At 41.9% G+C, this 144,179-nt stretch overlaps 1 long non-coding RNA gene across 2 annotated transcripts; it reads right to left on the bottom strand.

Moving 5' to 3' along the window:
• Window positions 1-36,411: 36,411 nt before the first annotated feature.
• Window positions 36,412-82,438, bottom strand: LOC117356673. 2 transcript variants are annotated; one of them, XR_004538690.1, is made up of 3 exons: window positions 82,284-82,438; window positions 78,703-78,858; window positions 36,412-36,921 (listed from the first exon to the last, which is right to left on the bottom strand). It is a non-coding gene; the product is annotated as an uncharacterized LOC117356673 (long non-coding RNA). The 2 variants fall into 2 exon arrangements; XR_004538691.1 differs by having other exon boundaries at window positions 78,703-78,861.
• Between the last annotated feature and the right edge of the window lie 61,741 nt (window positions 82,439-144,179).

The following is a 144,179-nucleotide window of genomic DNA, read 5'->3' on the forward strand; positions in this document are numbered from 1 at the left end:
GCAAACCTGTCGGTTTTTCAGTGCCTCCTCGGTGTGGTTCCACCTTTAGTAAAGATCCTTTGAATTGTAAACAGATCTAGTCCTGTTTGCTCTCAACTTTATGGGCGTCTTTCATCACTTCCGGTGCTTTTTTGCCAGAAATGGCGCAAGGATTACATATTTATTTTTGTTTTAGTTTTCAATTTTTATCACCAGCCGTGGGCACTTGAGATCCAAAGTCTCTAGTTTAATTTTTTTTAATTAATGTTCCTGGTTCAACAATAACCTATTTTTAGGAAGTTATTAGTGAGTATCACTTGTATAAAGCAGGTATTATTAAAGAAACAGTACATACCATCCTATATGACAACTTCAGATTTTACGGCCAGTCCTGTTACAGCAGCAAGCAGGTTCTGGAGTAGCCTAGTGGTCAGTGCAGTTGGCTATAGAGATGGAGCCCCAGGCCCATATCCCACTCTAACTAATATTCTGGTGGTGGAAAGTGTGAGCCCTCCAAAACCCACCCCAAAAATTACTGTACCTACATGAATTTAACCAGGGAACTGGCTCAACCAACAAGAAATTCTGCCCTTGTAAGAGTGGAGTCTTAGCAGGAAAGAAAATGTAGGCCTACTGTCATGGGTGGGGCCTTTGACAATCTGAGTCAAGAGTGGCCTAGTGGTTAGAGCTGCTGCCTCATCAACCTGAGGTTGTGAGTTCCATCCCAGCCTGTTCCCCTGTGACTCTGGGCAAGTCACTTAACTCTCCATTGCCCCAGGTACCACAGTTAGATTGTAAGCCTGCCAGGACAGATAGGGGAAAATACTTGAGTACCTGATTACTATTCAATATATTGAAAACAACTTTAGGTGAATCTCTTCATGAAAAAGGTGGTTAATAAACAATGAATAAATATAAATGACATCTGCAGGCATAAGGACTATTCTGGTGTACAGTTGGGTACAATAGGCCTTTTCAATCATGCCTTTAACTAAGTTCCTTCAACCCCCCCTTTTAGATTCTATGGATCTCTCATATGTCCATTCTAGACTTGGAGACACCTCCATGAAACTGGCCTGTGAAAGGAGTCCTTTCCCCCTCCTTTCCTATCACCTCTCTTTCCTTTCGATTGTGTTTCCTTCCTCCTTCTCTTCTCTCTTCCCTTCTCTGCTGCCTCTTATTTCCTTTTCTCCTCTGATTTGATTTGACCTATTGTAAACCGCGAAGACATTCTTGATAGGTGGTATATCATGCACCGAATAAACTTGAAACTTGGGTGGGTTTTGTAGGGCTCACCATACAATGTAAGGGGGTTATGGTGAGAAGTGGGACTTTTTATGTGAAATTCACCGCAGTGCCCACTAGAGACATCTATGCGGCCAATTTATAAAAAATGCTAGCCCCTCCTATATCCTAATGGCTTGTTTTTGTGCATTTTTCTTTTGAATATTTTGTTTTCAAAAAGATAGATGCACTATGCACAAACACATCTAAGAAATGGCCATTTTGGGGGGAAAAAAAAAGATAAGATGTTTTCTTGTTTTGAAAATGGTCACATTCTCTATTGGATTATGGATGTTTTGTATTTGTACATAGAGCATCTATCTTTTTGAAACACTGAATCTGCATTTAGCATGTAGGAAATTCCCATGTGATGATGGCCCAAGCCCAGATTCTAACATCCTTTAGCAAAAGGTTCCATTAATTTGTAATGAGTGTAGCTACACTGTTAAAAATGTCACAGAGAATGGTGGCACCTTTATAAACTAACCAATTTATTGAAACATAGTAATAAAGTGGCTGGTGGTACAATTAATTTATGTGTGCATAAAAATAAGTGAAAAACATTATGAATTCTTTCACCATGCCGACAAATGTTCCTATTATGAAGATTCTTCTAGTGTAAATGTTTATCGTAACAGTAATATTGAAATATGGGCACTTATTTCTTAAACACTACGCCTGTAATACCCATTTTAATGCTGGCAAGGAAAACTTGTCATATCAAACAGGCAATTAGCGAATGGTATGAACAAACAGAAATCACTCCCAGTTAAGCAGAATACTGTAAATAATAGATTTTATACAAACAAGCATGGCTCAGAATGTCTGTAAAGAAGACATCAATTATTCATTTCTTTAATATTTTATTGCATCTCTCATAAATATTTGCATTGAAGCAAATGAAACATGGGAGAGAGATGAAAAAGTAAACTTTTGGAGGAGACAGAAAAAAACAGTTGTATTGAGTGAAATGGCTTGTCTGTCCTGATGTCGGGTGTACAGTGCTTGCCAAGACTCTCTCAAGAAGGTAATGCAGAAGAGAACGTAAGCTGTAATTCCAGAAAGGGTTCTAGCAAACTGCTTGCATCTAAGTGGCTTCATTTGATTTTGCTGAGCAGTATTTCCAGTGGCATAGACTCCTACACAACTCCTGCAGCAGATTCAGGAAGGATGCATGACCACATTAAGAACAGTGTGTGGTTTGTCAGCTGAGAGCAGAGGTAAGCAGCAAAAATCTTGAAATCTACAAGTTTTGAGTTACATACAAATCCAACTTAAGAACAGCTTTAAAAACGTAACTCATTCTTAACCCGGGGACTGCCTGTATCTAAAATTTCTAGAGCTTCCCTCCTGAGGGATTCTAGTGTACAAGGATACAGCATCCAATGTAGCCAACCAAATTGGCCTATTTATATTGCTTATGTCATTCAAAATTCTCAAAAGATGGGAAGAGTCTTTTAGGAACAATTTAATTTTAACTGTTGCAGGTTGCGAGAAATAATCTAAAAATTTGGACAGTGGTTCCAGAAGTTATCTCCTGGTAGACTCTATAGGTCGCCCAGGTGGGTCAACTATACTTTTATGGATCTTTGGTAAAAAGTAAATCTTAGTATTTTCAGGTGTTCTTCAACCGGAAATCTCCCTTCTTTTGATGTCAACATTCTTGATCTCTGTGCAGGAATGAAAAGCTGTTTAATCTCATCTTTCAACCTTCGGTTGGGTCTCCATCTAGTTTACAATAGGATGAAACATCTGCCAATTGCTTAAGAGCTTCTTGTTCATACTGCATTCCAGATTGGATCACTATCGTGCCTCCCTTATCAACTCTTAAGATCATCAGATGATCAGCATCCTATATTGCCATTAAAGTTGGACTTTGCCAGTATTTCAAAACATAGATGTGTAAATGTTGACAAATAAATGTGTATATTTGCCATTTTAGATACAGTACCCACAATATTAAAAGCTTTCAGTTAAGCTCAGTCTGTAATCAATGAAGTTGGGTGTGTAAGGGAAGATTAGAGGGGCAACTTTCCCTAATCCCTCATAGAGACCACAGCCCAAAACAAATACTTTTTTTCTGAATCACAAGTCTATTGAAGAACACCAAATATAATTATCAAAATGCCACTAAACATATGCCAGAACCTTATTCACTTAAACAAAGTAATTCACCAGCACTTTATATGCCCTATTTTACATACATATACAAAAGAGTATACCAAATTTTAAAATGCCTGCTCCTTCCTCCAGGCCTCCATCCCATCCCCACAACTCTTCCTTCCTCTCTTCCCCTTCTGTGCCACCAATTGTCTACTCAATAATAGCCCAATAACTCATCCTATAACCTCCCCTCCATATATCTTTCAGGTGAGCTCCTCCTTATACTGTAGTTGCCTTTACTTGGTAGCCCAGGAGCAGGTATGAATAAATTTGTATACCAGTGCCCACTTTTAGGGGTTTAATAGAATCTTCTAATTCTTAATGTATTGTTGTTCATGAGTTATTTCTCATTCAGTTCTTCTTATTAAGGTCCTATACAGATTTTTAAATTCCCTGTCTTTTCAATAATACTATGTCCAAAGAGGTATCTTTTCTACAAAGGTTCCTTTATAATAAGTATCTCGGCTAGAAGTATGCAAAGAAAGACAATGATCTTCTACAATTTTCCTTCAAAGCATTCTGATTCAACCCTTCCCTCTATCAAAAATAACCAAAGTTGTTGCACACACCTCCCTGCTCAAGTGTTTGCCTAATCACATTCCATTTGATCTCTAGGAATAACAGCCCCTCCTTCCCCCTTTCTTGACATTTTCTACCCCCATCAACACAGAGTCAGCATGACCAACCTCTGCAGATCTTATCCATTAAGATGTGTGTGTGAAGGTGTGTAATTTAGCCTATATAAATCCCCTAGTTGTGAGAACAGAACTACCACCAAGTATTCAATATTTTAACCACCTAATTAAACTGGGAAACCCCCCACCATATACTGTAGCCTTATCAAACCCTACTTTCATGGCCGTAGTTTTCCCAGTATTTAGTTGTACCCTAAAAATTCCATGAATTCCTGCATAAGATTGGCAATGATTCTTCTGGATCCTATATCACCATAAGGGTGTTATCTCCATAAAGTGTGATCTTATGGTTGTCTCTCCCTATTCTAACTGGATTTATATCATCATTCACTGAACATTTACTGCCAACAGCTCAATGTCCAAGATGAACATCACTGGGGATAGGGGACACTCCTGTTGAGTTTTTCAGTGGACTGCAAACTCTTCTGACCAATCCCATTAACTATGCTCCACAAACACGGCCTCAAATCTTCCCAGAAGAGCATTATTCATAATCCTTACCAGTATATCTCCCACCTGATCCATCATCATTTTGTACCATTCTTTTGGGAAGCTATCGTCATATACCACCTTCCTTCAAGCCAGCTTTTTAATTGCCTTCACAACCTCTAGGAGCCTGATCATGGACTGCTGGAATTCTTCCACAAACTGTGGGAATTCTACTGTAATAAGATAGGAAGGAATGAGAGGAAGGTTTAGATAAATTCCTGCAGGATAAGGGGATTGAGGGGTACAGATAGAAAGTAGAGATAGGTTATAGGAAAGTCAGGGACCACTTAACAGGTCATGGACCTGATGGGCCGCCGTGGGTGCAGACTGCTGGGCGCGATGGACCTCTGGTCTGACCCAGTGGAGGCAACTTCTTATGTTCTTATGTACTTCCTCCCTCCTCCATCCAACTCATACAGTGCCAAATAAAACCTTCAAAATTCTTCAACTATCTCTAAATTGTTTTTAGCAGTTTTCCTACCCCCATCCCATCCTTAATTTCCTGGATTATTTCTTTTGCTTTAACTGCAGAGCCAACAACCACCGTATCTTGTTGTCAGTTTCAAGAAATTCTGCTTTGACACTCACAAGGAACTGTACCCTATCCACCTTCAGGGTCCCACTATATGCTTTATCTCTAACATTTTCTGATATAGCATCCCTCATCCATTCTAAATCTATGTTGGCTCAGCATATAGCTTCTGCTATTTGGTCTACCTTTTTCTCTTCTGAGAAGCAGCTGTTCGAATCAGTATCCCCACACATGCAAGTCTTCCCTGCATCCAGGCCCGAGGAGAGGAGGGTGCAGCCTATGAAGCTCAAAGGGGCCCAAACCCAAGAAACATTATAATTTCGGGTTTTGATACCACAACCCCTCAGCTGCCTTGCACTAGCCAAAGGCAGAGCCAACATTTAGATTTTTTGTTATATTTCAACCATCTACTTTTTCTACCAGTCACCAACTTATTTATTGACCAATCCCAAAGCTGGAAAATTTAAAGAGAGTACTGTTTGTTGTTTTGGGGTGTTTTTTTTTTTTTTTTTTTTTGGGGGGGAAATCTGCGTTCCACATGGCTAGTTTCTCCCCATGTGGCTGGAACATTTGAATATCGTTAGTTTTGAAGCTATCAGGGGCCTTGAAGAGTACAGACGTGTGGGTGTGATAGTATAGGGTGTTGGTTAGTGACCCGTGCGTCTGGTGCCAGATTAAGTGGGCGCTCCCAGCAAGACCAATTCAACAGGGGAAGATGGAGTTGTCGTCCTTCCCGAGACTTGTCCCCAGCTCCTGGTAGAGAAAATAAGTTAAACCGCAAGCACGCCTTCCAAGTCGGTGGACCATCCGCAGGCACATTTTTCGGTGCCCACACACCTTCTTTGTACTAGGGCCCAGATTTTTTCTTGGTAGCCCTGCCTGCATCTCTTAATACCTTGGCTTCCCTTATTACTTTTCCTTGTGTCCTTTGTTTTTGTAGCAAGATAACATTTAACCACCAGATCTTAGCAGCATCTTCTCCTCTCACTCCTAGGCCCAATTTCAAGGCCTGATCTGAAATATTGATTTGGGATGTGTCCATATTCAAAACCTGCACCCCTATAGCATTCCTGACTTATAGGTAGTCAGTCCTGGAATATGATTTATGCAGCTGTGAGAGGCGAGATAACTCCCAAACCGTGGGTTCCTTTAGTGGCATACATCAAATTACATACTATCTCTTCTCGTGGTAAAACCATCAGAGAACTTTAAATTTCACCCACCATAAAACTGGGAGTCAATGATGCTCCTTTAGTAATGGGCAAGACAAACCAAAGAAACACTGTGGAGCGAAGATGTTCCTGATATGGACTTTATTAGAAAGTCGACATATAAACCATAAGGACCTAGTCCACTGAGAGCGTTGGAACCAACACGTTCCGTGTTTCGACAATGAGTCTTTTAGGGGTTCCTGTGTCTCACGCAGAGCTTCAACGCGGCTACACAATTGGATTGTTTAGCGTTTCCACATATCTTTTATCCTAGGATTTTCTAATAAAGTCCATATCAGAAACATGGTCTCTCCACAGTGTTTCTTTGGTTTGTCTTGGACTTCTTTCTCTGTGAATTCTCCAGGGTCAATTCTTTTGCTCCTTTGGTAATGGGGAAATGTGTGACCATTTTGGCAACCCAAACAACATGCAAGCCACAGCATTTTGTACAATTTTGAGGGCTCATAGTTCTGAAGTACAAAATTTATACTCCCTCCCCCCCCCCCCCCCGCCTTTTTACAAAGCCATGTTAGGTTTTTTTAGCACTGGGTGCAGTGGTATTAGCTCTGATGATCATAACAATTCTTTAAGCGTCTGAGCTAATACCAACACGGCCAGAAATAAAGAACCCTAACATAATAATCAAATAGAGGCATAACTATTATAGAATTCAGGGGATCCGTGCCTAATTTATATGTGAGGATTTATACCAGTCTTCAGTTGGTATAAATCCTCATGGAATTCTGCCACTACATGCTGTTTCATACCTGGTACCCAACTCAGTGTGCTGATTATCTGTGGAAATAATATGGATATGTACAAGCAGAACAATTTTGGTTAGTTTTCAGAAATTTTCTCCATTGTCAGTTTTCTTTTAGCACATTAGAAACTTATAATGCACACAAATTGGCATCAAGTTGTAGGTTAATTTGCATTAAATTAAATTTTAACCAAATGTGCACTAAAAATTGCCCATCTCTGAGAAACAGCTTTGAAAATTACCCCCCTTGTAATGTCTTAGTTTAAACAAAGGACCAAAGTCTAGACATGGTGCTGACACATCGGTGCAGAAAACAAACAGCACTAATCTACAAACGGCACTCAGGGCTCCTTTTACAAAGGTGCGCTAGTGTTTTTAGTGCACGCACCAGATTAGTGCGCATTATAGCGCACGCTACCCAAAAAACTACCGCCTGCTCAAGAGGAGACGGTAGCGGCTTGCATGCATGGCATTTTAGCACGTGCTAAGTGTGCGCATAAACCGCTGGCACGCCTTTGTAAAAGGAACCCTCAGAGTTGGACATCTTTTATAGAATAGCGTCTAGCACTAGGATCCATGCCTAACTTTTAGGCATGAAGAGTTACACCAAATGAATCGAATAAATCCCCCCACCTAAATAGGTGCAGATCTGCTGTATGCTATAGCACTGTACTCAAATTCTTGGAACACCCGTCATCTGTCCATTACCCTCACATGACCACATCCCCTGTTCAGATCCATGCACAAGAATTTACACAAAATAACAAAATCCAAATCGCACCAAAAGGTTCCACAAAGGAAATGAATCAGCAAAACAAAAAAAAAAAGATTGTGGAACAGAAGATTGGACGTACCAGTTTGTAGTTTAATAAGTGTCCAAATAACTTAAACACAGTAATCAAAAAAGCAATCCACAAAGGGTGTCCATAGTCCCAAGTGACACACAGGGTAGAAACCAAATAATGTATTAAATAAAAATGACCCAACATGGGCCGCGTTTCGGCAAAATAAAAATACCTTCCTCAGGGGTTTTATAGGCTCCTTGGCTGTCTTAAATATAAAAACATAAAAGTCACAAAAAAATCCAAGTAGTTATGAGGCTACAAATAAGCAGCACAGTTCACAGGACTCCAGTGTAGGCATGAAGATTTATACCAGCTGAATCCCTCTGCTTAAAATAGGCGCAGATCTGCTGTAATCCATAACACTGCACCCAAATTCTTGGAACACCCAACACCTGCCCATTACCCTCCTGTAGTCTCATCCCCTTTTCTTTATAGCAAGAAGTGTGTTTAAGTTTTAATTCTTGCCAATTAGCACTGTTCATTGATTATTAGCACCCAATTACTGCTGCTAATTGGTTTGTTATGCAATTAAATTGTGTGCACAAACTGAGCACACGCTCAAATGTCCACACGCAATTTTGTGCACCATAAATAGAATCTAGGGGGGTAAATTTTACCAACATGCATGCTACAATAAAGTTTGAGTTGTAATGCATAGGCCTGTGATTGCTTAAACGTATCAGACTGCTCCTTATTCAATACCTAAAGTATTTGAGTGACTAAGATTCAGGTAACCATATAGCTAAATTCAAACATGCTTTCTTTAAGCATCACAAAAAAAAGCACTGTTCTTTTCCCTTGGAAAGAAGGTTTACAGCTATTTTCACTGATATCCACCGATAATACCCCACTTGAATCTACTTTAACAACAAAAATCCTAGGTGTCATCATCGACAATAAACTTACATATTGACCCCAAATTAATGCCTTGGTCAAAAACTGCTTCTATGAGCTCAGGATGATAAGATCCTTAGTTCCTCTCCTAGACTCTTACTTCTCTCAATATCCTAATTCATTCTCTCATTACATTATATCAAAAATCAATTATTGCAATTTTTTATATAAAGGGCTGTGTTAAAAAGATATTATGCGTCTCCAACTCATTCAAAATACGGCAATATAAATCATCACAAACTCGAAAAGATTTGATCATGCCACTCCTTTGCTAAAGAACACTCACTGGTTACCCATTCTGCACTGGATTACATATAAAATTGCCTTACTAACTTTCAAAACTCTAAAGACTAATGCCCCTGCCTTCATAGATAGACTTCTAATACCCTACGATCTCCCCAGAATCTTAAGGTCCGCCTCGCAACATACTCTCAATGTTCCCTCATTAAAAATAATTGACACCAATCATACTTCCATCTTTTCGGTCACTGCTCCTTCAATCTGGAACTCTTTCCCATTATACACTTCTCCCTCCATATTTGCGGTTTCAGCATTTGCGGTTTCGATGATTTATGGTTTTTAGCTTGCTGGCTCCTCCCCCCAGATTACATCAGCTTGCATAGAGAAATTGCTGATTCCAAGCGTTTACAGAGAAAATCGTTGATTCCCAGCACTTTGTTCACTGTGTTTTGCCTCTCCTTCAGGAACAGGCCAGATCTCCCACCATGTTATTCGCGGTTTCACCATATTCACAATGGTTTTTAATAGAAAACAACAAATAACAGATAAAGTTATTCACGGTTTTTCAGTATTTGTGGTTCTGTTAATCCCCTATCACAGTGAATATGGAGGGAGAAGTATATATTAGAGCAGAACAAAACTTGGATAAATTCAAGAGTAGTTTAAAATGCTTTCTTTTTAAAGATGCCTACGATTGATTCACCTTTAATTTTTTTTTTTTTTTTTACTCCTGTAACCAATCCCTACCTTTTCTTATCCCATTGTTTTTATCCTCCTACGTTTTCTTTCTTCATAAATTGTAGTTCTCCCTCTTTTCCTCTTGTTTTCACTTCCCTTTCTCAATCAAGTTTGTATGTCGTATAAGGATTTTGTCTATTATCTATTTGTTTCCCTATGTATATTTAAACCATTTTATTGTACAACGCTTCAAATGTTATGATAAACATTCAATCAAATTTTAATAAACTATGAAACTATGATACTGGTCCTACATTCACACCATTGGATGCACAAAGCTATAGGCATGTATTCTCTGCAAAAATTATCCGTGTATGAAATTGGTGAAGCCAGAACTGGTTCAACCTGTCCTTTTGACATGATGCTATGTGGTCACTAACTAAGATGAATGCTTGTGGTTCGTAATATTTAAATCCTTAGCAAATGTTCCCTTTTTTTAAATGTGAAATCTTCTTCAAGTCTTTTATTACGCATTAAATTATAAAATGGAGCCGTGAAAGGCAAATTAACAGAAAAAAATAAATTTAAAATGAACTCAGTTCCAATTACCCCATTTCTGCACATATATCAATGTTAATTTCCTGCTAAATGAACTGCTTGCTACATCTGCCTTGAGTGGGAATGGAGACAATTATTTTGACAAAGAGATTTCTTGTAAAAAAAAAAAAAACATCTCTGCTCTTGTTGCCGTTCTTCCCATAGAATGTCATTGTGATCACAAAAACAATTTGTTCAAAAAGGAAATAGTCGATATATTTATCCAGAGTATTATGAAGTAAAGCAATTAGACATACGGGAATGCTGCTATGAGACTAAATACATATCCAAAACAAAACCATGGCCCTCGGTTTTCCACTGCTGGGGATGTGGGCAATTTCATTATCTTCCCATCCCATTCAAAGGGGGGATTTAAAATGCTAAATTAACCAAAGTGTATTCCATTCAAAGAGACATTTCCTGTGTTGTTTAGAAAGCAATGATTCTATGACTAGTGTATATCTATCTCAGATGAAACAATTGTCTCTGGATGTCACAGGAAACGTTAAGCAAAGAAGGTTTTATTTAGATTAAATATCCAAATGTGAAAGCAAAAACACTAAATATATCTGAAGTACAAAAAGTACCAATTACTCATGAAGATAGAATCATATATCATAAAAAATAGAAACGTATATTGGACAATCATTTGTTCACTTTCACATTCTAGGCGCCTGGGCCAATCAGGCCTTAGAGTTAGTGGAGATGGGCGGACCCGCTATGCCTAAGGCCTGATTGGTCCAGGCTTCTAGAGCCTGGGCCAATCAGGCCTTAGGCTTAGTGGGGATGGACCTGGAAGGGGCGGGCCCGCCTCATTTCGACGAGGCGGGCCTGCCAGATGGACGGCAGCAAGACCCATCCAGCCGGCCAACAATTTACAGGTTAGTTGGGAGGGAGGTTAGTTGGGGAGGAGGTAGGGGGGATCATCCGGGGGGGGGTTAGCATGGGGGGGGTCTGGAGGGGGTGCGGCTTTCCAGCACCCTCCTGCCGGCGATCAGGAGTTTCAGGAGGGGCGAAGATGTAATCTTCCAGCTGAAGTAGCATGCCTTTCCCTGGGTTGAGGCTTTATGTGTTGTTTGTCACTAGAGTTGTGGTCTCCAACATGTGACCCCAGTTCTCCAGCAAAGAGATAATGCAAGGCACCGTGAATCAGGAAAGCAAGTCAGGGTCTGTAGGATAAACCTGATGGAATGTTGAATCAAAATTCTCTGACAGGATTTAGGATCTTCTGCAAAGCAGGGAGTCTCGAACTTAGATTATTTAAATGTTTGTACTGATATTGCTGTGAGTAAGGGAGCTGGCAAGAAAAAATCCTGGAGGTCAAATCCTGTAGGTCCCCCTGCTAGAAGATCCAGAATGAGAGTTAATCTTTTGCTGCTCTTGTTTACCCACTTAGCTACACGGGTGGCGGCAGTGAATATTGCCAGCACTCATATTCTTGCCATCTCCTCCCCCACACCCTCAGCACCACACCTGACCTGCCCACTTTCTTTTGGGCCTTTCAGAAACAATATTCAGCAGCAGGGCAACCCTGAACAATTTAAGCAGGCAGGAGCTTCTCCAGCCCATTTAAATCGTTTTCAATATCAGGCCCATTAATGCGCTTTAACAAACAGGCTTTTACATCTGGTAGGATTAACTGCTGCTTTAACAATAAGAAGATGTATAAGAACAAAAATAGTCATATTACGCCATGTTATTTTTCCATATTATTTATGAAAACACTTGTGCAAAACTTAAGGGTATTTTCTCCATCTCACGGGACCTTCAGCTATTAAAATGATCCATAAGTTTCTGTCAGTGTATTGATTGTTTTTAGAACACACCTGATAGGGGCTGTACATTGTTGTGTAACAGATGGAGAAGAATTTGGGCAATGAATCAGCAGCATCTGTGGGAGCAATAGAGGCAGTGAATAATAATAAAATTAAAGGAGAATAAGTCATCAAGTGGAGACAATTGTAGTATTTTGCAAATAACACCTACCGTTTAGCAACAAATGACCAGACAAGACTCATAAAGGATATATGGCTGAGGCTGCTGGTGAACTGGCAAGAGAAATGAAGGTTTATTTGGTTTTGTTTTCGCAGAACTGTGTCCTCTAATGGAAACAAATATATTTATGAATAATATAAATCCTGGTTATTGAGTCATTACAAGCTGTTTCTGTTTAGTTATGGTAAAACTAATATCATTTAAGTAGACCCAGAGGGGTTGAAAACTTCCACAACACATTTATAAGGACTACTGTGTTTCATATTTGTGAGCTGTCTTTAATCAAGCCTGGGTTTTCTCAGCTAGTTATTCCTCCATAAAGTGTAGAGAGAAAAAAAAGCTTGTTTTTAATATTGACCACAGATAGATGCAGACATACATGTACATACCTAAGGCTCCTTTTACTAAGCTGTGATAGTGGTTTTAGCGCGTGCTACTTTGCTGCACACGCTAGATGCTAACACCACCATTGAGCTGGTGTTAGTTCTAGCCGCGCAGCGCAGGGTTAGCATGTGCTAATATTCTGCGCGTGCTAAAAACGCTATCGCAGCTTAGTAAAAGGAGCCCTTACTTTCCGTCACATGTTCACATATACACATCGAAACATACACATACACACATTCAAAAACACAATTGCTAGAAGCAGTGAGCAGGGAAGGGTCTAATTTAGAATAAATTTATTGGGAAACATAATAGTAATTTATGTTCTTCTGTTGTCTGCCTACTTTTCACTGTCAATAAAAATAAATTTCAAAAAAAAAAAGAATTGTACATAGAGTGGAATAGATATGATTTAAACAAGTGAATATCTAATAACTTACAAGCAGTTCAGCCAATCAACATAGAACTACAGCAGATGTCCCATTATCACATGACACGGTTTCATTAAAACTTGTTATACCGCTGGTTCTTACGGTGTACAATAATAATACAAGAAAAGAACGCCATAATCAAAATAGGAAGATGTATAACATTCAATACTCACACACTCAAGCCAACTTTTTACTTATAATTTTGTTTCTCTTGTACTTCTATTAATTGTGAACGACTGCTATTGTATAGAGGTAATGCTATTGGTTTTTTAGGGATATTTTTGTCAGAAAGGGGGAAATAATAAAGTCAAATAGGTTAGCTCTTTTTTTTCCAATTGAATATTATAGATACGGTAAACTTGCAGTAAAATATTTTAACACCTCCCCCCCCCCACACACACACACATGGTCACATTCTATAAACAGCACCTAACTCCTAGGCGCCATTGAGAGCAATTGTCAATCATCCGCAAGGTAGCGTTTAAAGAATCAAACCTAGTGGTGCCTAAGCAGTCTAGCAGTAAGCAGTAGGTGTTGACACCTTAGGCACAGTCCCATTTATGCTAGGGTTTTCCTGGCCTAAATGAGTGCACCTAACAGGTGTCTGTTGGTGCCTAACCCCCTCTTTTACTAAGATGTGCTAATCGATTAGTCCACGCTAATTCAATTAGCGCACGCTAAATTCTAATGTGTCCATAGACTAACCTGCATGTGCTAGCATTTAGCGCACACTAATCGGTTAGCGCACCTTAGTAAAAGAGGGCCTAAGTCAAACTATGCCCAGAATCAGCCTTTAACCATGCCTATTTGCTGGTAGGCACCTCGGAGTAGGCACTTACCTCAAAATAGTAGGCACCTACTGAGTTAGGCACCTACCAGCTAATTAATTTTTTTAAATTGTTTATAAATTGTTTTGTTTTATTGGTGCTTTCAATTAAGGGCACCGATTGAGCCAATTAAGAAAATTAAGTTAGGCACCTAGATCGGCTAAGTGCGCCGATCTAGGCACCTAACTTCAGACATCACTTATAGAATCTGTGCTAAATCTGGGCTTAGTGGATGGAAAATTCTCGTATTACCATGTTTTAGTGACTCAGTTTAAAAATAATAATAATAATACAGCTTCTTATATGCCGCAATTTACGACAGGAAATCATTGCGGCATACAGCAAGAAAGAATACATTTGTGATTCCAGATTAAAGTGGGCAGATTTAATAATAATAATAATAATAACTTTATTCTTATATACCGCCAACAATCTTGCGACTTCTAGGCGGTTTACAATGAAGAGAAACTGTACAGACAGCGAATTACAGAGTATAGCATTGAACATCTAGTGATAGTAACAGGAGAGTTACAGGGTCTGTGTATTACATGGTTTCACAATGAGTAGCATTATACATTTAGCATTTAGCGTAGATAGTTCAGAGTATGGGGGAATGATAGATGGGAGCGCTAGACCGCAGATAGCATTCGTAACTACAAGGAAGAAGAGGTATGTTTTTAGTCTTTTCCTGAAGAGAGTGTGTTGGAATTAGCCGTAGGTGAGCTGGTAGATTGTTCCTGATATATGGTCCAAGGAATTCAAAAGTGGAGTTAAACGTTTTTTTTCCGGCATATTCGTTGAGAAGATAGGAAAGGTATTTTAAATCGTTGTGTAAGTTTTGAATTGAGGAAAGTGTGAGAGACTGGAAACAAGGTCACTAGTCCACTGGAGCTTTCTCCGTAGATGGCCTTGTAGATAACACAAGCTAATTTGAAGTGAATACGTTTTTTGATAGGTAACCAGTGCAGTTTTAGCAGTAAGGGACTAATCCTCTCAAAGTGATTGGACCAAAAAAAAATCAGTCCCACCGCTGCGTTTTGGAGCAGTTGCAGGTGCCTCTGTTCTTTCTCTGTAATGCCATAGTCAAAGGACCCCATAGTTTAGTTGACTGTTCTACTACTTCAGACATCCTTTCACACTACTGATGCCTTCTTAAAGAGTCTCCTATAACAGTAGGGAAATATTCACAAGATTAATTCACTAGCTTTTTTTTTTTTCTTTTGATGTTAGTTTCGTTTGAAAAACAAATGATCACAAATGCTCTTTAAGGCAAATGGCCTTTACTTATTTTTCTTTTCTTTTTCCACCAGCTTCAAAGGGGATTGGAGTGATTAAAGTCATCTTTGCCCACCATGCGATTACCAGTATGCTCTCTTCTTGGAAGTGTCATCTCCCTCTGTGAGAGATTTTGAGCTTTGTAGTTTCTAATGTTTCTCTTTGTGCAAACTTTGTACGAGTGGCTGAAAATTTTTTTGAAAAGGAGTGCAAATTGCAAGCAAAATATGTTGAATTGAGTCAACCCTGAACACAGTAAGCTATAGTCAACTTGTCGAACATTTATAGAAGCAGTTTCAGACTAGTCAGAAACAAAAGAGTGGTGTGTCAGTGACTGCTTGAATTCAATACATATATTACACATTCCAGTTAACCAATGAGAGGCAGGGGAATAATCACTACAAAGTTAATGCACCTGAGAGAAATATAGGAAATGACATTTATGATTTCAGATTCTGAATGAAGACACGTGGAATTCAAAGTTGATCAATACAATTTGCTAATTCGTTCCTATTGACCAGTAAACACAGCAGTGGCATTAGCTGAAAAAAACAAAATGGCACGTTGATTGCATTCCTTAATTAGAGTATCAGATGCTGAGATTTAATAAACTCGGTAAATAAACTAGCTTATGACAACTCTCCCTTTGTTACATATACTACAAAACCTGACATTGTGGGCACAGAAGTTCAGTGTAAGATGAGCTTCTTAGCTGTAATATCTGCTCTATGGGAGAGGAAATACAGATGAGAGATAAGCCATGAGTTGGTTAAAAAAAAAATTTCCTTTGGAGAAGGAGTTTAACTTGGAAAGAGTTTTCTTTAGATAGAGTGGTGTTTTTATTATTAGTTTTAGAAAGATGATTTGTCTTATGTGAAAATAATACAATATTCATCATATAGTTAATAAACAATTCAAGTAGTCAAGTGATGTAAGCTCTTTATATATTTTTTTCTTTTATGCTCAGCTTAACAAAAAAATAGCAAAAGGTAGTGTGTATTGTCACAGGGAAGAAGACCCTGTTAACTCCAGTGCCAGATGATGGCTGTACTAAACCTCTTGCCAAACCTAGGCACTTGCCAGGAAAGAAGCAAGACCCAATTAACTCCTATTTATCTTTTTCTAGGAAGACACAAGATGTGGTGACTTCAAAACAGCAAGGTTTAGGCCAGTGTTTCTCAACTCGGTCCTGGAGTACCCCCTTTCCAGTCAGGTTTTCAGGATACCCACAATGAATATGCATAAACTTGACTTGCATACACTGCCTCCATTATTTACAAATTTCTTTCATACTTTTAGGATGGGAGGACATAAGAGAAGTGGAGAAACAGTGGTCTAAGCTGAAAGGAACTATAAAAATGGCTAAGGGACTTTATGTGAAGAAAATACATAAAAACAAGAGAAAAAGGAAACCGACATGGTTCTCCAAACTAGTGGCGGAGAAAATAAAGGCAAAAGAGTTGGCGTTCCTGAAATATTAAAAAACCCAAGAAGAAGAGTACAGAAAGGACTACCAAGTGAAACTAAAAGAAGCCAAGAGGGAGATACGTCTGGCGAAAGTGCAGGCAGAAGAACAAATGGCTAAAATTGTAAAAAGTGGGACAAAATTTTTTTCAGATATATCAGTGAAAGGAGAAAGATGAAAAATGGAATTACTAAACTAAAAGATGCTGGGAACCGATATGTAGAGAGTGATGTGGAAAAAACAAACATGCTAAACAAATACTTCTGCTCTGGGTTCACGGAAGAAAATCCTGGAGAAGGACCGAGATTGTCTGGCAAAGTTACACAGGAAAATGGAGTAGATTCTGCACCGTTCACTGAGGAAAGTGTTTATGAACAACTTGAAAAACTGAATGTGGACAAAGCGATGGGACCGGATGGAATCCATCCCAGGATACTGAGGGAGCTCAGAGAAGTTCTGATGGGTCCTATTAAAGATTTGTTCAACAAATCTCTGGAGATGGGAGTGGTTCCTGGGTCTGGAGAAGAGCGGATGTGGTCCCTATTCATAAAAGTGGTCACAGGGATGAAGCGGGAAACTACAGGCCGGTAAGTCTCACTTCGATTGTTGGAAAAATAATGGAAATTTTGCTGAAAGAAAGGATAGTGAACTTCCTAGAACCTAATGGGTTACAGGATCCGAGGCAACATGGCTTTACTAAAGGTAAATCTTGTCAATCAAACATGATTGAATTTTTGATAGGGTGACCAGAGAGCTGGATCGAGGACATATGCTAGATGTAATTTACATAGATTTCAGCAAAGCCTTTGACACGGTTCCTCATAGGAGGCTGTTGAACAAACTTGAAGGGCTGAAGTTAGGACCCAAAGTGGAGAACTGGATTATAAACTGGTTGATGGACAGACGTCAGAGGGTTGTTGTTAATGGAAGTCGCTCGGAGGAAGGAAAGGTGAGTAGTGGAATCCCTCAGGGTTCGGTGCTGAGGCTGATCTTATTCAATATATTTGTGAGTGACATTGCTTAAGGGTTAGAAGGAAAGGTTTGCCTTTTTGCTGATGATACCAAGATTTGTAACAGAGTAGACAACAAGGAGGGAGTGGACAACATGAAAAAGGATCTACAAAAGTTAATGGAATGGTCTAATATCTGGCAACTAAAATTCAATCCAAAGAAATACAGAGTAATGCATTTGGGGATTAATAATCGGAAGGAGCTGTATATGCTGGGAGGTGAGAGGCTGATATGCACAGATAGGGAGAGGGACCTTGGAGTGATAATGTCTGAAGATCTAAAGGTGAAAAAACAGTGCAACAAGGCGGTGGCTGCTGCTAGAAGAATGCTGGGCTGTATTAAGAGAGGCGTAAAAAGTAGAAGAACGAAGGTGTTGATGCCCCTGTACAGTCATTGGTGAGACCCCTCTTGGAGTATTGTGATCAGTTTTGGAGACCGTATCTGGTGAAGGACACAAAAAGGCTCGAAGCGGTCCAGAGGAGGGCAACAGAAATGGTAGGAGGTTTGCGCCAAAATACGTATGAGGAGAGACTGGAAGCCCTGAATATGTATACCTTAGAGGAAAGGAGGGACAGGGGAGATATAATTCAGACATTCAAATACTTGAAAGATATTAACATAGAACAAAATCTTTTCCAGAGAAAGGAAAATGGTAAAACCAGAGGACATAATTTGAGGTTGAGGAGTGGTAGACTCAAGAGTAATGTATGGAAATTCTTCTTTACAGAAAGGGTGGTGGATGCCTGGAATGCGCTCCCGAGAGAGGTGGTGGAGATGAAAATGGTGACGGAGTTCAAAAAAGTGTGGGATGAACACAGAGGATCTAGAATCAGAAAATAATAGTAAATATTGATGAACTAAGGCCAGTACTGGGAAGACTTGCACGATCTGTGTCTGTATTTGGCCGTTTGGTGGAGGATGGGCTGAGGAGGGCTTTAATGGCTGGGAGGGTGTAGATGGACTGGATTGAGCTTTGACGGAGACTTCAGTAGTTGGAACCTAAGAACAGTACTGGGCAGAGCTTTGGAGTCTTGCCCAGTAGTAGCTAAGAAGAATAAGAAAAAAAAAAACAACAAATTTTTAGATTGAATCAGATTGGGCAGACTAGATGGACCATTTGAGACTTTATCTGCCGTCATCTACTATGTTACTATGTTACTATGCATATTCATTGTGGATATCCTGAAAACCTGACTGGCAAGGGAGTAATCCAGGACTGAGTTGAGAAACATTGGTTTAGGCAACCCTAAGAAAGGGAAACAGGAAATCTGACTCTAAAGCCAGTATGCATACCATTCAGAAAGCTAGAGTTAGCCAAGCTGATACTTCTTTGAGATTACCACCAATTAAAGTACAGCACCCACCTGCAGTTAGCCTTAATTATCCGAGCAGTTCAAACCAGAGAGAGGCAGACCAAAGCAGGAGTTGGAAAGGGATGCAGCCTCAAGCCAAACCTCGTTAGACTTAAGCTAAAGCCAGAGATAAAAAGGGCCAGCAATTCTGGTACTTATCAAAGCTTGAAGATTTTTACCCTGATTTAGAATGTCAGGAAGATCAAATGTCACAATGTTGGAATGGATATAATTGAGTCTGAATTAGAGAATGACATGGGGAAAAAATCTGTCCCCGTCACTGCCCCGTCCTCGGCTCACCGTCCCCTTCACTGCCCCGTCACCGCCATCCCCTTCACCGCTCCGTCACCGTCACTGCCATCCCATTCACCGCCCCGTAAACGTCCCCGCAGCATCCATATAAGCCTCAGTACTGCAATATTTAGTTTATGCCTTCTTTATAAATCAAAGTTCTGGCTGCTGAACTAGAGAAATATGTTTAGCTGGCAGGGCTTTGTTTATAAATTTTTATCAATACAACTAATATACTACTTTATCCTAAAGCAAAAAAAATAAATAAATAAATATAATTTTTTTTCTACCTTTGTTGTCTGGTTTCTGCTTTCCTCATCTTCTCATTTAATTCCTTCCATCCACTGTGTTTCTTCTCTCTGCATCTTCTATTTGCTCTGTTACTGTGCCTCTCCCTTCATCCCCCCCCCCCCCCCCAACTGGTCTGGCACCCATCTTCTGCCCTCCGCTCCCCCATAATCTGGCATCTATCTTCTTCCCTTCCAGCGTCTTCTCCCCACTCTGTCTTCCACATTTCCCTTGAGGGTCTGTTCCTCTCCACCCCCTTCAATGTTTGTTCTATTCCTTTCAACCACCACCCTTCCCTCCCTCCTTCACCATCTGTTCCTTTCTACCACCCTTCAGCTCCTCTCGCGCGGCCTATCTATCTACCTCCCTTTTACTTTCATGGCATGTTACAATCAATGTAATTTGTGCAAGCCGCTGGAGCCTGCGAGCTTGGTCCTCAAACAATCTCGCTTCTGTGTTCCTATTTTCCCCATTTCTAATATCTCTCCTATGTATCAGCCATTGCCCCCCCCCTGTGTTCATATACCATCCCCATGGCATGTATGTCCCCTTTATGTCTCTGTCCCTATGCCCCCATGCACATAATTTCCCCTCTGTTTCTGTTACCTTCCTGTGTCCAGATTTCCCCTCTTCCTCTTCCACACCAATGTGTCTCTTCTCTTCAACCCTATCTAGTTCCTTTCCTCTTTCTTTCCCCCCCCTGCTTCCAGCATCTGATTCACCTGCCTGTCCTCCCCTTTCTTTCCTGCTGTGGGTTTCTTTCTCTCCCTCTTCATCCCCTTAGCCCAGAATCTCTTTCCCTTTCACTCTCTTCTTCCTAGTGTGAGCCGTGAGTGGTCCAGCAGACACAGATGTCTGCAAATTATCAATACTACTGCTTCCGTACTAGGATATCCCAGCTGTCTTTCCAACGCAGCTCCTGAAGCTCTGCTGCTGAGAGGGTAGGTTGGCCATATGACAGAGGGCTGAAGGTGCGAAACACCATGAAGACAGAAGAGAGTCCTGCCACTACTACTATTGCACTGAGAATCTTTTTCAGTGCCTCTGCCCTGTAGTAAAAACAGAACATAAAATAAATAAATTGACTTGTCCTCCCTTGCAAGGACGTGTCCCCCATGTTCACCTATAGCTCGAATCAGGTCAATTGTGCACACTAAAAATGCCCACCTGAGCACATAGTCATGCAGATGCTGCAGTACAATGGGCAAAAGGAGGATCTGGAACATGAGCGCAGGCAGGCAGTGATACAAAAACAGCAGACACCAGACCGAATGCAGCGTTCCGCCATCTCCCTCCCTTCACCTCACCTTAGTTGTAGAGTTTGCCGGCTTTCTTTTTTGCCCAGCCGCATGCGTTCAAAAAGACACGCACGCGCGGCTGCTCTTTTGTTCAATATTCTCCTCTGACGCAACCGGAAACAGGAAGTTGCAGGAGAGAAGAAGATTGATCAACTTGAGCAGCCGCGTGTGCGTGGCTTTTTGAACGCATATGGCTGGGCGAAGAAGGCCGGCAAGCCCTACATCTAAGGTGAGGTGGAGGGAGGGAGATGGCGGAACGCTGTGATCGGGCAGGTGGGGGCTGCTGGACCGTGCGATCCTTGATTGCCTCACTGCAGAGACAAGTCTATTCACCGCTCCACAGGGTGGTGAATGGCCTTGTCCCCGTCCCCGCAGAGACGACTATTTTTTCTTTCCTCATTTCGGCGGGTTACCCGCGGCTAGCCACAGGTAACAACCACCGTGTCATTCTCTAGTCTGAACCTATGAAGTGTAATGATGATTACTCTGAACCTATTCTTATGGAGAGCTAAGTTAAATGAGAGGAGGTAAAAGTATGAAGCTAAGGTTACCATGCTATAAGAAGTGTTCAAAGCGCTGAAACACAGTTTCCAAGATACATTGTGGATCGTTTAAACTCTGTTATAGAGAGAAGGAGGTTAATAACACAGCTGTGGGTACTAGCTTCAAGACCTAAAAGGATTTTAAAAGTGAGAAGCCCAGATATTTGACTGGCTATTTGTTTTTGAAAGCAAAAGGATTTTTTCTCTTTCCTTTTTGAAAGCAGCTAACTGGGACTATACATGAACCCTGTTATAGAAGCAGAGGATAAGGAAGAGGATATTTCTCTATGTGAAGCTGCTTAACCATGATGTAGTAAAATGAAATGTTTGTACATTATAACTTGAAGAGGCCTGGGTGGGTTCACTACATTAGAACAATTCTGAGAGGAAGAACCCTGCTCCTTTGAGCTTAATGCCAGAAGGCTCAAAGGGGGCATTTCAGTTACTTAACCAAGCAGTTGGAACTGATAGAATAGTGGATGATTAGGTGAAAGTTGTATCTACCACTTATGGAATGTATACTGGCCTATTAAAAGGGGCTAATGCCCCAGGCCAAAGCCTGGTTAAAGGACTGAGAAGAAATATTGTGTTCCAGGAAAACATTGATGGCTTAGGAGTAAAGGATTGTGTAAATTTCCATTCTTTGTTGGAAACCATGAACTGATTGGTGTTCTGGACATTGGTTCTTAAAGCTACTTTAGTTGGGTATGAGAGAGTGAACAATTTAAAAGAAGGTTCTTTTTTCCCCCTTTTTGGATAATAAGAACAAGAAGCCCAGTAGCATTAAAAGAATAGACTGTAGCTAAAGGACTATGGGAAATGTGGTTGCTTGCAGAGAGATAAATGTGAGTACTGATTGAAAGTATATTTTGTTTTGCCTCTAATAAATTGGGCCTGCCAAAAGAAGCAGAAGGAAATTGGACCCTTTCACTGTGCTTTACGCAACCCTCTACCAGCCTCAAATCATTTGCTCGGTCCATTACATGAACTTGGGCACCCTAGGCTTGGCGTCTACCCTGCCTACACTCAGTCACAGTATACACTTTCCCCTGAATTCTATATAAGGTGCTTTGAGTTGCAAATGCAAATTTGGATGTGTGTCCAATTTGTGCGAGATGCTTAATTGAATAATGAGCCAATTAGCACTGATTGACTTAAGCAATTATCAGTGCTAATTAGATTTGATTTAAATTTATGCATGTAAATTAAGGTACATGGTCTGCACCTAAATTTTACATGAGGCACCAAAACTAGTTGCAGAAATGGGAGGGTCATGGTTGGATAAGGGACGTTCTTCACATATATGCACAAGGATTTGCAGCACATTCCCATTGGTGCAAATAACTATGCCTAAAGTTAGGTGCAGCTCCAGGGCATAGGTGCTATTTATAAAATAGTCTAAGCATTTTTTGGTGGTGATTTTTTAGGCACTAAACTGCGCCTAACTTTAGGCATGCTTTAGATGTCCGATTTAAGTGGATAATGAGCAATTTAAGGGTCTTAAGCATTAATTGGGACTTAGACGGAGTTAGACGTCTGTTAGGCGTCTTTACAACATAGACACGAGATAGATGCAGGTTTAGGGAAAAGTCACATCTAACTTTGTAGACGTGAGCATAACAGAGGCGTAACATGGGCGTGGTTAAATATAGGCACTACATCATGCAAAATGTAGGCAAAGGAAAAGCTGGTCTAAGTGTAATTTTTGCTTCATTTCAATGCAGTTTCAGCTTTCATGACGGGAGACTTCCTATAGACGCACGTTAGGCGTGCTTTCCGCTTCGGCAGTGATATTTCTTATAGTGAATTTGAATATATATTTTTTCTTCTTCTTTCTCCCTCCTAATAGATTTAATAAACCACCATATCAATAGAGCACATCAATATAAACATATTGCATGGAAAACATAGTATTTTTCTGCCCAAACAGTAATATGATTTACTCATTATACCACCTTTGGCTTTCCTGCTTAAAAAAAAAACAAAACTCTTTTTTCTCAACAAACAGTGCTGCAATCAGCTCTTTCTTGAGAGCAAAGAAAAAACATGAAAAACATATCATTATTGCACACATTACTTCATTTCTCAGCGCTTAAAAAGAGAAAACCAGATACAGACCTTAACATGCATTTTCCCTCATTCCAAAATGGAGCTCTTAGCTTCACAAAGCTGACCTCACTGTGACATCATCAAGCTGCACCTTCAAGGTAGTATGCCACAATTAAAAGATGCGCTGGGTGTTGGTTTTTATACTGTTGAAGTATAAATTCTGAAATCATGAAGAAAAAAGATAACAGGATAGTGTTCTGTCTCCTAGCAGAATTAACTGCCATTCACTACCTATAAGGAGTAGTATAATCAAATCAGACTTGCTATTATTGTATGGTTCATTGTCTAGCACAGCGAATTAGAGTTAAGGTTAGAATGTCACATTTTTTCAATATGCACACTGATCGTCCCAGATCAACTCCCACTGAAACTAATATATTATAAACATCCTTTTAAACACGGTATACTGTGTTTTTATTGTCCTTTTAATGATGGTATAGTTTGGGTTAATTATGTTAAAGCTTACAGTCCTGAAATAATGATAATAAATCAGTAAAGAAACACCTTTTTATATAACATTGTAGGGACATTTATCCGGCGTCTAGAGGGCACGTCTATATGACATTTTAGGAAGCCGCATCTATCACGCGCTGGGAGAAGTAGAGACGTCTATATGATATCTAAGTAGCGCCTAAGTGATGCTGATTGCTACTTGCGCTACAAGGACGTCTAAACCACGCCTAAAGTTAGGCACACCTTACAGAATCTACGCCTATGTATAGAATTCAGTTCTATTTTTTTTTCAGTCTGCATTTTTAGGATTAAGTGGAAAAACTGACATGATTAGCAGGGCTAGCATTAAATGGGGCGGGCAAACAGAGCAACTGCATGGGCTCCACAGCTTTAGGGGGTTCCAGGGGGCTCCAGGGTCTGGGATGTACATTCCTTCTCCCCACCCTGTTCCAAAGCTCCCTCACCTTTTAAAATGTGAAGGTGGTCACCGGTGCAGCAGCGATTTCTAGCACTGCTTGTGGATTCCTTGGTGCTATTCCCCTGCTGTGGTTCACTCCCTCTGATGCAACTTCCTGTTTTCAGTGTCTAGCTAATTTCTGTGCAGAACTTAAAATGTTTAAATTGGCATGATTATTGAAAATGGCATTAAAAGTCAATTATAAAATGATTAAAATTCTGTGTGGAAATCAGCACTGCACCTACATGAAAATTAGGCTTGGTTGGGGTGGAATTTGGGTGTGGAAAGTGTTGGGTACCGGTAGTCACCTACATTAGGCATTGGTATTTTAGACCAGGAAAAGCTTGGCTTAATATACCAGCCCCTAAGTTGTAAATGCCTACTGCTGTCTAGCTCAATTCATGCACCAGTAGGCATGATTCTATAAACGATGCCTAAATTTGATTGTTTCCCTAGGTACCTACCAATTTAGGCATCATTTATAGAATTAGAACCTAAGGGGCTCATAATCAAAACTTATACACATCTAAAAACCCGCCCAAGTTGACACTTAGATGACCTAAAAGACAGGTCGTCCAAGTGCCGATAATCAAACCAAATTTCTGGACATATCCAGGGACTTGGCAAGCCTCTGAATGCCGCTGTGTGCCCAGAGCTGAAAGTGGTTTATCTGGAGGAATGGTTAGGGCAGTATTTGGACAGGATGTGGACCGACCTAGTCTTAGTCATCCTGCAGGGATAATCAAATGTTTCACAAGACTTCCTGAATGAAACTTAAACGTCAAGACAGACGATGTAAAAGCAGGTATAAGTGGCAAAAAAGTATCCAAAGTGACCAGATAACCACTGCAGAGACAATGTAAAGACCACCACACACTCCTCCAGTGATCACTGACCCCCTCACACTGCCATAAATATCAGAATAAAAAAAGTATATACCTGTCTCCAGAACATCAGCACCTGCTATTGGAAAGCCTAGTAGAGCTGCATACAGGAGTCTTAAGTAGTCTAGGAGTGGGCTAGTGAATCATAGAGAGGAGGACCCAGACCCATAAGCCACTCTAATCATTACATTCATAGTGGAAAATATGATACCACCAAGCCTCCCCCCCAAGAAAAGAAAACCCCTACTCTGCTACCATATAGGTGCCGCCTGCAGCCACAGGGGCTATTGGGGTTGTAGACAGGTGGGTAATGTGTTTTGGGGGGCTCACCATAACCTATAAGGGAGTTCTGGTGAGATATTTATGTAGCACCCTTTTTGTGACATTCACAGCAGTGCCCTGTAAAGTGCCTCACTGCTCTGTTGCCATGTCTGGGTGGACAGTCCATCACAATGCTGGTCCCTCCCACATCCAAATGATCTTGTCCTGGGCATTTGGAACTTGGACAAATTTTTGGTTGACATGAAAAGATAGACATACTGGCAGTCTGGACGATCAAAGGCCTGGATGTCCAGATAGATGATAAAAAAATAATAATAATAATATTCTAGATGTATTTTTTTGAAAATGGACATTTTTCCCCTGCCAGCTTTGGGCATCTAGCACCATATGTCCAAATCAGACTTAGACGTATCTTCTGATTATTGCCCGCTAAGTGTCCAAGATTATTGGTTGCTCAGTCTTCATCTGAATACCTCAAGGGCTTCATCTTGTGCTCTGGTCACATTAAAATGCATCTGCCATGTAAATGCCTAGTATTCTAGAACCCCCACAGTAACCCAGCAATTTCTCACAATTTCCATGCTATTAGAGAACTTTGAAGAATTTTGTATCATCTGCAAATTTTATCATTTCACTAATTTTCCACTTTCCAGAAAATTAATAAATACAGAAGGCTCAGTACAGATATTTGTAGTGCTCCACCATTCACCTAACTCCATTGAGAAAAATGGCTATTTAAAGGCGTGGTTATCAACACTGGCTAACAGTAAGATGTATTATTTTTTCTACTAGTTAATGCTATTTTAGTAAAGGTCTCATTTTATACTGACCTAGTTAATAATAACCTGGGTTAACAGTAAAATAACACATCTTAATGGTAGCTCTTGTTGAAAATTTCCCTTCTTAATACTATACTCTGATTTCTATCTTTTATCCAGTTCCCAAATGTAAGGGGCATAATTCCTGCCAGGGTATAATATGTTTATCATAAACCTTAATCTGACCAAGCCTGGATCACAGTCTGAAGTCATCAACATGAACTCTTTCTCTGAAAGACACCCACTGCTGTTCATTAGTCAAGAATGAAGTCTGTGACCTAGAACATGTAACAGAATGTGTTTCAAGTTCCATTTTTATTTAATCTTTGATCTACCGTTTATCAAAAACATACCTAAATGGTTTACAATTATTAGAATATTGTTAAAATAAAATAAAAACTTTTTAAAGTAAAAAAGTGCCCCCCATGACAAAACAAATAGACTTACTGGAATATAAAGGAAAAGTAGGAAATGGTAAGAGCTTAAATACAGAAAAATAAAAGGGAGAGAAGAAACGGGAGGGCATTAGCACACTAGGTTAGAGGTCGCTTCGAAAGAAGCATTTTAATTCGGTACTGCCGATTACAAGGATGCTGTTAGGGCTCAGGGAGAATAGCGTCTTTGAAAAGGAATGTTTTTAAATTACATTTGAATTTTTCAAGAGATGTTTCTTGTCTGAGATCTGACGGAAGGTTGTTCCATAACGTGGGAGCAATGACTGAGAAAATGGTTTTGCGAGTATGCAGTGACTCAGGAACATGTCACCCAGGTAAGGAAAAGAGGAATTCTACTCTATATCAAGATATCTGAGGCTCAAATAATCCAGTGTTCAGGTTATTCAAGAAATATGTCAAGACAAACTCCTGACACAACCAATAACCTCACTCCATCAGCAGACTATAAATGTTCCAACCAATAACTTCCCTGTAATCTTCTGGATATGACCAGAATTTCATCCTTTTGTATTCCGCCTAGAACCGCAAGGTATTGGTGGAATAAAATAAACTAATATAATGTAATGTGCCTGGCCAATATCTATCCAGGGAGTTATAGGGTTTTGAATAACATAACTGAGAAGAAATTAAATATAAGACCATAGAAGAACTCAACTCGGCTCTATCTCCCTGATCCATTTCTGAGTTCTATTGCCAACTACTGGAGCTTTTCCAGGTACCTTTTGGTGAGTGGAGGATTCTAATGATTTTTGCAGGTCATATATTTTAAGAGCTGTGATCACACTAAGTAGTTATTAAATTTTATCTGGAACTGAAATATGTGTTTAAATAAAGAACATAAGCAGTGCCTCCGCCGGGTCAGACCATAGGTCCATCCTGCCCAGCAGTCCGCTCCCGCGGCGGCCCAAACAGGTCACGACCTGTCTGAATCACCAGAAGGGGCCCCCTTGCCACCTTGGTTTCTAATTGAAGTCCTATCTTCCCATCAAAGTCCTAACCCTCCAGTCTTGCACATGCACGACCTGGTTGGCTTTCTATTCTTATTACCTGGTTAGCTTTCTATACTTGTGTTACATCCCAGCACCTCTCTCAGTATCCCACGATCCCTTTATCCCCCAGGAATCCGTCCAATCCCTGTTTGAATCCCTGTACCGTACTCTGCCTGATCACTTCCTCCGGTAGCGCATTCCAAGTGTCCACGACCCTTTGGGTGAAGAAAAACTTCCTTGCATTTGTTTTGAACCTATCTCCCTTCAGTTTCTCCGAATGCCCCCTTGTACCTGTTGTCCCCCTCAGTCTGAAGAATCTGTCCCTATCCACCTTCTCTATGCCCCTCATGATCTTGAAGGTCTCTATCATATCTCCCCTGAGCCTCCTTTTTTCCAGAGAGAAGAGCCCCAGCCTATCCAACCTCTCGGCATATGGGCAGTGTTCCAGCCCTCTTACCAGTTTCGTTGCTCTCCTTTGGACTCTCTCAAGTACCGCCATGTCCTTCTTGAGGTGCGGCGACCAATACTGAACGCAGTATTCCAGATGTGGACGCACCATCGCTCGATACAATGGCATGATGACTTCCCGCGTCCTGGTTGTTATGCCCCTCTTTATGATGCCCAGCATCCTGTTGGCTTTTTTCGAGGCTGCTGCGCACTGTGCAGATGGCTTCAGTGATGCATCCACCAGCACACCCAAGTCTCTCTCAAGTCTGCTGTCTCCCAACAATGCCCCCCCCAATTTGTAGTTGAACAACGGGTTCTTTTTCCCTATATGCATGACCTTGCATTTTTCCTCGTTAAAGCGCATTTGCCATTTGTTTGCCCAGTCTTCCAGCTTGTCCAGGTCCCTTTGCAGGTCCTCACACTCCTCCCTGGACCTAACTCTGCCGCACAGTTTGGTATCGTCTGCAAATTTTATAACCTCGCACTTTGCCTCCTTTTCCAGGTCATTGATAAATATGTTGAAGAGCAACGTCCCCATCACCGATCCCTGTGGCACACCGCTCGTGACTCCCCGCCAGTCAGAATATTGGCCCTTTACTCTGACCCTCTGCAGTCTACCCGACAACCAGTGCTTGATCCATCTGTGCACATCCCCTCCCACCCCGTGGTTCCACAGCTTCCTAAGCAGCCTTTCATGTGGCACCTTGTCGAAAGCCTTTTGAAAATCGAGGTAAATGATGTCTATGGGTTCTCCATTGTCCACCCAACTGCTTATTCCCTCAAAGAAGTACAGAAGGTTCGTTAGGCACGACCTTCCCTTAAGGAATCCATGCTGGCTTGTTCTCAGTAGGCCATTCCTCTCGATGTGCTCGCAAATGCCGTCTTTGATCATAGCTTCCACCATCTTCCCTATAATTGAAGTCAGGCTCACCGGCCTGTAGTTCCCGGGGTCACCCCTCGATCCCTTCTTGAAGATAGGTGTGACATTCGCCAATTTCCAGTCCTCTGGTACTTCTCCAGTTTTCAAGGATAGGTTGCAAACATGCTGAATTGTGCCCGCTATTTCTTGTCTTAGTTCCTTCAGAACCCTTGGGTGGATCCCGTCCGGGCCCGGTGATTTGCCGCATTTTAACCTGTCTATCTGTTTGAGGACATCCTCCTTACTTACTTCTATGTGCTCCAATTTTTCGGCCTGTTCCCCACTCATGAGCTCCTCTGAGTCTGGTATATTAGATGCGTCTTCGCTCGTGAAAACCGACGAGAAGAACGTGTTCAACCTTTCAGCTACCTCTTTATCCTCCTTAATCACTCCCTTCCTATCCCCATCGTCCAAAGGCCCCACCTCCTCTCTCGTTGGTTGCTTCCCCTTTACGTAACTGAAGAATGCCTTGAAGTTTTTCGCCTCCCTGGCCAGCCCCTCTTCGTATTCCCCTTTTGCTTTTCTAACCTCTCGGTGGCATTCTTTTTGGCATTTCCTGTGCGCCTGGTGATTTTCCTCCGTTGGGTCCTTTTTCCATCTCCGGAAGGATACTTTTTTGTCATTTATTGCCCTTTTTACTTCAGTTGACATCCAAATCGGGTCCTTTGACCGCTTGTTCTTGCAGCCTTTCCTGAAACTGGGGACGTACATTCTTTGTGCTTCCTGCAGGGTGTCCCTGAATAGGGTCCAGGGCATCCTGTTTGCTTATGTTGGTATTAACATTGGAAATTTTAAGCTATTGGAACACTTCTGCTGTACACTATTCTGTATCGTTTTATAAATTGTATAAAAATGTTTATTTATCTCCTAGTCTTGAGAGTTTCATTATCAGCAGATAAGGGATTATACTCTGGAACCTAAGTTTTGGATTTACGACATCTACATGTAATTATTTTCACATCATATTGTGATGATATACTACTCTCATAGTTCACATAGTTCATGTCCTTTAGCTTTTTAATAGAGAATGACACAGGGACAAATTTGTCCCTGTCCCGCAGGAACTCAATTTCCCTGTCCCGTCCCAGTGAGTTTTGTCGCTGTCCCTGCCCCATTCTTGTAAGCTCTGCCTTAATTGCCCAAGCCTCGAACACTTATGATTTTAAAATGTTTGAGGTTTGTGTAGATGAGGACGGAGTTTGCAGGAATGGAGCAGGGACAGGAGAAGAACTCACTAGGATGGGAGGGGAAAATGAGTTCCCAAGGGGATGGGGAAAATTTGTCCCCATGTTATTCTCTACTTTTTTATTTCCTTGAGTCTCTCATGGGGGACTTTGTCAAATACTCTCTAAAAATCTAGATACACTACATCAACTGTCTCGTCTTTATCCCTATGTTTATTCATGCCTTCAAACATATGTAGCAGATTGGTGAAGCAAAGTTTCCCTTGGCTAAATCCATATTGACTGTATCCCATTAAACCATGTTGTCTGACACTAAAATCAGACTCACTAGTCTGTAATTTCCAAACCCCTGGTTTGGATAAGTTCAATAGTCTGCTATTGAGACAGACATATGGGGGGGAGGGGGATGCTGAAAACCTCTCAGCCCAACCAACCAACTTTCTAAATTCTGAGTGTTATTTTGTCACTGTAGCTAAAAAGAGTGTTATTTTGTTAAGTGCCAGGAAAGAGACTTGGGAGTGCTGATCAACAGGTCGATGAAGCCATATGCGCAATGCGCGGTGGTGAAAAGAGCGAATAGGATGCTAGGAATGATTAAGAAGGGGATCACGAACAGATCGGAGAAGGTTATCATGCCACTGTACCAGGCCATGGTACACCCTCACCTGGAATACTGCATCCAGGACTGGTCGCAGTACATGAAGAAGGACACAGTACTACTCAAATGGGTCCAGAGAAGAGCGACTAAAATGGTTAAGGGGCTGGAGAAGTTGCCGTACAGTGAGAGATTAGAGAAATTGGGCCTCTTTTCCCTTGAAAAGAGGAGACTGAGAGGGGACATGATCGAAACATTCAAAATACTGAAGGGAATAGACTTAGCAGATAAAGACAGATGAGAGGGCACTCTCTAAAGTTGAAAAAGGATAGATTCTGTACAAACATAAGGAAGTTCTTCTTCACCCAGATAGTGGTTGAAAACTGGAACAATCTTCCGGAGTCTGTTATAGGGGAAAACACCCTCCAGGGATTCAAGACAAAGTTGGACAAGTTCCTTCTAAACTGGAACGTACACAGGTGAGGCTGGACTCATTTAGAGCACTGGTCTTTGACCTGGGGGCCGCCGCGTGAGCGGATTGCTGGGCACGATGGATCACTGCTCTGACCCAGCAGTGGCAATTCTTATGTTCTTATGTTTTCAGATATCCACATTTTTTTTTCTGGGTTGGGCTGAGAACTTTTCAGCACCCCTTGGTACCACAAGTTATTTTCAAATTCTCATTTTGTCTTCTTTTCCCATGCTTTACATCTAACTTACCAGTGCTTATGCTGTTTCCTGTTTTCCTCATTCAGATCTTTTTTTTTCCATATTTTTTGAAAGAAGTTCTTTTGGCTACAATAGCCCTCTTCACGTTGTCTTTTAACTATGACAGATGTTATTTGGCCTTCCTCCCACCTCTATAAATAAATGAAATACATCTGGCCTGGCCTTCCAAAATGGTTATTTTAAAATAATGTCCACTGGCCCTTTTAGGTTTTTTTCTTTGTTTCTTTTAATGCCCTCTTCCCTGAAAGGGAGGGATGTTTGAGACATTAAAAGAGTGGAAGAGATGTCTGGTTTAAGTGATTTTTGAAAAGCAGATTTATTCCCTCTGGACCAAATAAGTTGCTTGAGAGAGAAAGCTTTATAACTGACATGTTTTTTTTTTGTTTTTTTTAATGCTTTATTGGTTTTAATCAAAAACAGTGTCATACAAATGAAAGAACAAAAGATATTCCACATATTACACTATTATCTATACAGGTAACATAAATATTCAATAATTTCATTTTCCTGCATATAATAATATCATAATATATCCTAATATACAATACAAATAAAGAATAAAGTTACCCAAATATCACTATCAATATTTATTCCCCTCCCTCCAACCCCCCACCCCTCTGGATGTGTAAAGATAAATAAACCAAAGAAAAAAGAGATATGAATAAAATACATTATTATGTTTTTACAAATTTAGTCAATGGGCTCCAAATTTTATTAAATACCACACTAAAACCCCTACATTCTGCGTTAATTCGTTCGTATCTGTATGTAGTACACACATTCACCCACCAAAATGTATAATTAATTCTATCATGATTATTAAAGAAATAGATCATTTTATATTTTTATATATATATATAAAATGAGGGGGGTACAATATTTTAGGATGATACAATCAAATGTAAGAATTCAAGTGTTTTTAAATGTTCAATTGTTAAACATAATTTACTGTACTTGATTTTAAGATATGAAATGAATAAAGATTAAAAAAAAAATTCTATCATGGTTTTTCCAATTACTTGTAATCAATTGAATGCCTATACCTGTTAGGATCATAAATAGATGACTCTCTTATATTTATCTAGAGTGGGTTTCACATGTAAAATTGTTCCACTGACATGTTTTTTAAAAAAATTACAATATTACTCAGCTAAGAGAGGTGAACAGCAAGATGGGTTGACTATGGAAATTGCTCACTGGTAGAAAAGGCAGACTAAGGGCTCCTTTTACTAAGGTGCGCTAGCGTTTTTAGCGCACGCTGAAGATTAGCACGCGCAAACCCCGCACTAAACGAAAAATGCTAACGCAAGTTCTATGGAGGCGTTAGCATTGTAGCACGTGCTAAAACTGCTAGTGCACCTTAGTAAAATGAGCCCTAAATTATCAACATTTACATACTTTGGGGATGATTATCTATTCAAGTTAGTTGATAAAGTTGTGGTAAATAATGCACACACACTAGCCCCATCTTTTACTAAGATGCGCTAGCCATTTAAGCATGCGCTAAATGCTAACACACCCATTATATTCACCCCTAAGTAAATCTTGTTATGGGGTCAGGAAAAACTTTTTACCAGAAAATAATTGGGGTAGTCTAGCCATGACCACCTCCCTGGGTTTCATAACTATCAGTCATCCAACGATATGGAAATTCTGTTCAGGATCTCTGGTCTCTTGGCCTTTTGACTTAGAGGGTAGGTTTCCCTCTATCGAGAAAAAAAAGCCTGGAACTTCAAATCACAGGCTCTAAATAGTTGAAATCAGAATGAGGTAGACTCACAAAAGAGCTAAGTTGAGAACCTGGCAGGGAATGGACTCCTGAAGGCTATTCCTGAAGATAGCAGAGTGGGCCCAGCAGCACAGCAGCCCTTAGGAGCAAGGAGGCTCTTGGGAGTAAGCTCATGATGAAAAAAAAAGACTGTTGAGGGGTTACATATGACATCTTTTGGAGAAATAGCAATGATTTCCTATCCACAGTCCACAGTTTCTCCAAAAGATGACATATATACATTACATTACATTAGAGATTTTTATTCCGCCTGTGCCTTTCGGTTCTAAGCGGATTACAAAATTGGAAGAGAACTGGACATTTCCAGGAAGTTTACATATCAGGAATATAACAAGTTTACATATCAGGAATATAATATGTTTACATATCAGGTTTAAATCTCATGGAAGCTTTTGAACCATCCACACATAATATCCTTATTCATTCCCTCATAATTTCAAAACCAGATTATTGTAATTCATTACTGAAAGGTATTACTCGGAACCAATTAAGGAGACTACAATTAATCCAAAATACTGCAATAAAATTATAACAAACTACAAAAAATATGATCACGTAATACCGCTTCTGAAAAATGCTCACTGGTTGCCTATCCCTCACTGATTTCCTATAAAATTGCCATATTATCATTCATAATTCAACAAACACACTGCTCTACTTTCTTAGACAGACTATTAATATCCCACTGCCCTCCAAGAGCCTCACGTTCAAGCAAGCAAAATCTACTTTCAGTGCCTTCATTAAAAATCATTAACATTAGATGTAACAAAATCTTCTCAATCACTGCTCTCCAATTATGGAACTCGCTTCCAGCCCACCTTAGAGAAGAAACCTCTTAACATAAGAACATAAGAATTGCCACTGCTGGGTCAGACCAGTGGTCCATCGCGGCCAACAGTCCGCTCACGCGACGGCCCTTAGGTCAAAGACCAGTGCTCTGAGTCTAGCCTTACCTGTGTACGTTCTGGTTTAGCAGGAACTTGTCTAACTTTGTCTTGAATCCCTGGAGGATGTTTCCCCTATATCAGCCTATGGAAGAGCGTTCCAGTTTTCCACCACTCTCTGGGTGAAGAAGAACTTCCTTACGTTTGTATGGAATCTATCCCCTTTTAACTTTAGAGAGTGCCCTCTCGTTCTCTCTACCTTGGAGAGGGTGAACAACCTGTCTTTATCTACTAAGTCTATTCCTTCATTATCTTGAATGTTTCGATCATGTCCCCTCTCAGTCTCCTCTTTTCTAGGGAGAAGAAGCCCAGTTTCTCTAATCTCTCACAGTACGGCAACTCCTCCAGCCCCTTAGACAGATTCAAGTGTTCCTTGAAAACTTTTTTATTTCAGGATGCGTTTGAAATTTAAGAACATTAATCCAATCCTGTCCAAACAGAACAATGCTTATTCCTTTGCCCTGCACAACCTCCTGTAAAAGATTTTGATCTTGTGTCCCCAAACCCTTTACTTTTTCCATTATTGTTATCTCTCCTATAAACATTATAGTTCTACCCTTCTTTTCCCATCATGTTTCTGTTTGTAAATCGTCCATTATTCGTTGGGACTGTTTTAACTTTAATTGTTTGGTATTCCCCATTTCTATGTACTTAGCTTAGAAATGTTTTTTACAGGCATTTTTATCAAATTTTAAATAAACTTGAAACTTGATTTGTAAATTGCAAGAGACATTTTAAATACTTATATTCTGATCTGCAAAGACTTTTTCAACTTTTACATTAAAACTATTATACTGAAGTTGCATTTATCCCTGATTGATGTGTATAGTTCCCCTCCCCCTCCCTTTCTCTGTTTATGATTGTTTCTCACAGGAATTTGTTTCCTTGTTCTTTTTATTTGCTTCAATAATTTAAGCCATGAGTTAAAAAGGGGAATAGTAAGAACCTTCTTATACCAACTTCCTAACTGGGACATTATGTGTCTCTGATGAAGGTCTTGGAATTGTTAGCTATGAGCACTTTACGCATTCTTTGCTATCCCATACACGACAAAAGAGTGGAATAAATGTCACACCGAGGGCTGGCTTCCTACCCAAGGATCCAGCTAGCCTTGCTGAGATGCAAAAGTGAGATTGAATATCTGGCAAGATTCAATCAGTGCTGCGCCAGAGCTGATAAGATATGATGAAATGTTTAATGGCCTTGCATTGTCCAGTCAGATAGATAGAAAAGAAGGTTACTATGATAATAAAATCTTAAATCTGTGAAAGTAATTGCTTCTGACATCTCCAGCTAGGCAGCAGACTGCCCAAACAGTGCTGTTCACCAGCAAATTCTAAGGCTAATGAAGTGAGAACAACAAAGTGTTGACACAAATTAAAACATACTTACCGGGGGCAGTCTGTGTAGGTTTAAAAAATTGAAACTGCTCCCGTCTGTGCAGAATGAGAGGAAATAATCCATTGATAATAATCTCCCTCTTTTCATTTCAAAGAATCTGAACATTGCCGTGTTAAAAATACACAGCAAGAAATGGTCATGGGTTAATTTGTGGATGTTGAATACAAAACAAAAAACAAACCTTTAGTGTAGAACTTCCAACCAGATTCTTCGCTTCATATCTACAGAGCTCTTCTCTTGATTCTACAGAGCATGTGTGCTTTTATTGACCCAATTAAATAAGGAATATAATTAATACAATCCCAAACTTTCAGGAAGTTAATCAAAACTTGACTCCACCTCTGCCTGGATGTTCTTTTATTCTTCTTCCAGACAAATTTGATTAATCTTACCATGCTAGTATAATTTCGAAAGTTTTTATGTAATATCGCTGTCTGTATACAGTATCTTCTTCTGTAAACTGCTCTGAACTCTTTGTGGTATTGTGGTATATAAAAATAAAGTTATTATTATTATTATTATTACGGGATATACCATTCAAAATATATTCTAAAAAAGTTTTTTGTTGTGTAAAATGCTCAGTACCCTCACTTCCTACATAAGATCCACAAGAGAATTAATCTTGGACCATCATTGAACTCATACTGGCCCCATCCAGTCACTGCCCATATGTTCAGCTTCATGGCACACCTTGAAATTTCAGAAAAATAAATTAAAAAAACAGCAATTATCTCTTGGTATAAATGCCGATGGGTTCCCCACTATTAAAAAGCAACGATGAATTAATTGTCCACTTCACCAACAAAGCAGTTCAGCAGGACGGGTGAACCCCCACGTGAAAACTTGTGAAGTGCCAAACTGTGCTCCATGTCTTCAGCACTCTTCTACCCAGACCTAGGTTTCACCGCTAGGCTTCATCAGGAAGAGTGACTGTGTCAATACACTATGAAAAACAAAGCACATAAAATTCAAAACTCAAGATTCACACATTTAAACACCTTACATCCCTCAATGACATATTACTACAAACAAATGATATCTAATTTGAATATGCTGATATGGCACATACCCAGTGGTAAATCAGAGCTGGACATCCAACAGTGTATACCAGTGGTCTCAAACTCGCAGCCCGAGGACCACATGCTGCCCGCCAAGTACTATTTTGAGGCCCTCGGTATGTTTATCATAATCACAAAAGTAAAATAAAGCAGTTTCTTGAGCATATGTTTCTTTAGCTATAAATTACAATATTATTATTAAGACCTAGCCAAAAGAAAAGATTTGTAAACTATAGAGTTTTACCTCATGTAAAATTGTAATTTCTTTAATAAGACATTAACTATTTTTTCTCAGGCCCTCCAAGTACCCAATCTAAAATGTGGCCCTGCAAAGAGTTTGAGTTTGAGACCACTGATGTATACCTACTTATTGTTAAACAATATCCCAGAACATTAATCAACCACAGCACCGTGGTCTTTTACAGAATGTGAACGTAAATGTGATGACAATTCAATGTATGCGGGCTGCCCCAATGACTGGAATTATTTTAAGCACGCTATTACCGGTACTATGCCCAGGAATCTCCAATCATATTGCTATAATCCCCCTAGCTCACACTTATTTCAAATCCATTCAGTCTCTGTATTTAGCCTGGGCATCACCGAACCCCCCCCCCCCCCCCCCCGAGTCATAGTTTTGCAATAAAAATTAAAACGCTGTTCTTTTTTGCTACAAGCACAGTGAAACGTTGCCTCTTCGATTCACACTAATTTGCAACAAAACTACAAATTTAACATCATATTCCTGATGTCCCATTTGCATCCAATGTTCTGTTAAAGGAGCTTGCATACGCTTGTTCCCAATGTAACTCAGACATGTGATTCTCCAAGACAATGCTCTATCACTTTCTTCTTATTTCTTCTCACCTTTAAAATTTTCTATTGTATGCCATATTTTTGATTGTTGTTTCCTGTATTTTATGTTGTGCTTATTTTTTTTATTCAGGACTTGTTACCTAAACTGTCTTTTGGTTCTGACATATGAATATAGTCACTGATGTCTTCCTATTGCTTATCTTAAATGTTAATCTATGAAAGATTTGAAAGGTTGCTTAATCACCATATTGCTCTTCTTGGATACATTCAGACAATCATTTGTAAAGATCATTATACTCAGGTAATTCCTACTCATTAAAATATCCAGGCTTCTCTTGCATCATTTCTTTTCATCCCTGAGCTAAAGTTTTCTTGTGAGAAGTTCTTTTTATTCTCCTTCAGTAGACAGATAGCAGTTCTGAAAAGTTCAAGAGTTTGGTTACCTACTTATCTACTGCTCTCTGCAACAGTTTTAAATGCTCCTGAATCTATCCTAATTCATCATACGCATCTGGCATAAAGATTGGTATGAAATATCCAGTTTATCTCCCTTTTGCATGTTTGCCCATTCCTTCAAGCTGGAAGAACAAATGATTTTTCTCTGCTCATAGTTTATTTCCCATATCTCTCTGCATTCATCAGACCCCTATCAAAACATGTTTGTTTGCCTCATGCTGTGCTTTTAGAGGTTGTGTGTACACCAGAAAGACATGACTAAATATTCTTTAATGAGCAATAAAATGTTTCCACGCAGATGGGAGGGATAGAAAAGAGTTCGGACAAAGAACAAATCCAACAGATCTGCAGTGAGGATGCAGTGGAACAAAGACAAAGAAAAGAACTGCAGACAGATGTACAAGATGCATGCAAAGTTTATTAGGACAAACTAACAATTTGTTGCGTACCAATAGACCACTTTTTATAGAATATGGGACCCAACACAATCCACGTTTTGATCAACACGTCTTCTTCAGGGGTCCCATAAAACAGTGGTATCAAAGGACACACAACAAATTTGCCTGCTCTGTGTGCTGTGTTCTGTGACAATGAACATATGCTACTGAAAAAAACCTAAACAATCCTAATAAACTTTGCCTGCATCTTGTACTTCTGTCTGCAGTTCGTTTTTTATCTTTGTTCCAGGGATAGGAGGGAGCCATTTTAAAAATTTTAGATTTGTCCAGGTAACACCTAAACACCTAAAACCACCCAGGCCAATCTTTTGAATATTAGACCTTTATTAGTGCAGTAATTTATCAGCCCAATCCTGGGAACAACCTCAGTCAGTCAGATTCGTAGGATACCTACAATGAATGAGTGCAGGAGAGGCATAAAATTTCTCTCAGGAAAACAAGCAAGAGATTGACCCTTAATTCCACAGGAAAATGTAAATCCAGTGAAAACAAAAACTCTGTGGAGATGGTGATGTTCAAGATGCAGGCTTTATTTGAAAATATACAAATTAATAATCCACATAAAATATATCTAGGACCCAAACTGTTGGGAGATATGGACCCAACACGGTCCGTGTTTCGACAATGTTGTCTTCTTCAGGGGTCCTTAAAAGTCCTGATATAAAAGCACGTGGATTAAAGCTAAAAACAGTAGTGAATTGTAACTCTGCACGAATGAGGCTAGGTTGGAGGTTCAGAGTTAAGCTGCCATCTTACTGATGACATCACCGGAATTCTGCAACTGCTGTTTTAAATAGCAAACATATGGAGGACATAACACTTGTTAAAATAACATAACATGGAGAAAGTAGAGCTACTCATTTTTGAATGAGGTCTAAAGGCTTTAGTGTTCTTTCCACTAGCAACATAGAAAGTTGTTCCTATTTAATTAATAAGGCCAAGGCATTTGCAAAACAATTAAGAATGTAATTTAATTTTGGTATTTGGTACACATCCAGGGATTCATTCATTGTGAACTTATGACCTGCATGCCGAGTTGACTTTGCACAGTATGATTAACCCAGTCAGTTGGAACTGAGTGTTATCAACATGTTTGTCACATTCATTTTTATTGTGATTATTTTTTCTTTGTAAATCTGGTAAATAATTACTGTTCATGCACGTGGCAGGAGAACTAACCATAAAATCTAATGTTTTGCACACTTTTACACATGAGTACTCAGTATCTTTGCTTTATAGGTCTTTACCATTTCTTGACAGAGGTGCTGATGCAATAAAGTACGCTGGGTTTTATGCACAAGATAACTGTGCAAAGTCTCAGGTTGACCACACAACATTTTTATATATATGATAATAAAACTTTTAGTTATTTTGTGCAAATGCAGAGAAATGTGCAGAAGAAAAGAAGGCTGAGCAGTGCTGGGGTTTTAACATATGGTCTGAGGAGAAAAACGTTAAGTTTATTCTTTTGCAGTAACAGAGGCAAGAATTTAATTCCTGACAAGACGCAGCGAGACCCAGAAACCACAAGCATGATGCCAGCTGCAGAAACACTGAGAGAATATACAAACCAGCTTCACAGGGAGAACATCTCTAAACTCACCAGACTTTTCCATTCTATGGGAAACCAAATTTCCCGCCAAAATTCTAATTCATGACCAACGATCCTCCCTGTTCGCAATCAGGTCAGTGGACCCACTATATATATATATATATGTATGTATGTATGTATGTATGTATATATGTATATGTATATATATATATATATATATATATATATATATATATATATATATATATATGTATGTATATATATATATGTATATGTATATATATATGTATATATATATATATGTATATGAAATTTATATGTGAAATTTATAAGATGAAATTTAATGTGGACAAATGCAAAGTGATGCACATTGGGAAGAATAACCTGAATCACAGTTACCGGATGCTAGGGTCAACCTTAGGGATTAGCACCCAAGAAAAGATTTGGGTATCATTGTAGATAATACGATGAAACCTTCTGCCCAATGTGCAGCAGCGGCCAAAAAAAGCAAACAGAATGTTAAGAATTATTTAAAAAGGGATGGTTAACAAGACTAAGAATATTATAATGCCCCTGTATCACTCCATGGTGCGACCTCATCTGGAGTATTGAGTTCAATTCTGGTCTCTTTACCTCAAGAAAGATAGAGTGGTGCTAGAAAAGGTTCAAAGAAGAGCAACCAAGATGGTAAAGGGGATGGAACTCCTCTCATATGAGGAAAGACTAAAAAGGTTAGGCTCTTCAGCTTGGAAAAGAGATGGCTGAGGGGAGATATGACTGAAGTCTACAAAATCCTGAGTGGAGTAGAATGGGTACAAGTGGATTGATTCTTCACTCTGTCAAAAATTACAAAGACTACGGGACACTTGATGAAGTTACAGGGAAATACTTTTAAAACCCATAGGAGGAATTTTTTTTTTCACTCAGATAATAGTTAAGCTCTGAATTGCATTGCCAGAGGATGTGGTAAGAGCGGATAGAATAGCTGGTTTTAAGAAAGGTTTGGACAAGTTCTTGGAAGAAAGGTCCATAGTCTGTTATTGAGAAAGACATGGAGGAAGCCACTGCTTACCCTGTATTGGTAGCATGGAATATTACTACTCCTTGGTTTTTGGTCAGGTACTAGTGACCTGGATTGGTCATGTGAGAACAGGCTACGGGGCTTGATGAACCATTGGTCTGACCCAGTAAGGCTATTCTTATGTTCTTATAATGCTTGCATTAGAAAAATGTGTTTTAAGCTTTAGTGGAAGTTTCTAATACAAGGTAATTATATCAGCCAGTACAATAAGCTGTGATACCATTGCGCAACAATTTATTTATTTTACATTTTGTTCCTGGGTAATAAGTGTTCTTTCTTAATTGCCTATGCCAATGGTTAGCATATGGCTTCAGAAAAAGAAGAGATTAAGACATCAAGGTTTTACTTTCATTAATTTCAGTGGAAGTAAAACCCAGATGTCTCAATCCATCCTCCTGTATCTAGAGCCCTATGCTAACCCTACCTATGCCACAAAAGTATAGAAAATGGCTATCATTCTCCTCAAACTTTGCTTTTGTGAACAGGATTTTGATATTTTGAAATGTACTTTTTTTGCAAGTGGTAGGCACCTGCTGTGCTAATTTTGGCAACAGGCCATAGTAAAAGGGCCCTTAAGAGTAACTTCAAGAACTTTCTATCAATATAAATAGTAGTACAGTATAACTAAAGAGATCTTAAGTTCACCAGCTCAGTTCACATCCAGCTGCCTAAGTAGTAACCTATCTGCATTGTTTTAGATGACATCCAGAGGCTGCAAACATCTGGCAGATATATTTTGCTATATATGCTGACAACTTATCAAGACAAGAAGGATAAAGTACTCCATAGAAGCATCTGCTAAGATGTGCAGTGCCTAAAAGGCATATTTTGTCATGCCTGTTGGGGATCAAGACAAACCTTGGGCACCTCAATTCACATGCGAGACTGCCAAAAAAACCTTAGAATGTTTAATTTTAAAAAATATTTAAATTTTAAAATTTTCAATGTTATTTGTAAATATAGCATATATGAAATATGTTGTGAGAATCTCGTACACATTAGTCATAGGTGAAAGAAATTTGTTACTTTCATTACCACAGTTTCATTTTGATCTTCTGCAGGAAGGTACAGAAGGGAAAAGAGAGCCAAGAAGTTTGCTATCCCAATGAGCAGCTGCTACTTCTGCATGGTGGACCCTTCTACACATTGAACTGGCAAGCATGTATCTGCAATCACCTAGCAGGACATTACATCATCCAGTGCTCCAGTGCCACATTGCCCTGAGCTCCCCTAGAGAGAGAGAGAGAGCAGCTGTCTTCAGAAGAGAGCAGCAAGTCGAAGAGTGAGGGAGATGTTGTAGATTTAGGGCTCTTTTTACTAAGGTGCGCTAGCATTTTTAGCACGCGCTGCATTGCCACGCACGCTAACCCCGCGCTACATGCCAAGAACTAACGCCAGCTCAATGCTGGCGTTAGCGTCTAGCGCATGCTAAAACCGCTAGCGCAGCTTAGTAAAAGGAGTCCATAATTTAAAATGGTGGTGCAGCTGATGGAGTCGGTTGAGAATCTGGTGAAGAATTCTACTAAAATGGGCTGTAGGATGTCTCTCAAAGTCCATGTCCTTGATGTTCATCTTGAGACATTTAAGGAGAACATGGGAACATACTCGGAGAAGCAAGTTAAGTGCTTCCACTAGGATATACTGGATTTCGAACGCCGCTACCAAGAACAATGTAATGAGAACATGATGGGAGACTAGATCTGGGGGCTGATTTGTGAAAGTGACTTACAATATAATCGTAAATCTCAAAAAAAAACCTCATTTCTAAATCTTCTATGATCATCTTTGTATAACTTTAATATAATACATGTTAACTGTGATTCATGTGTTGCTTTTTATGACTTTATTAGAATGAAAAGATGAAAATTTGGTGCTTTCACATTTTAAATAAGGTAATTTGCTAAATTTGACTATCCCAGTCAAAAAAATCAAAATTTTATGGAAATAAGACATTTTTGTATACTTTTTAGGCATGAGAAATTAGGAAATTATACTTACTGCCCAGGAACAAAAATCGTGTTAAATAGGGCTAGATTCACTAAGGGCACGGATCCGATCCGATCTGTGTCAGGGGAGCTGACATGCAAATGAGGGTGATCATGCCACAGCTGCCTGCCTGGATCGCTCTATAGCAATCCCAGCGCATGTGCAGACCATCTGTAGATGGTCTATGCATGCGTTGGCCCTCCAAGCCCGGCATAGCTAATTTTTCTTTTTTGACTGGTTTTTAAACTTTTTTTGTGCCCGCTTTAAGTCCGCGGGTTAAAACCATAGGCTTGCACAGCGGGAAAGGGCAGGAGAGTCGGGGTGGCAGGAGAGATTTGGGGCAAGAGCATGAGAACGGGGCAGGCAGGAGATCGGGGCAGAGATCGGGCGGTAGAAGGCAGGGCAGTCGGAAAGGACCTCAGCGACTGGTCCTCAGCAGTCGCTTATTTTTGGATCAGCCGGCCCAGTCAGTGTTGCTTTTTTATTTTAGTGAATCGCTTCCTGCCTTCATTTGAATGCCATTTCCCCTCATTTGCATGCGCAGATCGGAGGATGATCGGGACAGAGGTTAGGGAATCGGGTCGGAGGGAAATCGGGTCGTAAAGGGGTCGCTAGGTGGTTGGAAGTTGATCGCTGGGCTTAGTGAATCTAGCCCATAATATGCTCCATTAGTGCAGTTGTTTATGCTAAATTAGCATGAGAAAACTGTGTAAAAACCACTTTAACAAAGGGTAGTGAAGTGGGTGTACAAAATTCATGCAAATTGCTGCTTTTTATTCTTTTGTAGTGCTGGATCTTTGCACCACGTAAGGCTGGCATAAAAGTGCAGTGCAGGAGTACAAGTAAACTCCAGCATTTCACCTCAGATCACCAGTTCCCAACATCCTAACCATACAAATGACCCGGCCTTATTTAGCCGATTCATCCTGCTCTGTATTAAAGAATGACACGGGGACAAAATTTTCCACATCCCCGCGGGAACTCATTTTCCCGTCCCAGCCTGGCGAGTTATTTTCCTGTCCCTGCCCCATCACTGCAAGCTCCGTCCTTATCTGCACAAGCCTCAAACACTTTAAAATCATAAATGTCCATGGCTTCTATGGTTAAAGCAGAGCTTACAGGAATGAGACAGGGACAGGGACAAAGCTCACGGGGACGGGATGGGGAAACTGAGTTCCTGTGGGGACGGACACAAATTTGCCCCCTTGTCATTCTCTACTTTGCATATCACGATGCACCATGTTTTGGACAGGTGCTACCATTTTTCAGGATAGTGTCATAGAAGCAGGACCAAGTGGGCATTGCTCCTGTCTCCCATCTTGGAGGTGGGCAGGAGGGTCAGGGGTTATAGAAAGTGTGCGCTTGGTTCACCTCAGTCATTTACGAGAGTGGGTGTCTCTGAGTACACAAGCCATCTGTGGATTTGGCAGTTTGGGGGCTCCAGGGGGCCATTAGAGCTGTTTGAGGGGTTGAAGGGTTAGGGACATTGGATGGAACATCAGGTCTGTTTCTGTTGTTGCAAATTTAGGGGTCACCTGAGCCACTTGTGGGTCTGAGGTGATGGGAGCAAGAGAATTTGAGGGGGTTTGAAGCCAGAAAGGAGTTTGACCTTGTATGTTTTTTAATCTCTATTCCTATTGGTGTGAGTCAATCCCTGTGCACATACAGTATTGGCAAGAAGGAAAATGTTTGCTCACAATACAGCAAATGGTTGCATCATAATCAAAACGTGACTGTTTAGCATAGCAGAAATTTGTATATCTTTCGTTTACTGCATTGAAAGTGAAAATATTTTTTAGCTTGTATGTTAAAATACTTTGAACTCGAGCTTAGCATAGCTTACTGCATCGAGGCCCAGTTTTGCAGTGCTCAGGAAACCTGTGTGACATTTCTCCTCATGTGATCACTCAACTATAACTTTACATTAATGATCATAGCAACACCATCCATTATAAGCAGATCGGATGATTTTATTATGCTTTCATCCATTGAATTCTAGAATGTATAGCTCTGCTTGTTCTAATTCACAAGTGCCCCAAGTTCCATAACGCAGTACATTGTACTTTAATAAACTGAGACTGAATTAATCTGTCAGGATTGACCAGAGCAAAATGGAAAAACCACTAGTCTAGACTATGATTAGGAAACTCATTTCACTTGTCACTTATTTAGAGCTACCAAATGCCTCAGGTCATCAGTACTGTTTTGTATCATGTGCCCTATTTGATACATGGACTTGATGTTTTTCTTAGAAAAACAAAATCAAGGTTGCAAGTCCTAAGAGACAGTGGGGCGGAATTATAAAAACAGGCCTTGATCACTGTCCTTGCTTACTCAGTATCATCAGTTCAACCTAGACCAAGGTTTCTGTTTCTCAGTATCAGTTCAGATAGAGATTCTCCAACAAGAGTTAGACAATTTTGTTTTATTTCTTTAAAATATTGCTGTGCTTTTTTGGCAAATGTGCATGCATATTTATGTTTATACTAATTTGAATTGTTTCACTTGTAATCGTAATTTTTTTTAAAAAAACCCAACCAATTTCTGCAAAGTTTTCAATTATGTGAGGGGGTTTTCTTTAAAAAAAATATTGTGCCAGTATTCTAAGAAGACTTACACATTTAGAAGGCAATTTCATAACAGGGCGCTAACATTTAGGCACCATTGGCCTGATTCCATAAGCGGTACCTACATTGAGGACACCTAGCAATGCCTAACTTAGGGGTCCTTTTACTAAGGCATGTTAGCCATTTTGGCACGCGCTAAATATTAGTTCACTCTAAATGCTAATACATCCATTACATTCTATGGATGTGTTAAACTTTAGCGCACGCTAAAACGGCTAGCGCGCCTTAGTAAAAGGACCCCCTAATTCCACGTGCAACTAAATTGTTAATTGGTTTTAATAGTGTGGTAATTGACCATGCCATTAAAAAAATGACTTTAAAAATTATTTTGTTAATTTGGGTTGCACGCAGAATACCGCACAGCACCTGAAAAGTAAGCTTAGGGGTGGAGAATAAGTGTGGTTAACTTAGTCATCGCGAAGCATCTGAGGTAGGTGCTGGGAAATTAGGCCAGGTAAAACCTAATATACCAGTGCCTACCTCTAGGACGCCTAACGATGCCTAAGTACACTTAAGCGCAGCTAGGCATGATTCTATAAAGGATGCCTAGTGATTGATTGACAACTGCATGGAATAGCGCCTAAAAGGTAGGTGCCACTAGACACTTTTTATAGAACCAGGCATCATATTTCCATTGGTAGTGAACTTATTCTATAAAAACTCTTAAGCAAATAAAATGTTTTTATAGAATACTAGCATAAACCCATATCAGCACATCAAAATTTAGACATACCAATTTATGATAGGTCTATGACTCATGTAAACTGTTCGCCTAAGTTACATTACATCAGTGTATTCTATCCTGCCAATACCTTTCAGTTTTAGGCGGTTTTGGGCATTTCCAGGGAGATTACAAGGTTGATAGATATGGTATACATCAGAATCTGGGAAGGGTCGATACGGTTTGGTTACATCATTTGACAAATTTCTTAAATAGTACAGTTTTCAATTCTTTCTTGAATGTTTTGTAGCTGGGTCTCATGGTCAGCAGGTTTCAGAAGTGGCGGTCTAGTCTTGCTGCTATGGTGGCTAGTAGACCAGTGGTTCCCAACCCCGTCCTGGAGGACCACTAGGCCACTCGGGTTTTCAAACTAGCCCTAATAAATATGCATGAGAGAGATTAGCATATAATGGAAGTGACAGGCATGCAAATCTGCTCCATGCATATTCATTAGGGCTATCCTGAAAACCCAAATGGCCTGGTGGTCCACCAGGACAGGGTTGGGAACCACTCACTATAGTAGACCGTCATATATTTTTTTGCTTTGCATGCCTTTGATTGGGGGGTGGGTAAAGTGTGCTTGAGTTCTCCTTGGTCTGGATGTGTTATTCCTGATTAGGCAGTTGTTCTGATAGCTTGGTCCATTTCCATTTAGGGCTCTGACTAGGGTGTAATAGAATTTGTATTGTATGCGTGCTTGTACTGGGAGCCAGTGTGTCTTGGAAAGTGGAGGTAATGTGGTCGTATTTTTAAGAGTTTGCAGTTGAAATTAAGTGGGAAAGATTGAAATTAACTTATTTACAGGATTTAAAAGAGCATTTTAGCCAACTGAGGTCTGCTGTGGAGGACTTTGGGAGTTGTATATTGGAGAGCACTCCTGTAAGTTATGCTCCCCCACCCCCGGAAATTTCACAATAAGATATTTTAGTGCATAATTATAAAACAGTGATTAGACATCCTAATACCAGTGTTTAAGTGACCTGGATATAAGATTGTTTACCGTATTTTCACGTAGATAACGCGCACCCGTGTAAAACGCGCACACGGGTATAGCGTGCAAAAAACATAAATTTATGTACAGAAATTTTTATATACCGCACATGCTGCCCGACTCTCCTTTCGCCCGCCCCGACTCTCCTCTGGCCACCCCGACTCTCTTTTCGCCCGCCCCGACTCTCCTCTCCCCCTTGAAGTCCTGTCCCCACCTTGAAAGCCTGATGCCCCCCCCGACGTCCGATTCACCCCCCCATCGCAGGACCGCTCGCACCCCCACCCCGAAGGACCGCTCGCACGCACCCGCACCCCCATCCTGAAGGACCGCTCGCACCCTCACAGCCTCCCGACCCCCCCCATCATGTAGAAGCTCCTACCGGTGTCCTGCTGCTTCCTCTTGGCGGTCCCGACTCCCCGACACGATCGGGGCAAGAGGGAGCTCAAGCCCTCTTGCCCCAGCCAACCGCGGCACCCCCGACACGATCGGGGCAAGAGGGAGCTCAAGTCCTCTTGCCCCCCAACTCCCCGACACGATCGGGGCAAAAGGGGGCCCAAGCCCTCTTGCCCCGCCGACTCCCCAACCCAACCATGTGCCCAAGGCCCCGCCCCTAGGTGGGACCTAAGGCTCCCGGGCCTATTCTGATTGGCCCAGGCGCCTTAGGCCCCACCAGTAGGCGGAGCTTTGGGACACATGGGCCAATCCGGCCTCATTCTGTCGTAGGCTGCCTGCCGGACAGGCGAGTTTGACTCCCGTCTGTCTGGCCAACTACACAAAGGTACGGGGAAGGGGGGTGGGGTGTCGTTGGGGTCGGCCAGGGGGGTCACAGGTCGGCTGGGGGGTGGTCGGAGGTTCTTGGGGGGGGGGTCATTGGGGGGAGGGGGGTTTGTGTCGAGGGCAGGAGGGCCTGGGATCCCTCCTGCCCGTAATGTAGTGCGGGGTGGGGGTAGGGGGTCGCAGTGGCCAGAAGGGTTTGGGCTCCCTCCTGGCCCGAACAACTAGCGGGGGGGGGGGGGTCGCCAGGGCCAGGAGGACTTGGGCTCCCTCCTGGCCCGATATTGTCGGGGAGTTGGGGAGTCGGCGGGGCAAGAGGGCTTGGGCTCCCTTTTGCCCCGATCGTGTCAGGGAGTCGGAAGGGCAAGAGGGCTTGAGCTCCCTCTTGCCCCGATCGTGTCGGGGGTGCCGCGGTTGGCTGGGGCAAGAGGGCTTGAGCTCCCTCTTACCCCGATCGTGTTGGGTGTCGGGACTGCCAAGAGGAAGCAGCAGGACACCGGTAGGAGCTTCTACATGATGGGGGGGGGGGGTCGGGAGGCTGTGGGGGTGCGAGCGGTCCTTCAGGGTGGGGGTGCGGGTGGGAGTGCGTGCAAGCGGTCCTTCGGGGTGGGGGTGCGTGCGAGCGGTCCTTCGGGGTGGGGGTGCGAGCGGTCCTGCGGGGGGGGGTGAATCAGACGTCGGGGGGGAATCTATGTAAAAAAAATTGTACAATGCGCTCACGCGTATAACGCGCAAGGGTATGCGCGGTACGAAAAAACCACGTATAATGCGCGCATTATATGTGAGAAAATACGGTAGTTATGCTGATGATATCACAATAGTCTTATCTTGTAATTCGGTTTTATCTCAAATTACTACTCAAATTGAGACCGTAATGGTTAGGATGAATCATTGGATGCAGCAATTCAAACTTAAGCTTAATTCAGACAAAACAAAGCTTTTCGTAGCATCACCTACTAAAATTTCTCTTGAACCTTCTATTAATATTCATTCAACATCTTATGCAATTCACTCAATGATTAAAATCTTAGGAATTGTATTAGATCAACATCTCACTATGAAATCTCAGATTGATGCAATTGTTCGTAAAAGTTATTTTACTTTAAGGAAACTGCGAACGATAAGACCTTATATCGAATTTTCCGCTTTCAAATTATTGGTCCAATCACTATTTCTTAGTCTCCTTGACTATTTCAATATTGCTTATTTATCAAACACCAAGAAAGAATTATTGAGATTATCATTGATACAGAACACGGCATTTAGATTGATCTATGGATTGAATAAGTACGATCATGTTACTTCATTTTATTGTGAACTGCATTGGTTGCCTGTGGAGGCTCGGGTATTGTTTAAGTTGGGCTGTTTTTGTTACAAGGTTTTATATGGTGCAGCCCCTACTTATCCTGTTAATAGTTTCTCTATAGCTATGCACAAATACAGCAGAAAAACCCATGATCTATTTAATGTTCCATCTGTAAAAGGATGTAAAAGCAAGAAATTCCTAAAATCGTACTCTAGCATCTCAGGCAGCTTCTCATGAGAAATAATTACAATCGTTGTTGCTTATAGCTGTCTCCTATAGACATTTTAGAAAACAGCTAAAAACTCACCTGGCCACCTGATTCATCTAACTATATGATTATGTTTAATGTTTTAATCTTTTGTGAACTGCGTAGAACTTTTGGTAACGCGGTCTATAAGCACAATGTTATGTTATGTTATCTGATCTGTGTAAATGTACACTTACATGAATTAATGGCAGAAATCTATTTAAACGCACAAAAAGGGGCATTAAATTTAGTCAACCTGTCATAGAACGAAGATGTATGCATCGGCTGCCAAAATGGACAGTGCCACTGAAAATTATCTTTAAATGTTCTAGCACTGTCTGGAAAATGCCAGGATGGAACTAGGGCATTTCATCTAATTATACAAATGGAGGGCAATTCTACATCTAGGCACCTCCCAAGGATGCATGGTAACAGTCTATTTTATATCCAGGTCTCACGGTGAAGAATGTACGATGTCTCCAGCATGTTCAAGATGTGGCGATCAGGCTTCTGAAAAACCTCCGTGCCCGCAGCTCTGTCTCACAAACTCCAACGTCGACTCACTGGCTACCCGTAGCCAAAGTTTCAAGTTTAATTAATTTTAATATACCGACCATCGACTTGCACCTGGCCGGTTTATAATGCTAAAAATGAAAGGTTAAAATAAACTATTATAGGGGGAGGAGAAATGTGAACATTAAGTGGACAAATTACAGATACGAACATGAACTTGATAGACTACAAAGAAATGTATATTGGTACCAGAACCAGTGCGTGTCACATAAGGATAACTTGTATCATATACTATAACTTTCTGTTTGCAAATTAGGATATAACTTGTACTGAAAACCTTGTATCATAAGGACAACTACAGAAAATTATAACCAGTAAACTGTATATTATGCATATTAATATTAGACCCTAGTATGTATCAAGTTAGGATAAACAACAAAAGGGAAAACCAACAATGTCTGCAGAAAGCAAAACACAAGGTAAAACAAAGAAAAACTGCAGACAAACATACAAGGATTCAGGCTAAATTTATTACAACAAAACTATTAACCGTATTCATAGTTTTGTTGTAATAAATAGCCTGCATCCTTGTACGTTTGTCTGTAGTTTTTCTTTGTTTTATCAAGTTAGGATAAAAACTTATATTGTAAACTTGTACAGAAATTATATATGTTAAACCTGTAACCCATTCTGAGCTCCTGGGGGACAACGGGATATAAATCAAATTTAATTAATTCATTAAGATGCTGTTTAACTCTTAAGATGATGGACATTTTTAAATTAGCTCCATGCTTGTTCCCATCTTTGTTACATTTCTATTACCGTATTTTCACGCAAATAACACGCACCCGTATAAAACGCGCACACGTGTATAGCGCGCAGAAATCACGATGATAAGCACAAAAACTTTGGTATAACGCGCTCACGATTATACCGCGCATGCTGCCCGACTCTCCGTTCACCCCCCTGACTTCCGTGCACTGCCCCGCCTCTCCGTGCGCTGTCCCGACTCTCTGTTCACCCCCCCTGACTTTCGTGCACTGCCCCGACTTTCCGTGCGCTGTCCCGACTCTCCGTTCACCCCCCCTGACTTCCGTGCACTGTCCCCCCTTGAAGGTCTGTCCCCATCCTGAAAGCCTGATGCCCCCCCCCCGACGTCCGATACATCCCTCCCCCCGAAGGACCGCCGATTCCCCAACAATATCGGGCCAGGAGGGAGCCCAAATCCTCCTGGCCACGGCGACCCCCTAACCCCACCCCGCACTACATTACGGGCAGGAGGGATCCCAGGCCCTCCTGCCCTCGACGCAAACCCCCCTCCCCCCAACGACCGCCCCCCCAGCCGACCCGCGACCACCCTGGCGACCCCCACGACCCCCCCACCCCCCTTCCCCGTACCTTTGGTAGTTGGGCCAGAAGGGAGCCCAAACCCTCCTGGCCACGGCGACCCCCTAACCCCACCCCGCACTACATTACGGGCAGGAGGGATCCCAGGCCCTCCTGCCCTCGACGCAAACCCCCCTCCCCCCCAACGACCGCCCCCCCCAAGAACCTCCGACCGCCCCCCCAGCCGACCCGTGACCCCCCTGGCGACCCCCACGACCCCCCCACCCCCCTTCCCCGTACCTTTGGTAGTTGGCCGGACAGACGGGAGCCAAACCCGCCTGTCCGGCAGGCAGCCAACGAAGGAATGAGGCCGGATTGGCCCATCCATCCTAAAGCTCCGCCTACTGGTGGGGCCTAAGGCGCGTGGGCCAATCAGAATAGGCCCTGGAGCCTTAGGTCCCACCTGGGGGCGCGGCCTGAGGCACATGGTCGGGTTGGGCCCATGTGCCTCAGGCCGCGCCCCCAGGTGGGACCTAAGGCTCCAGGGCCTATTCTGATTGGCCCACGCGCCTTAGGCCCCACCAGTAGGCGGAGCTTTAGGATGGATGGGCCAATCCGGCCTCATTCCTTCGTTGGCTGCCTGCCGGACAGGCGGGTTTGGCTCCCGTCTGTCCGGCCAACTACCAAAGGTACGGGGAAGGGGGGTGGGGGGGTCGTGGGGGTCGCCAGGGGGATCGCGGGTCGGCTGGGGGGCGGTCGGAGGTTCTTGGGGGGGGACGGTCGTTGGGGGGGAGGGGGGTTTGCGTCGAGGGCAGGAGGGCCTGGGATCCCTCCTGCCCGTAATGTAGTGCGGGGTGGGGTTAGGGGGTCGCCGTGGCCAGGAGGGTTTGGGCTCCCTTCTGGCCCGATATTGTCGGGAAGTCGGCGGTCCTTCGGGGTGGGGGTGCGAGTGGTCCTGCCGGGGGGGGGGATGTATCGGACGTCGGGGAGTCGGCCGGGCAAGAGGGCTTGGGCTCCCTCTTGCTCCGATCGTGGGTGCGGGTGGGAGCGCGTGCGAGCGGTCGTTCGGGGTGGGGGTGCGAGTGGTCCTGCCGGGGGGGGGGGATGTATCGGACGTCGGGGAGTCGGCCGGGCAAGAGGGCTTGGGCTCCCTCTTGCTCCGATCGTGGATGCGGGTGCGGGTGGGAGCGCGTGCGAGTGGTCGTTCGGGGTGGGGGTGCGAGTGGTCCTGCTGGGAGGGTGAATCGGGCGTCGGGCGGGGTGGGAACTATGTTTTAAAACTTTTGTATACCGCGCTCACGCATATAACGCGCGAGGGGTATGCGCGGTAGGTAAAAACGCGTATAACGCGCGCGTTATATGCGTGAAAATACGGTACATTCCGGTGAAATCTCTTTTGAATATCAACCCCAATGTTCAATTATATTATCCAGAAATGTTGATTTGGGGCTCCTTTCACAAAGGTGCGCTAGCGTTTTTAGCGCGTGCTAGCCGCCACCGCCTCCTTTTAAGCAGGTGGTAATTTTTGGGCTAGCGCGCGCTATTCTGGTGCGTGCACTAAAAATGCTAGCACACCTTTGTAAAAGGAGCCCTAAATGTAATAAAATGTTATACTTTATTGTTTATTAAAAAAGATTAACAATACTGCTTTTCCAGAAATGGTCAAAGCAGTACACAGGCTAAAATTAACAAACAGAAAATGAGCTCCATTATGTTTCTTAAAAGGAAAGAGCCATTCATACTTAAAATTACACATTTCACATACTAAATAAATAATAGCTAATAATCTTTACTGACATAGGGCTCCTTTTATTAAATGGTGCTAGAGGGTTTTAGTGCAGGCCGGCGAGTTAAATGCTCCAATGCTCATGAGCATAAAAAGCATTTACCTTGCCAGCTTGTGCTAAAAACCTCTAGTGGCGTTTAGTAAAACCCAGCGGTAATAACTAAAATATATAACATTAGCATTCGCATTCCCGTCACCTGCAACTGAAAGCTAATCACCATCAATCAATAATCACACAACTCAGTTTTATTGGAATAAATATTTGGCCGCAGCTTTATTATCTATCTGAATATTATCTTCACTTACAATACAATCTGTGTCCAAAAACCAACAAACCCCCAATGCATATTTCACACATCCCCAGGGAGCTATTTGGTGTCGAAACTAGCTCCAGTTAAGTCTTTAAATTTATAACATTCCCCCAAACATGGCCCACGGTGATGCAAGGCCATGCTTCCCCTCCCCTCCCCCAAAACATGACCCACGGTGACGCCAGGTCATGCTTCCCCTCCCCCCAAACATGACCCATGGTGACGCCAGGTCATGCTTCCCCTCCCCCCAAACATGACCCACGGTGACGCAAGGCCATGCTTCCCCTCGCAGCGGTATCGCATACGAGTGTTACATTTATTTATTTATTAACTGCTCATCTCCCAGATCCAACTGGGCCAAACCCCATTTTCCGCCCCACCCAAAGCTGCGACCACCTCCCCCCAACCCCATAAGCTCCACCAAATCCACCCAAGTCAACATATAACATGTACACACCCCACCCCACCCCACAACACTAACACAAAACATAACATCAGCACAAATGGGAGGGAGGGAGGGATAATCTTTTCCTGACCAGACTACTCTACTGTTCTCCTTTCCTCACAGAGTTCACTCCAAACTGCCACAACATCCAACCAATCATGTGACTGCTCCACCCCATCACCTTAGAAACCTCCTAATCATTTTTCTTTCTTACAAGCTCTGTCTATTAACCCTTTCTTACTTCCTCTTATAAAATTGTCAATCCTTATTCTACAGACTCTTGATAACACCTCATATATTCCCCTTACCCTCTATCCCCCCTCCCATTTTACCCACATCATCATTCAATAAATATTACCAGCCGGTGACATCAGCTCAGCTAATGTTATATCACACCAGATGAATCTGGTGTTCTTCTTAACATTAGCATTCACATTCCCGTCACCTGCAACTGAAAGCTAATCACCATCAATCAATAATCACACAACTCAGTTTTATTGGAATAAATATTTGGCCGCAGCTTTATTATCTATCTGAATATTATCTTCACTTACAATACAATCTGTGTCCAAAAACCAACAAACCCCCAATGCATATTTCACACATCCCCAGGGAGCTATTTGGTGTCGAAACTAGCTCCAGTTAAGTCTTTAAATTTATAACATTCCCCCAAACATGGCCCACGGTGACGCAAGGCCATGCTTCCCCTCCCCTCCCCCCAAACATGACCCACGGTGACGCCAGGTCATGCTTCCCCTCCCCCCAAACATGACCCACGGTGACACAAGGCCATGCTTCCCCTCGCAGCTGTATCGCATACGAGTGTTACATTTATTTATTTATTAACTGCTCATCTCCCAGATCCAACTGGGTCAAACCCCATTTTCCGCCACAAGCGGTGACAGCCTCGAGCTTGTCACCGCTCCCCCCACCTCATAAGCTGCGGCCAACATCTTTAAAACAAGTCTCCAACAAATCCTAAAGAGTACCCCAATAAAATTGGCCAAACCTATGCCTGAAAAGTAGACAGCATCAGGACAATAATGTCTAGGGAAAACAGCTGCAACAAACTCATGAAAAACCACTCTAAACCCCCAAAAGCTATCCGTAACTCCAAAAGCTTAGTATTAAACCCATTTATGCAACCACTCAATAGCAACCATGTCCCAGTCCTCCTTACACACTCAATAGAGGACCAAACAAAACAAAAGGGGTGGGGGCATTAGGAAAACACAGACAGCAGACAACAGATCCCGCCTCAGGGGCAGTATGAAATCCTCTCCTTTTGCTGAACAAATGTCACAACCCATCAAAAGAATCAGAAGTGAAACAGAATAGGAGATTAAGAAATTGGATTTGCTGGAAAAGGATTAGCAAGAGTCATTCCCAACAAATGCTCCATACACCTAACCATAAAATCTATAGTCCATGCCCCACTGGACTCAGAAACAGCTAAGACAATCCTCCTCAGCCCACTAGAATGGTACACAAGATACTGCACATTCCCATTACTCCACACACACGTACAAAATAATCCAAATTCCTGATTCTTCTAAGCAGGTGACCAGGGAATAGGCAATTGCATTTAACCTGCAGTCAACCCAACATCTTCAAACAGTCTTCAAACAGCTACCCCTTGAACACAATAGCAAGTTGAAAAGGTGCCAGCTCATCCACTCGATAAGCTGATAAGTGCCACAAAAAGGCTAATTGCCAGAGCACCACTACAAATCATGAAGTGCACACATCAGGCAATACTGCAAACAAATGTCACCAAACCCTCATACAAAAAACAAACAAACAAGTAAACCCTGCACATGGACACTGGATCACACCCACCCACAACCAATTTCAGTACCAATTTCATAACTTCCATAAAATTCCCACACCAGCAAATGTCCAGTGAACCATCTTCCAAAATCATCCTACAAACAAACCATACAGAACTAATAGAACATTCGGCTGCTCCATATGAGAAAAGAGCAACGCACCTCTGGCACCCAAAAATTGCAGAAAATGAGTCAAACAAAGCAGTTTGGCTCCCAGCACCTAGCCAGCGCCTTGCAGTTCCTCGTAACCCAGTCTGAGGACATAAGCAAAGCCACCTAGAAAAAACATAAGGGCAGATAAAGACCAAAATGTCCAGCCAGTATATCCCTCCACAGCAACAATTAACTTCTCCTCTCTCCCAGAGAGTCCATGTGCCTATCCAATGCCTTCCCCAATTCAGAAACTATTTCATGCATCTACCTCACCTTCTGTAACAACATAGTGCCATACAGTACTGCAGAGCCCAGCACTGCTGCACTGCATCCCTTGCCCTCTTACTCTGGATTTGCTGTCTAATAAAAGGGGAGTCATATCATGTATAGTTAGGCCACATAGGTATTTAAACATCACTATTATCTCCCTTCTCATGCCCTTCCTCAAAGTATACAGATGGAGATCATGAACTCAGTTCCCATATGCCTATAGGACATAGACCATCAACCCTTTTAGTAGCTTTCCTTTGAACTGAACTTAAATGTACACAAAATTCACAAGGAGGTCTTACCAAAATTTTTAGAGGGGCAGCAAACTTCCATTGTCCTGCTGGCCATACTGATCCCCATGCACCCAAACATCTATCTAGCTTTTGCTAGCACTATTATAACCTGGTTGCCTCCTGAAGCTCATCACATATAATCACACTAAACCCCACTTCTCATTCGTACACCAAGGTCTTCACCCCATAATCACACCATGCGAGCATGAAATCTGAGCTGCACAATAGGAATCCATTCTACAAACTTAAGCCCATCCTTGTTAGGCACACCATCAGGACTGTCTGGTCCATTACTGTTTTGGCCTCCTCCACAAAAAGGCAAATCTTACTTACAACCCTACAACAATCCCACTTACAAAATTGTGAAAAGAACAAGCCCAATAACAAATCTTCAAACACTACTGATAAGACCCCCCCTTGGCATAGCTATCTCCTGGGACCACAACCCATTGACACCTTATTGACCAACTAGTTCCTGCCCCAGACCATCAGTGGAGCCCCCCATACCGAGAACACTGAGTACGATATGCCTATGAAAATGGTAAAATTACTAAAATCAAAATACACCATATTCACCACACTCTCCTTATCCAAACCCATCTCTAGTGAATCCCCAAGCTCTGTTGTAAAAGTGTTTCTATTGAGTTACTTACCAAAAAGTCAAACTTACCTGCCTGTATATCCCTAGTGCTGCCTTTTTTTCCATTTGTTGTGGAGAGAAACCACATCCTCCCTGCTCTATTCCTGCATTACCCACTCCCGACTCTAAAGAAGCAGTGAGATGGTCAGTCAGCAGAGTCACCAGAACTACCCCCAAATTCCTGCATTACCCTTGGATGTACCTCGCAGTATCCACCCGTAGTTCTAACGAACCCTCACAAACCCAAGCCACTGAAAATCAATCAGGGTTTATTACACCTCCTGCCCCAGTCACATGAGGTGTTTGTACACCCTCCTCCCCAAACACTTCAGCTGTGAACCCAGAACAGAAAATATTAGTGAAGTCAGCTATCTTTTTATCAGCTGCTACTTATTGCCCCTTTGGGTTCCACAATATCACTTTTGCATGTCTTCCTATCCCTAATAAATCTAAAAATGTCTTGTACCCCATCATTACCGTGGCAGCTATTTATCCTTCCATCTCCATCTTCACTTTCCAGACTACTCGACTAACCCCCCCTTAACTCTATCCAATAGTGCCTCTGATGCCTTGCACCTCATAAGAACATAAGAATTGTGATACTGGGACAGACCAAAAAGTCCAGCAAGAACAGTATCCTGTTTCCAACAGTAGCTAACCCAGGACCCAAGAACCTAGTGAGATCCTATAATCCAAATTCCATGCCCTAGTAATAAAACAGAAATTATGCTGCCTATCATAGGAATAAGTAGAGGATTTCCCCAAGCCATCTCAATAAGGCCCTATGTACTTCTCTTTTAGGAAAGTATCCAAACATTTTTTAAACCCCGCTAAGCTAACTGATTTCACCTCATTCTCCAGCAATGAATTCCATAGATTAATCACATGTTGTGTGAAGACATATTTCTCTGGTTTGTTGTAAATCTAGTACTTAATAGCTTCATTGCACACACCCTAGTCCTAATATTTTTGGAAAGAGTGAATAAGCAATTCACATCCACCCTTTTCTCTGCACTCCACTCAGTAGTTCCTATACATGACATACACAATAACTGTGTTTAAATTTGCTCACTACTTACCTAGATGATTCCCCACTAACACCATAAAAACTTTTCCCTTTAATTTCTCCAGCACAAATAAACCAAACCCTCATTTTTATTACAATGCCCCCCTTTCCACAGAGACAGACACCAAGAAATCTATTTCCCCCTAACACACACACACCACAAACCCAGGAAAAAAAAAAACCCACAAGTACATAATATGAATGTACCTTAAACACCAAGAACAGGTCATCTCCAGCTAAGCTAACAAATCAGAACAGCTGACACCAAGCTGAATCGACACAGAAAGAATGCCAGTCACAGGAACATACAAGGCCACAGCACAAAAGAAAAATTAGGAAAATGGCCCCTATTGACACTCCAAACAAAATTTTAAATCACAATGCTGCGAAAATAGTGATGCCGTACAGTCATGCATCCGCTGAGCACATAACTATTGCAATGGCAGCTGCCAGTGCACCTCAGCTCCCAGACACGGGAACACCAAATCTGTGAAGGCCGCAAATCCACAACTCTGCCTAGCTGTAAAAAACAAACACCTGAATGCAGCATCAGCACCTCCCAACTCCCTCCTTACCTCTAACACCAGAATTTCACGTCAAATCATCAAACCTTTCCATAAGTGCCCAACCGTGTGGCACACAGAGCAGCTAGTCACTATCCTTGTGAACTAAAGACCTGCCAGCTCCCCTAAACTAGCCTACTAAGAAACAACCTGGCAAAATTACACCTCAACAGAAAGACCTCTCCCCCAACAGGTAAGTCCCTCTCTCACGCACTGTACATTAGCGAGCAAACACCTTTCACATCCCATCTCCCTCACAGCCAACCCACTCTGCCCACGGTCGTGCAGACAACTCACCAAATGGCAGCCCAGCGCTAACTGCTGCTCCACACAGGGGACTGTTGTACTGCCAGGCTGTTAAACCTCCACAGAAGAGCCCAAACTTCCCCTCTCCATTGCAGTCTCTGCTTAATCAGGCAACAAATCCAGCACCTGGCAGACAAAATAGCCTGCTCTGACTAAAACACAGACAGAGAAGGTTAACAAGGTAAAAAATTCCCTTACTCAAAATAAACCAAACTTCCTAACATTAAAATCACAATGAAGAAGAATATTTTTAGTAAGAATTAATATACTCTGAAGAGAATAATCTTTTCCTGAAGAGACTACTCTACTATTCCCCTTTCCTCACAGAACTCACTCCAGCCTGCCACAACATCCAACCAATCACGTGACAGCTCCACCCCATCACCTTAGCAACCTCCCTAATCATTTTTCTTTCTTACAAGCTCTGTCTATTAACCCTTTCTTACTTCCTCTTATAAAATTGTCAATTCTTATTCCAGTGTTTTTCAACCGCTGTTCCGCGGCACACTAGTGTGCCACGAGATGTTGCCTGGTGTGCCGCAGGGCCGCCATCAGGGCAGTACTACCAGTCCTGCATTCAGGGGCCCAGAGCTGACAGGGGGCCCGAGGCAGGGGCGCCAGTAGCTCGCCAAGGCAAAGTGAGTCGATCACCCAGGACTCACTTTGTCTTGGCGATTTAATCTATCGAGCCGATAAGTCTTCTTCTCCCCGACGTCAATTCTGCAGTCGGAGAGGAAGTTCGGGCCAGCCAATCGCTGCCTGGCTGGGCGGAACTTCCTCTCCGATTGCAGAATTGACGTCAGGGAGAGCATGCGCCGGCGTCGGCTTTGGGGCCTGTTATCCATTGGTGGGTCCTGTTCCCCGATGGCAGCGGCAGTGGCAGTGGCTTGGGGAACGGCAGGGAGAAAGAAAGAAAGGGGGCAGGCAGGGAAATAGAAGGAAAGAAGAGAAACAGAAAAAAAGAAAGAAAGGTCAGGGAGAGAGGAAGAAAAAGTTGGGGGAGGGAATGAGGTGTGGAGGAGAGAAAGCATACAGGCTGATAGAAGGGAAGAAAGATTGGATGCACAGTCAGAAGAAGAAAGTGCAACCAGAAATCACCAGACAAGGTAGGAAAAATGATTTTATTTTAAATTTAGCAAAGTGGAGGCAGTATTACCACAGTTTTCAAAGGAATTTGCCCAAATAACTTAATAGTTAACTGGGTAAATTCCCAGAGATGAAAACTTCCCTTCACTTACTATGCACAGTTCTGAATTTATATCTGCTGTCTATATTTTACAATATGGTCACCTTTTACTAAACCACAATAGTGGTTTTTAGCGCAGGGAGCCTATGAGCGTCAAGAGCAGCGCTGGGCATTCAGCGCAGCTCCCTGCGCTAAAAACTGCTATTGTGGTTTAATAAAAAGGATGGAGGGTATATTTGTCTATTTTTGTATGCTATTAAAACCAAATACAGAGAGAGACTGAGAGCTGTTGACGAAGAGCTACGTGTGTGTCTTTCTTCGATTCCAGCCAGAATATCAGCTTTGTGTTCAGCCAAACAGGCCCAGGTTTCGCATTGAATAAAGTATTTTATAATTTTTCACTATTCTGTTTACTTAATATTTCATAATAAAGTAATTATAAAATACTTTCTTTGTGTTTATTTGATTCCTATTCAAGAGAATTACTTTATATATAGTCAATATACGCACAGAGTTAAATTTTTTAACATTTTCTAATGGTGGTGTGCCTCGTGATTTTTTTCATGAAACAAGTGTGCCTTTGCCCAAAAAAGGTTGAAAAACACTGCCTTATTCTACAGACTCTTGATAACACCTCATATATTCCCCTTACCCTCTGTCCCCCCCTCTCATTTTACCCACATCATCATTCAATAAATATTACCAGCCGGTGACATCAGCTCAGCTAATGTTATATCACACCAGATGAATCTGGTGTTCTTCTTTACAATTGGGATGAAATTAAGTTTGGTGGGTAGAATGTCGACTATACATGCTAGGATGGGAGCATCAATGATATGGCGTAGAACTATAGAATGCCTTGTACATACATAGTTTTAAAACATAATAAAATAAACATACAAACAAGCCTTAAAATTCATAGCTAACAAATACTAACAGAGCTTTGCATAGAAACAGAGCTTAAGAGACATAGATAAAAATTAATGGCATGTCATAGACACAGATTAATAGCATATCTTTGGATCATAAACCGTTCGTCAGGTTTACCAAAAAAGATATGTCTAAAAGAAAGCATCAACAAATAACTGTGTGTTTTAAGTAGTTTTCTAAACATAACCCTCTCACAACAGTTCCATATCTGTCCTACCAGAGAGTTCCAAATCTTAACTCCTGCACAATAAAAGGTTTTTTTTTGCCAGTATCGACTAACCTTGGATTCACAGTTGTCTTCAGTAGAGCCAAGTTCTCAGAATGCAAAGATCTTTTGGGAATATAACTAGATAATTCTCGCCGTGGTCACTTCCGCTGTAATGGGTGTGTATACTGTAGATATGCTCTTGAGACGGATAGAGTTGCGATCCCGGGTGGTGTTAGGGAATTTTATTTAAGATCCTCTTGTGATTGTGAGGCCAGTCAGGTGATTTATGGGGTACAATGCCCCTGTGGGAAGTGGTATCTCGATCAGACTAAAAGAAAAATTAAGCAACGTATAGTTCAGCATCTCGATAATTTGAGATTGGGTAAGGAAGAAACGCCTTTGGTGTCTCATTGGAGATTGAATGATCATAGTATGGAAGAGATTTGTTTTGTTGTTCTGATTCATGTGGTGTTGGCCCGGAGGGGGGGAGGAGAGGGAATGTATCAGAGGTTTTACTTAAGAAAGAGAAACATTTAATTCATCAGTGGAATACAATTGAGCCATGGGGCCTCAATAAAGAGGTGAAGTGGAACCTGTTGTAATGGGATGGAATGGAGAGCGTCTAGCAGCTGAACTGGTTTGGAGGTAATTGTACGGGTTAATGGTATTCAAGAAAGAAAGTGGGCTGCAAGGTTTATCCAGCCATTTCCTGAGTGGGACAGCATGGGTCCTGCTAATCCATCTGATGTCTGGTTTGTGACTATCCCCAGGTTTCTGTCTTGTGTTTAACATGCAGCTTTCAACAGTATGTGGGAGGTTTTATAAAGTACTAGTGTTTAAGCCCGTTACATTAACGGGTGCTAGAATATATGGCTGTCTGTCTTTCTTTCTTTATGTCTCTCTCCCTGCTCCTGTTTCTTTCTTCCTTTCTTTCTGTCTTTCTCCCTCCTGCAATTTTTTTCTCTCTCTCCCTGGCACCCTTTGCCTGTCTGTCTTTATTTCTGTGTCTCTCTGGTCCCCTGTCTGTCTTTATTTCTGTCTGTCTCTCTCCCTAGCCTCCTTTGTCTGTCTGTATTTCTTTCTGTGTCTCCCCCCCCCCCCCCCACTTTCCTTTGCAGAAGCAGCAGTGCTATTTCCCTTCCCCTCCAGATCCCTGTGAAGTAGTAGCAGCATTCCCTTCCCTCCCACCCCCCATTCCCTTCCCTCCCCCCCCCCACTTTCCTTTGCAGAAGCAGCAGCGGTATTTCTCTTTCCCTCCAGGTCCTTGCTGAAGCAGTAGCAGCATTTTCCCCCACCCCCCATTCCCTTCTCTCCCCCCCACTTTATTTTGCAGAAGCAGCTGTGATATTTCCCTTCCCCTCCAGATCTCTGAGAAGTAGTAACAGCATTTTCCCCCACCCACCCCCCATTCCCTTCTCTCCCCTACCACCACTTTCCTTTGCAGAAGCAGCAGCGGTTTTCCCTTCCCCTCCAGGTCCATGCTGAGTAGTAGAAACATTTTCCCCCACCCCCCATTCCCTTCTTACCTTGAGCTGCCTTGCTCCGTTCGGCCCCTCCCCCTTCCCTTCCCGTGTGCTGGCCTGCTGCGGCTGAAGGTTTTTTTCGGCGACTCCTCCTGTTAAAACTCCCCCCCCCTCCCGCAACCGCTCCTGTTCAAAGCGGCCTGCTGAGGTTCGCGGCCGCTGTAACGAACCTCGCAGGCCGCTCTCCAACTCGGTAGCATGTTCCCTCTGACGCGATTGCGTCAGAGGGAACGTGCTACCATGTGGAGAGCGGCCTGCGAGGTTCGTTACAGTGGCCGCGAACCTCAGCAGGCCGCTTTGAACAGGAGCGGTAGCGGCTGTTGCAGGAGGATTGGGGGGGGGGGGAATTCGTGAGCGGCGGCAGGACCATGAGGCGGGATTGAGTTTTTCGGCTTCCCCTATCTGGGGAAACCGCCGTGCCGAACCGAGCTGCGCGTGGGGCCGTAGTAAGCGCGGGGCATGCTGCAGTCTTGGCGGCCACGGACATACGGATCATGGAAGCACGCTGATAAGACTGCGCATGCGCCGCCTACGGTTTTATTATATAGATTATTTGTGTTATATTAGTTAGGTACTAATGTCATTTTTTGATTTATAAAGGATTCAGCGAGGATTTGAGCCTTATTCAACTGCAGCTCTTGAAGACGCTAGCGGGCGAAACACAGTTCTGTGTCGGGCTATTTGTTTACATCAAAACAAGAATCGCAAGGGAATCTGAAGGGCGATTTTTTTTTGTGTGTGCTTTAGCAAAAACATCTAATGGAACGCAATTAGAAGTATATAAATTGTTCATGTAAGACGCACAACAGTGTGAAACTGAATAGATAACATAATCTAGGACTGAATGTGATGATTAGCAAATATCTGTTTTATTTATGCATTGTATTGTGTTATTACTGAATGTTTTACATTTGTGGTGAGGTTCATTTTTGGTATGTAGCTTGATATTATTTGTATGACAAAAATATGACTTGTGATGTCTGAAAACGCATTATTATTATTAAAATTGATTGTATATTTGAATTGAATTTATATAATAGCTGCTTCAATATTTTGCAACTAATAAATATGAATGAGACTACATTTGCAAACAATTAAGTAAATACCTGCAAATACTTCTCATGAATATTCATTAGGGATATCCTTTGGGATTGCAGTTTGATCCCTGCCATAAACTGTAATGGAAGTCATCATAGACTTCAATGACACAGAATTTCTTAATAGAACTGTTTGTTTCGACAGAAGTCATAAATTAGATATGGATTTAGGTGGTTGGTGGAAGAAATCTTTCTGTAATAGCCATATACTAAACAGATTAGTAGAGATCATTTTGGAAAAGAGTGAATAAATGTATTCAAGAAGAAAGGTTTGAATAGTTTTAAACATTAAAATCAGTCTTTCATTGATCTGAGAAGCTGCTATCAATACAAAGCTCACGCATAGTTCAATATTCTAAAAAAAAGTTTAGGAAACAGTGTTAATTAAAATTCAATTATAGCCATTCAGAATCAGCATAGTAACATACTGTAGTAACATGGCAGAAGACTGCAGATAAAAATTGAAATGGTCCATGAAGGTGGTTAGGGTTGTAACTGCTGCATCATTCAAATTAATCTCCCATCCCCGTGCCTTCATTTAGGATTGTTACTTCTGCCTTCTGCAGGTTACCCTTTTCTTCTTAGAAGTGCAAAAATTTCATTTCACTGATATTTCATTGCAGTATCCCTACATGCAGGTTACTCCAAAGTTGGACCTCATCCTCTTGACTTTAAGAATACATCTTATTAAACATCAAACTCACAAATTACCTTAAACACTTTTTAACCTAAATAAAACTCCATAAATAAATAAATGTGTGTATGTGAAAAGCTCAGACCAAACAACCAACCTCTAGTGATCAACATGGCGCAGGTTGTTAATGAGACCATCACAGCTAATCACCATCTCATACTACCGTATACTGGAATTGATCTTACACACTAAATTAGCAGCCTGTACTTATCTTCAACGGTGGTGAGGCTGTGACCTGTCCCACAGCTGCTCCGGTCTTGTGATAATGTAACCAAAATTAATGCTGTCTCATATTTCCCTTGTCACCCCCCAAATCGTGTTTCATGAACTGGAGCTTCTTCAGGAGGGGACACCATTCGCGGGACTCCCAAAGCCGAATCAAACGACAGCGAAGTGGTGGAGAGGAAAACAGTGACAAAGTTCAAAGAAGCGCGAGATGAACACAGAACATCAAGAATCAGAAAATAATAGTAAATATTGAATAACTAAGGCCAGTACTGGGCAGACTTGCACGGTCTGTGTCTATATATGGCCTTTTGGTTGAGGATGGGCTGGGGAGGGCTTCAATGGCTGGGAGGGTGTAGATTGGCTGGAGTGAGCTTTGACAGAGACTTCAGCGGTTGGAACCCAAGCACAGTACCGGGTAGAGCTTTGGATTCTTGCCCAGAAATAGCTTTATCTGCTGTCATCTACTATGTTACTATGTAATGTTGTTAATAAATCAGGCCTCTATCCTGATGCGGGAGGCAAGACACTGGCCGTGTCAGCAGTGGTTCAGTGGGATGATTGCAGTGCAAGCTAGGTGCAATTTATTTAAATCTAGGTTACCATAAAGGAGAATTTTTTTTAAAAAAATGGGGGGGACGGACTTATTCACAATCATCACAGTGAAGGCAAGAATCCAATAATGAATTGGGCAGTTATAGTTGAATCCCAGAAGTGGGTTTTACAGCCTTATCCAGAAGATTTCTAAACGCAGGAAAGTGACATGTGAATTTTATGTATGGGAGGTTTCACTCACAAGTTTGAAAGTTTAAAAGATTATGAATTGTGCTGGGGCTTTGACTAGATGCTAGTTGTTTGTCCCTGCACCATAAATAATTGGACTCTTGGAAAAGCATTGGAAAATTAGTGCATGGCCATTAATAGAAAATAATTGGAAATTCGGTGATTTTACCTATGCAGAAAAATAATCTTAGCGCACAGGAATGACTCACATAAGCACATACTAAAGCCACTTTTTACTGCAATTTGGTAAAAGAGCCCCTAAATAATTAGCTTTCTTAAATTAAAAAATAAAATATAATCAGTTCCTGCTAAACTGGGATGTACACAGGTGAGGCTGGACTCATTTAGAGCACTGGTCTTTGACCCGGGGGCTGCCGCGTGAGCGGACTGCTGGGCATAATGGACCACTGGTCTGACCTAGCAGCGGCAATTCTTATGTTCTAAAACACTGGGAGTATCATTGGATAGCTGCAGATAGTACACTGACAAGTGAGGAAATGTGTGAAGCCAGAGATCCATGAAAGATTAGACACTCGTTTAAGTAACTTGATAAAATTAACAAAGGATGATGACTCTCGTCACTGATTGTTCATTTAAGATCAGTGTAATTTACTCCACACACCCGTGCTAAAGACCTAGCTGTATTATAATATGAGGATATATATAAAATTTGTTTTGACACCCATACTAATGATTGTGTTATTGTATGTGCTTCACTCTTTAAGAACCTGCTAGGACTCCTCCAAGTGCTGCAGCAGAATCAGATGAGCAAGATGTGTAGTACATATTTGGTATGTTGGTGAAGTTGTTTGCAAAGCTATGGTGTCTTATGGAATGGAGGTTGAGGGTAAACATATCAATTTGTGTGAGTTGGGATTAGTGGTTCTTTCCCTATACTGTATGGTATTAAAAGTTCCCATATATGGATCTGATAATGGGAGCTAATGGAGTTGTACTATGTTAATGTTTTTAGCTTTCCTTCTCACTATTATAGTGAAATAGGAATGAGATTTAATTTTTCAGGTTGATCTCTGCATGAAATTGATTGGTAATATGAATGAAAGGAGCGAATGTATGAATTCTATACATTTAGAAATTCTTTCTTTGTAAGATTATAAATTTTAGATGTTAATCTTTAAGAAATGAAATAAATTGCCTTCAATTTTTTTTTTTATTTGTTTATAGTTTTACAAATTGTTAAACAACAATATAATAGAAATAAACATTTAAAAAAGAAACATAACATAAATTGTAAATTCACAAAATTAACTAAGTTCATAGTCTACAAACTGGGGAGAGAATATCCTACACCTCCAAGGGAAGTTGGTTTTCAAGAAATGTTCATTCATATTAGGAGATCAAACAGTTGGATTAAATTAAATTATCATCCTGGTTAATTGAAAAGGCATGGAGGGAATTGGAGCTTAACCAGCTGCCTTACCCTCAAGGAAAAATTTCAACTGATCAGGTTCATAAAATATATATCTAATATTCTGGTGGGTAACACAGCATTTACAGGAAAACGTAACTGAAAAGTTGCTCCCATACTCAAAATTGACTGACGATAGGTTAAAAATTTCTTTCATTTATCTTGAGTCCATTTTGATACATCAGGAAAAATTAAGACTTTTGAACCATGAAATTCTGAACTATCAGTCTTATAGAATAGACAAAGAACTGCTTCCTTATCTTGATGAAAAACAAAGGTTACCAATAAGGTTGCTCTTCCCATAATTTCTTCTTGTTGAGATGTTTCCAGGATAGCTGTGAGATCTAAATCTCCTGCTACGGTTCCTTTTCCTTTATCCTCTTTAGGAATGTTTAAATAATATGATTTATGTAACGGTGGTAAATTGTTTTCAGGAAATTTAAGTACTAATCTCAAGAAGGAATGAAACAATTCTCTTGCCGATTGGAATTTGGAAATAGGAAAATTTAAAAGTCTAAGGTTCAGACTCCTATTAGCATTTTCCAAATTTTCCAATTTTCTAACAAGTAAATTTTTAACCTTCAATTGTAAGTTAACTGAAGCTTTCGCTTCAGTCACAGATTTTTCCAAATTGTCCATTCTATCGGATTGTTTTAGAAGTTTCTCTTCAAAAGTCTTAAGCTGTAGGTTGGTACTCTGGGCTGAAGTGACAAATTGAGAGCATACCTTGTATAGTGATTCCAAGCCACTCCAAATAGCCTCCATGTCTATAACTTCTGGTCTTATCAAAGGAGGAAACAAAGTTGTACCGGGAATCACTCCACTGGATTCCACCTTCTCCTTCTCTGTAACATTACAGGTTTCCGTTCCTCCATTCTCCATTGTCGGCTGCAGACAAGCCGGCAAGCTGTGTATCTCATCCGGGGTCAGAGGGGAAATTTGCAGCACCGCCAGAGGCATCAACTCCGGAGCTTCCTGTGCTGCAAACAATGTTCCCAACACCGTCCCGGGGTGAGGAGGAACTCCAGGTCCCATCGAGCTGAGCGACGTCTCGCCCTCCAAGATCGAGGTCTGCCCCCCTCGGTCTGCGAATGCGCCCGCTCCAACTGGGACGGCAAAGGAAGTAATCGCCGTCTGCGTCGACAGCGAAGAGGCAGAGAAAGCTGGAAGAACGCCCCTCTGTCTTCCCCTGCGCTTTGGCATTGCGAGGGTAGGAAAAAAGACAAGCAAGTAAGTATTTTGCCGATTGTGCAGGAGCCTCTCGCCGACGCGACTTACTCCGTCGCCATCTTGGATCTCTCTCCTCGGGCCTCAAATTGCCTTCAATTTTTAATTCAATTAATTGGTAGGACAATATATAATATTTGATTTATATGTTTTCTTATTATTTTCTGGTTTAAAAAAAAATAGGGGGAAAGTATATTTTGTAATTCATTCCCCTTGGTTTTATTTGTTTTGTTTTTACTTATAGCAAAGGTTTATATCTGTTAAAATGCTAGATATGCGATTAGTTAATGTTATGCTGCTTTTAGGTTTATTCTAATCTAATCTAATCCTTAGGTTTGTATACCGCATCATCTCCACGTTCGTAAAGCTTGACGCGGTTTACAGTAGGAGAAATAGGAAGGAACTACAACAGAGGGTTAGAGGTAGAAGTGTGAAGAAAATTTAGAGGACTTGGGATGCCAAGATAGAAGAGTTTCCTTGATTCCTAAGTTGAAGGGAGACTTACATTTTTTGAGAAAAGCCAGGTTTTCAGATGTTTGCGGAAAACTTGGAGAGAGCTCAAGTTCCGAAGAGGGGAGGTAAGATTGTTCCAGAGCTCAGTGATTTTGAAGTGGAGGGAGGTCCCTAGCTTTCCTGTGTGGGAAATGCCTTTTAACGAGGGGAAGGATAGTTTTAATTTGTGGGAGGATCTGGTGGTATTAGGGTTTGAGGAATTCCAAGAAAGAGGGATAAAGGGAGGGAGGATACCATATAGGATTTTGAAAGTTAAACAGGCGCATTTATAGTGGACCCTGGCGATTATCGGAAGCCAGTGGAGCTTGGCCAGGAGCGGGGAGACATGGTCAAATTTACTTTTAGCGAAGATGAGCTTGGCCGCGGCATTCTGAATCCGTTGGAGTCTGTGGAGGTTTTTCTTAGTTAGGCTTAAGTAGATAGAGTTGCAATAGTCCAATCTGGAGAGGATGATGGATTGGACAAGGAGGGTAAAATGTTTTTGATGGAAGCAGGATCTAACTTTCCTCAGCATGTGAAGGCTGAAAAAGCGTTTTTTTACCAAGGATTGGAGGTGGTCATTGAAGGACAATGTGGAATCAATGATGATGCCCAAGACCTTGCTCGAGAACTCAAGCTGCAGAGAGGAGCCAGAGAGTAGTGGGATGGAGGTGGGTAGGTGATCTAGTTTTGGACCGAGCCAAAGAAGTCTTGTTTTGGACTCATTCAATTTCATTTGCACAGTGTGGGCCCAGGATTGTAGGTTCATTATACAAGAGGATATGTTTATTGTTCTCACTGTGAGAAATAAGGAATGAATAGAAGTTATTTTAATTTCATCAGTTAATCTTAACATTTATTCCAGGTCTTGATTTGACTTTATATCATTGGATTACTCTTATTTTTGGTATAGTAGTGGATCTCTTCATTTCATTTTTTGATTCACAGTTATAATAGTATTGATTAATATTGTTTTAAAATTAAACACTTAATTTACAAATATTTCTTGATTTATATTAAAAACAGAGGTTATATGATTCATTCAATAACCATTTCTTGGATTAATTATTTTTTGCAATGCTTATATAAGGTTCAATTTATTTTATTTTATGGTCATTACATTAAAATAAATAATTGCTTTTCATATGGAGGAACTTTAAAGAAATATTTGTTGTATTGGTTTGTTTTTCATCAGATTTATTTTATATATTTTTTAAACTTTATCTTCCTAACCAATTTGTAATGAGTTCCTGAATGTAGGTGGATTATTTTAAAATGATATATATTAAAACAGGGTGGGGGGAGTTGGGGCTATGGGTCTCTGGATACGTGTTCAAGTTTACCATGATTTATATTGTGGGGAGGGATGGGGATAGGGGAGGGGTGGGGGAGAATTCTGGATGTGTGTGGCATGGGTTTTATTTTCTTTCCAGGCAATTTTAATTATATAGTTAAGGACAGTAACTTTAGGATGCATCAATTTCAATTAAGATGGCTTTAAAACTCTTTTCATTAAATGTCAATGGACTTAATCATCCCATCAAAAGGAAAAAGATTCTTACCTTTTTGAAACAACAGAAAGCTGATGTATTTCATACAGGAAACACATTTGTCCACAATGGAATTGGCTAAACTAGAAGGAGGGTGGATAAAGCATTGCTTCTTTGCACCGGCAATAGGGATAAAGGCAGGTGTAGCAATCCTGATTAGTAAAAAGAATTCTGCTACATTTGATAACTTTCAGGCGGATAACTTTTGGGCGGATTCCATGGGTAGATGGCTTCATGTTTATATGACTTCAAGAAATTATACCCTGATGCTTCTTAATATTTACACACCTAACAATAATCAGGCAGATTTATTTTAAAAACTCCAACAAATAATTTTGTCACTGGCTACGACTAATTTAATAGTAGCTGGAGACTTTAATGCTATCATGGATCAAATTATTGATAAACAACCAAGTAGAAAACTAAAATCATTAGGCCTGGATAATCTTGTACATACATGTGGTTTAAAGCAGTGTTTTTCAACCTTTTTTGGGCAAAGGCACACTTGTTTCATGAAAAAAATCACGAGGCACACCACCATTAGAAAATGTTAAAAAATTTAACTCTGTGCCTATATTGACTATATATAAAGTAATTCTCTTGAATAGGAATCAAATAAACACAAAGAAAGTATTTTATAATTACTTTATTATGAAATATTAAGTAAACAGAATAGTGAAAAATTATAAAATACTTTATTCAGTGCGAAACCTGGGCCTGTTTGGCTGAACACAAAGCTGATATTCTGGCCGTTCCCTTCACCGCCCCGTCACCGTCACCGCCATCCCTTTCACCGCCCCGTCACCGCCACTGCCATCCCATTCACCGCCCCGTCACCGTCCCCGCTGCATCCATATAAGCCTTAGTACTGTAATATTTAGCTTATTCCTTTCTTATAAATCAAAGTTCCTGCTGCTGAACTAGAGAAAGAGATGTTCAGCTGGCAGGGCTTTGTTTATAAATTTTTATCAACACAACTAATATACTATTTTATCCTAAAGCAAAAAATAAATAAATAAATATAATTTTTTTTTCTACCTTTGTTATCTGGTTTCTGCTTTCCATATCTTCTCATTCAATTTCTTCCATCCACTGTGTGTCTTCTCTCTACGTCTTCCATTTGCTGTTACTGTGCCTCTCCCTTCACCCCCCCCCCAATTGGTCTAGCACCCATCTTCTTCCCTCCACTCCCCCATAGTCTGGCATCTGTCTTCTTCTCACTCTGTCTTCCACATTTCCCTTCGGGGTCTGTTCCTCTCCACCCTCCTTCAATGTCTGTCCTATTCCTTTCCACCACCACCCTTCCCTTCCTCCTTTACCATCTGTTCCTTTCTACTACCCTTCAGCTCCTCTCACGTGGCTTATCTATCTACCTTCCTCCCTCTTATTTTCATGGCACGTTACAATGTAATTTGTGCAAGCCACTGGAGCCTGCGAGCTCGGTCCCTGTCCCATCCCCACAAACCATCTCGCTTCTGTGCTCCTATTTTCTCCATTTCTAATATCTCCCCTATGTATCTGTCATTGCCCCCCCCCCCGTGTCCATATACCATCCCCATGGCATGTCCCCTTTATGTCTCTGTCCCTATGCCCCATGCACATAATTTCCCCTCTTTCTGTTACCTTCCTGTGTCCAGATTTCCCCTATCTTCCTCTTCCATACCAGTGTGTCTCTTCTTTTCAACCCCATCTAGCTTTTTCCCCTCTTTCTTCCCCCCCCCCCCTGCTTCTAGCATCTGGCTCACCTGCCTGTCCTTCCCTTTCTTTCCTGCTGTGGGTTTTTCTTTCCGTCTTCATCCCCTTGGCCCAGAATCCTTTTCCCTTTCACTCCCTCCTTCCAATTTGAGCCGGGAACACGAGCGATCGCACGGTCCCCGCAGCCACCACTCGCCTGCCCAATCGATCCTACTGTTTAGCCAGCTCTCTCCCTTCGCCTCACCTTAGTTTGTAGGTTTTGTTTTTCGGCGACATGCACGCTTTCCCAAAGAGCCGCGCACGCGCGGCTGCTCAGTGTTCAATCTTCTGCTCTGCTGCAACTTCCTGTTTCCGGTTGCGTCAGAGCAGAAGATCGAAACTGAACAGCAGCGGGGACCGGGGGAGTCTCATGGGAGCGCGGCGGGACCCGGCCTGAGGCCTAATCAGTGTCTGCACCGTACGGCACACCAGGCAACATCTCGCGGCACACTAGTGTGCCGCGGAACAGCGGTTGAAAAACACTGGTTTAAAGGATATATGGCGGATTTTTCATTTTAATGCTCGGGAATTTTCATTTTGTTCCAAAGTTACAAAAGCCAGTATAGACCCGATCCTTCTGTTGGATCATACTGGAATTTGGATAGAACATAAGTTCACTATTGAAGATTCTGGTAGACCTGTTTAGAGGTTTGAAAGTACACTGCTTGCTGACTCAAACTTTCTTGAGGAAATTCAACTAAAAATGAAGGAATATTTTCAATTCAATACCTCAGAGGAAATCTCTTTGGAAACTTTATGGAATGCTTTCAAGGCTACTGTAAGAGGGCAAATTATTTCTTATTCGGCACATATCAGGAAATCACTCAGTTTAGAATTCATTAATTTGGAACAAACTATTTGGACATTAGAGTCACAATTGGCATTAAAATGGAAACAAGATATTTTGAATGCCCTGTTGAAAGCTAAATACAAATATGCGATCTCCTCACAATTTGCTAGGAAAGATTTGTTTTGCCAGCAAGCAGTGTATTATGGAAACTCGAATAAAGCTGGAGATTACAGGCTAATTATCTTAAAACTAAAAAGAGGAAAGTAAAGATTGTGGTCATTAAAGATGAAAAGGGTAAAATATATACACATATTGTGGCTGTTTTAAATCAATTTTTGGAGTATTATAAAGCTTTGCATTTTTCTGAGCGTTATTCAAGTAAAGAAGAGGTTGGAAGAGAATTTTTAAAATTAATTTAGAGACCAAAAATTCCTGAGTATATAAAGGAAAAACTAGAGGCGCCTATATCGTTCACAGAACTCCAGTCAGCATTGAAGTCTCTCAAAGCTGGATCCGCTCCAGGTAGTGATGGATTCACAGTGGAGTTTTTTTAATCCTTCCAAACGATATTGTTACCTCATCTTTTTAAATGATATGAATTATAACTGATGAAAGCTCAGATTTCAGGTACTATGGCAGAAGCTTTAACCATAGTTTTGCCAAAACCAAACAGAGATCCCATGTTGGTTTCAAATAACAGGCCTATTTCTTTAATTAATGTGGATGGGAAAATTATGGCTCTAAGATTAGCCAAGGCTCTCTCTTATATGATTGGCATACACCAAACGGGTTTTGTTGCACAATGACATTCTCCAAATAACACCAGATTGGCTCTTCATATGCTTACTTTAGCAACAACAATGGACAATCCAGCCTTCTCTGGCTCTTTGGATGCAGAGAAGGCCTTTGATCATGTAGAATGGACTTTCATGTACCAAGTAATGGATTGGTTTGGGATAGGTTCTAGATTTATTCAAATGATTCAAACTTTGTATAGTTCTCCTTCAGCCAGATTATATATTAATAATATATTTTCAGAGCGTTTTTGTCTGAAGAGGGGAGTTAGACAAGGATGTCCCTTGTCTCCTTTGCTTTTTTATATTGTTTTGGAACCCTTGTTGTTGGTCATTTAGCAGGCAAAAGAGATACAGGGAATTCCATATGCAGGTTGAGACTATAAAGTTTTGGCCTACGCAGATATTTTGCTTCATTTGAAGAATCCTGAATCAACCATTCCACATTTACTGGACTAGATTGATCAATTTGGCAAATTTTCTGGTTATAAAATAAATTGGAGCAAATCAGAGGTTCTTCCATTGAATGTATAATGTGTAAAAGGTTTATTTGATCCATTCCCATTCCTTTGGAAGGAAGAGGGTATAAAATATTTGGGTGTAAATGATTCAGAAAACATTGGAAGACACAATGACAGTAAATTAAAAATCCATATTATTGAAAGTCAAAGAAATGTGTAGATGTGAAAGTCAAAGATGTAATGGAACCCATTACATCTTTCTTGGTGGAGGAGAGTACAAACCATCAAAATGATGATTTCACCTGTAGTTTGCTACCAAATGAGTATGTTGCCAGTTTATTTTCAAGGGTCCTTTTATAAAAAATTGAATGGGATTCTTACAAAATTCCTTTGGCTTGGTAAAACTTCTAGAATTGCCTTAGTATCTTTGTAAAAATCACAATTGATGGGTGGGGTAAATTTTCCAAATTTTTACAGATATCATCAAACATATATTTTACGTCAGGGTATGTATTGAATCCTTCCTGAACTCATGGAGAATCTGCCAGACTGGTTGATACTGGAAAGTCATCTCTTAGCCCCATTACGTCTTAACCACATTTTGAGTATCAAGCTCCCTCGAATATACAAGGATAATATTATTCTTCATTCCACTTGGAAGACATTAAAATTTATTGATGCCTTAACGCAGGCATACATACTTTAGATGATGTGATTTCAAATGGAAAACTGGTAAATTTATTACAATTGCAACAATTATTTGGCATATCAAAGTTTCAAGGATTTAATGGTTGCACTTGAAACAGGCCATTCAGAAAGGGTTCCCTGATTGGTGCAACTTAAAAAAAATCAGTATAGCTTGCCGGGCTTGTGCTTCCAAACAGATTTTCAAGGGCACCAGGCCGCCAAGTGGTATAAATTAATATCTGAGTATTTGGCGAAAAAACCTAAAACATGCTTAAAAGGTATTTGGAGCACTGAAGTAAAGCAGCATATTTCTGCTACTCAATGGCCACGGATTTTGACTTGGAGAATGAGGTGTACAGTGTCAGCATCTATTAGACAAACTTGTTTTTTTCTGTTATATAGAATTTTTTGGACCCCAGTTTGTTTACAAAAGTTGGATAGCTCAAAGTCTAATAGATGCTGGCACTGTCATCTTGATGTAGGGACATTAGATCACTTGCTCTTCTATTGTCCGTTGATACTCAACTTTTGGAAGTCTATTCAGGGTAAAATTAATGAGATATTGGAAGCTTTGATTCCATTATATTATGATGTAGTGTTATTTGGGACTTTATTAAAACCTAGGAGTCCAACTGATGTGAATAAGAATAGACTTCTGCTTATTATGACAGGGATAGCTATACAGTTAATAACAAAAAATTGGAAGAGCTGGGATAGCTTGAATTTTACATTTTGGTGGGAAACTGTGTCAATGTTATAGATATGAAAAAATGAACTCTGAACAATTGGGATATAATCAAAAATTTAAAGCAACATGGGATCCATTGACAGAATTTGTTAAAAATGATTAATTGCATAAGTCTTTATTCCTAATTGATTTTCACACACATCCAGGGAGGGTGGGAAGGAGGGGGGAATTTACTTTGTATTATTATTTGTGGAATATAAGTGCTGTTTAATGTATTCATTGCTTGTATTTTTGTAGCATTTTGTATTGATTTGAAAATTAATAAAGAATTAAATAAATATTATATAATTCAGGTCTTGGTAAAGAATCTCAAATTCATGATGACCTGCTTTGGAATAGCAGTAGCTACACTAAGCAGTTCCACATACTGTGGAATTTGATAAAGGTAATCGCTTTACTCGATAAATAACATACAAGCATTAAAAATCTTTGTGAGGGCATGACTTAATTGCCCTAGCATTAAGAAAGAAAGCAAACACTACATTTAAGCCCAAGCAGTGCTATTTCATGAGTAAGAAGCAGTGAGCAACACCAAACAATGGGGTTTGGAATACAGAAATAATAATTTGAATGTACCTGTATATGCTTTAGTGCTTTTCAACTACTGTATTTTACAATTACAAACCTGCAGGTATATACAGTATGTGCATCTACATCTAAGAAGATTCAAAACAGAAGGAAGCTAAAGATACTATTATTAGCAAAAGCATTTAGACAATAGTAAGACATTAAAGAAGGTAATTTACTCAGTTGTATAAGAGCCTAGAACAATTTCAACAGCCTTGTGACTTGAAAGTCCTGCACACTCCTGTAATGTCCATCTTCATACTTCTTGCATTACCCAAGTTCATTTTAGTTCATACTCAAACAGAGGCAAAGAACACAAAAACTAGTAATTATAGAAAAGAATATTTGTAAGATATGTTTGCCAAAAAAAAGAGGAAATTAACAAAAGAAAGTACAAATTATTTAGCATGTCTAAAAAATGCTGTCTGGAGTGCACAGGATCTGAGGGTCTCTCCATTAATAACTTGTGCTTGACCTGCAATAATACTCAGGAACACTCTATTCCAGTCGGGTTTTCAGGATTTCCCCAATGAATATGCATTGAAAGCAGTGCCTGCAAATAGATCTCATGAATATTCATTGGGGAAATCCTGAAAACCTTACTGGATTCCTGTCCTCAAGGACTGGAGTTGCTCACCCCTGCTCTATTCATTCAACTGTATGTCCCTATAATTTGCACCAGGAAATTCTCAATCTGAATCTCTTTGCTCCAGACAACAACAGAAGTAACCAAGATGGGAGTGTCTGCCGTTGCATAGCTCCCATTTCTTCTTAAGGAGCCAATCTTCAAACTATGGAATCCTTTTTTCTAAAATGAGCCATGAAATGGGCTTGGTGTCTCGTAATGCAGGACATTCTTGAGCATTCGGGGCCCGATTCTACAAACGGTTGCCTACAAAAGCGCCGCTGATCACATGTTAATTATGCTACGGTACCATTTGCAGAATCGGGGCTCCTGGTGCCGGTAATGTAGGCCAGGGTTTTAAAGGCCTACGTTGCCGGTGCCTATCTTTGACGAGAATTGCATCTACAGGTCATTTCTAGAGTAAACCACGCTTACTTTGACCATATGCGCAGTTAGCTGTCTCTGTAGATGCTATGATGTCATCTTTTTTTTTGTATAATATATCAATAGAAAAAATCTCTATACGTTAATGAGGGCTAAAAGCCAAATATCTGCTCGGAATAACAAACTTCTCTTTATAATAACAGGGGTTGCCATACAACTTATTTTGAGGAACTGGAAAAACTGGATCGGTTAAATTATGCTTTCTGGTGGGAATCTGTGTTACACTTTTAAAATGGAACGTATGATGGCCATACAGCAGGGAAATTATAAGAAGTTTATAGATATTTGGGAGCCATTGACAAAACTCTGCAAGGAGTGATTGTTGATTTTTCCCTTTTGATAATACACATCCAGGGTGTGTTGGTGGGAAGATTTTTTTTTTAATGTAGAGTGCAATTTTTGGATATGTAGACGGGGGGGTTTATATATGTATTTGTCATAGAATATAATTTTGACTGATTTTAAGTGCTGTTAAAGTGTAAAATGTTGTAAAATATGTTGCACTTATTTTTGGCTTTAAAACGAATAAAGATTTTTTTAAAAAAAGAAAAAATCCCTATGGTTCAAAAGTATCATAAACTGAATATCCCAAAACCAATAGTATGAGAAATAATTTGTATGGTATATCTTCTAAAGTTGTAAATATATATTCGTTTAACAAGGGTGGTAAGCCTCATAATATGGAGCCTTGTACCTTGGTATATCATGTGATGCACGGGGAGGGGCCTAAGACCCCGACTGGCTCAAGCGCCCCGGGCTCCTCCCTTGGGAGGTGCCTGAGCCAATCAGGGATTTCCCTAGGGCTGAGCCTAAGGAAGTCTCTGGCCATTTGTTTGAGATTCATGGCCATTTGTTTGAGAGCAAAACAGCACAGCTAATTGTTTCACCACCTTGCCATACCATTTCAAGTTTTATTACCGCTTTTTCCAAGTTTAACACAAAATTCAATCACATACCTCTGGCGTACTCTCACAGACATCTTCCTCATTTGCTATGATGACAAAGTTCTTCCTCTCGCTGTGATCTAACAATGAAGACTACGGCAGTCCAACTACAGGTTCAGAAACACTGATGTATGCTTCACAAGAACCAGAACAGCGTTGCCATGTCTACTTCTTGGAAAGAAAAAGAGGAAGTCTCATTATTTTTTAATCAGCCTCATAGAATCATTCTGTAATAATACCATTTGATTAGTAGCTTGGAAACAAAAATATATCTAAATTCTACCCCCACCCCCATTTTACAAAGCTGTGTTAGTTGCTGCCACGTGGCAAATACTCCACCGTCCATTAATTCTCTATGGACGTCAGAGCAATTACTGCAGCAGCAGCTGCTAGTGTGGCTTTATAAAAGGAGAAGGCTAAACCTGTAAAGTTATAGGGGACATTGATATTCTTTTGTCTGTTTGGGCTGTTTGGTTTCTCACTGAAAAGGCAATAAGACTATAGATTAATGTTAAGAATCGCTTATATAGGTTTCAAAGTTCCTGGAAATTATTGAGAGAAAAGCACTCTTTTACAAAGCCATGACAGCGATACTGTTGCGGTAAACGCTTCAAAGCCCTTCACTTCCTATGGGCTTGGGTGCATTTAGCACAGCTTTGTAAAATAGGCCCTAAGTTATTTGCATTTGATATTATGAGGGCTGCACTTGACTGGATTTTTCTTTTCTTTATTTGCTGGCTTTGTTTTGTTGCTTGGAAATGGATATTGTCTGTCTAAGCGGTTGGGTTTCACTTCACACTGAGAATAGCACTAAGCCATGTGCTATTGGTTTGCTTTTACACTGAAAAAAGCACTAAGTTATTTGTGTATGATTTCAGTTTCGGACAGTTTAGGATCCAAGATGGCGATCTGAGACAGGACGTGCTGAGCTGCGTGTCCCAGGACTGTGCTTCTTTCAATTTCCTTAACGGTAATTACTTACCGCGATGCCGAAGAGACGGGGCCGGAGTGCCGCTTCTGCCTCGCGGCATCCTGGAGCCCCGGGTCTCGGGAATATTCAGGATTTACTGCGGCGCATGCAGGAGGTCGCAGTGACGTCGGATGGCGGCCCGCTGACAACACAGGGAGGCAAAACCAACGTGGATGTTCCTGGGCCTGACACTACACTGACTGAGCCCCGACGTTAGGGCACCGCCCCCGCAACCCCAGACGACCAGCTCTCCCAGGGGCGGGGAAACCCCGGATTCACTGGTTTTCTCCTCTCCAGAGGCAAGGGAAGAGTTACTGGAGAGCTTGGAGACTGGGGCCCACTTTTCCAGGGCCCCTATGGAGGTACCTGGGGGAATATCATCTCAACATGAGGGGGAAGGGCTGAAGACACCCCCCGAAGGACTTCAGAACGGTGAGCACTCTACACCTACACAAACCTCAATTGAATTGATTAAACCTGCAGAAGTGACTTTAGACTCTATCTGGGACTTATTGGCTGGTTTTGTTAAAACAATTACTCCTACACTGCAACAAATTGAAGGGAAAATTAAGGAACATGATAAAGAATTGAAGGATTTAAGGAAAGAAACGAATATTTCTAATTTATCTGTTCAAAAAATGGAAAATGAAATTGTATCATTGAAACAAGTTCAAGAGGCTTTAGTTAAAGATAATATTAACCTAAGGAAGAAGACTGAAATGCTCGAGAACAATTCACGCAGTAATAACTTAAGGTTAATTAACTTTCCAAGACTCGAGTTAGTAACACCTAGAGAAATGCTTAAGAGATATCTAGTAGAGAACTTAGAGATACCCGAAGATTCATTACCACCATTTTCACGGGTTTATTATTTGCCTGATAAAGAACAAAATCAACAACTAAAATAAAAACCTTCAGATCAAGAACTTCCAAATATATCACAGATCTTAGAAACATCTGAGAAGGATTTAGCATCACCAGCCACCATGATTATTACTTTAGCTTTGCCAATTGATAAAACATGGTTGTTAAAACTTTTCTTTAAAAATAGACAAAAAAGCTTTCTTGGTTATAAAATACAAATGTTCCCAGATTTGGCACGGGAGACGCAAAGGCGTCGCCGTGAATTTCTTCTTTTGAAACCTGGGGTTTTATCTTTGGGAGCAACTTTTTATTTGAGACATCCGTGTAAATGTATTGTATATCACCGTACTCTTAAATATGTGTTTTTTGAACTATCACAATTGACAAACTTTGTGGCTATGTCTCGCCTGAATGTTAACAATCTTTGAGCCCTATATTTAGGATATTGTGACCTCATCTCAGTGCTATAGTTCTCAGCTTCTTTTACAATTTTCTTTTTAGATAATTTCGCCAATTTTCAATAATTCTTGGATCCTAATTGTGTACTTGAGCATAAATAGTATATTTGTTTAATTTAAGATTTATATTGCTTTGTATTTGATATCTATCCTATTCTTGCTTTCTGTACAAGTGTAATACTTGAAATTTAAGTTGAAAATAATAAATAAATAATAATTTTTTTAAAAAAAAGTTATTTGTGTATGATATTCTGAGGGCTTTTCTTGATATGCTTGCAATTGTGTCTGTTTTGCTCACAATAAAAAAAAAAAAATCACTTCTTACTTTATTTGTTGCGATTTTGTGAACTGAATAAGATCAAAAAATTTTAGGAGAGCTGGATTAAAATATCTCTAGTACTGAGCTAATGTTTGGTTTTATGTGCTGTCACCCACCTGGCCTCCGATGGGTAACACAAGTGCGTGGAAGGGCAACTAGGTCGATTGCTGTGTGCCCCTCTAAAGGGAGAATGGCCCTTCAAGGTGAAAAAAAAAAATCAATTGTACTGTTAGTCCCCATTCGCCATGCAAACAAACAATTCTGAAAACAGTAGAGTTTTGCAAGGTAAGTTTATATTTATTCTTTCCTATTAGGCAGTTCAGTACAGCCTGTGCTGTTTTCACAGCCCCAAATAGGCTCAGGAACAAAAATATATCAGTAAAGCAAACTAATGCACAAAAGGGGAAAAACATTACAAACACTAGGATTGTTTAGGGCTGGCAAAAAGAAACCCCAGCCCAGCAAGATGCCTGGACTTCAGTAGCCCAAACAAAGTCCTCTTCATCAGGCCCTTGCATTCAATTCTTAACCAAACCAATTCTCAACAAAATAAACAGTTCATATTCTTAAAGCCTGCCTATTACCAGCTTTGGCAGGTGTTTAGCTCCTCAGAGCTGTTTGTGGGGTGTTAAGGCTGCTGTGTAGCTTAAATCACTTTTCCCTCATGTAATATAAGAGAAAAAGAGTCCTTCAAAAATATCCCACCAGGATATCACAACATACACATCCCCCACAACCTTATGCACTCCCCAGCAATTCCAAAACACTGCAGGGCTTTTGGATAAGAAGCAAAAAAAAAAAACCTCTCAAACAAAACAGTCTCTAGCCAACAGTGAAAATGCAGCACTGTTAGCAGCACAAGTCTTTCTCACCAAGCTCAAAGGTTTTGGAAAGTACCACACCACAAAACCTGACGAAGCTCAGTTTTCTCTCTTAAGCAAAAAGAAAAAAAAAAAACATGCAAAAATGGATACTTGCTCACTGTGCACAAGTTGGTTTCCATGGCCTCTGCCTGGTTATGAACTGGCTCTGATTCAGCCAAATCCATGCTTTCCACTCCCAGGTCTGACTCTGGTGTCTGGGAATCTTCAGGACCCTGCCACTCCATGGGGTCTTCTGCCTGGACCCGCTGCTTTGGTTGGAGAAGCTTTCTCAGCCCTAGGTAGCTTCTATAAGCTAGGCTTAAATCTGTTGGAACCACACTCAGGCCTAGCTGAGGTGGCAGTTGACTTCAGCTCTCTCTGGCTCCCCCGGTGGTCATTGAGGAGATTTTCTTCCTCCCTGCTAAAAGGGTGCTGCCTCAGCTGAAATGGTGGCTAGACAGCTCTGGGTGGTTTATACTGCCTTTTACTGTGAATCTGCTTTTCTCGGTGGCTTGGAAGCACAGTTTCTTGTCTCACCTGTGTGTCAGGGCTGACTAACGGGTCGGAACTGTCACAGTGCGCAATGCAGAACCCAGCATGCCTTGCAAGTTATAGGGCTCCTTTTATCAAGCCGCGCTAGCGGGGTTAGCGCACGCAACTTTTAATCACGCACTAACCCCCGCGCTGCCAAAAAAACTAACGTCTACTCAAGGCAGGCGTTAGCAGCTAGCGTGGCCGATGGTTTAATGCGTGCTATTACATGGCTTGATAAAAGGAGCCCCTAGTCTTATAATCAAAATAAAGTTAGACTCTCCTTCCCTCCTACCCCCATCACAGGCTTAAAATGTTTATTTGCAATGCCTTAGGCCCAATAAAACTGCTATGAGCAGGAAGATGCCGGGGAAAAATTAAGACTACAGGAACAATGAGGGGACAGGGATTAAAAATGCAAGGACAAGGATGATAAATGTGTTTCTCTATGGGGGGCAGGAAGGGAATGGGAATGAAAATGCGGGCATGGGGATGAATCTTGGTCCCACTAGAAATAAATACTCAAGGATTAGGGCCCGAATATATCCCTTATTCACTCAAAAACAAGCCCCACACGGACAAACGATACACACACCCAGCAACACTACAAGGCCTTACTTACAACCCACAACATTCACACTCCCCAAAGAGAAAGGGAAAAAGGATAAAGAAAAGAAGTGGAGCTAAGTTATTTTTTCTTGTTTTTGCTATGGATGTTATGAGCTGGACTATACTGCCTTTTGTTACATTCACCCACTGACTTTCATCTGTATTAGGAGTGCCGTTTGATACCACCTGGCAGGCTACTTTAGTTGCCTTGTTTTCTTGGACTATTTTTCAGCATTTACACATAAACAGCTTTTGTAGGAGTGGAGTTTTTTTGGCCAGATGAAGCTGAACTGAGGCCTTTTTCTCCACTTCTTTTCTTTTTCCTTTTCTCTTTGGGGAGTGTGAATGTTGTGGGTTGTAAGTGAGGCCTTGTAGTGTTGCTGGGTGTGTGTATCGTTTGTCCGTGTGGGGCTTGTTTTTGACTGAATAAGGGATGATTCTTGGTCCCCATGTCACTCTCTAGCTGTCATCACTTTGACATTGTGAAGAAAGAAAGTTCTGCCCTCCCATCAACAAATATTAATAGAGTTTGCATTGTTGGTTTTCTCACTTCTATTTGCCTATGGCTTCCACTTCTTTTTATGGTCTTCTTGCTTGAGATCATTTTCTTTTCTGATATATATATATGTGTGTACTTAGAGTAGACCTTGCCTTTGCCAAAACATGTTCTTCCATAATACCTGATCTTGCTGAGTTCCTGATACTCTTCATACCTTGATTTACTGCTCTACTGCTGTTATTCTTCACATCCTTGCTCCTTTTGTAATCTTACCATTGTTTGGACTTTCATTCATTTGCTACAGTGTGCTTCAGCCTCCAAGATTTTGTTAGTGTGTTCTGCTGTTCTAGCCTTCATCTCAAAAAAAGGAATCCAACGTAGTCTGCAGTGAAGCAAGCAGCAAGCAAAAAAACAACGGACAAACTGCAGAAATGTACAAGATGCAGGCGTAGTTTATTAAAACTAAAGAAGTGCTGTAAACAATACAGCCTTATTACCAACCAGGGGACCCGACACGGTCCGTGTTTTGGATAACACGCCTTCCTCAGGGGTCCGTGGTGGTTAAGGTATAAAATATGGCCGTACAAAAGATAAGAAATGAACGCCTATAAGAAGCAAATATGAACAAACATATACCATTGCGTAGTATATGTTTGTTCATATTTGCTTCTTATAGGCGTTCGTATGTTATCTTTTGTGCGGCCATATTTTATACCTTAACCACCACGGACCCCTGAGGAAGGTGTGTTATCTGAAACACGGACTGTGTCGGGTCCCCTGGTTGGTAATAAGGCTGTATTGTTTACTGCACTTCTTTAGTTTTAATAAACTACGCCTGCATTTGTACATTTCTGCAGTTTGTCCGGGGTTTTTTTTGCTAGCCTTCATCTCAATATTTATATTGTGTCTGGAACTGCAACACCAGGTATAGGACACATGCAGCTAGAGCCTCATGGCCACCAGAACCTAAAAGAATGCAGTTGCTCTAGTGGAAATCCATATTCTTCCTGTTTTGATGTCAGCGCTGCCTTGCTCTTGGATTCTTCATTCTTATCCTTTAACCTTATCCATTTCAGGATCCTTCCTAGTATTCTAGAAGTTATTTGCAAACTGTGTGCCTGCCTCACTCATTCTTCCTGCTATCACCATTTGGAATTCAGTAGACAAAAACTAAGCACATTCACACTCTGTTGTCCCATTAGATTCAGGACAATATAGGGCTCCTTTTACTATACCATGGTAGAGGTATTTACCGAGGCCTGGAGCGTTAAATGTTCCGATGCTGTTCCAATGTTCATAGGAATTCAATGAGCATCGGAGCAGTGTCAGAACATCTAGGGCTCCTTTTACTAAGCTGCGGTAGCGTTTTTAGTGCACGCTGCAGATTAGCGCACACTAACCCCCGCGATACGTGGAAAAACTAACATCAGCTCAAACCATTAGCGCAGCTTAGTATAAGGAGCCCTTAGTGCTCCAGGCCAGGGTAGAAACATCTACTGCAATGTAGGTGAAACCCAAATATACACATTGCATCATTTAAGAGATATTTAGGAAGTATATGTATGAATCTCATGTATTTTATTATTTAAATATTACCTAACAGTGATTTTCTTTGCCTCATTTTGAATAGTTGTTATGTCTTTCTAGGTTTTATAAATTAAGGGCTCATTTTACTAAGGTGCGCTAGTGGTTTTAGCCCATGCTTAGCGCGCGCTACAATGGCGCACGTGCTAGACACTAACGCCTCCATAGAGCTTGCGTTAGTATTTTTCATTTAGCGCAGGGTTTACGCACGCTAATCGCTAATCTTCAGCGCTAAAAATGCTAGCGCACCTTAGTAAAAGGAGCCCTAAGTTTTATTTTGTTTTCTCAGGTGAGATGACAATGTAGTTTTTCCAAAAGGCCAAAAAAAACCTAAATATGCCAAAACTAATATACTACAAACAAACCAAAAGTTTGACAAAACTTCAAGTCCCCTCTCACAACAAGCACGGCAATAACCAAAAAATTATTAATAGGACAAATCAGTACGGGCCAAAAAGTTAAATAATTAATAAACACTTTTTAAGCCCCAGGCAGGAAACTTATGGGTGACCAGTACCAGGTTGAATAATCTAAATAAGCCCTGCCCTGTACATTATCTAGTCCGATGTAAAAGTTAGAATCAAAACTGCCAGTGAAATAAACGTTCAGTGTGAGTATTGAGAGGGGAAAGAAGGAGAAATAACGTATCAAAAACCCATCCCCTGATAATTAATTCAATTCAGAAGTTCAAAATATTGTCAAAATTTCAAATTTCCAAAATGAACATTAGTGTCCAAATAATATCCACCAAAGAAAAACTTATCTGAGTCATAGAGGGTTCCTGTCATGGCTCGATAGAGCTCCCTTTCGAAAACTTCCTTAATAGCTGAGACATTGGAATTGAGTCCCACCAAGAAAATCACTAAAAAAAAATTTTTCAAACTCCTGCCCTGGTCAAAAAATTGGTGGGACTCAATTCCAATGTCTCAGCTCCTGAGGAAGTTTTCGAAACGGAGCTCTGTCAAGCCGTGACAGGAACCCTCTATGACTCAGATAAGTTTTTCCTCTTAGAGGAATTATTCCATCCCCTTTATCATTTTGGTTACCCTTCTTTGTACCTTTTCTAATTCTGCTATATCTTTTTTGAGATGTGGTAACCAGAATTTCATACAATACTCGTGATGCAGTTGCACCATGGAGTAATCCAGAATCATTATCACATTTTGTTCTCTATTCCTTTTATAATAATTCCTCACATTCTGTTTGCTTCTTTGGACACACAGAGGAATTCAACATATTGGCCATGAGGTTTAGATCCTTTTATTGGGTGGTTACTCCTAATGTGCACTCTAGCATCATGTACCACAGCTTGGATTATTCTTTCTTATCTGCATCACCTCGCACTTGTCAGCATCAAATTTCATCTGTCATCTGCATGTCCTGCTGTAATTTATCACTATACAGTATGCTTGTCATGTAGCTAACAACTTTGAATAATTTTGTGTCAGCAGCAAATCTCACACATTGTCCCATTCTCAGGTGTTTTAAAAAAAATAATATGTTTTTTTAGTTCAAAATTTTTTTTATTGAGTTTAGTATATAAAGTACAATAAATGTTAACAAGGCAAGAAACATGCATACTGTACCAATGCGATATGGAGACTGGATAACTTCTATTGCAACACAGGCTGACAACATTCAGTTCATGTGCTGAAACATGGATATCAAAATAATGGGGTTCATAATCAAAAAAAAAAAAGTCTAAAAAGTGTCCTAAATGGCTACTTGGACGATCAAAAAGCCTGATCGTCCAAGTACCCTTAACCAAAGCTGGTTTTTAGATGTATCTAAAATCAGCTTAGGCCTTTCCCCTGCCTCTAGACGCACAGAGAGAAAAGAGGCGTGTTTAGAGGAGGGGAAAGGGCGGGCAGTGGGCGGGAGGTGGGCCGACCTACACCTAGGCGTACAACACATATAACCAAAACAGTTGACAGGTTGCCTAGTCAGCACTTAGACCTTTTTGACTTAGACAAAGTCAAACCAGGTCTAAGTGCCGAAAAAGGGCCGCTGAGCTGATGGCCGCTGGCACGATCAGTTCAGTGGCCCGGCAACCTACCCACCGTAACCATCACGGCAGGAAAGATGCCTCATCTCCCCTACCGCGATGCGATCACCTCTCTATCCGAACTGCCACGACCCGCGGCTGAAGAGATGCCCAATCTCTCCTGCCATGGGTTGTGGCAGTTCGGGTACAGGAGTGATCGCATCGCGGCAGGGGAGATGGTCAATCTCTCCTGCCGCAATACATCATCCCCCCGACAATATCGGAGCAAGAGGGAGCCCAAGCCCTCTTGCCCTGGCGATTGTGCCCCCCCACCCCCGACTCGATATGGCCAGGAGGGAGCCCAAGCCCTCCTGGCCCTTGCGACCCCCCCCCCCCTCTGACAGGAACGGGCCAGGAGAGAGCCCAAGCTCTCCTGGCCCTGGCAACCCCCCCCCCTCCCGACTGGATTGGGCCAGGAGTGAGCCCAAGCCCTCCTGGCCCTGGTGACCCCCTACCCCCCACTCCCCACTACAATATGGGCAGGAGGGATCCCAGGCCCTCCTGCCCTCGACACAACCCCCTCCCCCCAACAACCACCCCCCCAGAACCCCCGATCGGACTCCCCGCTGACCTGTGACCCCCCCCGGCCCAACCAGGCCCATGTGCCTAAGGCCCCGCCCAGAGGCTTGGCACCCGTCCATCTGGCCAACGTGAAAGATACGGGAAGGGGGGTGGGGGGTCGTGGAGTCGGCTGGGGGGTTGCGGGTCAGCAGGGAGGGTCCGATCGGGGGTTCTGGGGGTCGGTCATTAGGGGGAAGGGAGTTATGTCGAGAGCAGTGATCCCTCCTGCCCATATTGTAGTGGGGGGTGGGGGGTAGGAGTTCTCCGGGGCCAGGAGGGCTTGGGCTGCCTCCTGGCCCAATCCAGTCGGGGGGTTGCCTGGGCCAGGAGAGCTTGGGCTCTCTCCTGACCCGTTCCTGTCGGAGGGAGGGTCGACGGGGCCAGGAGAGCTTGGGCTCTCTCCTGGCCCATTACTGTCGGAGGGGGGGTCACTGGGGCCAGGAGAGCTTGGGCTCTCTCCTGGCCTGTTCATGTCGGACAGGGGGTCGCCGGGGCCAGGAGGGCTTGGGCTCCCTCCTGGCCATATTGAATCGGAAGGGGCACAATTGCCGGGGCAAGAGAGCTTGGGCTCCCTCTTGCCCCGATATCGTCGTGGGTGCCGCGGCTGCCGCAGGGCAAGAGGGCTTGGGCTCCCTCTTGCCCCGATGTTGTCGTGGGGGGTCGCGGTTTGACATGGCAGGAGGGCTTGGGCACCCTGGATCGTTGGGGGGGGGATTCTGTAACCGGTGTTGTTTTTGATAGACACCGGTTACAGAATCCAGCTTTTAGGCGAAGGACTGGCTCCTCCTTCTCCTAAAAGCCCTTCTGTTGGACGTTTGGGGCTTAGGCGTTTTTTTGGTTCATTATGGCCAAAAAGTGTAGATATCGTGGGGGTGTACTTGTAGACGTAATGGTGATCTGGGCGTTTAGTAGAGGCAGGCCATAATCAAAACAAGGACGTTTGTTTTGGTTATGGACACTTTCCCTGCTTCTGCTTTGAACGTTTAAGGACTTAGGCCAAAAGGGGACTTAGATGGTTTTTTTGATTATGCTCCTCCACATGTTTAAAAATTCCTAGACTTAGTACAGATATATAGGGAGCTCCATTAACTGTCCTTCTCCATTGATAAAATTCATCACGTATCTATACTCCTCATTTTCTAGCTTTTAACTAGTTCCTGTTCTAAAATGAGATATTGTTTCTTATCCGCTGATGTTTTAGAACATAAGAACATAAAAATGCCCATATTGGAACAGACATGTTCTATCTAGCCCAGTTCCATCCTGCTTCCAACAGTGGCCAATCCAGGTCATATGTACCTGGCAGAATCTCAAAAAGTAGCAAGGTTTCATGCTACCAATGCCAGGGATAAGTAGTAGTTTTCCCCATGTCTATCTTAATAGCAGACTATGGACTTTTCCTCCAGGAACTTGTCCATTTAAAAAAAAAAAAAAATCAACATATGCTAACTGTTTTTACCACAGTCCCCAGCAATGACTTCTGGAGCTTAATTTCCTCAGAAGTCTCTCCTGAAGGACTTTGTCAAGAACGTTTAAAAAATTCAGATATACAGTACTATAAGTCCCAATTTGTATAGGGGCCCTACATAAGAAATGAGACATCCAGCTCCGGATGTTCATATTTCACCTGGTATTTTGCAAAAGAAACTGCTGAATGCAGAACCTTTGCAGTGCATGTATATTTGCCAGCACATACATCCAGAGCACTCATTTTATAAATCTATATATGCAGAAAAAGAACAGCATCATTTGGAGCTTGATGTGTAAAAGTTCTGCCATATACACACATGTACTAATTTTACAACATATGTATGCATTTGTGGAGGAGTAGCCTAATGGTTAGTGCCGTGGCCTGGTTGTTATTGTTTGGTGCCATCGACTCATGTTCAAGTCCTAGCCACTTAGGGCTCCTTTTACAAAGCTGAGCTAGCGGTTTCAGCGCACGCACCAGATTAGCACGCGCTATAGCACACGCTAGCCGAAAATCTACCGTCTGCTCAAAAGAAGGCGGTAGCGGCTAGTGCGCGCGGCAATTTAGCACGTGCTATTCTGCGCGTTAAGGCCCTACCGCGGCTTTGTAAAAGGAGCCCTTAATGAACATCCGTCAAGTAGCCTGATAACCAGGTTCAATTCCCACTGTAGCTCCTTGTAACTCTGGACAAGGAACTTAACCCCTTATTGCCCCAGGTATAAAATAAGTACCTGAGTATAATACGTAAACTACTTTGACTGTAACCACAGAAAGGAAGTATGTCAAACCCTCTTTTCCTTTCCTGGCACTTATGTGCTGCAATTTATAAACCGTATATCCTGTGAGATGATCCCTCATACACAACATTCAGTATCCAAAAGAAGTCTTAAACTCCTTTATTCTTTCTTTTAGGGCTTCAGATATGCCAATGGTTAACCAAATGTTTTCTATGGCTACCAGTATACTTGTGGCCATGGCTTCCTCACTAGCCTCATATTTTTCCTTTGTTTTTCTTAGGCTTTAAAGTGCTATGTGCTCTATCTATAACTTATCGTTTATAAAAGATGACAATCTTTAAACTTTTAACATTAAAAACTTTTCTTTGTTTCTTAATGTTATTCTCTTGTTCACATCTGGAAGGGACCTGTCATTTCGACATGTTTCGCCCATAGGCTGTTTCAAGAAAAGCCCCCTAGAACATAAGAATCAATGGTTATATTAAAAAGTTAAACTAATAAATCTATAACATCTTTAAACCCTTCATTAGGAGCAAACTAGGTTAAAGATAAATGATCAAAACCATTACCCCTTTTGTACTTTATCTGCACCATCCCGATCTGTGTAATGTTTTTAGCATCAAGATGGCCGCGGCGTTTTTTTTTTTAACCTCAATAAATACTCTCCTTCATTGACGTCAGAGATGTTCGGCAGTGAATCAGGAGCTACATCAGCGACATCCATTCTATTTCTTGATTCAAACCTCCCGGTTCCACAGTATTTAAAGTATATATCCATTTTTGTTCACTGAAGTTTAATCTCTGTCTATAGTTTAAGCTTAAGAAAAACAAAGAAAAAATATGGGGCTAGTGAGGAAGCCATGGCCACAAGTATACTGGTAGCCATAGAAAACATTTGGCTAACCATTGGCATATCTGAAGCCCTAAAAGAATGAATAAAGCAATTTATAAACCTACATATACAAAAGGAGCCAATTTAAAGAGTCATGCAAAATTTATTTATTTATTTAAAATCTTTATTATTCGCCTAAAAAACCTAGGCGAATAAAATCAATAAAAACATCCAAAACAATCACAATAAAATATCAGCTACAATTAATAATAAAACTTCCTTAGGACCAAGATGTTACAGAAATATGTCAAAATAGAAGCATTTTTCATTTCACTGAAATACTTGAGTAAAAAAGTAAGTTTTTAATAACTTCCTAAATGTCAACATATTCTCACAGAAATGTAAAAGTCCAGAGATACCATTCCACAGGATAGGACCTGCCACTGAAAAATAGAAATTTGTTTATGTATGTGGAGGGGCATAATCAAAACATATGTTTAAGTCAGATATGGGCACATGGCGCTGGATGCCCAAAGTCGGTAGTGGGAAAATACCCATTTTTGAAAAATATGTCTAGAATATATTTTATTTTCCAAAAATTGTCTATCTGGACATCCAGGCTATTCTTCATCCAGAGCGCCAGGACATCTATCTTTATACCATATTTTCGACCAAAATTTCATCCAAGTCCCAAACACCCAGAACAAGACCATTTGGACATGGAAGGGGCCAATCTTGTAATGGACCGGCCACCCAGACATAGCAACAGAGCAATCAGGCAACTTATAGGGCACTGCTGTGAACTTCACAAAAAGGGTGCCAGATAAACAACTCATCAGAACTCCCTTATAGGTATGGTGAACCTCCCCAAACACCCCTAAAACCCACTATACCTACCTGTCTACAACCCCTATAGCCCATAGTATGGTTTTTAGCACCGGCCATGGCAGTACCACTCAAAGAAATTCTATGAGTGGCGGAGCTGTTACCACTGTGACCGGCGCTAAAAACCACACTACAGTTTTGTAAAAGGGGGGTTAAATAAAATGTAGCTAGTTGCAGTACTTAAATAAAAGTTTTGTTAGTTTTACTTGTAAAGAAGTACAGGATCACTTTTGTTACTTTTACTGAAGTAGTAATTGCACCAATTTTTGTTACTTTTACCTAGTTACATCTGATGCTTGAGCAGGCGGTAGATTTTCGGCTAGCGCGCGCTAATCTGGTGCGTGTGCTAAAACCACTAGCGCTGCTTCGTAAAAGGGTCCCCAAATGAAACAGCAAAACTGGTATAGGATTTTGCTATTGCAAATCTTATTGTGCAAACAGTGATCATCTCATCTTAACATTTTGCTGTTTAGCGAACGTTGCCTTTGAGAACAGTGGAGGCGTCTGTGTTTGTTGGACTGGTTACTGGTCTCCAGCCAAACAGAGCAGTGAAGAGCTGGGTCACTTTGAAGCTGGTGGCAACTGAGGCGACTGTCTACCAGATTTATAGCCCCTAGAGAGGAAATTTGCTTGGCTGGCCCCCAAACTAAAGAGTTCCCATACATTTGATATTCTTGCATCAGTTCTCTTAAATATTCAAATAGAGTTTGCAATCAGATGATAAACTGTTAGAACAACAACGGTTCTAAGTTTGTGAAAGCCTTCTCTGTAACTGGATAGCATGACGATGATAATGAAGATAAAGACACAAGTGATGACTTAGAGCAATGTTTTTCAACCTTTTTACACCTATGGACCGGCAGAAATAAAAGAATTATTCTGTGGACCGGCATCGGTCCGTGGACCGGTTGTTGAAGAACACTGGGCTAAGTCATGGGCCAGATCCCGCCCATCTCTACCCAATCTCCATCCCAGACCCCGCCCCCATAATAGTACTAATTGCACCTTGCACGTCCCGTGCCTCATCGGGAAGCTTTCCCTCTGATTTTGCAACGTCAGAGAAGGCTTCCAGTTCTGGCGCAGGATGCCCATAGGAGCCACTGCCCATGGCTTTGTGCACTGAATCAGTTAGGAAGAGGGAGCTGGCTCGAAGATAACGCCGCAACGATCGCAACGTGAACCAGCGGTTGAAGAACACTGTTTTGGGCCTGATGCACGTGCTGGCCCTGTGGACCGGCAGGAAATTTCTGTGGACCGGCACTGGTCCATGGACCGGTGGTTGAAGAACACTGACTTAGACAACACTGCTTCTAATGCAGATCATTATAACAATGATATCGATAAAGTATTCTTCGCTATACAGAGGTCAAGTGTTCAGACTGAGATTCCCATCATCAATATCAGAAGACATCGGTAATATTGCAGACTAGCCTGATTTGAAAGAACTTATAATCATACTAATCAATCCACTTCCTGTTAGTGCAGTTATTGAGCATCATTTTAGTTGTGCATAAGTGAAAGTCGTTTCCAATATTTAGGGCTCCTTTTACAAAGGCGCGTTAGGGCCTTAACGCGTGGAATAGCGCACGCTACATTGCCACGCACGCTAGCCGCTACTGCCTCCTTTTGAGCAGGAGGTAGATTTTCGGCTAGCCCGCGCTAATCCGGAGCGTGCGCTAAAACGTTTAAGGAGCCCTTAGTTTTGCTAAAAGCAAAGTGGATTAAATTGTAGAGCAATAAAGTTGTTGGAATGAAAATGGTATCAATAGTTGCATTCATGGTAGTTTTTACTCAAAAAGTATATTGGGCAATAGGAATAAACTTTTCTACTTTCACTTAAGTCAATTTTTTTATGTGTTCTTCACTGTACTTTTACTTCAATATATTAAAAAAAATGCATTTATTTGTACTTTTACTTAAGTACTGTGAAAGTTTCAAGTTTATTAGGATTTTTTTATATACCGCCTATCAAGGTTATCTAAGCGGTTTTTACAATCAGGTACTCAAGCATTTTCCCTCTCTGTCCCGGTGGGCTCACAATCTATCTAACGTACCTGGGGCTAAGGAGGATTAAGTGACTTGCCCAGGGTCACAAGGAGCAGTGCAGGGTTTGAACCCACAACCCCAGGGTGCTGAGGCTGTAGATCCAACCACTGCGCCACACACTCCTCCATTCCCAGCATGCATATCTCCTTTATATTGGTAAAACTGAAGCAAACTGTTCTCCACTATAGCTTTTTCCTCCTCGAGCCCCTTTCATTGTATCAATCATCTAAATTGTCTCCTTGAAAAGCTACTTGTTTTCACTGTACCTGAAATTTTTTTTATTATGAGCTTTTGCCTGACTGCAAGATATTTTATCAAATTGTTTGTGCAATTTTAAATCATTTCACAAGACTCATCTTGATTAAGAAAGGGAAGTACTAGTGACCTGGATTGGCCACCGTGAGAACGGGCTACTGGGCTTGATGGACCGTTGGTCTGACCCAGTACTTATGTACTTATGGAGATCACGACAGAAAAAATAAGAAACAAACATTCACATTGACCATAATGAAAATCACTTAAATCCAATTCTCACAAAGTCCTCCACTTAAGGAGGTCTGAAGAATGTATCCAGTAACATTTTTAAGGATAAAACATTTTTAAAAAAATTATCTTTGTGCTTGCCTGATCGATGTTTGTGAAGCCACGTTAGCGGCTTTATTGCACGCACATTTTTAGCGCATGCTTAACCCCCACGCTAGTTTAAAAACTACTGCCTGCTCAAGAGGAGGCGGTAGCGGCTAGCACGGCCGGCAAATTAGCGCACGCTATTATACGCGTTAAACCGCTAACATGGCTTCGTAAAAGGAGCCCTATCTGTCTGGTGTTTAAGGTTTCCTATTTTTATTTGGATTCACCTTCAATGTTTTTGAACAACGTTGCTTTGGCTATGAAGAGTCCTAACCAAGGCAGTAGTGATTTTGGCCTTTATTTCACCTTTTTTAATGCATGAAATCCATCTGATTTGGTCTTCCAGAAAGAGGTCAGCATGGAAATTCAGTGAAAATATTGTACGCTGCTATGCTGGGAATTCAGTTCCTTAGTCAGGTCATTTACTTCATTGCTTTCTGGAACTAACAGTACCATAGATTAGTGTCTCTGTGATATGCAAATCTATCTCATGCATATTCATTATGGATATCCTGAAAATCCAACTGGCTGAATGTGCCCTAAGGACTGGGCTGAGAACCACAGCCTTAGAAACAGCATCCACAGATTTTAGGAAAGCCTCAGCTATACCCAATGGACAGAATTAGAGTCCAACAAACCAGGTTCCAGGAGGAGTTGCAATAGAGAATGACTGGGGGACAAATTTGTCCCCGTCCCGTCTCCACAAGTTTTGGCACTGTCTCTATCCCATTCCTGTAAGCTCCGCACAAGCCTCGAAAACTTATGATTTTAAAGTGTTTGAGGCTTGTGCAGATGAGGACGGAGCTTGCAGGAATGGGGCAGGGACAGGAAAAGATCTCTCTGGGATGGGACGGGAAAATGTTTGTTGAACTGGGGGAAAATTTTGTCACCATATCATTCTCTAAGTTGCAATAGGGATCCTCTGATCAAGAACTGTCACTGTAATAGTTGGGTTGAGCAGATAAAAAGGAAGGCTCAAGTTATTATAGCTGAACAGAGACTTATTCCAGTTGAGCTGGAAGCCTAAAGGAACAGGAGGAAACTAAACAGCCAAAATATAAATTTTATAAAAAGTTTGTAAACAAAACAAGGAAATCTACTGTGTAGAATGAATACAAATTAAATAGGAATTCACTTAGAATTTGAGCTTTGGAGCTTTCCTGTTTAGATACTAAAAGGCTGCATGATGTTAATAAAAAACACATTTTGCTTTATTTCACTACCACATGTGCATGCCTTCCTCCTGTGGTAAATTTATACACATTAATCACTGCTTTGCTGCCTTACTGAAGCTGTTCTATAAATGAGTTTCACCGCAGTCCTTTTTCATTAGTCGTTTCATTTGTAACTTTCGAAAAGTAGGAGGAAGGATGAGAACTCCAAAGGACTGTTTACAAATCTGAGTTTGTGACCAGAGGTCATGATGATTCCTAGTCAGCCTTCCTCATGACAATCTGTAGCAAAATATCCTCCCGTTACAAAGATATTCTAGCCCATTTTTCTTTGAGAGGCTCTGTAAAATTACAAGCATCCTATTATAAGATTTTTTTTCACAGCTGAAATCCAGCAAAATTACATAAAAACTAGAAATGCTGGATAGAAAGCCAATGTATTAAAAGAAAACAAATTCCATAGCAATGATAAGTCTTACTGTGTCAAATTAAATTGAAGGGTTAGTTTGCATAAAATAAGGGCTATATTGCAAGAAATTGTTTACAGAAATTATTAAAAAGCAGGAACCTCAACACTCCAGTGAGGCATCTACTTTCAGACTTTTCAATTCTCACAATATGATGTCTCCAGTGTTATTATCGGTCTCAATCAACCCTAGGAGAGAAAAAACACTGCATTAAGAAAAAAATACTATGCAAAAAAAAATCCCTCTGGATGATTCAACAGAAAAAATGAAATTGAAATAGTCCTCAGTGTAAAATCAGAAATGTTCCAAAAACATCATTAATCTAATTTGTACTCAACTGACATATTTAAATTCACCACAAACTTATCTGCAGTCAGGAACTTAAAATCCAGCATAACATTAGCATTCGTACTCCATCACCTGCAACTGAAACCTAAATACCGTCAATCAATAAGCACACAACTCAATTTTATTGGAATAAATATTTGCATGCTCTGTAAATGGATGTCTATTTTGATGCCACACCCACGTCTATCCTGTTAGGAGTGGCTATTTCCGATGGGGATCCACGAAATTGTGGATGTCTATTTTGAGAATCGTATACAGCATTTGAATGTCTAAGTACTAATTAATGCTTGTTAAAGTCATTAATTGGGTTTATTATCCATGCCTAAGTCGATGGATGTCCACATTGTCGATGTTTACAGAATTTGCCCCATACTGTACATGGGTGGTCATGCTCCACCCATGTACAGTATGTGCCCCTTTTGCATTTACAGTACATGCTATCCTCCTAATTTTATAAACTTGTGCACAACATTTGAGATTTAGGGGGGAATTCTGTAAATGGTTCCTAGGTTAGGCACCGCTAGGTGCCCTAATCATTGACGCCTAGTGATGTCTAACTAAAATTTGCATGCATTTTTTTTTAGTTGGCTTAATTAATGTAGTAATTGACCACATTATTTTTTAAAAAATTTAAACTTAGTTAATTAGGGTTACGTGCAGAATACCGCATGGTGCCTAGCAATGCTTAATTTGAGGCACCGACCGGTACCTAATGACACCTACCTGAAAAGTAGGTATGGTTAGAGTGAAAAATAGGCATGGTTTACATCTAGGCATCTGTGTTAAGTCCTGGTAAATTAGGCCAGGAAAACCCTAGCCTAATATATAAGTGCCTACCATAAGAATGCCAAGCAACACCTAAGTATGCCTAGGTAACATTAAGTGTGATTCTATAAGTGGCGCCTAGTGATTGGTTGACAATCACTCAAACCAGCAAGTTAGGCGTACTTAGGTGACAGGTTAGGCATGAACATTTACACTAGTCATTGAGCTAGCTTAAGTACTCATGCCTAACGTTAGGTGGACTTAACTGTGGACTTAATCCAATCCAATCCAATTCTTAGTCTTATATACCGGGTCATTCCCCAGAGGGACTTGAACTGGTTAACAAAAGTTTATATTAGGGAACAATAGTTGGACAGGAAAGTTCATTTATAACCATCTCTTATTTGTCATCTAAAAATTTATTGATCAGATATGTCTTCAGGGTTTTTCTAAAACATGTCAAAGAGGAAAGAAGTCTGATTTCTGAAGGGAGATCATTCCAGATTTTCATCATGGTAAATGCCAGAGAATGTGAAAGTCTGCCTAAAGTTTGAATCCCTCTAGTAGAAGGGAATACTAGTTTAAATTTATATATGCCTCTAGTAGAAAGAGGTCGATGAGAGTTAGTAGAACATCACATAATTGCCATAATAGCATTGGCGCTTAGCAAAGATCATCCCAGTGCCTAATTTTAGGTGGCCTATGGAGAATTACTCCATGTATATATACGCCTTCACAAAATTGTGTGTATGCATACACTTACCTGCAAAAGTGCTAGAATTCTGTAATTTTACCTGTGTAAGTGGCACACAAATGTTGACATCCTGCTATAGAATTGCAGTTCACGGGGGGGAGGGGGGACGGGGGCAGGGGAGGAATTCTACTAAAGAGCACCAATTTTTAGTTTTCAAGAAGCTGCCTCTTTGAAACCTGCCTCTTTGGAACCTATGCTATAAAGGAAAGTATGCACCTAATTTTCTTTATAGAATACTAGCAAAACAGGAAAGATATGTGTGTCTATTTTAGGCATGGGCATTTGCACTAGCCATTGAGCTGGTATAAATGTGTGCACGCAGAGTGCCAAAAAAATGTGCTTAAATGAGACTATGCTATAATCTACACATATAATTGCATGCCCTGTTCCATTCTCTGCTCAGGCTTTGTCCATATGTATGCCAACTTCAAACTAAAAGCTATCACATTTAGGGGGAAATTCTACAAACAGCACTTTAACTTAAGTGCCAGTAGGTGCCCTACCCGGTGCTTAAATAAGAGAAAAATGCCATTTTAAACAGCGTTTCAGTACAATTTCAAAGCGCCTAAAAAAAAAGGTGTCATAATCATGCCCTCGGAGGTGCCTACCAGCACCTAATGCCACCGTAAGCATGGCTAACTCTGGTATTAGGTGTCAGTTGGCACCTCTGGAGGCATGATTCATGTCAAAGATAGGCACCAGAAATGTAAGCCTGGAAAACCCTGGCCCATATTTCCGGAGCCTATCTTTGCCGAAGGCAGTGACCGGCAATGGTGCCGGTTAGAGAATCTGGGCCTTAGTTTATAGAATAGCAAAGACCCGGACTATTGGCATTTAGGCGGATATTTTGCATTGCAGACATGATATGAATGTGATAGAGCATATGGGCCCCTTCGCCCTGTGGAAGTGATTCGTCATGAAGTATTGGATATCATTGGAACAGGACCATCTTCTTCAAGATGAATCAATCTAAGATTTTCATGCATTATTTTGACAAGATTTTCTTGGTCTGCATTATTAGCAGTATATCTGTGGGGTTTTCTACTGCTGTCCTTGCAAAAAATGGGATGGTTTTTTTTGGGGGGTTGCCAGTGACTGTATAGATAGGCACAAGTTAGGGTTACCAGATATCCGGATTTACCTGGACATGTTCTCTTTTTATAGGACATGTCCGGGCATCCGGACAGCTTTTCAAAACCCGGCACTTTGTCCAGGTTTTGAAAAGCTTCCACCTGGCGAATGCGTCGGGAGGGCATGCAAGGATGCAACGTGGTGATGTCACTTTCACGCATGCATGCGCATGATGTCATTGCGTTGCATCTGCGCATGCGTAGATGCCCTCCCGACAAGAACAGGTTTGGGGGGGGCGGGGCTGGGGCGGAATGGTCAGTGAGCTACAACATAACTTGGGCAAGCGGTTAACAATGGAGTTTACAAAGAGGTAACAACTGGCCAATGCCAATCAAGTCCGAAGATATTTTAGGAAGGACTGCTGAATTTAGAAAAGAGATGGATTTTTAGGAGCTTTCTAAAATGCATGTAAGAAGCTGGTACTTTGACCAGTTGGTTCAGTTCTGGGTCTCTGGAAGCGGCTTGGTATGATAGGAGTCTATTAATGAATCTTTTCTGAGGGCAGCCTTTGACTGAGGGGAAGGAGAAGAATTATTGATGACATATAGATTGATGACATATACATCTGGCGAATAGGATCTTGAATACTGCATCCAGTATTGGTCACCGTACCTTAAGAAGGATATGGCGTTATTCAAGAGAGTTCAGAGGAGAGCGACAAGACTGATTAAGGGGATGGAAAGCCTTTCATATGCTGAGAGATTGGAGAACCTGGGTCTCTTTTCCCTGGAGAAGAGGAGACTTAGAGGGGATATGATAGAGACTTACAAGATCATGAAGGGCATAGAGAGAGTAGAGAGGGACAGATTCTTCAAACTTTCAGAAAATAAAAAAACAAGAGGGCATTTGGAAAAGTTGAAAGGGGACAGATTCAAAATGAATGCTAGGAAGTTCTTCTTTACCCAACGTGTGGTGGACACCTGGAATGCGCTTCCAGAGGACGTTATAGGGCAGAGTACAGTACTGGGGTTTAAGAAAGGATTGGACAATTTCCTGCTGGAAAAGGGGATAGAAGGGTATAGATAGAGGTTTATTGCACAGGTCCTGGACCTGTTGGGCCACCGCGTGAGCGGACTACTGGGCGCGATGGACCTCAGGTCTGACCCAGCGGAGGCATTGCTTATGTTTTTATGTACTTAGTTGGGTAGTAGGCCATGTAATGCCTTGTAAAAGAGAGAGTCAAATTTGAAAAGCACTCGTCCCTCTATTGTCAGCCAATGAAGTTTTACCTGCTTTCACATCCAAGTTTCCAAGTTTATTCATGTCTTACTATCCCGCTCCAAGGGTAAAAACCATCTGGGTGACTAACAATCTAAAATGAGTTCCCAAAATAAAACTAAAAACACATTACAACAAACATATAAGGTTAAGAACGAACTACAAGTGTTATAGGAAAGTAGGAAGGAAAGTACATTAGGGTAAATCTTCTCATGTCTTGCAGAATACTCTCAGAAGACAAATATAAGCATCTAAAAAAAGAAATGTTTTTAATTCAGTTTGAACTTATCAATTGTATAAAAGCAGTAAAGTTGTGGACCTTTTACTGATATGTTGATATTCTAATAATTTACACACATTTGGGGCACTTTTTTATTCACTCTATTGTAGAATTGTCCTGTAACCGTCCTATTTATATTTTTTTTCATCTAGTTTTGTTTGGTAAAATTTTCTCTTTAATTAATCTGTAATTTCCCCTCTTTTTAGAAAGAAACATGTATTTTTCAGAGTTATATCAAAATAGAGCCTCGTGTCACGTTTGCTACCTCCTGTCTAAATCCACAGTTAATTTTAGTTTGATCGTCATGTTAAACACACATAGGGATTAATATTATTCATCAATCATTGCCAAAAGCCTAAGATAGCCTTTAAGATTCAAAGAAGGCATCTGTTATTGAAGAGTTCCAACTGGCTCTCATTAAGGGAGTCATTACTCTGCTTAAGCTCTGTGCAATCTTAATGGAGAAGATGACATTGAGGACCATATTCACCAGAGATTGATTGATCCAACTTGAGTGATTCATGCTTAAAAATCATAATTTAGCTCCAAAATAGAAAAGGAAAGCGAGGGAAAGAATTTCAGCCTTATGCTGTCTTCTGTTTATTCAGTTTTCAAGTGTCTGCTCAGGGTGCTTTATTATGAAAAAATATATAGATTCTCAAGAATATTATGGCAAGTTTACTAACTGATGCCAAATCTTCCCTTTTCTCAGAATAGACTTTAATATTTATTTTGATTTCTAGCCCTGCTTGCCAAATGATCCTCAAGGCGGCATAAATCCCTATTCGAAAGTGATTCCTATTTAAGAAAGTAATTTACCCCCCTCCCCCACCCTTTTTACAAAAGCATACCCCCCCCCCCTCATCTGCGAAACTGCGCTAGCAGTTTCTAGCATGGGGAGCCGCGTTGAATGGCTCACGCAGCTCCCGATGCTCATAGGAACTCAATGAGCATCGGGAGCAGCATGGGCCATTCAGCACGGCTCACTGTGCTCTCTGCGCGGTTTTGTAGAATAGGTGGATAGTGCATTTTTTTAGTGCCAGGTGCGGCACTGACAGTTCTGATGCTCATAGGAATTCTATGAGTGTTGGAGTTGTTACCACCATGGCCAGTGACCCGAGATCTGAATGCTGGTTTCCCAGGTTCTCAGCCCATTTTCCTAATCACTATGTCATGACTTTAGGGATTCTTTATAATAGCACTTGATTATCAAGAGGGACCCTTACTTAAAAAAAAAACAACAACAAAAAGGGGGAGGTGGGTCAAACACTCTTTTTGATGAATACGACTTACAAAGCATATTAACAGCTTCTCAAAAATGGCCATGGTAAAGCTCCCTTTGAAGAATACACGTGCAAATTGTGAGCAGACGATTGCAATGGAACCCAATATATGTTGTACTCAATATATGCACTGACTCCGTAGATGCAGGGACGTTCATCAAAAATGGCAGCGGCAATCCAGCATTCAAAATTTTCAGCCCAGGCCTATGTTGTCCAGGTTAGGGAAATTGTTCCCAGATCTGGCTACAAGAGGGACTACTTGCACCTAAGGAGGGCTTGGAAGAGGTTCCACAGTAGATTCAATTGCTACCATGTTTCCCCGAAAATAAGACAGTGTCTTATATTAATTTGGGGTCCAAAAAAACGCACTAGGGCTTATTTTTGGGGATGTCTTATTTTTTCATGTACAATGATCATCTCTCCCTTCCTCTCCTCTATCCCAATAATTCCTCTTTCCTTTCTCCCCCTCCCAGTGGTGTACCAAGGGGGGCAGGGGGGGCAGTCCACCCCAGGTGCAAGCCATGAGGGAGGTGCTCCCGGCCTTGGAGTCATGGCTTGGGAACTTCCCTTCTCATGGCCCGACCCCCGCTTACCCGACTGCAGCAAAAAGCAACCTGCAAAAAGAATCGTGAGTTCTTTAGCGATCCTTGCAGGTTGCCATAGGCCTCAGGAGTTGTCTCCCTCTGCCGCGATCCTGCCTCTGACGTCAGAGATGGGCCGGGACTGCGGCAGAGGGACGACAACTCCGGAGGCCTATGGCAACCTGCAAGGATCATTAAAGAACTCGCGATCCTTTCTGCAGGTTGCTTTCTGTTGTAGTCGGGTAAGGGAGGCACAGGAGGCCAGAGGGGAACACACAGGCCTTCCCGGAGGGGTGGGGGACAGTCCTTCATGGGGGACAGTCCTTCGGGTGCAGGCCTTCAGGGTGGGTGTGGCTTTCAGGGGTTCAGGGGGACAGACCTTTGGGGGGGAGGTGTAGTCCTTCGGGGGGAATAGGCTTTCAGGTGGGGGTGCAGGCCTTCAGGGATGGGGTGTAGGCCTTCAGGGCAGGTGCAGGCCTTCAGGGAGGACAGACCTTTGGGGGGAGGTGCAGTCCTTCAGGGGGGGTGCACGCCTTCAGGGGTGGGGTGTAGGCCTTCAGGGGGTGCAGGCTTTCAGGGGGGACAGACCTTCAGGGGGGTGAGGTTCAGTCCTTCGGGGTGGGGAGACAGGCCTTCAGGGGGAAAAACCTTCAGGGGAGGGGGTCCTGGTGTAGAAGTACATGGAGGGAGGGAGTGAAGGGGGGTTCAAAGATACGTGCATATGCCGGACTTTGGGGGGAAGAAATAATGGGTTTAAAAACAGAGGAGTGGTAGATAATGGGATTTAGGGAGGGAAGGAACAGAGGAAGAGAAGTTGGACACAAGGGATGGTGTAGAGGGGGATAGAGATACTGGATAGGAGGATAGTTGGGAGAGAAAGGGAGAGATGGTGGACCCTGGGTGGTGAGGAAGGAGGGCGAGATGCTGGATGAAAGGGTAGTTGAGAAGAGGTGAATCTGTGGATGGAGACGAAAAAGAAGGAAAGATGCCAGACCTCCGGGGAAGGGAAGGGAAACGGAAGTGGAGGACAGAGATGGCAGATGGATGGTTAGCACGGAGAAAGAAGAAAGAAGGAGACCCTGGCAAGCAAGACAACCAGAGCCTGGGACCAACAAGATTTGAATATTGACCAGACAACAAAAGGTAGAAAAAATAATTTTATTTCTTGTTTTATGATTACAATATGTCAGATTTGAAAAGTGTATCCTGCCAGAGCTGGTGTTAGACCGCAAACGTGAGCTAGGATTTAACAGAGAGGAAAAGTCCTTTTTGTTTTTTTATTTTGTTTACACTACAGCGCCAATGTGCTTAGGAAAAGCCAAAGGGGGTGAAAAAGCTATAAAATAAACCCACCAGGATGTTTGAAAAAAACACCCAATTGGGCAGGAAAATCAAATTGAAAAACCAATTCAATAGGCTGAATTGATTCGAAATTTTTTTTCCTGAATCGGGCAGCACTAGTTTGTGCTACTGTCTTAGACTTTAGGACCTGGGAATGAGGAGAGATGGCATCCTCAGTACTTTATAATGCAAGTGAAACGAAGATTTGGTCAGACTTTTGAAGGGTCTGCAGAAGAAAAATATTGTATAGGCCAGGAACATGAGACAGCAGGAAATGGGAACTTTTCTTCCTTCTGTTTTTGTGAATGGCAAGGCTGAGGATGTCAGAGAGTTCAGTTAAAATATGTGCTTTATAAGAAAATATGTTTTATAAAGTTATAAGCATTGCTGGCCTACCCGGTGAGGTGTTCCTAGTGGTGGTGGTGGTGGTGGTGGTGGCAGCGTGTCAATGAGTTGAGAGGAAGAGGTGGTCTGGAAAATTCTGCTGAGCAAACTCCGGGCCCATTTCCACCCCCCAGTTAGTCCACTCCACTCAACTGGTTCACACACGGAGTGGGTCTTTGGGTGTTGTGCCTGGGTAGTTGTTTTGGGATCTCTTCCAGTGGTTTGTCAGTATTTCCTTGTGATCCAAGGATGGAAACTTTGTTAACCTTAGCATTGACATTCAGAATATGTTTGAAACAGCACTACTTGTGTGGCATTAGGCTATGTAGTGATCGAAAGAAAAAAAACAGAGCTTTGCACATTTTTGCACTATATGGTGGGTGTATGAGGAGATTCACATTTCCTGAACAGCTAAGTCCGTGTTCTGTATTTGACATCTAGCAAGGTCTCTGTTTGGTAGGAAAGATCTAAGCTTAAAAATGAAGTGGCCAGAAGTTATGGTAAAAGCAGATAGCGTTGCTGGTTTTAAGAAAGGTTTGGACAAATTCCTGGAGGAAAAGTCCATAGTCTGTTATTAAGACATGGGGGGAGCATCTGCTTGTCCTGGATTGGTAGCATGGAATGTTGCTACTCTTTGGGTTTTGATCAGGTACTAGTGACCTGGATTGGCTACCATGAGAATGGGCTACTGGGCATGATGGACCATTGGTCTGACCCAGTTAGGCTATTCTTATGTTATGTTCTCATCTATAGGGGCCTTTGTTTTCACTTCTTATTTTAATGTATTTCTTTTTCTGGGAACTTATCAGTGTTTTTTATAATGGGAACAAAAATGGAAGAGAATTAATGTGTGTGGAATGGGAGGGGGGGTAACTAATTTCTTCAGCTAAATAAGTTTACTTCGGTGTTCAGAAGCCAGGCCATTAAAAATGGATATACTAACAGTATAGGATCTCTAGAATAGAGATTACCAAACTTTTTAATATCTCCTTTTTTTTTTTTTTAACCTATCTTCCTCTTTCTTTCACCCCTCCCAGTATCCACTTTCCTCACATGTTCTTAAGATAGGCCATGCTATGTCAAGCCAAGTTCCTTGGGCAGTCTGCATCATAAGTAGCTGGCAAATACCAAAGAGTAGATTATATTTTTCACAGTTGATCTGAAACAATGTGATGACTTTTACTGGTCTTTTCATTCAGCCATCTCCATTCTGTTCTCCATACTCTCTCTCTTGTTTGTTCTCCTCTTCTTGGGCTATCGGTCCCAATCCTAACTCTTACCCCACTGTTTCAAATTGCCACCTTTCCAATCTTATTCCTATTCTTCCTCTCTTTCTCATGTACCCTGTGAAAAGTCTTTTGTCTCCAACAAGTTTGCCTACATTCATCTTTCTCTCTCATACTTACCAACTCCCAGAGCAATGAACTACTCCTACTTAAAAGACAATGCAGACAACTAGAAAGAAAATGGAGGAAAAACAGTCAAGATTCCACAACCATGATAAAACAGGTACAAACAATACAAAACACAGCCCTAAGACTGGTCTACTCACTGAAGAAATTCGACCACATCACAGAGGCATACCACGACTCACATTGGCTCCCAAGCGAGAATACACTTCAAATTTTCCTGCCTACTATTTAAAGCAATAAACGGAGACAGCCCAGCCTATTGGAACAATCAACTAGTTCAATCCACCTCAACCAGACATAGGAGAACCCACACACCATTCACACACCCTCCAACCAAAAACGTCAAAAGAAAAAAACTGTACGACAACCTCCTAGCCACTCGAGCTGCAACACTCAACCCCCCCCCCAACTCTACAACCTATTGACCTCGACCACAGTCTACAAAACCTTCAAAAAAGAAATAAAAACCCTTCTATTCAAAAAACACATAAAACCGAACTAACACAATCAGAACTGTCCCAAGCATCACCTGCAACTACTCCATATGTACTTCTAATGTCATGACAATTCAGACATAATTTATGTTATGTTTGGAATAATGGTTACATATATGAGGTTCAATAAAAGAAAATTTTCACTGCCTGTTTCTATTCTGACCATTTATTCCGTTTCATGGTTATTACCAAAAATATTTTTTTACATGGGGAGTGTAAAAAAATGATGGGCCCCGGGTGCCACATGCCCTAGGTACGCCACTGCCCCCTCCCCATGTGTAGCATCATTCCTCCCCTCTCACCCATCCCCTTGTGCAGCAGGGGTGGGGATTGCTGAACTGACGAGTCTGATTTTTTCAGCAAATCAGGCAGCACTAGTGTCAGGGAGTGTCAGGGACATTCGTGGGGAGGGGGAGGCTTCGGGCGTCGATCTTAACTAGGGTTTATTTTTGGGGTAGGGCTTATATTAGGAGCATCTTTAAAAATCATGCTAGGGCTTATTTTCGGGATAGGTTTTATTTTTGGGAAAACAGGGTAATCTGCTGTTCCTAGGGAAGTAAGTGCAAGCAAAGGGGTCGAGCAGAGAGGAAGGTTCCAGATGAGATATGCAAGTGAACTAGAACAATGAGATGCATCAAGGCATAACACGTGAGGGCACATGGGAGCTAAAGTTCCAGAAGAGCCACTGATCTAGCACAAAGACCTACTCACAGCAGGATTTTACTGGGACTAGGAAAGAAAACGAGAGGGAGATAAGTCAGAACTTATGTACAAGGCACATGTGATCTCACAGCATCCTACAAGAATACCTCCCACACGAACAGCCACCACAGAAGTTCACACATGCACTTATGGCCCACAGTCCAACCTCTGGAATCCAAGATGCATTACTCAAATGTGCGCCTTTTCACTCTTCCAGTATACAGCACTATGGCCAGGCATCCTTCTAAATGCACAACAGATTGGAATCAGAGCACTTTCCCTGTGCCTCACAGTACTGACAAAGGCGGATGCAGATAAAAAAAGAGCACACCAACTTGAAAGACCAACAACATGCAATCACTGTCAATACATTGCTCTGGAAGTGCATGGGTGAAGGAAGGGTCACTGCACACTAGCTCCTGTGGAAGGAAGCTACTACTCCTACTATTAATTATTTCTATAGCACAACTAGACATACGCAGCGCTGTACAGAGTCACAATGAAGACAGTCCCTGCTTGAAAGAGCTTACAGTCTAAACATACAAGACAGACAAACCGGATGTCATGGGTACAGTTAAGGGGAACGGTTAATCTGCTGGCTAGATTGGAGGGCAGTGGGGAGTAGAGTTATGGATTGAAGGCTATATCAAACAGGAACACATAAATGCACAGGTGGAAATAATATACATTGAATTATATAGCACACACTGGGGCTACTCATGCCATCCTAGCAGATCAAGTGCCCCCCACCCCCCAGGCCATGTGCATGTTGCATGGAGCAACAAGCCCTAGAATTTATAGAACCATTATAGCTTATGACGGCCATATATACTAAAGGAACCATCAGCACATACAACATATTTCCTAGCATGTTTTTCATAATTGTTGAGTGTGGGCATTACAATTTTAGGCTGCTCTATAAATAACAGTGCAGAAGTTTAATAGAGAGACAAGTAAGGCTAAATGTTAGAATAGGGGGCACACTACACGTGTTGCAGTTCTGCCATTCTCCTGTGTTGGGATTGCTATCTACTACTCATCAGCCACTATAACAACCCCTACCCTCAACATCATGTATGTGGCATACTTACACTCCACATCAGGTCAACAAACATTGTGCTAGATGGACTAGGACTAGCAGGAGTATTGCAGCCAGCTAAATTTGTATTAAGCATCTGCACTGTTTACAGGATTCTATTTCTAACCAAGTAGGGATATCATTGGGTTGTATTTCCGTCCGCAGCCAATGGACTCCATACTTAGCTTGAGAGGCTAAGTGGTAAAAATAGAAGCCAGGGAGATTTATTCTTTCATTTATTTTGGATGATTTTTAGTTTTTGGATTGAGATTCGAGGTTTCTTATTGTTCCATATGAAATTAGATAATTTTTTATCTATCCATTGATATAATGATTTTTTTACATAAAGATGGTAACATATGGTTGTTGTTAGGTGCCATCGACTCGTGTTCGAGTCCTAGTGACTTAATGAATTGCAGATCTAAAAATAAATTGGTTTTGTGCTGGTCCGTAAGACATCATCCCTATGGTTGTTTTTAATGTGGCCAGCCATCTGATTACAGTTTGCCCTCTTCTCCCTCTTCTTCCCAAACATGATGTCCTTCTCCAGTGAACTCTCTCTTCCAATGGTATGATCAAAATAAGTCGTAACTTCATCATTTGGGCTTCGACTGACATAGCCGGTTTGGTCTTTTCCAGAATCGATTTGTTAGTTCTTCTGGCGGTCCATGGCATGCCTAAAATCCTTCTCCAGCACCAAAGCTTAAATGAGTCAGTCTTCTTACTGTCTTGTTTTCGTAGTGTCCAGCTTTTGCATCCATAACTGACTACTAAGAAAATGAGTGCGTGGACAAGTCTGATCTTTGGAGTGTTACCTCCTTGCCTTTGAATACTTTGTTGAGAGCCTTCATTGAAGAATATTCAAGTGCTATTCTGAGGAGTATTTCCTCCCTGCTAGCTGTTTCTTTGTTTTCAAAAGAGCCCACTCTAAGCTGGCCGGATGGAGGGATGGCCACTCCTTCCCATCGCTACCCCCAAAGCCCCACACTGTCTGAGGCAAGAGGGATGCCCATTACCTCCTTCCGCAAACCCCTAAACCAGGGGTGCCCAGACTTTTTGGGCTTGCAAGCTACTTTTAAAATGACCAAGTCAGAATGATCTACCAACAATGAAATTTAAAAAAAAAACACCCACAAAGCACACTGAAATGCAGAGAAAATGTTAATTATCATTTATATTCTGGGGTTTTTTCAAAGAGGTCAAGGCAGATGACTTTATGCAATGTCACCTCAGTAACAGCTATACAAAAATAGATAAATATACCCCCTCCCTTTTTACTAAACCGCGATAGCGGTTTTTAGTGCAGGGAGCTGCGCTGAATGCCTCGCGCTACTCTCAACGCTCATAGGCTCCCTATGCTAAAAACCGCTATTGCGGTTTAGAAAAAGGGGGCCATAGTACAAAATATAGACAGCAGATATAAATTCTCAAAATGGACACATTTTGATCACTAAATTGAAAATAAAATCATTTTTCCTACCTTTGTTGTCTGGTGATTTCATGAGTCTCTGGTTGCACTTTATTCTTCTGCCTGTGTATCCAATATTTCTTCCCTTCTTTCAGCCTGCTGTATGCTTCCAGACCTCATTCTCTCTGCCAACTTTTTCTTCCACTCTCCCTGCCCCCCTCCCCTTTCTTTCTTTCTGTCTCCCTGCCCCCCTTTCTTTCTGTCTATCTTTCTTTCTCCATGCCCCCTTTCTTTCTGTCTTTCTTTCTTTGTCTCCCTGCCCCTCTTTCTTTCTGTCTGTCTTTCTCTCTCCTTTCCCCCTTTCTTTCTGTATCCCTGCCTGCTCCCAAGCCACTGCCGCCACCATCGGGGAACAGGCCTCCAAACCGCTGCCACCATGGGGGCACAGGCCTCCAAACTACCACCTCCCCTCCTCCACCTAGGAGCCACAAACACTACCTGTCACAAACTGCTGCACGGAACGGGAGTTTTCTGCATGTATTTCCAAGGACGGTCCCCCCGGGGACATCAATGAAGCAAAGAGGCGTTCAATCGGTTCTCTCCCCCCCCTGAATCCTTCCTTCTTCCCGCTTCTACCCTCCGCACTGCCATCTCCGAGGGTGCTCGCGACTGATTCCCCGGAGCTCGCGCTCTCTGTCGCTTCCTGCCCCCAGTCCCCTCTCATTTGACGCAACTTCCTACTTCCAGTGGGGCAGACTGTGGCAGGGGGGAAAGCTCCAGGGCTGGCCTGGGAATCCTTGAGAGAAGGTAGGACGGTGGGGGAAGGGGGAGGGAGGCTGACTGACTGACTGGCACCGTTCCGTGCAGGTAGTGAGTGGAGCTGCCGGGCGGGCAAGAACCGCCAGGATGCTTCGGGTCCATCTGGCTCTTGGGAAGCAAGTAGAATGCGAAGGCAACGAGATCGACTTGCATTGCCTTCGCGATCTACTGGTCGATCACAATCGACCTTTTGGGCACCCCTGCCCTAAACAATCCCTGGCAGAAGGGATTCCTAATCCCTCCTACCACAAACCCCAAAACAATCCTCAGCAGAAGAGATGCCCAATCCATCCTGCCGGTACTCCCCCTCCCCAATATCCTTTGTAGGAAGGATACCCACTCCTTCCTGCTGGCACCCTCCAACTTCCCAGGCAGGAGGGATGCCCACTCCCTCCTGCCGGCACCCCCCTAACATCACCAACAGGAGGGATGTCCCTCTTGCTAGCATCCCCTGAACACATGACCTCCCACCCCCAAAGCCCACCTGCCCCCATACCTTCCTAGATTTAGTCGTACTGAATGTATAACCAAAAGTTTTACAACACTGCCAAGACAGAACTTGAACGTTGTGACTTAGGCCATCTAAAACCAGGTCTAAGTCCACAGAAGGTATCCAAAGTGACCAGATAAGCACTGCAGACACAAAGTACAGACCCCCTACACACTGCTCCAGTGATCACTGACCCCCTCCACCCCCCCCCATAAAAAAATCATAATAACAACTTTACATATCTGCCTCCAGAACATCAGCACCTGACAGCCTGGCATAGGAAAGCCTAGTAAAGCTGCACAGAGGTGGCTTAAGTGGTCTTGGGGGTGGGTTAGTGAACCATGGAGAGGAGGACCCAGGCCCATAAGCCACTCTAATCACTGCATTCATGGTGAAAAATGTGTACCCCCCAAAAAACTTCAAAACCTTTTAGTACTGCCATATAAGTGCATGCTCCTGCAGCCATAAGGGCTATTGGGGTGGTAGATAGGTGGATCTAGTATATTTTGGGGGTGTTTTGGGGGGCTCGCTATGACCTATAAGGGAGCTGTAGTGAGATGTTTATGTTGGACCCTTTTTGTGAAGTTCACAGCAGTGCCCTGTAAGGTACCCCACTACTCTGGTGCCATGTCTGGGTGTCCAGTCCATCACTTTTCTAGTCCCTCCCGCACCCAAAAGGTCTTTTTCTAGGCGTTTGTGACTTGGATGAATTTTTGGATGAAAATGGGGTATAAAGATGGACAACTTAGCGGTCTGGGTGATCAGAAGGCTGGACATACAGTTAGATGATTTTTGAAAAAAAAAAAAATGTTGGACATATTTTTCAAAAATGGACCTTTTCCCGTGTCTGACTTTGGGCGACTTGCGACTTAGGCCCAAAATGGACTTAGACGTTTCTTTTGACTATGCCCCTCCATACCTTTGCAGCTGTTCTTCTAAGTTTCTTTTTTACCATTCTCCTCATGTTATCGTAGTATCCCTTTTTTTAAAGTTAAATACTGTTGTATTGGATTTTCTTTGTGAATTTATTCCAGGGATTATATCATGTTATGATCACTTTTATCAACCGGCCACAGCAGCACCACCTTCTGCACTAATTCATACGCTCAGTAAGAACTAGGTCTCGAATTGCTTCACCTTTTATTGGTTCCTGAACCAGCTGCTCCATAAAGCAGTCAATATCGGGGCAGTTGAAATCACCCATTATTATTGTGTTACCCAGTTTGTTAGCCTCTCTAATTTCTGATAACATTTCAGCATCTGTCCTTTCATCCTGTTCAGACAGATGGTAGTTCACTTCTATCACTATCATTTTCCCCTTTACACGTGGAATTTCTACCCATAGGGATTCCAAGGTATGTTTCTGCTCCTGTATAATTTTTCAGTCCATTTAATTCAAGGCCCTCCTTAACATATGGCACTATTGCACACTTCCACCAATTCAATCCACCCTGTCACTGTGATATAGTTTGTACCCTGGTATGACAAGTTTCCCACTGGTTATCTTCCTTCCACCAGGTCTCAGAAATGCCTATTATATTTATCTTTTTATTTAGTGCAATATATTCTAACTCTCCCATCTTGTTTCTTAGACTTCTGGCATTTGCATACAGACAGTTCAAACAATGTTTGTCATATCTAGTTACAATTTTCTCAGCAGTTGGCATGGATAATTTGCAATCTTTAAAATCAGCCTGTTCTCTATTGCAATCTCACTATCGGGATGCTCTGTCTTCCCTTTTATGATACCTTGTTCCAAACCATGCTCTTTTGAGTAACTGTCAGCCTTCCCCCAGTTTCTAGTTTAAAAGCTGCTCTGTCTCCTATACTCCACAATGCAGGTGGTACTGCAGAAATGACTTGTAATACTTTGCATTCACCGTGTATCCCTCACAAACTGGATGACACACAAGACAATCAAGGAGACTACTATGAAGGGTGTTAACAGTTAACAGTTTATACTTGTATTTTGCTGTTCATGTTGTACACTGTATATAATGATGCCCAAGTACTTTACGACTTTTGAGCCCATGTGAAATTGAACTGATTTATATGAGGGGCAAATTAAATCATTTAGTGGCATGATTTCAGATTCTTCCCAGTTAACTTTATATCCTGACAATGCTGAATAGTTAGAGATTTGTTGTATAAAGGCTGAGAGGGATTTTACTGAATCACAAATGAAGAATATAACATCATCTGCATAGGCTGCTAATTTATCCCCTCCTTTAAAAAGCCATGCTAATGTTATTAGCGCCAGCTGCCAAGGTAACAGCTCCGATGATCATAGAATTCCTATGAGTATCCGAGCTGTTATTACCACAGCTAGCGCTAAAAACTAGCACTAGCGCAGCTTTGTAAAGGAAGGAGTTAATTTGTCTTGATTTAGTCTATGTGCCTTGAACTTGTGTGCATTTCCATATAGAAGATAGGAGAGGTTCAAGGGCTAGATTACACAGTAATGGAGAAAGACAACATCCTTGGTGGGTGCCTCTTTTTTAAGTGAAATTTTTGATGAGTTATTGATTAAAATTCTGGAGATTGGTTGCTAATATAAAGTTTGAATCCATTTAATGAAATATTCTCCAAATTCATACCATGTCAGGATCCATAGTAGGAATGCCCAATCTACTGTATCAAATACTTTTTCAGTGTCTAAAGTTAATCCCACTATGGGTTCCAAGATGTCCTTTTCTCCAATATATCTGTTTTTCATAAATCCCACTTGATCTTTGGAGATGAGTGTATTGATTGCCTCATTTACCCCCTTTTACAAAACTGTGATAGTAATTTTAAGCGCAGGCCAGTGTGCTGAATGCTCTGTGCTGCTCCTGACGCTCATATGAACTCTATGAGTGTCAGGAGCAGTGCAGAGAATTCAGCATGCCAGCCTGTGCTAAAAACTGCTATCACGGTTTTGTAAAAGTGTGTGTGTGCGTGAGGTTAATCTAGAAGTGAGTATTTTCACCATAATTTTATAATCTATATTGAGCAAGGATAGAGGCTTATAATTTTTGATATCATTAGGATCTTTATCTAGTTTGGGGCAAACTACAATGGTAGCTTCAGCAAATCCATTGCTGTTCAAGAAAGTCATGAATAAAATTGTAATAGTTTTGTAAGTATTGCAAAAGTTGAAGATTACATTTTTTTAAATTCACTTGTTAGGCTGTCAAGTCCTGGAGTTTTATTATTTGCAAGATTAGTAATTGCAGAAAGCGTTTCTTTTGTTGATATTCCTTGTTTGATTTTTTGAGTGAGAGTTGGATATGTTATACTATCTAAGAAAGTAGTCATTTCTTAGAAACATAGAAACATGAAGGTAGATAAAGGCCAAACGGCCCATCCAGTCTGCCCATCCACATTAACCATTATCTCTTTCCGAGAGATTCCATGTGTCTATCTCAGGCCCTTTTGATCAGAGCTGTTCAATTTTGATTTAAAGAAGTTAGAGTAGAATTGTTCAAACTGAATTAAAATTTGTTCAGAATTTGTTATAATTTGACCTTGTGAATTTTGTATACATATGGGTTTTTTTTCTTTTTAGCTTTTTGATATCTAGCTAATGATTTGCCCATTTGGGGGTCCTTTTACGTGCGCTAGCCGTTTTATCGTGCACTAAATATTAGCATGCGCTAAATGCTATTATATTGTATGCCATATTATATTATATTATATGCCATATTATATTCTAAATGCTATTATATTATATGCCATTAAATTCTATGGACGTGTTAGTTTTTAGCGCATGCTAAAACGGCTAGCACGCCTTAGTAAAAGAGGTGGTTTATTATCTCCTGAATAATGTTCTGATGCTTGAATGAATAAATCTTATTCAGCATTATAAAAAATGATTGAGTTGTACTCATGTTTGAGTTTTAGAATTTGATGGAAGAATTCAAGTATATGGTTAAGGTTTTTCATATATTGTAATTCTAATTTTTTAATGGATTGTTCAAGATATTTTTCTTTTTTAGAGATTTGTTTTCTTTTCCAAGCTGATAAATTAATTATTTTACCTTGTAATGAAGCTTTATATGCTTCCAAGGTAGTGGCAGGGGATATGTCAGGATCTTTAATATTATTTTGGAAACATTTGGATATAAATTGGAGATTTTGACCTCCTTATATCAAGCCACATTAGTTTTTTTTATCACCGGCTGCTGTGGTTAAAGCTCTGATGCTCATAGGAATTCTATGAGTGTCAGGGCTTTTACCACAGCAGCTTGGCCATGATACATGTGGCAGATGTCAATGGTGCCCATATGCCCTAACCGGTGAGAATTGGGTTCACCCAGGTATGGGAGAAAGATTCCATGCTAAACCTAAGACAGATTGCAATTCCTCTTATGTGATCTATCTAATCCAATGTCCTTGCCCAAAGATCTATGTAGAAAGAACCATTAGACCAATAAGAGTGAGGCTTAGGGAGCATAAATCTAGGGTGCACACTGTGAACGAATCTGCCCCCTTAGTACACCACTGGCTATTGTTCAAACGTACTCTATAGGATTTAAAATGGAGAGTTATTGATAGTATCAAGTTGGGTTGGGAGGGAGGAAATATTGAACGGACGCTGAATATTAAAGAACTCAGATGGATGTTCCGTTTAAATTCTATGAAACCTAATGGTTTTAATGACACTGAAGATTGGATGACATTGGCTGATTGACAGTTGTTATGATTGTTAGGCGTTTCCTATAATGGGGTAAAAAGCAGGGATTGGCTAGTTGGGTGATGATGTCACTGGGAGATTACTAATACTGCTGGAAGATGCCGCGGCCATGTTTTAGCCCTGGCGATGTCAGTTTTTAAACAGCATTGAAGCTTAGGGCTCCTTTTACAAATGCACACTAGCGGTTTTAGCGAGCGCTTAGCAAGCACTAAAATGCTGCTCGCACTAGCCACTACCCCCCCATTTTAAGCAGGCGGTAGTTTTTCGGCTAGTGTGCTAATCTTGTGCGTGCGCTAAAAACGCTGGCGCACCTTAGTAAAAAGCCCTAAATGTTCCTTCAATATACATAAGTGATAAAAAGACCTATTTTATTAATATAGAAGGATTCATTTTTAATTGAGAGGTTATAATTGATTTTTATTCCATTCTCTAGTGTCTTCCTCGACCTTGAAAGTGTATTCGAAACACATCAGAAAGAACGAGGGGGGACGAGTCAATGCTGGAGCAATATGATTAAGCTAAGTTTATTCTTTGCACTTCGCACTTCACACTTTAAAGTAATAGTTTTGTAAAGGCCAAAAAAGAAAAGAATAAAGAAAAAAGTAAATGAATTAAAATTTCAAACACTGTGATGTTGGATACTAATGAGGATTGCAGCCATTAGGTATTACATCACACTTATATTATACTCACGGCAATCTGACGATCCTTAAAAATTAACAGTGATTTTTTTTTGTACCAGCGCAAATCAACCAGATGCTATGTAATTATTGGTGGTTATTATGTTAAATTAAATTGAAGAACTGATAAAAAGTGTGGCATTTAATTTCAAAGGCATCTGCAGACTTGAGGCCCAGCAAATTTGGGTATGAGTTCAGTTAGGAAGGTGATGGTTTTCATTCCCTCTGAACCTTCTGGAAGACTGATGATTCTAATGTTGTTTCTGCGACTGCAATTAGCTAAATCTTTAAGATCTCTTTGAAGATGGGTTACAATTTGGCAGTGGTTATCTAGAATTGGAAGTTTTGTAGCGAAATCAAGTGTTTGTTCTTCCAAAGTGTCTATACGATGGTGTTCATTGGTGAATTGAGCATTCAATGTTTCAATCTCTGATCTTACCAGTTTTGTTTCTTCTTCTTGCTCCATCATGATGCTTTTGAAAGATCTCATTTCAGCTATTAGTACTTAGTGAGACTGTTTTTCGTTGCCATTTTTGCAGTTGAGCAGGATTCCTGTTTAGGCCAATTACTGCTTAGCGGTGTGGTAGTAGATGCTTCTTGCTTCTTGTTTTTGAACAATGACATCTGTGACTATACTATAAGTCAGTGGTTCCCAACCCTGTCCTGGAGGACCACCAGACCAGTCGGGTTTTCATGCTAGCCCTAATGAATATGCATGAGAGAGATTTGCATATAATGGAAGTGACAGGCATGCAAATCTGCTCCATGCATATTCATTAGGGCTATCCCATAAACCCGATTGGCCTGGTGGTCCTCCAGGACAGGGTTGGGAACTACTGCTATAAGTCATGTAGATCATAAAACCTTATAGATCACCAGGAAAAGAATTTGATTTTCTTTGTAATGTTGACTTTTTTTGCAGAGCGTTCACTCCATGCATCTGCTCAGTTTGCTTGCTAAGCTCCATCTATAAAGCCCGATTTTTCTAATAATAAGAAAGCACAACAGTGCTTTAAAAATAAACCCTAAATTTCAAAATGGGAAACACATTGAATCAGAAGCCTTAAATATATCTCCTGTATCCCCAAGACTTTGGTTAAAGTACATGTTCTTAATGTGAGGATTCTCTTTTATTTACCAGTATATGAATTCATCTGTGCGAAGGCTCATCATGGACTAACTTTCCTTGAAAATGTCTCAAGGAGTTCTTTAATTACCAATTAAGTACATATTTATTTGATTAAAAGGTGACTTTTTATAATAATTCATTACCTCATCTTGCTTCTTCTTATTCAGAGGCTGTAATCTTCTGTTTATCATGCTGCTGCCACTCTTTTTTCCTCATATACTGTTGCCAAAAAACAGCGGATTATCCTATCCTGGCACAAACACACATGAAGAGAGCATGAGCATGTAGAGGCCAGCAAGGAGCTCTGTAGTCACAAATGTTGAATTACTTCTTCTCAACTTAAGTGTCAATTTCTGCAGCATTGTTCATGGGACATGGTTGTGTAGCAGGAATATCAATCACTGTTGTAAGGAGTCCTTAATTATTCAGTCAACTATAAATACTCAGCGATATACATATCATTGCACTATAAAGGATCTTCAGAATGCTGTTAGTCACAATAACTTTGAATCATACAGCTCAGCTCTTAATTGGTCCTTTTTTCATTTCTTCATTTCTCTTCATTTGTCATTATCATCCTTAATTTCATTTGACTTTAAATTCAAATTCATAAATATACTCTTGTTACCGAATCAAGAATTTCAGATAAGTTTTCTGAGTATATTTATGAATTTAAAGTCAAATTAAGTAAAAAATGAAATGACAAATGGATGGTTAAAAGACTATAGGGGTAATAATTAAAAAAAAAAAAATCGTCTAAAAAGTGTTCTAAATGGCTACTTGGACGATCAAAAAGCCTGATCGTCCAAGTACCCATAACCAAAGCTGGTTTTTAGATGTATCTAAAAACAGCTTAGGCCTTTCCCTTGCCTCTAGAGGCACAGAAAGAAAAGAGGTGTGTTTAGAGGAGGGGAAAGGGCGGGCAGTGGGCGGGAGGTGGGCCGACCTACACCTAGGCGTACAACAGGTATAACCAAAACAGTTACAGGTTGCCTAGTCGGCACTTAGACCTTTTTGACTTAGACGTAGTCAAACCAAGTCTAAGTGCCGAAAAAGGGGCTGCTGAGCTGATGGCTGCTGGCGCCATCAGTTCAGCGGCCCGGCAACCGACCTACCGCAACCATCACGGCAGGAGATATGCCTCATCTCCCCTTCCGCGATGCCATCACTCCTCTACCCAAACTGCCACAGGAGGGGCCTAAGGCTCCCGGGCCTATTCTGATTGGTCCAGGCGCCTTAGGCCCCACCTGTAGGCAGGGCTTTGGGAGGGCTGGGCCAATCCGGCCCCATTCTGCTGTGGGCTGCCTGCCGGACGGACAGGTTTGGCACCCGTCTGTCTGGCCAACGTTAAAGAGGTACAGGGAAGAGGGGTGGGGGTGGAGGTGGGAAGGTCGTGGGGGTCGGCCGGGGGGTCATGGGTCAGCTGGGGGGGCCGATTGGGGGTTCTGGGGGGACGGACATTGGGGGGAGGGGGGTTCCGTCAAGGACAGGAGGGCCTGGGATCCCTCCTTTCCATATTGTAGTGGGGGGTGGGGGTAGAAGGTCGCCGGGGCCAGGAGGGTTTGGGCTCCCTCCTGGCCCAATCGAGTAGTGGCGGGGGGGGGGGTCACCAGGGCCAGGAGAGTTTGAGATCCCTCCTGGCCCAATCGAGTAGCGGCAGGGGGTCGCAAAGGATAGGAGGGTTTGGGCTCTCTCCTGGCCCAAAACGTTTGTTTTGGTTATGGACACTTTCCCTGCTTCTGGGTTGAACGTTTAAGGACTTAGGCCAAAAGGGGATTTAGACGCTTTTTTTGATTATGCCCCTCCACGGATATTATATTATAATACCTCTACAATAGGTTGTAGAGTTGGGGGTCGAGTATTAGGAAGTTGTCGAACAGTTTTTTTTCTTTTGACAATTTTAGTTGGAGGGTGTGTGAATGGTGCGTGAGTTCTCCTATGTCTGGTTGAGGTGGATTGAATTATTTAGCTGAAGAAATTAGTTCCCCCACCCCCATTCCACACACATTAATTCTCTTCCATTTTTGTTTCCATTATAAAAAAAACACTGATAAGTTCCCAGAAAAAAAAATACATTAAAATAAGTGAAAACAAAGGCCCCTACAGTTGAGAACATAACATAAGAATAGCCTAACTGGGTCAGACCAATGGTCCATCATGCCCAGTAGCCCATTCTCATGGTAACCAATCCAGGTCACTAGTACCTGGTCAAAATCCAAAGAGTAGCAACATTCCATGCTACCAATCCAGGGCAAGCAGACACTTCCCCCATGTCTTAATAACAGACTATGGACTTTTCCTCCAGGAATTTGTCCAAACCTTTCTTAAAACCAGCAACATTATCTGCTTTTACCATAACTTCTGGCCACTTCATTTTTAAGCTTAGATCTTTCCTTCTAAACAGAGACGTTGCTAGATGTCAAATACAGAAAGAACAAGGTAACTTCACATGGACTTAGCTGTGCAGGAAATGTGAATCTCCTCATACACCCACCATATAGTGCAAAAATGTGCAAAGGGCTGTTTTTTTCTTTCGATCACTACATAGCCTAATGCCACACAAGCAGCACTGTTACAAATATATTCTGAAGGTCAATGCTAAGGTTAACAAAGTTTCCTTCCTTGGACCACAAGAAGATACTAACAAACCACTAGAAGAGATCCCAAAACAACTACCAGGAACAACACCCAAAGACCCACTCAGTGTGTGAACCAGTTGAGTGGAGTGGAAATGGGCCCAGAGTTTGCTCAGCAGAATTTTCCAGACCACCTCTTCCTCTCAACACATTGACATGCTGCTGCCACCACCACCACCATTAGTAACACCTCACCGGGTAGGCCAGCAATGCTTATAAACTTTATAAAACACATTATTATATTTTCTTATAAAGCACATATTTAACTGAACCCTCAGCCTTGCCATTCACAAAAACAGAAGGAAGAAAAGTTCCCATTTCCTGCTGTCTCATGTCCCCGGCCTATACAATATTTTTCTTCTGCAGACCCTTCAAAAGTCTGACCAAATCCTCGTTTCTCTTGCATTATAAAGTACTGAGAAGACCATCTCTCCACAATCCCAGGTCCTAAAGTCTAAGACAGTAGCGCAAACTAGTGCTGCCCGATTCAGGAAAAAAAATTTTTTGATTTGATTCAGCCTATTGAATTGGTTTTTCGATTCGATTTTCCTGCCCAATTGGGTGGTTTTGTTGGTTTTTTTTCCAAATATCCTGGTGGGTTTATTTTATAGCTTTTACACCCCCCTTTGGCTTCTCCTAACCACACTGGTGTGTGGTGTAAATAAAATAAAGAAACAAAAAGGTCTAACACCATCTCTGGCAGGATACACATTTCAAATCTGACATATTGTAATCACAAAATAGAAAATAAAATTAGTTTTTCTACCTTTTGTTGTCTGGTTATTTTTCAAATCTTGTTCGTCCAAGTCTCTGGTTGATAACTTGCTTGCCAGGGTCTCCTTCTTCCTTCTTTCTGCATGCTAACCATCCATCTGCCATCTCTATCCTTCCCGTTTCCCTTCCCTCCCCAGGAGGTCTGGCATCTTTCCTTTTTTCTTCTCCCTCACAGATCCATCTTTTCTTAACTACCCTTTCATCCAGCATTTCTCCCTCCTTCCCCACCATCCCAGGGTCCACCATCTCTCCCTTTCTTTTCCCAACTACCCTCTTATCCAGTATCTCTATCCCCCCTCCACACCATCCCTTGTGTCCAACTTCTCTCCCTTTCTGTTCCTTCCCTCCCTAAAAACCATGTTCCATCATCCCTCTCCCTCTCCTCTATTTTCAGACCCATTATTTCTTCCCACCCAAAGTCTAGCATATGCGCGTCTCTTTAAACCTCCCTTCCCTCCGTGTACTTCTACACCAGGGACCCCCCTCCCCTGAAGGCTTGTCCCCCTCTTGAAGGCCTGCACCCCCCCGAAGGCCTGTCCCCCCTTTGAAGGCCTGTCCCCCCTTGAAAGCCTGCCTGCGAGTCCCCCCCTTGAAGGCCTGCCTGCCTGTCCCCCTCCCTTGAAAGCTTATCCCCCCTTGAAGGCCTGTCCCCCCCTTGAAGGCCTGCTTGACTGTCCCCCCTTGAAGGCCTGCCTACCTGTCCCCCTTGAAGGCCTGCCTGTCCCCCCCTTAAAGGCCTATCCCCCCCTTGAAGGCCTATCCCCCCCATGAAGACCTATTCCTCCCCTTGAAGGCCTGCCTGCCTGCCCCCCCTTGAAGGCCTATTCCTCCCCTTGAAGGCCTGCCTGCCCACCCCACCCTGAAGGCCTGATGCCCCACCCCACCCCGAAGGACCACTCATCCCCATGGCCTCCCCTTGAAGGCCTGCCTGCCTGCCCCCCCCCCCCTTGAAGGCATATCATCCCCTTGAAGGCCTGTCCCCCCCTTGAAGGCCTGTTTGCCTGTCCCCCCCTTGAAGGCCTGCCTGCCTGTCCCCCTTGAAGGCCTTCCTGCCTGTCCCCCCCCCTTGAAGGCCTGTCCCCCCTTGAAGGCCTGCCTGCCTGTCCCCCCCCTTGAAGGCCTGTCTGCCTGTTCCCCTTGAAGGCCTGCCTGCCTATCCCCCGTGAAGGCCTGCCTGCCTGTCCCCCCCTTGATGGCCTATCCCCCCCTTGAAGGCCTGTCCCCTCCTTGAAGGCCTGCCTGCCTTTCCCCCCCCCCTTGAAGGCCTATCCCCCCCTTGAAGACCTGCCTGCCCCCCCTTGAAGGCCTATCCCCCCTTGAAGGCCTGCCTGTCCCCCCCACCCTGAAGGCCTGATGCCACGCCCCACCCCGAAGGACCGCTCATCCTCCTGGCCTCCCCACACCACCTACGCTAGAGAAGCAGCCCGCAGCAAGATCGCGATGCCAGCGATCCCTCTGCTGCTTCGGCGCTGCTTCCTCTGCCGTGGTCCCGCCTCTCCTCTGACGTCAGAGGAGGGGCGGGACCGCAGCAGAGAAAGTAGCACCGAAGCAGCGCAGGGATCGCTGGCATTCCGATCCCGCTGCAGGCTGCTTCTCTACCGCAAACAGTGCGGGGGGGGCCCTAGGGGAGAATCCGGATGTCGGGAGGGGAATCGGACACCAACGGCTTCAAGGCCGGGAGCACCCCCTCAGGGCTTGCACCCGGGGTGGACCTCCCCCCTTCCCCCCACCTTGGTACACCACTGGCTATTCTTATGTTCTTATGAAGATATGAAATAAAGATCAATGAAGAACTGAGCTGTACAATTCAAAGAAACTGCATCTACCAGCATTCTGAAGAACCTTTTGCAATGATATATACGTCGTTGAGTATTTATTGCTGATTGGTATACAACTGAGTTTAGTAGATGAATAAAAAATGTAAGTGCCTGATTCATTAAGGTTTATCTCTTATTCTGTGTCTATAGGAAATGAGGCTGTAACAGGGATATTGCCAGCTTTAATATCAGATCAATAGCAATCCTGGTATGAAGCTGGCCTTAATTCATTGGACACTATTGTCTGTATCTAAGATATTTGTGAATGGTGTTTACAGTAGATGTGATTTCTTATGTGCTGTGAGAGGTCAGTGTAGAAACCTAGCATTAGATTGTGCATTGACACTTAAAGGTTCATAATTGAAACAGAAATATGGCTAAAAACCCTCCTAAATCAGCACTTGGACAATCAAAAAGACAGGTCGTCCAAGTGCCGATAATCGAAACGGGTTTTAGATGTATCTAAAAGCATCTTAGGCCTTTTCTCTACCGCTGTACGCCCAGAGTGAAAAGGGGCATTTTTGAAGGTGTGGTTAGGGTGGGAGGTAGGCAGGATGTGGCCTGACTTAGACTAAGTTTATCGAGACTTCCTAGATGGAACTTATACGTTGTGACTTAGGCAATTTGTAAAACAGGTCTAAGTGTCCAGAAGGTATCCAAAGTGACAAAATAACCACTGCAGGGACAAAGTACAGACCTTAGCAAAACAATAACTTCACCTCACTAAGTATGAAGAGAAAATCTTGTAAATAATGTGGTTAAAACTCTTAGTGAGGTGAAGTTATTGTTTTGCTAAGGCTTGCACAACCTCATTTTCATCTTTTTACTACACAAAGTACAGACCCCCACACACTACCCAGTGATCACTCACCCCCATCCCCCACACCCACCCACCGCCATAAAAATCAGAATAAAATAGTACATACCTACCTCCAGAACATCAGCACCTGGCATAGGAAAGCCTAGTAGAGCTATACAGAGGTGGCTTAAGTAGTCTGGGGGGATAGGCTAGTGAACCATAGAGAGAAGGACCCAGGCCCATAAACCACTTTAACCACTGCATTCATGCTGGAAAATGTGCACCCACCAAAAGCCAACTGTACTGCCCTATAGGTGGCAACTGCAGCCAAAAGGGATATTGGGGTAGTAGACAAATGGATATAGTAGGTTTTAGGGTGTTTTGGGGGGCTCACCATGATCTATAAGGAAGTTGTGGTGAGATCTTTATATGGTACCCTTTTTGTGAAGTTCACAGCAGTGCCCTGTAAGGTGCCCCACTATTCTATTGCCATGTCTGAGTGGTCAGTCCATCACTTTTCTGACCCCTCCCACGTCTAAAAGGTCTTGTTCTAGGTGCTTTTGACTTGGACAAATTTTTGGATGAGACTGGGTTATAAAGAAAGATGACTTGGCAGTTTGGACAATTAAATGGCTGGACATAGAAATAGCAACAATGTAGAGACTTGTAAAGAAATGAGTTTAAAGTCTTGATTAGTACCCTCAGATACCTGCACTGTTAAATCATCAAGTGATTCTAATAACAGTTTGTTGCAGGTGAGTGGATATCATTCATCGGGTACAACTATATTATGTGCACATGCAATGAAATAAAGTGCTCAAGTGCAACTAATATCAAAACTGAATAAATAAGTTATAGACAGCACTTATCTTAAAGACGCTGTCGTATAGCCCAACGGGACCCGTTTCACCGACGATTCGGCTTCATCAGGGGTCATATATTAACTAGAAACATAAAAGGAAACATAATTATAAATATAAATGTAATATTAGAATATGACAATGACTAGAAACTCCTAAGATAAACTTTAAAAACAGACGTGACTTACTGGGTAGCTCTGCTCTTACTTCTTAGGCAGAAAAATGGCGCTGGCAAAGTGAATACGCTGCACATGCGCTATAAAGAGGTCGCTCATTAATTATTCATGTTTATTCAAAACGCCTGCTTTAAATTAACTCAATACTTTCTATAGGTGTTTCATATTGTTAATACTCTCTTTTAATAATATCTTTTAATAATATATTATATTCTTATATTACAAAAATGTTGAACCATTGATCTTCTAAAATAAGGAGGTATTCAAAAAAATATAAGGATGAGATGGAAGGAAAAAAAAAAGAGATGCTGCATTTTTCTCTCCCTTCCAACCCCAGGCCTAAAATTTCTCCATCCCCTTCCATCTCCAGATTCAATTTCTCTCCCTTTCTCTTCCCAACTGCCATCCATCCCATCTCTCTCCTTGTCTGCCTGCCTCCCTCCCCCCAGGTCCACCATTTCTCCTTTTCTCTTCCCAACAGTTCTCACTCTTTCTCCACACTCCACACTCTTTCTCCACACTCTTTTCCAGGTCCAACCTCTCTCCCTTCATCTCGCTCTCTTCATAGCCTGTCGTGCCTTTCCCTCCGGTGCCGGTCCGATGTCGCTGCCGGGCTGGGAAATCTGCCAGCCTCAGCAATTCGGGAGTGCTGTGCGTGTCTCTTCCTCCTGCTTTTTGCCTGCCGCGGTCTGTCTCTAATGACGCGCAACTTCCTGTTTCAGCTCAGATGGACCACGGTGGGCAGGAGGGGGAGCCATGAACAGTACTGCCGAGTCGCTGCCGAGGTCGGCAGACTTTCTAGCTTGGCGGCGGCGGACTGGCGTGGAGGGGAGGACATGCTGGGCTCAGAGGGGAAGATCAGGATCATTGCCATGGGCCACATAAAAAGGCCAGGCAGGCCGAATTCGGCCCGTGGGCTTTGTGTCTGACACATGTGCCCTAGAGGAAAGGAGAGACAGGGGAGATATGAATCAGATGTTGAAATAATTGAAAGGTATTAACGTAGAACAAAATCTATTCCAGCGAAACTAGAGGGCATAATTTTAGGTTGAGGGGTGGTAGACTCAAGAGAAATGTTAGGAAATTCTTCTTTATGGAGAGGGTGGTTGAAGCATGGAATGCGCTCCCAAGGGAGGTAGCAGAGAAGTAAACAGTGACAGAGTTCAAACAAGCGTGGGATGAACACAAGGATCTCTAATCAGAAAATAATTGGTATACACTGAAGTAACTAAAGCCAGTACTGGGCAGGCTTGCATGGTCTGTGTTCCGTGTATGGACATTCAGTTGAGGATGGACTGGAGAAGGCTTTAATGGCTGTGATGGTTATGATGGACTGGAGTGAGCTTTGACAGAGACTCCAGTAGATGGAACGTAAGCACACTACCTGGCAGGGCTCTGGGGTTCTGGCCCAGAAATATCTAAGAAAAAGGACCATTTAAATTAAATGGTTAATTTATGGAGCATGTATGGTTGGGCAAACTGAATGGACCAATCAGGTCTTTATCTGCTATCATTTATTATGTTACTATGTTTCAGATGCTTTATTGCATAAGCCATCTATTCACCCAGGAAACATTTCAGGTTTTATCTCATATCTTGTTTACTGTAACGCTCTTTAAGGGAAGTCATATATCTGACATCCACTGCTACAGATAGTGCAAACTTCAGCAGTCAAGCTCATCACTAACTCCCAAAAATCCAATCATGTCATACTAGGTCACAGACTAACCCACAAAATTATTGCACTTACTCATAAAATCTCCATCAAAACTCTACTGTACATGATGTGGATACACACATGTACATAACAGCTTTTCTAAAATTGCTGTTCATATGTTTATAGCATTTACATGTATAAATGTCACAATTTTTTAAAATATAAATGCCACCCAAGCCTTACAAAATGATCTCTTTTATCCAACCAATACTTATAAAAGAAGAGTCGGTAGAAAGCTTATGGGTCTGTGCATTCATATTAAAATGAATGGTTCATTAGCATGCCTTAACATTGAATGGGAAAAAAAATCAATTTAGCATGTGTTAACCTACAAATTAATTCATGTAAAACCAGTATGGGTTAATTAAACAGTTCTAATTCTATGTGAGAAAATTCATAGTTAAAAATAAATAAAGGAAGCCAAAATGCAAGTAAAATAATCCTACATACAGAAGCAAAGTATAACTTTCTTGTTCCTGATATCCTTCCAAACAATAGGGGATTCAACTCGGTGTTATAACTGTTGGATTTCTCAGTTGCTTTTGACAGTGTGGACCAAAATATCATAATAGCACAACCAGCATAAAGTTATCAGACACACTATATTGCCTGGTTTGGATCCTTTCTATCAGAAAGGCAATAGTCCATACTGTTTGGCAGTACCTTATTGCTGCTGTGGGCACTGACCTGTGGAATACGAAGAAGAATGAGTGAAGGCGTAATGGTTAGTACAATGGACTGAGAAGCAGGAGAACCTGGCTTGATTCCATTGCAGCTCCTTGTGACCCTGGGCAAGTCACTCCATTGCCTCATGTACAAAAAAACCCCAACTTAGATTGTGAGTCCGCTAATGTCATAGAGACAGAGAAAATACCTGTATATAATATGCACCATAGAAAGGGGTCATATAAAATGCATGATTCATAACCTATTTTATTTAATATCTACCTCAAGCCATTAACTGAACCACTATCCATTCAGTCATGGCCGACCCTTGGATACTCTGTAGGCCACTCCTCACCATACTTCCCTGTTTTCCATGGCTTCTGTCAATTGCTTGATGTTCATTTCTGTGTCATTCATGATGGATCCAGCCAACAGGCCTTTGGTCTCCCCTACTTCCTTTTACCACTGACCATTCCTTTCAGCCCTGAATAAACTGCCTACCTGTATAACAAATCGAGAATGGAATAAACAACCAACTTATTTTATTTATTTACTTGGTTTTATATCCCATCCTCCTCAAAGAGCTCAAAACGGGATACTAATCTAATCTACCGTATTTTCGCGGATATAACGCGCGCGTTATACGCGTTTTTACCTACCGCGCATACCCCTCGCGCGTTATATGCCTGAGCGCGGTATACAAAAGTTTTTAAACATAGTTCCCACCCCGCCCGACGCCCGATTCACCCCCCCAGCAGGACCGCTCGCACCCCCACCCCGAACGACCGCTCGCACGCGCTCCCACCCGCACCCGCATCCACGATCGGAGCAAGAGGGAGCCCAAGCCCTCTTGCCCGGCCGACTCCCTGACGTCCGATACATCCCCCCCCGGCAGGACCACTCGCACCCCCACCCCGAAGGACCGCCGACTTCCTGACAATATCGGGCCAGAAGGGAGCCCAAACCCTCCTGGCCACGGCGACCCCCTAACCCCACCCCGCACTACATTACGGGCAGGAGGGATCCCAGGCCCTCCTGCCCTCGACGCAAACCCCCCTCCCCCCCCAACGACCGCCCCCCCCAAGAACCTCCGACCGCCCCCCCCAGCCGACCCGCGACCCCCCTGGCCGACCCCCACGACCCCCCCACCCCCCTTCCCCGTACCTTTAGTAGTTGGCCGGACAGACGGGAGCCAAACCCGCCTGTCCGGCAGGCAGCCAACGAAGGAATGAGGCCGGATTGGCCCATCCGTCCTAAAGCTCCGCCTACTGGTGGGGCCTAAGGCGCGTGGGCCAATCAGAATAGGCCCTGGAGCCTTAGGTCCCACCTGGGGGCGTGGCCTGAGACACATGGTCGGGTTGGGCCCATGTGCCTCAGGCCGCGCCCCCAGGTGGGACCTAAGGCTCCAGGGCCTATTCTGATTGGCCCACGCGCCTTAGGCCCCACCAGTAGGCGGAGCTTTAGGACGGATGGGCCAATCCGGCCTCATTCCTTCGTTGGCTGCCTGCCGGACAGGCGGGTTTGGCTCCCGTCTGTCCGGCCAACTACCAAAGGTACGGGGAAGGGGGGAGGGGGGGGCCTGGGGGTCGGCCAGGGGGGTCGCGGGTCGGCTGGGGGGGGCGGTCGGAGGTTCTTGGGGGGGGCGGTCGTTGGGGGGGGGGGGGGGTTTGCGTCGAGGGCAGGAGGGCCTGGGATCCCTCCTGCCCGTAATGTAGTGCGGGGGGGGGTTAGGGGGTCGCCGTGGCCAGGAGGGTTTGGGCTCCCTTCTGGCCCAACTACACAAAGGTACGGGGAAGGCGGGTGGGGGTGTCGTGGGGGTCGGCCAGGGGGGTCGTGGGTCGGCTGGGGGACGGGCGGAGGTTCTTGGGGGGGGCGGTCGTTGGGGGGAGGGGGTTTGCGTCGAGGGCAGGAGGGCCTGGGATCCCTCCTGCCCGTAATGTAGTGCGGGGTGGGGTTAGGGGGTCGCCGTGGCCAGGAGGGTTTGGGCTCCCTCCTGGCCCGATATTGTTGGGGAGTCGGCGGTCCTTCGGGGTGAGGGTGTGAGTGGTCCTGCCGGGGGGGGGATGTATCGGACGTCGGGGGGGGCATCAGGCTTTCAGGATGGGGACAGACCTTCAAGGGGGGACAGGACTTCAAGGGGGGACAGTGCACGGAAAGTCAGGGGGGGTGAACGGAGAGTCAGGACAGCGCACGGAAAGTCAGGGCAGTGCACGGAAGTCAGGGGGGGTGAACGGAGAGTCGGGACAGCGCACGGAAAGTCAGGGCGGGCGAAAGGAGCGTCGGGCATCATGCGCGGTATACCCGTGAGCGCGGTATACAAAAGTTTTTGTACATATCATCGTGATTTCTGCGCGCTATACCCGGGTGCGCGTTATATCCGCGAAAATACGGTAATCCTTAGGTTTGTATATCGCATCTTCTCCACGTTCGTAGAGCTCGGCACGAGATGAGATAGGAAGGAACTACAATAAAGGGTTAGAGGACGAAGTAAGAAGAATATTTAGAGGACTTGGGATGCCAGATATGAAGAGTTTTTTGAGGATTTGGGATACCAAAGTTGGAGAGAGGCTTACATTTTTGAGAAAAGCCAGGTTTTCAGATGTTTGCGGAAAACTTGGAGAGAGCTCAGGTTCCGAAGAGGGGAGGTAAGGTTGTTCCAGAGCTCGGTGATTTTGAAGGGGAGGGAGGTCCCTAGTTTTCCAGTATGGGAAATTCCTTTTAGCGAGGGGAAGGATAGTTTTAATTTGTGGGAGGGTCTGGTGGTGTTAGGGTTTGAGGAATTCCAAGAAAGAGGGATAAAGGGAGAGAGGATACCGTGTAGGATTTTGAAAGCTAGACAGGCACATTTAAAGTGGACCCTGATGATTATCGGAAGCCAGTGAAGCTTGGACAGGAGCGGGAAGACATGGTCAAATTTACTTTTAGCGAAGATGAGCTTGGCCTTGGCATTCTGATTCCGCTGAAGTCTATGAAGGTTTTTCTTAGTTAGGCTTAAGTAGATAGAGTTGCAATAGTCCAATCTGGAAAGGATGATGGATTGGACAAGGAGGGTAAAATGTTTTTGATGAAAGCAGGATCTAACTTTCCTCAGCATGTGAAGGCTGAAAAAGCATTTTTTTACCAAGGATTGGAGGTGGTCGTTGAAGGACATAGTGGAATCAATGATGACGCCCAGAACGTTGCTCGAAACTCAAGCTGCACAGTGGAGCCAGAGGGCAGTGGGACGGAGGTGGGTAGTTGTCCCCCCACCCCACCCCCACTGAAAAATATGGCAGGAGGAATGCCCACTCCCTCCTGCCACCGGATGCCCCCTTCCCCTCCCTTTAAATTGGTAGCAGAAGGGGTACTCAATCCCTCTTGCTCCTTTGGCCTGCTCCGACAAAATGCGGGCCTTAGGCCCTGCCACATCATGTGATGCATGGTGAGGGGCCTAAGGCCCTGATTGGCTCAGGCGCCTCGGGCTCCTCCCTTGAGGACCATGATACATTTTGGTAGTCTAAAGTGTCTCGTTTCAATTTATCCATTTTATTAGCTTTAATTTCTTTTCTATAATCATTCATTTTACTATCTACATCCATGCTAATACTATAATGGGCACTGAAAGGTGGACATCCAGTATAGCATGGTATTGCCAATTTCGGTGCCAAGACTTATGCCTGCTGAACCAGGTATAATTCTCAGTATTTGGGGTATTCTATAACACTGTGAAAATGTAGAAATGTCCCTGACCTGCCAATATACCTGTTGGGGGTTATGGGTTATGAGTGCACAGAGCTGTACAATAAATAATAGCAAATTCCAGAATACATATATTATACTTGTTAGGAGGACCAGTCAGAAGTGGCCGTGTTCTGTTATTGCTTTATACAAACAATTTCTAAATCCACAATGCCTCATCATAGGACCCAAATATTTCATAAATTCATTTCCACTCAAACAGGATTTTTCTTCATATAATGTTATCAAAAAATCAAAACTTATCTAATTAATCATCTAGGTGGGAGCTCTCCTGGATGATTAGTCAGATAAATTTAGATTTTTTTTTAAAAATTACATTATCCACCCCTTTTATAAAACCATAGCGCAGTTTTTTTTTAGTTCCGGCTGCGACGGTAACAGCTGCGACGTTCACAGAATTTTTATGAGCATCAGAGCTGTTACTGCTGTGGCCGTACTAAACACCACGTCCAAAGTCCTGTTTGGGTGAAGATGAATTTATGAAATATTTGGGACCGATGATGAGACATTGTGGCTTTAAAATTGCCTGTATAAAGCAATAACAGAAAATGGCCATTTCTGACTGGTCCCACTAACAAGCATAATATATGTATTCCGAAATTTGCTATTATTTTTTTAAATCTCCTACCACATAATTCTTCATTGTTTTACAATAGCATCCCGATTAATGTCAATTAGCACCCAATTACAGGCGCCAATTGGCACCTTAGTCAATTTAATTGAGCATACGTTTTGGATTGGTGCACATATATCGACGCTCAGTGTTGGGCATCATATATAGAATCTGGGCGATAAGGTTTCCAAAGTGTTTAATTCAAAACTCAAATTTGCACAAGATGAAAGCTGAATTTCTCTTCTGGCTGGAAGAAATTGTTCGACGGCTGAAATTCTTTACAGACTCCAGCAAAATGCAATCGCTACACAATGCTAGGTCCACATTAGAAGTCGCCACCTCAGAAAAGGATCTAGCTGTGAACGTGGGCAATATGTTGAAATCCTCTGCTCAGTGTGCAGCAGTGGGCCATTAAAAGCAAACAATTGGCTAGGCATTGTTAGAAACAGAATGGAAAATAAAGCAGAGAATATTATAATGCTTCTGTTTCACTCCATGGTGCAGCTGTACAAATCTAGTCCTCACATTTTTTTAAAAAAAGATACTGAAATGGGTGATCAAAATGAGGAAAGGCTGAGTATGTGAGGGTTCCTCAGCCTGGAGAAAATAAATTTGAAGGGAGATACTGTATGACAGAGGTCTATAAAATCCTGATTGAAGTAGAATGGGTTAATAAACCAATTATGTACTCTTTCCAAAAGAACAAAGACTAGACAAACATGCTGTGAAGTTACAAGGCAGTACATTTAAGACAAAATCACAGGAAATATATTTTTTTTCACTCAGAAAGATGTGGTAAATGCAGTATTGATAAGCTGTCATTTGCTATGGCCCAGGAAATGTCAGCAGCCTTGGGCAAATCTTTTCATATTGATGGTTAATAAATCTCAATAAATAAATGCATAGATAAAATGACATGTCTCATGTCATTGCATGACATTTTGGACCAGAACCAGTAAATGGTGTCCAAAGTTAGCTGCCCCTGCCACCCCCCCCCCCCAAAAAAAAAAAAAAGGTCCGCTGAGCGCTATTCTATAAACAGTGTTCCAAGTTCAGTGCTGTTTACGGAATAAAATGTAGCACTGAGATCTGCACCCAGCGTTGGGCATCAGGATTTACACAAACTGAAATCTAGTGTAAATCCTTGCACCTAAATTAGGTGTGGATTTCCTTGAATTCTATAATACTGAGCAAATCTTTATGGCAATGCCCCTTTTTCAGTTGCATGCTAAAAGATTTGCATGTGCATCTTTATTGAATAGCCTATAATAAGGTATGTCTTCTCATTCAAATTGGTAACCAAACTTCAGGATTGCAACCTGTTATAAACTGAATTATCAAGCTGCTCTCAATTTTCTCACAGAGCGATGTTCATTTGAAAAGATTTGTAAAGATAAGAAAAAACAAAGTATTTTCATACAAGTGTTTGAAAGACTGTAAAGACATTTATTTATTTACTTTTGTAATCAAACTTGGAGCGTAACCAGAACTAATAAAGTTGCAACGACTGAAAGATATACTTTGGTTCATCACTAGAGGGCGCAACTCTCTTCTTGAAGAACTCTATACCTCTGAGTGACTTTCAAACGTGACGGTTGCAATCCTGAAGTTTGGTTACCAATTTGAATGAGAAGACAGTTCTTTTATTTGAACTCTAATATTTTTCTGACTTCCACTAATATTTAACTATTAGTACCCCAGTGACATTATAAAGAAATTATAATAAGGTATGCGCACAAACTAAAATTGCTGCTAGTTTTTACCCACAATTCTTAGTGCCCAATTACTGGCACACGACTCAATTAAATACTGTGTGCAAACTGGGTACATGAGAGTGTGGGGCAATGGTTAAAGCTTTTATTCAATCAATAAAAGGGTGCATTAGAAATCCACCTATGTTATTTCAGAAGAGTGCAGTTTTTTGCAGCACTATCCAAAGCTTTGGTTTTCTGTTGATTTCTCATCCACTTTAGCTTTGTCTAATCTTAAAATATAACTTAGGACCCCCCTGAGGAAGGCAGGTTTGCTGAAAGACGGACCGTGTTGGGTCCTCTCCAGTTTATGCATATGTGGATTTTTAATGTAACCTCTTATTGATCGAATAAATGCCAGCATCAAGAACATCTTCTCCACAGTTTCTTATGTTGTTGGACTTCCATTCACTGTGGGGCTGTTGGGTTTTCTTCTCCTGCTGTTAGCAATGGTTAAAGCTACAGCCTCAGCATTCCGAAGTTGTGGGTTCAAACCCACACTACTCCTTGTGACCCTGGGCAAGTCACTTAATTCCCTCCCCCCCTGCAATTGCCCCAGGCACATTAAATAGATTGTGAGCCCACCAGGACAGACAGGGAAAAATGTTTGAGTGCCTGAACAAATTCATGTAAACCATTCTGAGCTCCCCTGAGAGAGCGGTATAGAAATTTGAATAAATAAATATGTGCACGCAACAGTGGGCAAAAGAACATAAGTATAGCCTTACTGGGTCAGACCAATGGTCCATCTTGCTTAATATCCTGTCTTCACGGAGGCCAATCCAAGTCACAAGTACCTGGCAAAAACCCAAATAGTAGCGGCATTACATGCCACCGACCCAGAGCAAGCAGTGGCTTCTCCCATGTCTGTCTCAACAGCAAACTATGGACTTTTCCTCCAGAACTTTGTCCAAACCTTTTTTTAAAACCAGCTACACTAACCGCTCTTACCACATCATATATAGAATCTGGGGTGAGGAGGTTATGTTTTTTCATTAACAATAATAGCATGCTTTCTATGTACAGTAAATGTAAGAAGCAAGCAAATATCCAACGTGGAACATAAGACAACAAGCAGATCATATGAGGAAAAATGTGTATTTAATCAAAATGCTGCCAGGAACAGTACCCAATGAGGCCACATTTTGCCTACAAGGCTGCATCAGGGGCATATGAGGGCCGTTCAAAAAGTATCAGACCTTAATTTTTCTTGTGTAATCAAATAAAGCTAGGGAGGCGTGGTTTGGTGCATGTATGTAGTGACCCTAATGCACATGCTTTAATTTTTTCCCATCTAAAGAAGCTGTCAGTTGTCAACAGACCGCCGATAAGTGAGGAAGTGTAAGTGAGTGCCGTCAGATGTTCTCTTTTGTCAAAATGACAGAAGAAGTTAAACAACACTACTGCATTAAATTTTGTGTAAAGCTTGGTGATTCCCAAGTGGAAATGATCTGCAAGACTCAAGAGGCCTTCAGGGATGAAGCCATGGGCATCACACAGATAAAGGAGTGGTACAACCACTTCAGAGATGGCCGCACATTAGTGAAGAGTGAAGCATGCTCTGATAGGCCCTCAACATCCAGAAATGAGATCATCATTGACCAAATGAGGACCCTGGTGATGCAGGATCATCGAATCACGATCAGAGAACTTGTAGACGAGGCGAGCATCAGCATTGCATCCGTTCATTCCATTTTGACAGAGGATTTGGGCTTCAGGAGAATTTCAGTGAAGCTGCTAACGATCGAGCAGAGACCCAAAAAAGCAAGGCAGGTCCACAGTAATGTCAAAATCATGCTGACTGTCTTCTTTGACTCCAGTGGCGTGGTTCATCATGAGTACCACACATCATGAGCACCACACAGCACAATCATCACCAAGGGGTACTACCAAGTGGTTCTACGTCGCCTTCGTAACGCTGTGAGATGCAAATGGCCGGATCTGTGGGCAGTGGGCAATTGGCAGCTCCATCATGATGTAATGTAATGTAATGTAATTTATTTCTTATATACCGCTACATCCGTTAGATTCTAAGCGGTTTACAGAAAATATACATTAAGATTAGAAATAAGAAAGGTACTTGAAAAATTCCCTTACTGTCCCGAAGGCTCACAATCTAACTAAAGTACCTGGAGGGTAATAGAGAAGTGAAAAGTAGAGTTAGAGGAAAAATAAAAATAAAATAAACATTTTAACAAGACAGCATTGATCTAAATACTTTGGAAGGTAGAAGAGAGGAGAGAAAGGAATAGAAGCAGAAGGGGGAGCCGTTGAACAGTAGAATTCTGGAGAAATTTAAATGATAGAAATAGAACAAAACAAAGACAAAAGGCAAAACAATAGATAAGATTAAAGATAAATCATAAGCTGGAAAGAAAAATAAAATAAAACTTTGTCTTCAATCCACGGTTTCAGCGTCAGTGATGAAGTGGAGCAAGTAAGTTTAGGAGGAGCGATTGACGTTTCCAGAAAGGGCTTCTTCAGGGAAGAGACTTGGCAGACAGTCCCAGGATGCCTATGTCTCCTCCCCTGCGATGTTCTCCCATCCATGCATCCATGATAATGCACCTGCCCATTCTTCACATTTGATATGGAGTTTCCTGGCCAAACACAACACACCTGTGATTCCTCAGGCTCCCTATTCTCCTGACATGGCTCCATGTGACTTCTAGCTTTTCCCTAAGCTGAAAATGCCCCTGAAAGGGACCAGATTTCAGTCACGAGAAGACATCATGCAGAATGTGATGGACCAGTTGCAAGCAATCTCAAAAGAGGTGTTCCAGCGCTGCTTCCGACAGTGGCAGAACCATTGGAAGAAGTGTGTGGCAGCCCAAGGGGACTGCTTTGAAGGAGATTAGTATAAGATTGTTGTATCTGAATACGAGTATTTTTTATGAATAAAGGTCTGATACTTTTTGAACGGCAAAACCAGCTGATGTCAAAAGCAGCTTCTCCAAGTTCCTGAAAACCATTATAAAGGTAGACTTGTGGAAAGCCTCGAAGTAAGAAGCATAGATTCTATTCTACTTTTTGAGATCTTGCTAGGTACTTTTGACTTGTATTGACATTTGGTCTGATCCATTATGGCAGTTCTGTGGTCTTAATAATGTGTCATAGACAAAGAAAAGCAGCAGAGAGTAAAAGAGAAATAGACCAAGAATAAGCTAGGAACACTTTATAAAAACATTTTCTGGTTCTCACATATATGAGGTAGACTAAGGGCTCCTTTTACAAAGGGGTGTTAGGGCCTTAACGTGCGAAATAGCACACGCTAAAATGCCACGCGCTAGCCGCTATTGCCTCCTCTTGAGCAGGCGGTAGTTTTTCGGGTAGCACGCGCTATAGCACGCACTAATCTGGTGCATGTGCTAAAAACGCTAGCGCACCTTTTGTAAAAGGAGCCCTAAATATGCATGAATTAGAAGTGATTACACAAGTAACATCAACAGCAAGTTCTTTAATTTATCTCATATGTCCTGGACTGATAAAAGCAAAGTGCCACATTTTACTTCTATGGTAAAAAAAATTTTTTTAAAGTCCATATCTTCTATAGTTCAGCAGCAAAGGCGTAACAAAAGACGTAGCTATCATGAACTAATTACAGATCCTGTTAATTATCTGTGCTAAAAATACAGATTTTTTTATCTTTTATTGCGAATGAAGAACAAATTGGCAGTTTAAAAAAAGGCACATAGTCACAGGATTCAGTTCTGTAACCTTTTCACAAAGAAGCATTCAATTTCTGAATTATAGAAAAGAAGTTATTAAAAAAGTGAAATTTTTCATTCTAAAATTGCAGAAATGAACCATAGCACCAAATTGTAAATAGATTACCTACGCGTAGTTGTCACTCCACAGACAGACAACACCCACCAACTGTTTAAATTAGAGGATGGGTGATGTAAAATCAACAGAAAAACAGCAGGGGAGGGGGAACAACAAAATAAACCATCCTAGCATAATAATAATAATAATAACTTTATTTTTATATACCGCCATACCACAAACAGTTCTAAGCGGTTTACAAGGGAAGAGACTGTATTCAGACAGCGATATTACAGAGAACTTTCAAAATTACATTGGCATGTTAAGTTTAGTCAGGTTTATCTGGAAGTGTTTTGGAAGAACATCAGGTTGAGTGAGATACATCAGGAACATAAGAATAACCAGATCAATGGTCCATCTAGCACAATACCCGTAGATTCTCCTCATCTAGGATCGTATCCAATTGGTGTTTGATTAGAGTTTCCATTAGTTTGCTAACTATTGAAGTTTTTTCACGCAATGACAATGTTGTCTTACCTTTAAAGATTCATTTAAATGGTATATCATCCCATTAGCCACATCAACTAAGATTCTTGGGATTAAATTTGATTCAAAGCTAACATATCAACTAAAGGTCTCTGATGTAGTAAAATGATCATTTAAAAAAAATTAAGGTTAATTCAATCAGTTCAATCTCTCATCTTTCCAGAGGCTCTGAACATATTAGTGCATTCACTAGTAATCCAACAGTTGGATTTCTGTAAAGCCCTTTATGTGGGGATATTTTAAAAAGAGGTGCAAAGACTTCAAAATATCCAAAACACAGCTATAAGATTCATCTTTAACATTCGTAAATTTGATCACATCACGCCATTCTTGAGGGAAGTGCATTGGCTCCTCATCTCACCATATCACTTTTAAAATGCTATATTAACTTTTAAAGCATTAATAACAGGTGAACCTCCTTATTTAGCAAATTTTTGGATCTTATATATGTTAGCGGTTTTAGCGAAGAGAGCCACGCTGAATGGCCCACGCTGCTCCCGATGCTCATAGGAACTCTATGAGTGTCGGGAGCAGCGCAGGTCATTCAGCGCAGCTCTCTACGCTAAAACCCCTAGCGCGGTTTCGTAGAAGAGGGGGTTAGATCTGAAAACCAAAAATGGCTTGTTGTCCCAACACATCGAGAAATTGTCCACGGATATATCAGAACTGCTACATTCTCAATAAAAGGTCTGCAACTTTGGAATTCCATGCCAATAACCTCAGATTATTGAATTTAATTGACGGATTTAAAAACATTTCTTTTTAAAGATGCTTATCACAATAGATAAATTGCTCTCAGGTCCTGAGAGCTCTGCAAGACATGAAAGGGTATCCAATCTATATTTTCTCACTCTTCTTTCTATAATAATTGTATTTCAATTTTATCCTTCATGTATAATATTATGTGTGAATGTTATTTTGAATTATGATTTTAGACTGAAAGCTGTCCAGATTGTTTTTACCCTTGGAGCAGGATAGAAAGATTTTAATAAACTTGGAAACTTGGAATAACTGTTTTGGGGAGAGATAATGGGTAACTGGAAAATTTAGAACTCTAAGATTATGGACTCTTGGAGACTTCTCAAGGTTTTCTATCCGCATTTGTTGAATTAAATTATCTTTAGTCACAGCAGCTATCACAGCCTGTGTATTTTTCAACTGGGAATCTATTTTCACTACTTATTGCTCCACAGCAGAAATTCTTATTTCATGTTCCAAGAGTTTCTGAGAGGTTCCCTCTGTGAATTGAAATAGCTTATAAAGCTTTTTTAATTTGAAATACAGCATCGCCAAGATCCTTTAAAGAAAAATCAATTGAATCCGAGTCAGTCAACATAGCAGCTAAAGTAAAAACAGATAACTAAAAGTGCACTTTAAGAGGGGTAGGTACTGGTAGCAGTTGCTTGGATCCTTCTAATGGTTCCTTTCCATTTTCCCCATTTGCAGGAACAAGGCAACAGAAATTCCTACTCCCGGCTCCTCAGATGGTTCTGATGGAGCTCCAAAGGGGCATGGACTGCCCTTTTGGGCACACATGCCCATGGCTGCATAACACAGAGACTGTGTCTGAATTCAAGAAGCCTGGGATAAGCACATGGGATCTTTTAGAGAGAAGAAGAGATAATGGTTACTGCAGATGGGCAGACTAGATGGGCCATTTGGCCTTTATCTGCCATCTTGTTTCTATGTAAAAAGATCTAAGTGGTGTCACTGGTATGGTTCATACACGACAGTGCCCGATTCCCACTGCAGGTTCCAGCAAGTCTCAGGTAATTCCACTCTACAATGGATAGGAGAAGATCTTTAACAGTCCAAAAGGGCCTCAGTGGTATCACTGGTATGGTCCGTCCATGGCAATGCCCAATTCTGCTGCAGACTCCCCTTTTTCCATTCTTTGAAGGATGTTCTTTTGGCTCTAATAGCCTCTTTCACTTGCTGGCTGTTGTTTGCTCTTCTTTCCATCTTTGTTAACATGTTGAATATATCTAGTTTCCATGATGGTATTTTTAAACAAAATCCATGCCTGATTTAGTCCTAACCTTTGTGGTCAATATTTCTAGCTTCTGTTAAACCATTCAGAATGGAGGAGTGGCCTATTGGTAAGATTAGGTGCTTCAGCACCCTTAGGTTATAAGTTCAATTCCCACTCTACTTCCTTGTGACTCTGGGCAAGTCACTTAACACTTCATTTGCCCACAAAATAAATACCTGTCTAAAATATATAAACCACTTTGATTTTGTAACCAAAAGTAATATTCATCCCTCATGTTATTGTAGTCACTCTTTCAAAAATGATATGCTGCTACAATAAATTTCCTTGGTGACTTCAGATATCAGTTCAGATCTGATCATGTTATGATCATTATTTCCCAGCAGATCCAACACTGTTACCTCTTGTACTATGCCCTGCATTCCACTCAGGACTAAATCTATAATAGCTACCCCTCTTGTCAGTCCTTGGACTAGTTGCTCCAAGAAGCATTTATTACATCTAGAAATTTTACTTCCCTAGCACCCACTGATGTAACAATTGAAATCAACATTTATCAAAAAGACCACCTTCTTCTATTGAATAAAGGAACTGTACTCATTCATATAGTAGGGAAAAAGACCTCAGTAGACAATAAAGCGCCCACCTACCTTCTGAATCACTTTGTTCTTCCAGACAAACTCTGCTTCTCACGCAGAACATTACTATTTGCCTTTCCAACTCCCAAAGGATGCAAATTCAAAAGATTCCTCAACAAAACACTCCTTCCAAGCAGGAATCTGTAACAATACTCTAAGTGACTTACTCCTTAACCATTTGTTATACCAATCATTCAGAAGATCACTGAAAACCCATTTATTCGACAAATTTGTTTAACTTCCTTAATCATTTTTCCTCTACATCTTCCAGCATGCTCCTGTTGTATATAACTACATTACATGCCTGTCTGTTTCCTCCTACTTTATACTCATGATGTAACTTAGCTGCATTCATGCAGTCTCTCTTGTTGTAAACCATCTTGAACTGAAAGGTATGACGGGATATAAATAAAACTATTATTATTTAACAAACAACATACTTTCCTTCAATCATTGGTCAGAAAAAAACTCATCAAAGCAACTCAATACCGTTCCTTCAATCAATAGCAAAATCGAGGACGCTTCATATTTCAAATTTCTTCATACCAACTGCATTTGGGGCCCGACATCCCAATCACATCCTGGTTGAACAATATCAGATATACTGTGTACTCATCACAAATCTTCTCCCTATATATTAAATACACAAATGTTATTTTATCATGTCTAATGTCAACCAATAATCTTCCTTATGAATACTTAAAAAATAGGGTCACTTATCTTCCATGCAGGCAGTTGGCGGCTCCTCATAAGTCAGCAACCAGTGTCTCCTCACAAGTCAGGTCCAATGAACAATTGCATTGCATAATCCAACAATGAAGCATAAACATAGAAAGTTTGTTGTAATCCCAATAGGAGTACCCTGTTTTGCATCTGCATCATCAGGAGAAATAGTTAAATCCACATCCTCAGCGGCACAGTAGCAGTATAGTGGTTCTCAATAATGATACTACGTTTAAAATTGTGGCATTATAATGTCAGAACCTCCACATTCCAATCAAAAGAACACATTACATTACGGATTTCTATTCCGCCTATACCTTGCAGTTCAAGGCGGATTACAAAAGATTTGATTGGACATTTTCCAGTAAAGATACACTTATTTTTTTAACAACAGAGGAGATATAGCTGGAAAGATTCCGAGGGGATTTACAAGTTGGATAGCAAATCGACAGTGCAGAACTGTGTGATATAAACAAATAGGTTACATTTGGAGTAGGTAACATTACAATACATTTCAGGGATCTGTTTACTTGGTAGGTGATTTGGGGGAGGATTTTATAGGGGAGAATTATCTGGAGGTAGGTGAAGAGGGGTTAAGATATTTGGATGAATTTTTTGAAAAGCAGGGTTTTGATTTCTCTTCGGAATGTTTTGAGGTCGCCCGTTGTCATCAGCAGGTTAGAGATGGAATGGTCTAGTTTTGCTGCTTGTGTTGCCAGAAGGTTGTCAAACATTTTTTTGCGCTGTGTGCCTTTGAGTGGGGGGAAGGCAAAAGGGTTCGGGGTTCTTCTGTGTCTTGAGGTGAAGATCTGGTTTAAGCGGTTGTTTAGGTAGGAGGGGGCAGAGCCATTTAACGCTTTGAATAATAGGCAGTAGAATTTGAATTGAATTCGTGCTTGTATGGGTAGCAAGTGAGAGTCTAAGAAGGCAGTTGTAATGTGATCATATTTTCTCAGGGAGTAGATCATCTGAATTCAATCCCTTCAGAGTCATCATTTGAAGCTGAAATATCCAACACTGTTCAACTTGTCTTAAACTATGCCGGATATCACCCTGGCGCTTAGTCTAAGGTATCTATTCTAATACCAAGCATTTAATATAAGAAAAAAAATATGTCCAACTTCTACACAATCCTCAACTTAATCTTGCCTGGTGTAATACAGTATCAATGTTCAATCAAGCGAGTTTTCAATAACCTTGAATTTGGCCCACATGTAACTTGTCACATGGGCAAATCAAAACATGCATCACAAGATGTCACAACCCACAATGCAAACCATTGTTTATACTGCAAACCTATTATTATACTGTTATCCAATCTGCCAGCTTTCTTAATCTCTGTAAACATTTCTTCATCTGTTTATTCTACCCTGATGGACAGTAGCACAGCCCTACCAATATACACCTTCCCTACACAAATGGAATTTCTATCCATAAGGATCCCATACTGCTATCTGTTTCATGCAGAATGTTTATTTTGTTTGATTCAATTTTCTCTTTAACATATAGCACCACCTCTCTCTAATTTGATCTACTCTATCAATGCTATATAATTTGTACCCTGATAACACAGTATCCTACTGATTGTCCTTCCACTGAGTCTCTAAGATACCTATTATGTCTAACTCTTCATTTTGTGATATATATTCTTAACTCTCCCATTTTATTTTTTAAGCTTCTAGCATTTGTATACAGACAGTTCAAATTGTGGTATTTTTCTTGTGTCTACAAGCTTTACCCTTTTCTCCCCTAAAACTTTCCTGGACTTTTTTTTCACTATTATTGAAATCTCTGTACTCAAATTCGCTAAGTTTCCAGTTTCAATAGCATCCTTCATGACACTCTACACTGAACCATATGCTTTGGAGCAGCAGTTGGCTTTCCCCAATTTTAGTAGAGCCAGCAGCCTGGTTCCATCCTGATTAAGATGGAGTCCATACTGTCAGAATAGGCTCCTCCTTTTCCAGAATGTTACCCTTGTCCTAACAAATATAAATCCCTTAACCCTGCACTATTGTCTCAACCATGCATTTAGACTTTAGATCTCTGATTGCTTCTTGGGTCCTGTGCAAGGAACAGGGAGCATTTCCAAAAATACTACCTTGGAGAGAATCTGGATTTCAGCTTTCTACCTAAGAGGCTTCCAGAACCTCCCTCCCACTTTTTCCTATGTACCAAAACAAAAGTCTCCTTTCCAGCACTCTCTAAAATCATATCCAGGTGACGTGTGAGATCTGCCACTTTCATACTAGGCAGACAAATGACCGGGCAGTTTTCATATCCACCAGCCACCCAGCTATCTACAAGCCTAATGATCAAATCACCAACTACAACAGCAGTCCTAACCCTTCTGTTCTTGGCAGAATCTCCTGAAGACATATTCTTGGTATGAGAGAATATTGCATCCCCTGGTGAGCAGGTCCTAGTTACAGGATTATTTCCTACTTCACCAAGATGATGCTCTCATTTTAGGAGACTTCCTTCCTCCAAGATAGCACAGGGGCTGAAAGACTAGAGGTGGGGCTTCTGTAAAACATCCCTGTAGGTCTTTTTTATGTACCTCTATCTCCTTCAGCTCCTCCATGTCTGCTACTCTAGCCTCAAGGAAACCTACCTGTTCTCCAAGAGATCAGAGTTCTTTGCATCAAACACACACACATAACCTCTCACCAACTGGGTGATAATTACCGTATTTTCACGTAGATAACGCGCACCCGTGTAAAACGCGCACACGGGTATAGCGCGTGGGAAACCGAAATATATGTAAAAAAAATTTTGTATACCGCGCACACCCGTATACCGCGCATGCTGCCCCGACTCTCCCGTCACCGCCTGACTCTCCTTTCGCCCACCCCGACTCTCCTCTCCCCTTTGAAGTCCTGTCCCCACCCTGAAAGCCTGATGCCCCCCCCGACGTCCGATTCATACCCCCGCAGAACCGCTCACACCCCCACCCCGAAGGACCGCTCGCACGCACTCCCACCTGCACCCACACCCCCACCCTGAAGGACCGTTCGCACCCCTACAGCCTCCCGACCCCCCCCCCCCATCATGTAGACGCTCCTACCGGTGTCCTGCTGCTTCTTCTTGGCGGTCCCGGCCCTTCTGTGAGCCCTGCGCCTGCGCTGCTTCCTCTTCCGGCGGTCCCACCCTTTCTCTGATATGCTGGTAAAAATTCTGCTACTGCTCAGGGAAGTGGAGGTGGAGAGGGAAAGGGGGCTGCTTTGGGGGGAGGGGTGTGCTGGGGGGCAGACAGCAATCATGCTTTGCTCGGGGGGAAGACAGAAGGGGGCCACGGAGAGACAGGCAGGCATGGTGCAACAGAGAAATACAGGCAGGCAGGGGGCCAGGGAGAGAGACAGAGAGACAGACAGACAGGGGGCCAGGAAGACAGACAGAAAGAAAGACAGACAGACAGACAGCCGAGCCAAGACAGACAGCCAGCCAGCCAAGAAGAGAGAGACAAAGAAAAAAAGACTTACAGACAGACAGCGGCCAAGGAGAGAGAGACAGATAGAAAGAAAGACAGACAGACAGCGGCCAAGGAGAGAGAGAGAAAGAGAAAGAAAGAAAGAAAGATAGATAGACAGGGGACCAGGGAGATACATAGACAGAAAGAATGACAGACAGACAGGGGGCCAGAGAGACAGACAGAAATACAGACAGCCAGCGGCCAAAGAGAGAGAGACAAAGAAAAAAAGACAGACAGACAGTGGCCAAGGAAAGAGAGAGACAGAAAGAAAGACAGACAGACAGAAAGCGGCCA

The sequence above is a fragment of the Geotrypetes seraphini genome, chromosome 3, assembly GCF_902459505.1.
Source record: "Geotrypetes seraphini chromosome 3, aGeoSer1.1, whole genome shotgun sequence".
Taxonomy (NCBI): Eukaryota; Metazoa; Chordata; class Amphibia; order Gymnophiona; family Dermophiidae; genus Geotrypetes; species Geotrypetes seraphini.